Genomic DNA, 141371 nt, shown 5'->3' on the forward strand with positions numbered 1-141371 from the left:
GTGAAGACTCACCATTCTACAAAGGCAAAGTAGTCGACTAGTCTTTATATTTTTCTCCATATTCCAAATCACATTGATTGCAGCCTATGTTAAAGAGCCCTCTCACCAATCTGCGTTTAAAAATAGTCAGTATAGGAACCAGATAACCTTGCAAGTCGCAACCTCCTGTTGGCATCTGCCAGCTGGCATCTGCCACTCTCTTTGTACAAAAATTGCCCGATTGGCCACTCAAAAATCCAAGATGGCCGCCAAAAATGTCCCCAACTAAATGGTATTTCTCATAGAAATGCATGTACTGGCTCACTTTCACCAATAGTAACAGACAGAGGAGGATCCAAGGATTTCAACAGTAGGCCTACCTAATTTCTCCGCAAAAATAAATCACGCTTGTTAATTTGTCTCCATCCCCTACTCTTGCAACTTTTGTGTATGTAAATGAGTGTGTGCATATGTGTGTTTGCTTTTGTGTATATGTGAGCTTCTCTGTGTGTGTTTTTGCTTGTGAGTGTGGGGGTAATGGTGTGTGTGTGTATATGTGCGTGCGTGTGTCTGTTTGCCTGCATGTGTGTGTGTTTTAAGTGTCTGTGTGTGTGTGTGTATGTATGTGTATGTGTATGTGTGTGTGGATGGGCCTGTGTGCGTACGTGTGTGTGTCTTTATGTGTGTTTGCGTGTGGGGTGTGTTAATGTGAATGTGTGTGTGTGTTTGTGTGTGCATGTGGGTGTGTTTATGTGTGTCTGTATGTTTGTGTGTGTGTTTGTTTGTACCTATGTGTGTGTGTTTTTGTATGCGTGCGTGCATGCCTGTGAGTGTGTGCGTGCCTGTGTGTGTGTTTATATGTGTGTATGTGCATGCGTGCGTGTGCATGGATGTGTGTCTGTGTGTGTGTGTGTCTGTGCTTGTGTGTGTGTGTGCCAGTGTGTTTTTGTGTTTATGTGTGTATGTGTGTGCCCACACACACACATACACAAGCACGCTCTCGCGCACACACATACACACACAAACACACACACACATAAATACCCCATTACCCCAATACACACACACTCACAATTGATCATACACACACACACACACTCACACACACACACACACACACACACAAGAAGCATCCATATACACAAAAGCAAACCCACATATGCACACACTCATTTTACATCCATAAAAGTTGAAAGAGTAGGGGATGACAAATTGACAAGAGTAATTTATTTTTGTGGAGAGAATGTGCAGGACTGAGCAGCAGTCATATTTTCTTTTCATCTAGTTTCTTACACTATTGAAATTAAAAGGAAAACAATAATGGACTGGGAGACTTCCCATCACTTGAAATCAAAGCTCAAAGTTCAAGTAAGCACAGTGGGCACTACTGCCTATTAATGCAATTTTATTTTTTAGACACCCTCCATGGCTGTCTGCTGCTTGTCTAATGTTTCTTTGCCAAGCGTAAGAAAATGGTTTTGGGTGTAGTACCAAATTACAAAGGTGCCCCATGATAGGTTAATATCCACACACCTTTGTGTTGTCCTGACAATTACATGAACCAGGAAATATTTTTTTTTACAGTGAAGAAACATCATCCTTTTCTTCAACAATAGCATAGCAAAAAAATAAACTTGGAAATAAATACATGAAATACTGGAACAGACACTAGAAAGTCCAGTTGAGGATGAAACTCACCTGCTTAGCTACAGATGTGCCCAAATGTGTCTCTGAATCCAATAAAGGGCACACCCAGCATAATCATAAATGTGCTATTTATTACACAGCTAATTAATACGGAAAATGTTGACAGGGAGACCATTGTTTATAATCAATGTTCAAAGGTAATATAAGGGCAGGGTGACATTGGGGTCCACATGAGTCGTTATTGTTCATCAAATGAAACACAGAGTGATTGCTACATCAACTACAAGAAATGTACTTCTTTCTTACAGTGGAGAAACATCCTCTTTCCCCCCTCTCACCTGACAGGGTGTGATGTAGTAAATCTATGTTAATGTTGCATTTTACAACGGCATCGAACGTGATTCGAACGTAAGGGCAGTAAGGGCAGTAATGTCTTGCGCAAGGTGGACTGATCTTTGTCTATGGTGGAGGTGGCTACAGATGGCTCTGTATATGGAGTGAACAGCAAAGGTCAAATCTTCCGCAGGTAATATCACTCTTAGCTCTCTGTTAAATAAACAATGCTACCACTATTGTAATGGTTGAAAACCAAGCCAAGTACCATAGCAGCAGACAGCTCAAGATCTCCTCTGTGTTGTAGAAATGGCGTTTCCATCCAGAGGCCTAAGGGAATCAAGATTGACGTGCCTATAGACATGTCAGCTACGACTTGGGCAGACTGTGGGTGGTCACCAAGACTAGGATTGCTCTGGAGTGTCTCATGTAGTCACGTGACATGTGTCCACATCAGTTCACTATGAATGGAGTCTCTATCTTCCCAGGAGCTTCGGTGCAGTCAGCAAATGTTTATGAGAGGATTACTTTGGAATGACAAAAAACATAAATTAATGTCTTCTGTGTGTAAAATCGTTTCCTTGTTCCTTTTTTTCCCTTTGCGCTTTTCAGAACAGAAATGATCCCAATGAAAAAGCTACTTCTATGCAGATCTTATTGTTTTTCCTCAACTATGTGTTCCTTGATTTAATACACTCTTCCTCAACTTGCACTTACAAACAAATACAATAAGCATGCTGTTCATTCTGAAGCCTGACTACAAAAATGTGTACACACATTCAAACGACTTCTCTCTGGTTAGCTCAAAAGCTCTTCAGTTAGGCTTATTGCACACAGTGCTTTACTTATATCTTCTAGAATTACTTATTTGCTTCATATTCCCAGTAGTGGTGTCAAAAAAATTGATGGAATGACCCAACAGTGCACTAAACCAAAGGTTATGGGTGTGTGGTCAACAACAGTCAAAGGCTAGGTAGCATTATCTTGTGAAGACATTCCACATATTACTGTAAACTTTTGGCATCTTCTTGCCAATTGTGCCATGTCATCTAATTGCACTAGCGTTTAAGTGCCCCTCTGACATGTATAAGATGTACATTTGGCCTGTTTAATGGCCAGAACTAATATTAGACTAAAACATATATCCAAATTAAATTAATTAAATCCAGTCAAAAGTGCAGTATGATAGCATCAACTGTGAATAATGCAAGGCTATAGTCATTATGTCAACTTTCTTTTTTTTTGGGGGGGGGGGTGTATTTCCCACCATCCACAAATAGTTTTAAAAATCATAAACAAGTCATTAGTTAAGTCAGTTAATTAAGGCATGCCAAACTTTTGATGGACATAGGCATGGACGGATTATAAACCCCCTCTTTAAAGTAATCCCTTAAATTATGACTTCTGGTGAGTTTTGAGGAAAGAGAAGAGTAGGGTGGGGAAGAAGCAACTTCACACAGGGGCTTCAGGACCCCCTGAGCCCTTGGGCCCAGTAGGCCCATTCGGTAATCCACCCCTGGACATATGCCTGTGGACACGCCCATCATGTCTACTACGGCCCTGAAATAATTAGACGGGTCAATATATGAAAAAAAAAACACCTAACCTCAAAAAAATGGATACAAAAGGTTTTTCAATTGATTATGATACCTTTAGATGTACTTAATAACATAAAAATCTAGTAAAATCTGACCCCAGTAAAGGGGTCATTTTCAAGATGGCGTCCAAGATGGCCACCAGAAGCTAATTTGGGATATCTGAAGCATTAATCAGCCTAGGAAAGTGTTATTCGTGTTTAATCAGATTTAGAGGTCACTGATTCATATATGTCACACTAAAGTATCAGTTCATAATTTTCAAGATGGCGTCCAAGATGGTCACCAGAAGCTAATTTTGGCTATATCTGACGCATTATTCAGCCTAGGAAAGTGTTTTTTGTGTTTAATCAGATTTAGAGGTCACTGATTCATATACGTCAGACTAAAGTATCAGTTCATCATTTTCAAAGACTTAAAATTTTCAAGATGGCGTCCAAGATGGCCACCGGAAGCTAATTTTGGCTATATCTGACGCATTATTCAGCCTAGGAAAGTGTTTGTCGTGTTTTATCAGATTAAGAGGTCACTGATGACTCTTCATCTCCACCTTTTTTAGTGTTCTTATAGTAGGACCTGAGGATGCATGATGTTTTCTCTCTCAGTGTCACCATGCCTTCAAAACCTTTCCCTTCTGTGAAACATATGTCATTCCCATATCGCTCCCTCAGTTTAGCTTTCAGATACTGATTACTGAATGGAATGGAATCAACCTCAATCGAATACTCTTTCATGTTAGATCCAAGTACAGAGACAGTCAACTGTTCTTAATTGTGTGCATTTCTGCAAGACACCGCTGTTTGTGTAGAAGATATGGATTACCTTGCACTGCTGCCTGTGGAATGTGTCAAAATGACAATGTGACAATCCACACAAGTTCCTTTCAGAGGAGTCAGAGGATGATGAATAATGATATAATAATTATTTCTGATCTACTTATGCATATAGTTTAAGATTCAGTTTAATTAGCTCCCCCCTAATGATAGACGCCAACAATTATTGATCTACACAAATATACAATGCATGCCTAGACAGTACATGGGTCATGGTTCATTAAAGTCATAAACCAGCCACTTACTCGCAAACTCTACTCTACATATTGTAAAAGCATATACCCTGTACATGAAATATAACATTAATCAACAAAATAACATTTCCATCTTCCTCCACACCAAGCATAATACATACTCTATTCTGTATAGGCAAATATAGTGTAAAGCCGATACATTTTGGCATGTACAGTCCAGGAAAAACAAATTAAACACTCTAAAATATATATTTTCTGAAAGCATATAATCTGTAGATAAGATATAACACCATTTAAAACATGTCCCATCTTCCTCCATGAATGCACAATACATTGCCCTCTATTCTGTATAGGCGAATCCAGTGTAAAGGGGATATATGTTGGCATGTACAGTCCAGGAAAAACAAATGAAACACTCTAAAATATATATTTTCTGAAAGCATATAATCTGTAGATAAAATATAGCACAATTTAAAACATGTCCCATCTTCCTCCGTGAATGCACAATACAAAGCCCTCTATAATGTATAGGCGAATCTAGTGTAAAGGGGATATATGTTGGCATGTTAAGTCCAGGGAAAACAAATTAAACACCCTAAAATATATATTTTCTGAAGGCATATAATCTGTAGATAAGATATAACACCATTTAAAACATGTCCCTAGCCTGGCGAGCCAGACCCACATTAAAATGTAGGGTCTGGGCACTCACCGTTCGCAGTGCTCAGTCAGAGGGGCGGGATAATCAGTTGTCTTTCAAATTCCCTCTGCACGCAATAGGACGAAATAGGATATTTGTTTTCAAGTAGCAGGGAATTCAAGCCAAACCGTTGCAACTCTGCCATCAATCATTATGTTAAGCCCACCAAACGACTCTATACACGATTTCAATGCCTGATTAAGTTTCGATTTCTGGAGCTCACAAGCCAACGGAGAGTTGCTAGACTAGCCCTGCGCTAGGGGCGCGTCTAGATTTCTAGGCTAACATGTCCCATCTTCCTCCATGAATGCACAATACATTGCCCTCATATAGGAGAATCTAGTGTAAAGCGGATACATGTTGGCCTCTTTTGTCCAGGGAAAACAGATTAAACATCCTAAACTATATATTTTCTGAAAGCATTTAACCTGAAGATGAGATATAACACCAGTTAAGACATGTCCCATCTTCCTCCATGCCATGAACAATACATTGCCCTCTATTCTGTATTGGTGAATCTAGTGTAAAGCAGATGCATTTTGGCATGTACAGTCCAGGGAAAACAAATCAAACATCCTAAACTATATATTTTCTGAAAGCATTTAACCTGAAGATGAGATATAACACCAGTTAAGACATGTCCCGTCTTCTTCCATGCCATGAACAATACATTGCCCTCTATTCTGTATTGGTGAATCTAGTGTAAAGCAGATGCATTTTGGCATGTACAGTCCAGGGAAAACAGATTAAACACCCTAAACCATATATTTTATAAAAGCATATAACCTCTAGATGAGATATAACACCAGTTAAGACATGTCTTATCTTCCTCCATGCCATGGAAATGGTTAATAATCCTGTATTGCATTTGTTCTGTATTAAAACGCATTGATTTTAATTAATGGCTGAAAAAGGTAGAGCATTGAAACATTTTCAATTTTAACATTTAAAATCCTATTCTTGTTTGACCATCATTTGATGTCGATTTCACCCCTGTAGGCTGAATAGTAATTGATATAGCCATTCTAACCTGTTGACAGCCATGTTGGCGGCCATTTTGAAAATGACCCCTTTCCCAAGGTCAGATTTTACTAGATTTTTAGTATGTTATTTAGCATGTCCAACCGTACCAGAATCCATAAAAAAAAACGTTGAACCCTATATTGACCCGCCTAAATGTACAATTGCTGTGTTACACAAAACGTTTTATAGGCCTGGCTGTAGTAATTATGACAACCACTAGGGGCTGCATCTCTTGAGCACTCCTACTGTGTTTTCTCTTACTCATTCTCACGTGACAGGGTGGTCCTAAAGTGCCGCTCACATGACCATTTTATTTCTTCCGAGCGCAGCTGAGCTGAGGGGGCATCATCTCTGGAATGACAGGAAAGCAGCAATAAAAAGCGTCGTGACCTGATACGTTTTGAAGCATATTTTAGCACAAGAGGAGTGAAGGACGTAAATCAGGGTGAGCTTTGCTGCAGTTGTCTGAATTCGACGAGATGTTGTGCGCATTGTTTCTGACCGAGTGCGTTGTTTGTTTGTTTGTCTGTCTACCTAGCTCTCCTCCTGCTGCCGTCCTGTTGTTGGCGTTCTTCTGGCTGAGTGCGCTGAGATTCACTTTGGCAACTGACTGGAAACATGATACCTCACATTGGCAAACAACCTCTCCCCGCCGGCCTAACATTCATCGTTGTGTTAGGTAAGAGAGTCGGCTACCAAACACCGGGAGAGTTGGAAAGTTCGCTAACGTTAGCTAGCTAGTCATTTGTTGTATTTTTTGCAGTGTTTTTGTTGTGTGAATTCATCTAGCAGCTGCTAGCCTTCAGTGCCCCATAATCTTGTTATTTAACTGGCCCTCGCCGACTTTAGTTCATGACCCCTGTCGTATTTTCTGGGGTTGTTTTTCTGGTTTGGTAACATTGATATGGGCGCATGTCTGCGCTAGACCGTATTGTCTCTCTCACGTGATTCTCCCTATGTGGGGCTTTGAGGCAAACCGCTGGCCTGGCACAGGCAAGTGTCACCGCCTGTTTTCATTAGGTTACATCTTACTTAGCAAAATAACTTGGTGGCCGCCGTGTACGTGTAAGTCGTGGTGTGGTGTAATTGGGTTTTAGGACCTCCGTTCCACACATGGGTGTAATAACTGTGGAAGTGGATGACTTAGGCTATTTATTGTTCCACTAGTTAGCCAATTAAACAGGGGCGGACCGTCAGGGCCTTCAAAGCCTTCTAGAAGGCCTAACTATTTTCAAACGAATGAAAAATAAGTGTCTTTAATAACATTGTACTTTAGCATGTATTATTTGCTTCTGCTTCTCCTTCCTCGATCGTTCTTGACTACTGATATCCCACCGCTGTCCGATATGTGATTTGATTGGCAGATTGTGTGAACAAATAGTGAGGGGGTGCGATACATTTTTATCCAATCGTACGTCTTCTCTTGTTAAGTCCCGCATCAGGCCTTCACAAGCATAGACATAATATACATATATATATATGTATATTATGTCTATGTTCACAAGGAATCACTGCGTTTTCGGTACCTAAGCAACCATTAGAAATCATATGTTTAGATTCGGCTTGATTTGATGGCTATATCTGACTGATCTGCCAATCAAATCGACCTGTTAATGGCGAGGTAGGCAGGTCTGACTGCAGTTGGGCCAAAGGTTGGGCCTGCAATCAGAGCTGCAATGTTCGAATAGAATACCCGGAACCGTTCATCACGAATTTTGACGCTGTGTGTTTTACGTGATGAACTTCGTGAGCAACTTCAGTCAGACAGACAGACATTCACTGGAAAAGTACATGTCCAACTGACATGACTATGGTTATAGTTATGAACAGTAAATTGACCGTTTATGTTTAAAAATATATATATTGATACGCCTTCATTAAGCAAAATAATATAGGCTAATGTAACGTTAGTGTCAGCTGGACTAGTTCTACATGTTAAGATGCACATAACGTCAGCTAGCTCTGCACGTAGCTGGTAACCTATGCAGGAATTGGTAAGTTTTGTTTCATGTTTATTTGATAACATAGACTTGTAGTACAGTAGTACTATAGATGCTTGTTATCTGGCCCTTTTCTATATATAAAAAAACAAAACAGTTTTTGTGCTTCTTGCAGACTGCAGTGTCTGCTTGGTTACTCTACTGTATGCTAGCTTGAAGTTGTGTTGGAGTTGGTGGCTTTGGTGAAGATGTCTGGATCGGCATCTATGAGAAAACTGTCATTTGTCTTTGGTTCCCTGCCCTGCTAGATTAGTCTGACTTTTTATCTCTCTGAATTTTGTGAAAATTATTGGTGAAATCAGACCAGGCTATCAGACATTCTAAAATAGCCAACAAGCAGTAGCAGCATTAGGGCAATACACATAGATATATGGCAATACATCTGGTGACTTATGTTTAATAGCATGGTGGTGTGCTGTGACATTTAAAAAAAAAAAAATTCTCATAGTGTAGGCTTACGGAGTAATACCAGCAATTATATTTCCACAGCGGCAACGTTGCATCAGAGCTTCACTCAAGAGGTAGCAGCCACCACTGCTGCCCCCCAGTCCAGCACTGCTCTGGCCACCCCTGCAGCTCCTGGCAACCCAGAGAGGGGCAACTACAATGTCACCAACTCCACTGGGACAGTTTGTCTTATGGCTCGCATGGGACTGCAGCTCAACGTCACTTTCCTCAACAACGAGAATAAGGTACGCACGCCCTTGAGCAGCAGCAGTCACGCTGACCTTCCCCTGTCTGCAGGCTGTTCAACCCATGCTTATACTCCCGTCTGTAAGAAAGGGCCAGTGTGCTGCTTTTCGACACACATGCCCTCTGGAGATGACATCTGATTATTTACAGCAAACAGTTAGATCCTCCATTTCCCTAGTTTGTCTAGTATTAGGAAAGTTGTGTAAATCTTAAGTCTCAAGATGAAAATGTTTTGATCCCTTGTGAAGGTTCTCCTTGTGTATGACTAGTCCTTTTTAGTTTTGTGCTCTTTCCTCTTGATCTCTCAGCCTCTTGAATAGGATGGGTAACATTGCTAATAGTTGGCATGTATTCCAGGACTAAATTATCATTGAAGTAGAATATTTTCTTTGAAACATCAAAGTCCAAAGCAAATCTCTCTCAATGGGAAAGAAAACCTGTCTGAAATCATAGCTACAAAGTCAAAGTCAGTCAGCTTTATTGTCAATTTCTTCACATGTTCCAGACATACAAAGAGATCGAAATTACGTTTCTCACTATCCCACGGTGAAGACGAGACATATTTTTCCAATTTAAGTCCACAGACAAACATAACATTCAAGTAAACAAAAAAGTAAGTAAATAAGAGGGCACATATAATAATGAAAAAATAAGAGCAGCAAAATTTGGTTGAAATTGTGCATAGACAGTCAATAAAATACTAGTGCAAAGTCAGGCCAATAAAAGGCTTGGGTAGTTCTGTTTGACCTAAGTAAGAAAGAAAGTGGCATAGTGGTGCAAGTTATGTAAGAGCAGCAGAAGTGTTGTGTTTTCAGGACAACAACACCAAGTTGTAAAGTGTACAAGTGTGCAAGTGTGCAAGTGGAGTAGTGCAGGCGGCCATTGTGGGTCCAATGTCCAGGATGTTATGTAGCTGAAGGTGGAGGGGGGAGAGGAGGGAGAGAGTTCAGCATCCTTACAGCTTGGTGTATGAAGCTGTTGGTGAGTCTGGTAGTGCGGGAGCGCAGGCTTCTGTACCTCTTCCCAGAGGGCAGTAGATCAAACAGATTGTGAGCGGGGTGACTTGCATCACTCACAATTTTGGTCGCCTTGCGGGTGAGGTGGGTGGTGTAAATGTCCTTCAGGGAGGGGAGTGAAGCACCAATGATCCTTCCAGCTGTGTTCACTATGCGCTGCAGGGCTTTCCTGTTGTATTCAGTGCAGCTTCCGCCCCACACAGCGATACAGCTGGAGAGGATGCTCTCAATGGTGCCTCGGTAGAATGTGGTCATGATGGCTGGTGGAGCACTTGCTCGCCTGAGTTTCCGCAGGAAGTACAGGCGGCCCTGAGCTCTCTTCGCCAGTGATGCAGTGTTGGTGGTCCAGGAGAGGTCTTCACTGATGTGCACCCCCAGGAATTTGGTGCTGCTCGCTCTCTCCACCACAGCACCGTCGATGGTCAGTGGCAGGTGTTGGGTGTGACCTCTCCGGAAGTCAACAACAATCTCTTTGGTCTTGCTGACGTTCAGCAGGAGGTTGTTGTCCCTGCACCACGTGGTCAGATGGTCGACCTCCAACCTGTATTGAGTCTCGTCGCCCTTGGTGATGAGACCCACCAGAGTTGTGTCGTCAGCAAATTTCACTATGTGATTGTTGCTGTAGGTTGCAGTGCAGTCATGCGTCAGCAGGGTGAAGAGCAGCGGACTGAGCACGCAGCCTTGGGGGGCCCCTGTGCTCAGTGTGATGCTGCTTGAGGTATTGTTGCCAATACGTACTACTTGGGGCCTCTGACAGAGGAAGTCCAGTAGCCAGTTGCAGAGGTAGGTACTGAGTCCCAGTTTGTCAAGTTTGCAGATGAGTTGTTGTGGTATTATGGTGTTGAATGCAGAACTGAAGTCTATAAACAGCAATCTCACATATGAGTCTCTTTTTTCCAGGTGGGTGAGGGCTGGGTGGAGGGCAGAGCAGATTGCATCCTCTGTAGACCGCTTGGCTCGGTATGCAAACTGGAAGGGGTCCAGGGTGGGGGGGAGAATGGCTTTGATATGTGACATGACAAGCCGCTCAAAGCACTTCATGATGATGGGTGTCAGTGCCACAGGGCGGTAGTCATTGAAGCAGGATGGAGCCGTTTTCTTCGGCACAGGTATGATGGTGGCAGCTTTGAAACATGATGGGACGATGGCTTGCTTCAGGGAAGTGTTAAAGATCTACGTGCAAACTTGTCATCTTGGTAGTGCAGAAAAACAACAACATGTATGGATTTCTCAAGTATCTCCCACACTCACTGAAGAAATCAATAAACGAGAGCCTGCAGAGATGCCTATCAGGTTCAACACACATAGAGTATAGAGAAGAGAGATCCCATTAAGAAAATTGCTTTAGTACTTTAACCCAACAAATACACTGCAGTCACTCAACCTGTGAAAGGATTTCTTAATGGATTTCTTGGTATAGCAAAGCACAACTTGATCTACCATATCCCCCTGTCTGTTTGTCCTCACAAATGCCCCATCCTTGTGTTGTGCTGATGTGTGGTTACCTCACACATTTAATTAGCACCTAAGCCCACTAACAGCAAGTATGCTTGTGTGCACACGGTCTGGTGTTCAGATTGTAGTTGCCCTATTGGTCAAAACAGACAGACCATAGTTCTGCAGCTCTTTGTTTGTCATTCCAAATTCTTGCTATTTTAGACTTTGGTTTAGTGATCTGATCTGTTTTGATGAATTTGATGTGTGAGTAGGCATGATCATTGCTGAACCTGTTCTTTCTCTTTTTTTTTTTTTTTTTTTTAAACGGTCCAGACTGTCCAGGAGTTGATGAATCTGCATCCCAACCAGACCAAGCACACTGGCTCCTGTGAATCAGACACAGCCACCCTCATCCTCATGGAGGACGGGACCAACCTCACCTTCTCCTTTGCACTGGTGAGTTCAGGGGCATGAGAATGCCCTTGTGATGACCGAGTGAGGAGAAAATATTGAAGAAACAATGCCACCATTAGCATGGATAATGGAGCTCCATCTAAAATGTTGATTTTTAGTGCACTCTTAAATCCTTTGTTACAAAGCAGGCATTGAAAGGCCTTATGTAATTGTTGGTTGCATCTCCACATTCTGAGTAGAGGAAACTTGGACCACTAGGTGGTGCCATAGTCACTAATGCTGATTTTCCAATGTTCTGTGTATGACCTGTATTTTAACTGCTATTTGCGCTTCCAGAACACTACATCGAAGAAATATCACCTGAACAGCTTGGCCCTATCAGCAATCTGGCCCGATATGGCTGGTGAGATTTTTGCTTGTACAAAAACCTGTGTGTGTCCAAAGTAGAAACTATGAATTATAGAACGAAAGTAACTATGATGGAATGTCTTTCGAAGCTTCCATAGGAATTTTACAAAAGTAGTGTGTGATTTTTGGTTGTTACTCCTTAGGCTGAGGAACTAAATCTGTAACATTTGCTTGCAGAGCCGTGCTTAAACAGAGACTTCTTAGTTGTGTGGACTTTTTACATTACCAGATTGTGCTGGTAGCTTTTGTTGTATCCAAGCTGGGCTTATCAGATGTTTATCAAGAACAGAAATGACATGCCTTTGGTCTAAGGCATTACAAATAGGCTGTAGGTCACGAGTTTAGTGCTTAGCTTAGGCTGATGTTTTGCACAGAAACACCATGTTACATATGTGTATACTGTTATAATATAAAGTTACGTTCCTGATCCCTGTGTTGTATTTACATTATTTTCCTTAATTGTTTTGGATCATGTAGAAACGTTGTTGAACGTGAATATATCATTGATTTTGTAGTTATGATGATGTTTGTTGGTTAATTTATTACAAACTAACAAAAAACCTGGATGTTGCTGATTTTGAGAGGAAGGTTTTCAGACCTTTTGGCTAAACATTGTTGTAATTTTATTTTGTCCCATATCCCATCATTAGATTCATTCCATGCCTCCAACACCAGTCTGGACTATCTGAGAGGCACTCTGGGCCGGTCCTATATGTGTCGGGAGGAGCAGATCTTGAACGTGGATGAAAAATTCTCCCTCAACACCTACCAGCTGCAGGTACAACCTTTCGGTGTGAGAGCAGACCAGTTTGGTGAAGGTGAGTCTTGAAAATAAAGGACAACACACATCTGTATTTGTTCACCAATATTCAGGAAAGGCAAAGCCTTGGATTTGTGATTTACAGTGTGTGATCCACAGCCATGATATTAATTTGATGACTATAAAATGGGTTCATTTTACCAACCTATCTGCATGTTCTGAGTCCAAGAGTTTCTGTGTTGAGACCAGATGTGTTAACTGTCCCCCACCTTCCTTCCCCCCCCAGCTGAAGAGTGTGAGCTGGACGAGGACGACATGCTGATCCCCATCATCGTAGGCGCCGCGCTCTCTGGCCTGGTGCTCATCGTGCTCATGGCCTACCTGATTGGCCGCAAGAGGAGTCATGCAGGCTACCAGACCATCTGAGCACCGCCCTCGTCTCCTCGTCTCAAAAAAAGCCAGGGAGCACAGCCAACCACCACCACCCGATCCTCGCCCCACAACCTCACCCTCACCTCCACCCTCACCCATCCTCCACCCTCACCCGCTAGCCTTAGCTTCTTACTCCATGTATCCACAAAACCCCAGCTTCCTTTATGCCCATGGTACAGGCCCCCAGCTGCTTTTCTGAAACCCTGCCCCAAACCCATATTGCCCTGCCTTGAACCCGTGCCAAGGTTGGCCTTGCTCTTCCAGGACTTCCTGATCCCGATCTCTTGTATAAAAAAAAAAAAAACCACAAACAAACAGGAATATAATATGACATGTAACATGCTATTAAGACATGCTCTGAGCAGACTCAAAAGCTCAGGCTGTGTGCGTGTGTGCGTGCGTGTGTGTGTGTGTGTGTGTGTGTGTGTGTGTGTGTGTGTGTGTGTGTGTGTGTGTGTGCGTGTGCGTGTGTGTGTGTGTGTGGTCAACTTAACTCATGCGCCTTTGTTCAGTTTGGGTCTTAGTCTGAAGAGTTTTATAGAAGAAATGCTTTAGGGATTGTTTTAACTTTTTTTGCTGCTGTTGCTTGTCGTCTTTTTTGGTGTTTTTGTTCACTGTCTTGTTTCCAGGGTTTTCCCTCATATATAGACAATAAGGATGTGTTCCAAGTACCATAGAAGAAAAAGGAAACCATTTTGACTGACATGACTTTCGTATCTCTGACGTCTGCTCCGTGCAGGTCCCTAGTGCACGTAGTCGCTCCCCCACCCCCTTCCTCTTGTACATACTCGCATAATCCTTACACTAAAACTAAACCGGCCTCCGAATGAGGCCCTTTACTGCTACAATTGGCTTTGCACTGGCACTCAAGACTTGGACAAATGTCCATTTAACTGCTTTCTGGGTGTCTATCTCCTTGTCCACAGATCCAACTGTTACAGATTGGTATTCAAATGTCATTAAGCTAAAAAAAAAAAAAAAAAAAAAAAATCAAGGCCTTGCTTTTCAGGGCAGGTCTGCCGTTTACTTTGACAGCATCTAGTTGTGGTTACTTAATTAATTAACATATTTTGACTGGAGGGAAATTCCACAGGAAGCCTTCAGTGCTCATTATGGGCACCATGTGCAGTGCTTGGAATCTGCAGAGGACGCAGGTGATGGCGAGATGGTGATACGGTATTTAAGTGGTGTTGTGCATTAGAATCACCAAAAGGGAGTTGACGTTACTTCACTGTGCAGGGTATTATCCAGTGTTTGTGAGACTGTTACATACTAGTTAGGTGGAAGGGTGGGCTGACCGGAGTTGTGCAAGTGTGAGATTGTTACCCTGTACAGGGTGTTTCACTGCACTGCTAAGCCAGGACTCATCAGGTCAGTGTCGCTGGTTGGATTCTCACTTTTTCCATGCGCAAGCTCGTTGGCCTCAAGAGTGGGGTATAGGTACGGGAGATGCAGTTGATCTTTCACTGAGGGTATGGATGACTGCCAGCCATTACTAGTAATTTAATTGTTTTAATAGTGAATGTTTGGATCACTTTTGAAATGCTGTGATATTTCAATAAAAAGGGACAAACGAGAAGTAGTGTGACTTGTTTAATCTATGCTCCATTACTAGTGAATGCTATCTACTGTGCAAACCTGAAGAGGTGAAATGAAGGACAATACCACCGTATGGTCAAAAGTGTTTTTCATTTCTGGCAGTCATATTCACTACATTCGTATATACATACATACATACATACATACAGCAATAGTCAAAACAGTACAAAAGCACTTAACCTTCATATAGAACATTGGTAGAAATGAGACAGCATTAATGGAAATTACAGCATAAACGGTCTTCACAACACAATCTTTTTTTCTGTAAGCTGTTTAACAGTTTGGAAATAAAACTGATTAAACAAATTGGGGACGCCTGAGTTAATTTCATTCTTTCACAAAAATTACTTTAATGCAGAATGACATCTTTTCTATTGCATTAGAATTTATATGCCATTTCCAGACCAGTACACAGACACCAGAAGGCAGTGCAGAGAATGGTCATTGGGAGGCCCTGTCTCTGGGTCATTACCAGGACACGTGAGGAATGTGTGTGTGCAGGCGTAGAGGAGGACCTGATCTCACGGCCGCAGGGCGGCCTCCTCAGCCACTATGCGATCTCGGCATGTCTGACGGAGTTTCCTTATAGTCGCCATGGACAAACTTCCCGGCTCCAAAAAGATTTTCTGAAAGATCATTGAGTATGTAGGTTATTCAGACTTAAGATAACAACTTTTTACTTGATCGTTCACACATTGGCATTTCAGATATTAAAATATTTTCCAGAGTTAATTCAAGGAAAAGCCTAAGGGAATGCAAAGTATGCATGCATGTTTTTCTAAGCAAACAAATTATGGGACGGAGTTCACGTTTGCATGTTTCTGTGCTTAGAAGAGAATGGAATCTGAGCTTTGCTTACCTAGTAAAATGTGTCTAGTAGTACACTTACATGCTAAGCATCAGCTAAACTCTCACCTGCGTGAAAGAGTGGCAGTCCTCTACGAACTCCCCGTGGGTGATCTGTTTGAAGCGCTCACAGACATCTGGAAGGTTCTGTGCCTGCAGCAGGAGTGTCTGGTGGTGTCGGATCAGCGTGAGGGCCACGCGGAATAGGATCTTAGAACCCTCGTAGAACAAACAGTCCCAGATCCTCAACACTGTCTGCCGGGGAGGATGATCAAAGGCAGGAAGATCAATATAGAATCTGATTAAAATCCTTCACAAATACACTCTGTCCATGGGGAAGATCACACGTATGTTAACATCTAGGGTAAAAAATAAATGGTTTTGACATAAAAATTAAGAAAAAATATATATATCTAAAGGGGTTTTAGGAGATGTTATATATTATATAAAATATGCTGTTCTGTAACTCCATTACCATAAAATGCTGTTTTTCCCCCCCTCCCCCAATGGCATTAAGCCCAAAAGTGAAAATAATTTCCAAAAGAAAGCGCCATGGTAAGACACTTGATTTAGTATATTTCGTTTGAAATTTTTCATGCAAGTACCGATATGGAAGTCACAATTCTTTCTCTATCTTCGGCTGAGATGTTCTGAACAGCCCCAAATTTGATGTGTATGGTCATGTTAAAAGCCTCTGGGGGCATGGCAAGTTTTGTGAAATTCTGTCCATGGGGGGCCATGAAATAAATGAATTTGTATGTGTACATGTAGTGACTGTACACCCATCAGCTTGTAGATGGTGGTGTTGAGTGAAGGGTTGCCAGTAGGTGATGGTGACTGTGTGACACACACACACAGCCATTTTGTGCTACTATTTAAGTACATGTAGGCACATACAAACTATCATATTGTTCTTAAATTTTGGTTAATTAATTGCCGAGTGCCACCAAAAAAAGCTAGTGGGAGTGTAACTTCATTACCGCATGATCTTCCCCCCATAATGAACAGCCTTCCTACCTCCACTGGTAGGATGTCGATGAAGAGGCAGATAAACCAGCGGGACACCACCAGGGTCCACATGACGTTGTGCTGCTGCATCAGGTGCCACACCGCCGGCACCTTCACCTTCACCAGCTCACCCAGCACCTCCTGGTCCGTCTTCAGACCCAACATGGCCACCGTGTAGTAGTCTGTCAAACACAGGGGACAACGTTCATCCTTACTGGTCAGGTCCACACAGGGGAATGAGGTAAAAAGGAGGGGAAAGCCACAGACCTGGTAATATCCTGCCCAGTAAGGCGTCCATCAGCCAAAAGGACTTCTCCTCATCTTTTGTAATGATGATCAGATAGCCTGCAATAAAATTCATGCCCTGAAATCCAAAGGAATAGCATGGTTGTGAACACAACACCAGAGGATAGGGGAGGGTAAGTCCTTTGCTCTAAAAACACTAACTTTGTTCTCAGGAAAAATCAGTGATTCAGCTCGTATCTGTAGAACAAATACCATTCCCCTATGTGTGCTCTGTATCATATGGACAGCACAGCCAGGAGATAAGATAAGTGTTTACAGGGTGGGTGTAGCCAGGCTCAGGGAAGACAGTGACATGAATTAGGTGACCAAGAGATCCTCTACTACTGGGGTACACACCAAAACCACCAGGTGGTGTTTTTTCCTACAATCAAATTCAGGACGACTAAGAAATTAAATTTCTCTGCAGTGTTCATTCCCATTTCCATTCCATTCGGTGGGATTTAAAATGTTCAATTTGATCACATTAAGCTATTCAGAAAGACACATATGTACAAGTTCAGGAGTTCATATTCAAAACATTCTGAGGTTTTCATATTCAAAACAGTTAACACAATGTCCTGACCAGCAGCTGACAAGCCACATCCAAATGTTTAATCAAATTATTAGCAAAATGCTCCAGCCAAATACTGAATATAGTCACTAAAGGCATTTCCTATATGAAACTTTACAACCTGATCAAAGAAACAAATCAATCAGTAAAGGGCAATGAAACTACAAGGTAGAGTTATTTCTTTGGTAAGTCTTAATCAAAACAAATCAATCAATAAAGGGCAATGAAACTACAAGGTTGAGTTATTTCATTTGTAAGTCTTTATCATTCTGCTACAGTATACTTAACATTGAACAGTTTCTATTATGTGCTGGAACACAGCTGGAAACAAATCAGAGTAATTCTACCATGTAAAATTACCATGGGCGGTGTTCATGTCTTGTGTTGTGGTTTTAGAGAGAAAGCAGCTTAACCCCCCCACTCCACCTATCTCACACACACATCTTGCCCCTTTAAAAGCCCTTAGTCATTTCCTCGTTTTTCCTAGTCGTCTTCTCATGTAATGACCTCTTTAGAAACTAAGCAAAGACAAAATAGGACGTACACCTCCAGCCATAGTCTTGGCTTCCTTGTTGCAACAAAATAAATATTTTAACATATAATTCTGTAGTACTCAGTTTCAATAGCTAAACATACACATAACAAAAAACAACAATGACAACAACAATAAAAACAATAATGATAATAATAATATCTGCCTAAGCAACGTTATTTGGATTATACATGTTGACAGACCAAATACGTTTTCCGGTTTGAAAACAATCAAAATGGGGGAAAACGGTTACATGTTCTCAAATGTTCTTTTTTAGAAACATAAAATGATACATAATTTCCCCTCAAATATCAGAATTTTGGTGTGCCAGCGTGTGCGCACATACATACACACACAGAAGCACAAAGGTCACATGGATTCGAAACTGGGCAGACATCCATAAAAAGTGCCCTGTCTTTTGAAAGGCTTCTGCAGCCTGTTTAATGAGCCTATTACTGAAAAGGAGGAGGCCACAACTATGCATAGCTTCAGAAAACATGGAACAAACATTCCCTTGTCCTCTAGCAAAACACTACAAAGTACAGATAGCAGGCCCCAGTGAGGTTATAAGTATGATAATAGTAGTACCTGGCAGTATCCCACGTCTTTGTTGTGGTGTCCATAAGCTAGGAGCACATTGTACAGGGACGTCTGTAGGCCAGAATCAGAGGAACTTCTGAAAAGGACATTGTCCGGGAAGGTCCTGTGCATATCTATTAAAGGGCACGACCACAGTTCAATACAAGCACATAAACAGACTAGCCTTTTATTTGTGTGTTCCCCTTTCTCTTTGCCTTCCTTCCTCAACCCTCAAATTTGTTTCAACTAACACATACACGCACACGCACTTTCTTTCCAGCCCCATCTCACACAAACATCAGACTTAGTTCAACTTGACGATTTAAAACAATATAAGGGCCGGATTCCCATACATGGATTAATCTTAAATTCTGAATAAATGAGAACTTCAATGGTTCGCCATTGAGAGAAAAAACAACTTTCGGTCTAATTCATGTATGGGAAACTGGCCCTAAATAAGGTGCTAGTGGAGATTATGAGGCCTTGCTGCATGTCTAGCCCATCCCCATGAAGCCCACCTAAGCGAATGGTCTCCTCCAGCTTAGCATCGTGCTTCTGCTCCAGGAGAGAGTGGTAGTACCCTGGGTGCTTCTCCAACTGCTCCTGAGCACCACTGGCTGCCATCCAGATCTGAGCGCGGTGCTCCTTAGGTACTCCTTTCCGCACATAGCGCTTCACTGTGTGTGACAGACACCAGATACACTCATGATGATGTGTGTGTGTGTGTGTGTGTGAGAATAAGAAATAGGACAAAGAGACAGAGAGAACAAAAAGGAGGTGGGGTACAGGGACTTTCAGAACTAATGTAAAAGGTACATTGTTTGGATGTCCATCTCTCTGACCTTTTAAATTCTTCTCCACTTTCACATTTCCCTGCAAAAGTTTGGACCACTTCACAGATCTTCTTTGAAGCACAGCCAGATACTCAGACATCATCTCTTCGTGGGACTCATAGTTGAAGCTCTCAGGCCTCTCAAACCCATAGGGATCAACCCTGTGTAGACATGTTGCATGGCACATCATGAAAATAACGTAATTCTGTTTATTTAAATGATCCCCTAAATCCATAATGCCACAAAGGCCTACACTTAGACACATTTGGGTTAATTATTTTATATTGTAAAACATATCCTATACAGAATATAGCAAACACAAATAGGATGTGTTTCTGTAATTTACTGTAAATTATTAAACGTGATATGAACGTATAACTTCAACATAGGCCTACGCCTATACAAGGAAGTTTTAATAAACACAGATGGGCGATATAGCCTCGTCCAAACGTCTGTTGTCCTTAACCCTAAATAAAATGTCTTAATCGCAGACCACTCACAACAAGCAACTTGTCCAAAGCTTGCGTGCATGTCACAGCACACTCGGATTGGTTTCATTTACATACATTAGTACATATGGGAAGGTAAGATCATTTAGTAAAAAATTAGTTCTAAGTTGGACGATCAAACGAGCAAAAAACGGTTAATAATGTCGTGGTCATGTCACAAACAGATCACCTGACAAACAGGTGATTTCTCGGTGGAGATTTTGTAGGACGTCGAATGGTCTTCGCTGTTTGAAATACAGGCAGACCTGCAGATTTCATAGTCCGAGCGATTATGTAGGGTCAAAAGTAGCCAGCCTGTAACCGATAAACTAAGAAAACTTATGTGATCATCCATTAGCTTACCTTTGTGATGTGTCTTTGCTGCTGCTGCTGCTGTTGGAGTTGCTGTTGAGAAAATCGTCCGAAACATGATATCCATTCAGACTGTCCATTTGGGACTAGTCAAAGAAAATGTCTATGTCATTCAAAAAAACATCGGAATCGATCGACAGGTCAGTTTTTCCGCCCGTATAGTAGTCTTCAAATAAGTACGATCAGTGCCTGTGTCTCTGTAAATGCTTGAAAGTTCATTACGATCAGCTACAGGGTGTCAAATGTCCCGTATCCAATGTCTGTTCCGATGGACAACCCACATCACAGGTGCGTAATAATAGTCTTGCGAGGCCAATAATACCGGAGGGACGGCTAAGGTAAACCAAAGAAGCTTTTCCCAATCAGCCTATTATCTGCCTTGCCTTGATCAAACAGACGACACAAAATGCTCTTTAAAACAAAACAAAAAAACACTCGAGTGTATATAAAAGTAAAGTAAAACAACAAGAAAGACGAGAAATCCGACTGATCCACTTGACTAGCAACCCGCCACGACTTTGTGCCCAACATGCATGCTTGATTAAACACTGGTTGGAAGGCTCAAGGAGTCACGTTGCCCTTTTAACGTGCACTCACCCTCCCTCCCTGAATGCTAATCCCCAAACAGAGCTAAGGGGAAATCATTAATTCCCGTTTGGAGCACGAATGGGTTGTCAGGTATTCATATTTATATTCAAATAGAGTGCAGTGCATGTTTTCTGTAGAATTACATTAAATTTAGGCCTATGCCCTGTTGGTGTCCAGTTTACAACACACCTGACTTCTAACAGTAGGCTGAATTAGGCCTAGTAGATAGATAGATAGATAGATAGATACTTTATTGATCCCTAGGGGAAATGCAAGGTCACAGTAGCATACAGACATACACACACATTCACTAACAGCAGAAAAAGTAATTAAAAGTATATAATATATATATATATATATATATATATATATATATATATATAAAAAAAAAAACAACTAAGCAATAAGGACTGTAGAAGATAAAGAATATACTAAATATACTATACAAATTATACTAAATAAAACTTAATCTAAATCAATTCTAAAAAACAGTATCCACATAGTGGGTGATTAATCAATGAGGTGCGCTTGCAATGACTGAAGTAGGGACTGAGCCTGTGGTCCTCTGTGCATAAGGTAAGGCAAGGTGCTGTTTGTGAATGAGTGTCATGATGATGGTGCAAATGAGTAAGTCAAACAGTGCAACAGTGCAAGAATAAAGTCTATATATCTATGTATAAATAACTATATTAAGAAAGGTATAAGTGTGGTCACAGTTCAGCTGTGGCATGGAGGGAAACAGCGCAAACAGCGAGGCAGAAGACAATGGTAAAGTGGCTAGTGGATAGACAGTTCAAGACATGGAAGTGGTGAAGAGGCAGACAGACTATGCGGTCTAGTCTATTTCTCCTCTTCCCTTAAGTGATGAGAAGTCTATTTCTCCTCTTCCCTTAAGTGATGCCTAATGAAGACATGTTTTTAATTCAAGAAGTTGTGTTAAACTTTTCTTATCTTCACAAAGTATGGCATGTATTGTAGGCTATAGCCTACATAAAACAATGCAAAATGTATTTTTGAAATTATTTTGCAATAAAGTTCAGTGATATACAAATTACCATTTTTTAAAATACATTTGGACAAATGTGGACTCAAAGTATTTGTCCTCAGTGGTTTGTTTTGTACATAATGTGCAGTGTGCCTTAATTCTCTCTCATGTTGTCAAAACAGTAGCCCACTGAACTAGGACTTTGTCTGATCTTGCTGTTATTTGTTGACATAACAAACTCTGCATTGCCATTAGCTAATGACAGTTATCTGACGCCGATTCTGGCTTTTACCTAGGTGTGCCTTATTTGACATGCATTTGGACTCCTAAGGATTTAAGCCTCAGGAATTGATCTGCTTCTTCTTGTGTCAAGTTAAGGGAAGGAGGTTTAGACTAGGCTATTGTGTATCCAACTGCACATCACAAAAATATGCAAGCTGAAATGTAACCCAGGCAAGAAGAGCCCATTAATCTATTATTATTTTATTGCTTAATTATTCAGCTTTTGTTCCATAAAAAAAACATTACCTCCATAAATGTTTGACAGCAGTGTACAACAGATAGAATTATGTTAACTATTATAAGAGAATTGTAAGACTTATGTTGTATAGCCGAGCAAGGGGTGGGGTGAAGCGGCCCTGTGTTGGTGATTACAAACCAGCCATAATGCATACAAATATGAGTCTGTATGGACTGAGTTCAGACACATTCTGCGGTAGATCCTTTAGACTGATTCCAGAATTTAGATGGAGAACTAAACCCGTTTTTGACACAGTAGGCCTGTAGACTACACCCAACATGATCAATACTGCCACTAAAGCATGATGTAATGACGACACTGAAAACCCACAGGTAGCAGTCCATCCCCCTACAGGCAGAACACAAAACATTCAGTCACTCACCACACAAGGCAACAGTTGTCTGACGGTAGTGCCCCCTAGAGGAGTCATACAATAAATACCAGCACACAAAATTTGTCATTTGCAGTTGTAGATTGGTCTCAAATAGTCATGATTATCTGACCATACACCTTAACAATTAAATATTTTAATAGATTGTGTGTTATTTAATTGGCCATTCAAAATACATAGTGAATATTTACACACATTCGCTGTGGCACTTACATGAATTAGAAAGGAAATCATAAAATACAGAGAAAAAAACAATACGTATTAATATTTTGATTCAGAAAATCCGATCACTTTCCATTTACTACCCAAAATAGTTACAGACCAATGAGTGACTTATGACAGTCAATATTCTGACCTATGCTGACTTAAACAGAGTGCATGAGACAAATAATATTTAGACTACTGTCCTCAGGCATTATGTTATGCACACATTAAATAGACAAAAGTATAGGGATTCCTGCCATTACACTCACAGGACCTTCAATGACATGCCATTCTAAATTCATAGGTATTAATGTGGAGTATTAATGTGCAGCTTAGCCTCTACTCATTTAGGAAGTGTCTTTTAGAGTGTCTGTGGATTGATTTTTTGCCCTTTCATTCAGAGTATTTGTGAGGTCAGGCACTAATATTGACCAAGAAGTCCTGACCCACAGTCTCTCTCCTAGTTCATCCCAAAGATGCTTGATGGCATAGAGAAACCTGTTTCCTGTGGGCCAGTTCTTCCACACCAAACTCACCCAACAATGTCTTTATGGACTGCTTTGAGTACTGGGGTACGGTCATGCTGGAACTGAAAAGGGCTTCCCCAAACTGTTCCCAAAAAGTTGGACGCAATTGTCGCAGATGTCTTGCTATACTGAAACATTACAATTTACCTTCACTATAGCCCTAGGCCAACCCTTGAAAAACAACCATTATGACATTATCTCTTCACCAGCATGACTGGACACAGGGCACAAAGCAAGGTCCAGCAAGACATTTTCAAGTGATTTTGGTAACGTGTCTGGACATCATTGAACTAAACGAACTAGAACAGACATTGTGAGCCAGGACTTCTTGTCCAACATCAGTACTTGACCTAACAAATTCTCTTCTGAATGAATAGGCAAAAATCGTGTGGAAATCCTTCCCAAAAGAGCGGAAGCTGTCACCGCTGCAAAGGGGGATCTTATTAGAATAAGATGTCAATGGGAAGTTCCTGTGGGTTTAATAGCAGGCATCCCAATACTTTTATTTATATAGTGTGTAAACAATGTTTATCTGGCACTTTGACATCACAGCAAACGTAATACATTTGGGCAACAATTATGGTATACGTCTGGGTGTACAATACCATGGTGAATGTGTTGTATGATTATGATCTACTGTGTCTAGGTACACCAACACAAAATTTGACACACCATGGGTATAGAGTTATTCTAAAATGAAATATTTGTCAGCTTGAGAAAGAAAGGCAGTTTTTACTTAAAGAGCTATAATTTATTTGTTTACATAAATCTGACAAAAAACAAAGTGAACAAAGTTGATGAGAAACACATAACTGCACATAGTCACACCAACTTCTACAACCCAAAAAAAGAAAACAAAAGAACAGATGATATGGTCACACGGTTGACCTGAAATAAAACGATATTGAGGCATCAGATAACGAGTTGACACACTGTACGCAAAACACCTTTTGTTTGCTCTCCCTAGCTTTGTTTTTATATAGTTTTAATATGATTTATTTATATAATTCTCTCTGTACATACTGCTACAGTAGATACAGTATATTACAACTGTAACAATAGTGTTTGTGCTGGTGAGTTGAGCCAAGCTGCATGCTGCTCAGAACCCAGGACTCTGGCTCAGAAAGTGGATCTGTTTAGTGCGACCATCCCAAGCCCTGCAGGAAATACTTGAATAAAAACCAAAATAAAAGTCTTTAGCCCACAACACAGTAGAGTGCTCTGAGATTTTGCTCACTCTCGCTTGCTTTCTCTCACCCACAACTCTTAAGGGTGGTCATGGTGAAGGAATAGAGGGCATCCTCTCCCAAGGTGTTACACAGCTAGCGGTCAAGGGAGGGCGCAGAGGGGTCCAGATTATATATAATGGTCCCCATGGCGTCTTCAAGAGCCTGAGGTTAGAATTAGCTTGCCTGTGCCAACAGCTGGCAATGTGCACATGGCGACTCCAAAAGCAAATCTTGTATTGTTTCCTTGGTGCCTCCTCCTTCTTTCCATGTCTTCATCAGCAGCACTTCCTTGACAGGTGGTCTTCGTACTGTGTGTTTCTTGCTTTTACTGGATTCTCTTGCTGACTTCAAGTGTTTCTCTGCTTTTCTTTTTTCTATGTTTTTATATGTTTGTACAAGTCTTTAAAAAAACTACAAAGTCAATGCAAAACAAGACCCCACTCCTCTGGAAGAGCAGGGTTATGATTATACAGTCTTGCGCTTGGTTCCTGTTACGATTGGCCGGGCAAATTCCACAAAGTCGTCTATCAGGACAGGCCAAGCCCCTGGGGAAAGCCAGAGAGAAAGTCTCTGATTACACACCTTTGATCACCAAAGTAGAGCAGGATTCACCTTTGCTCTAACCCAATTACAACTTTAACCAACCTTTTTAAACCAAAACAAAACATATTTTAGGGGCACTAAATCTCCACTCCACTAAATAAAATGTTTACTGATAGTACCAAAAGAGGAGGACTGCTATCGTTCTGAGCTTTTAAATCCCATTTCTATCTACCTTATTTCTATGTTCTGTGCCCTGATTGGCCTAGTCCTGTTTGCTCTTATTTTCACTTATTTTACAATTTGTAAAGGCATTCATGTGTTGAATAATAATTAATAATAATAATAATAATAATAATTGCATTACACATAACATAACATACTACTGGGCCTAAAGAAAGCATGTAGTGTGCTTGTTTACTAGACGGAAGAGAGTCTAGTTTAATGATCGTTACGTACCCTCCTCATCATAGTTTGACATGTCATCAGCAATCATGTTGCCAAAATCCAGAAGCAGATTCCATGTATCTTTTGGGATGGATCGTTTGTGGTGCTCCTATTCAAGAAAAGGCACAGGGGTTGACAATTTACATAACAGCATTGATCAGCTTCGACATGATTATAATTACGATGCCATACATGAAACATAGAACTGAAGAACTAGCATTGCTTCATCATAAACTAAACACATCTCCAGAATGACAAGTTTAGTCCAGTTTATTATGGCTTCCCAGATCGGATTTGGTCTTTACATGCCATGAAGGACCAAGTCAGGGTATTTTGCTCAAACTGAGCATGAAGAGCAAAGCCACTACCCTCAACATGTCAATCATATACTTCGAGGTCACTCACCAATAAAAACCTATTCCAGAGATCCAAAAACTTGAACCGGCCTGTCAGTACCAGATTCCAGTAGGCCACAGCCATCTCTAAATCTGAAAGTGGACAACAGGAAGACATGCGAGATCCCAAAATGTTTCTTGACAACATATTTTCTAATGGTCCCCTTAATCTTTTAAGGGAATGCATATCTGACTAACCTAAACCCTTTTGTCCAGGGTTCTTGGCAAAATTGAAGGTAAATTGATAGAAGTCCTTGAATTTTCCGCTGTCTTTGAGCTCCTGCTCTAATCTGGGCAACAGAGACTTCAGCTTCTCTGGACTATCACACCTAGAAGACAGATCAGACAGAGGTAGAAAACAAACCAGTGGAACCAATGACCTTCCACTTATTCATCTCAGTGACTGAACAAGGACCGATTCCAACTATTCACTTTCAAGGTCAATATGCGGGTTCCCGTGTTGTTACAAAGCAATATCGAACATGGCCAAAGTTACAAAAATGGATGCTTCCTGACGCGTGTATCAGAATGATATCATAGCCCACCCTAGCTCCGTCATGCCATCAAGGAACTCCTTCTTCGAAAATTCGCACTGCGTGGCAGCGCGGAATTTCCATGCCACAACCAGGACGCTTATACTGGCTGGGTCTAAGTTGAGGTCATCGCAGAACTGCTGTATACCATCGATCCCAATCTTGTTTTCATCCTGGGGATCTAAGGGCAAAAAACAGGGCAACACAAGAATGACATTGAGCATACAGTCTGCACACTAAAGCCATACAATTCTACACAACACACTTTCAAAATGATTTGTTCATTCTCACAGGCAAGTTAACAGGTATAGTTCTGATGTCCATAAATATATCTGTATCCTATACCTACTTTTAAAAGAAACACATCTCACACAACACACGCCGCCAACTCTGTCACAACTTGTTGTAAGTCACAACTCTGACTTACCTTTGTAGCGATTGTAGAGCTGTTCAAGCTTCTTCCTGTCCACTGAGGTTTTCATGGATTCTTTATAGTAGAGGTCTGGGTTCTGGAAGTAGTTGTCTGTTGCCACTTCTAGTTTCCAGTCATTCTGCGTCAGGCAGTACACAGCTGTCTTCTCCCCAGCCTGAGTAAAGGACATAAACTGGCGAACCTTGTCCTTCTGTGACGACTTCAGCTTGTGCTGTACGGACACAAAGGAGAACCCCTCAGACACAGGCTCAGACGGACAGCCCGAGACCGTCAGCAAAACATACAGACACACACAGACACAGACAAGCAAGCAGAGAGACAAAAATACACTCATCCAGAGACACACAGTGACAAACAGATACCGAGAGGTCTGCCCTATTTACTGCCCCTGCCAAAAACAAATAATAAAAAAACAAATGCCTACAGAAACACCAAGGTGATAAGTTGAGGCAAATATGTGAGAAATTAAACCAAATGTTGAAGTTTGCTTTGCTTATGGCAAAGGACACGTGCTGAACTATGGATGGCCACTTGCAAAAAAAGATCCTCTTGGAATGTAACTCAAGTAGGAGGACCTCTGAGCAATCTCAGGGCAGCCCATACAAACAAACTGAGCGTGTTGGCGAGTTATTTCCAACCGAGCCGAGTAAGCACATTTGTTCATATAACATCAGACCCACACGCTGGCCTTGGAGGAATCATGGAGTATACTGACTAGCTACACGTTAACTTCATCTATACATAACTTATTAAAAAAAAACCTACCTACCCATGACGATTAACTTATCTAACATTGTGGGTGTGCCATGACAGTTAAGTCTCTTATTACGTGTACATTTTCCTAAAACGAGCGCACGACAGTAACTCTGTCAACATTTCCCCTGTTCGTAGGAGAGACCATAATATTTTCAGCACCAAGCTAAAGCTCTAGAATGCAATCGTTGCTTTCAGCGATCCACAATTTCGGCAGCATTTTCTTAAAGATTAGTCATTGGTCAATATCCTAGCATAAATAGGAAAATGTGCAGTGTGCAGAAAGACGGTCAAATGAACCACTTCCAGTGTTGTTCTTTTTATCCCCTGAGCTCCGCCACTGCAGTGAGTCGCGACCCAGTTCTCGCGTCAGCGCGGCTAGCTCTCGCCTCTGCCCAACCAAAGTTACAGTTCGCCAAAAAGGGAAAGGAACGCGCGGCGGAGTGACTGCGGACCGAGCTCTCAAAATATCAACAACTGACCTTCCCTCTCTTCGTTGATCAATTTCGGTACAGAAAATGAAGTGACAATGCGACACAGGCTAAGGACACCGCATAGGTACGAAGCGAGTGGACACCCCGCGCATAACAACATGAACTCCGATGTTGTGCATCTTTGTAGAGATTTAATCTACCGTTTGGGTTTATGATTTTCATAATACCTACCATTTTTATCACCCGCTGTTAGACCAATTTGATACTCAGTAGTTCCGTGTACGCCTGCGCGTCAGCATCAAGGGACTGCGCTAGAGAAGCATTGAGTTTGCGCATTGAAGTCACATGATGCAGGGAATTGTAGTTTAAAAACAGTTTTTGACACTGGACAGTTAGGCTACAATCTTTTGCAGCGTTGGCAGTGGCGTTATATTTTGGACAGTATGACCAACTATTATATATATATATATATATATATATATGACTTGCATTTAATTATTCAATACATGTTTCAGTGTGCTAATTTGTTTGTTGCTTTTACAAGCAAGTTACGTGACAAACAACCAACCGGCAAGTTACCTTTAATAAACTAACTTGCAAAATGTGAAAAAGTAGTATAACTTTGGGCAATACAGTGGATGAGAACACAGTCGACCCTTCAGCAAACCCTTCAGGGTTTGTTCTTCCAGTTGAACCAAACACTCCAAGAGCAGAGCTAGCCAAACTTTGCTACCCATACGTTTCCAAAGAATTCAGTCCAACTTGAAAAGCACAGCTTCGAGAAAGGAAAGCTGGTTGCCTTCACTTCGTGCTTCTAAGTTATATAGTAAGTGTTTTTAAACTATTTCAAACGAAGAGCAACGTCAACAAAGCTGTTATCAACGATGAATGTACACAATTTAAGCATTACTGACACCACTTATCTAGAGGAATAAAGTTAGCCGTTGAATTCTGCTAGCAGCTAACGTTACTTTGCTATTTTCAACCACTGATTGGATTACACGGTATTTGAAGCTTAATAATACACGGGTCTATGACAACCCTGAGAGTGTTATCAGTTCGTTATGACATGACATGCAACTGTGGATCAAACGCCTACCTGACCTTTTCTCGTGGGTTTTGTGGTTTGATTCACCTCACCAACAGGCTCCAAAAGTTGTTACGCTAGCGGCGGCTGTGCCACCGGACTAGGTTTCGACAGCTCAGCTGCCTCCAAGCAGGGAGGGGCAGCATCACATGAGCCTTGCCGTTTTGTGAAACAATTATAAAAAGAAAAACATGGCAGCTTTTGATCACAGAACTGTGCAGGTCGTGTGTACGTGGGACAACAAACTACGAAGAATTGAAACACAAAACTGCACGCTCACTTATATTTTGCAATAATTAATTATCAAATATGTGACCTAACTGACCTTGACCGAAAGGCCAAGTAACGTCATAGTTATAACGTTAAAATAGGCCCGATTCAGATAGCCAAAAACAAGTAGACAGCCAGATAGTGACCCTTTTAAATCTATGGGTATGACGAAATGTAGCCTGACAGCAAATCATAAACGTTTGATTTTAACTTTAGCTAATTGAGGTAGGCCTGCTATGTCAAAATGTTAGCGTTGTGCAATTACGTTGAAAGAGTAAGGTAAACGACACTTTCCTGAAGGCTGAAGCAAATTGGTAACTTTAAACCGCACCTCTTCAGACTAGCCAGAACAGAAGTCACATATCTGCAGCAGCTGCCGTTGATACAGTGGGCCATAGTAGGACCAGCTGCCTGCTTCACTTCACGCGAGCTGTAGTCGCTCAAAATGTGTTATAGCTTTTCTGTATACGACCTAATGGCAGCAAATTATGATATTACCCCATCAGTTAGTAAAACAAGGGGGTAGCAAGCACTACCAACACACTGTATTCACTGATAATCTTTATCTATTTTTTTGATGGTATGACTCATGTCTCTTTGCAGTAGGTAAAATAAGCCTAGTCCTTGCATAGTCTATGCTAATCCAATGCTAATATTCCTTCTCTACCAAGGCGTGTGAGACCTGACTCAAGTCTACTGCAGAATGTTGCTGTCATCTATTTATGAAGATATGCTGGATGGAAGGCTAATGACTGATAGCGCCATTATCAGTCAGCTATTCCTGTAGCATTTGTGTTGAAAATATGGGCTATTCTTAAAAGAAACTGTAAAGGCTTGAACATTGTTCTTCCACACACCTACCAACTTGAATCAATTAAGGCAAACTGAGGTCGTGCATAAGTGTGGAAGAATGGCTTTTGACAATTATACGTGTAATTTGTAGGCTTAGATAATAGTACCATTCTGTTTTTAATTTTGTAGTTTGCAATGATAAGACGGAAGAACATCCCGCATGGTTTTGGCCAGTGACGTTAGGGTTACCGCCAACCAACCAGATAATCGCGGAGGCGTGGTTTTGTTGGGACTGCACAGCCAACGTCATGTTTTGTATGTCCAATCACAATCACTTGTTCGTAGACACCGCCAAGCTCAGTTTCAGAGAAGGACGAAGACGGAGTAAACGGTGATTGTGCGCTTGCAGGGAGCAAACGTAAATCTAAGGGGAGCAATTTGGACGTAACCGTTCAACATTTTGAGAAGATATTTGTTTTGCTCAACGACTTTGGGAGAATTCTCATAACTTGATCTGTCAGAGGCAACATGCGTCAGGTCTGATAAAGTGAGGTATCCTGACATTATTGTCCAATTCCTTACTTTGGCTATGCTTTGTTATCATAGCAGATGGTAACGTTAACTTATCTGCCTTGCTAGCAGGCATTATGTGTATCGAGTAACTTCTCCAGGCAACGCTAATTCTTAAAAAATATATAGCATTGCTATCAACGTTATGGTAGCCTTACTAAATAGACAACATGTCTAGCTCTCCAGATAGCAAACATAACGTTAACGTTTCAAACAGATAGCTGACTTAACTGGTAGGACCTAGGCTTGCCAAATAGTACGTTAGCCAAAGCCAGGCCTAACGGACGCTTAACGTTACTTTACTTTTTATGGTTAATGTTTAATTGTTCAAACATATTCAGAATAGTATTATTAACGCTAACCTTAACGGTAACGAACTGACATCTGAGCTTTCCAGTGGCAACATCATCTGATGTTATGTAGGTCATGTTGCTAATCACACATTGGTGTTAATAATGTTTATGTGTTGTATTTATGATATAGTTTTGTCTTTCAGTAACGTGGTAGTCTATGTAGTGTTTCATGTATGCTTTCATGATATCTAGCTTTCTTTAGCTACATATATGTAAAAACATTCACTCACTAATACATTAGCCATCATGTTAGCACGCTAATGTCAGTATTGTTCGGGTTGACAGGCCGGGTTTTCGCGACATATGAATGGAAATTACAATTGACTTAGCTTCTAGCTGAGTTAGCCTTACATCGACTAGCCATACTAGCTTTGTAAAATGGCTGACTTGTCAGTTGCATTCAACCAAAAGATGTACTATCATTGTGCAGTATTGTGTCAATTGAAAGTATTTCTTTCCTTGAAGACAATACAGTCAACAAGCACTTGGGGAATATGTTGTTCTGATCAATTTTGTGAACCTCAGGCTACCAACTTGTGAGGCACGCGCACATTCGAAAAGCACAGAATTCGATTGTTGTCCCATTTGCACGACTGACTTCAGAGAGGCACATTAAGTTAGTTGAGAAGTATAATTTCCATGGCATATTTGAAAAACTGCCCAGACCAACTGTAGTCGGCAAACCAAAGAGCAATAATAGTTAAAGCAAACCATTTCAGCTCTACGACGTGGAACGTTGCACTACCGTTAATCTAGCTAGCTAGCTAGGTTTTTCCTAAAGCATCCATTTTGTCGAAGTGGTTCAGTTGGATGGGAATGAGTGAAATAATAACGGAAGAACACAAATAATTGTTTATTTTACAGCGAATATGACTGGTGCATTCACTTATCTTGGATGTATCGTAAACACATTTATTCTTCTGTAGAGTTTTAGTTTCCTGTTTGGTGATGGGGCTTTAGACCTCCTCTTCCTCTCGTGTCCCTGATGCCAACAAAAACAGGGCTCGAAGGAGGCAGTATATTAGTGTTCAATCGTAAGTGCAATGGAAAATCTCCGTAATTTGTCGTTATTTTGCCTTTGTATGGCCGTGCGTGTATTATGCATTCAGAAAAGATCAATGAAGTCGAATAAGATAAATGAAATTCAGCACAGTGTAATTGCATACAAATGCGCGTTGTAGTGCAAAACGTGTTTCAAAGCAGCACCTTGCTAAGTTAGCTAGCGTGGTTTGCCATATGAATGTAAATAATATTACAAGTAGAGGCGTCAGATATATCTTACGAAGTAACTTTTTGGTCATGAATGCGCTTCCCAGCCCATTCCTTGTTATTTGTTGAAAGTTTTAGTTTGTCGAGCAATTGCTAGGCAGTGTACATGAAGCGGCCCGGTTGATTTTGCGAAAAGTTGTTATAAGGGGGCAAAGTAGTTGGCTGTTTCTTAATTAAATGAATTTATATGTATTTATTCATTCGTACACACTCACAGTTAAATATGTGGGTTATATATACTTCATCTTTGTTCTTCAAACATTCTGGAAACGTTCACGAAAGGCAAGTTAGCTCGCTAGCTAAACTAGTCATAGCTTGATTCAGCACTAGCTTTGTGCAGATAACGTTAGATGCTGTAAGCTAGCCGGTGAGGCCTGGGGTACTGAACAAAATTAGGCTTTGCGCAGCGTCGAGATATAAGCTTTTTGAAGTGAGAGATTTCTTTTCGATTCTGGTGAGACGTGGCCATATTATAGATTTCGGAAGTAACTACTTATTTGGGGGGAAATCGTGAAAGTCACAGATCAACCTGCGGCCTACCCATGAGCTGCCCCCACCACGCGCAAACTGTCACGGGGGTTCAGGTAGCCAGTCAGATTATAATGAAGAAGGTTATAGATTGAGTGGCGTGGCTTGCCGTGGCGGTGTACTTGCACTCCAGCGAGTACAGTTCTCCACTTTTATGCACTTGCAACAGTTAATAAGGGAGTATACAATAACTTGCCACCCGGTTTTGAAGAATATCCTTCAAGTAAATCAGAATTCGAAGTTATGTCCCCTATCTTATGTGAGTTGAACAGCACACATGCTTTACAGAATTTGAGAAATTCTCTTAAAAGTAAGTCATATTCTTCTCTCCTAGGTGATTCAGTGATCTGGCACAGATTCCCAACAAAACCAAGCCATACCTATTCCATCCCCTAAGGATCATGGCCAAAGATGTGAGTACAGTCTGTGGGGATATGCTGTGGCGTTTGGTCATCCAGTAGTCTGTGTAGATGTTCTTTCTTACACAATCAGCCTTTATTTAAGATTGCCACTGCTGACACCGGGTCTTCTCCTTACAGGCTGGTCTGATTGAAGCTAATGGGGAGTTGAAGGTTTTCATCGATCAGAATTTGAGTCCTGGTAAAGGTGAGTTGTAGAAGAGCAACATTGTGATTGTTGACTTGGATGTGGGCCAGACATTGGCATATATCTCTCATGCCCAATTAAGTGGACTGTGTGGTGAATCAAGAAGAGTGTTTGCTTTTGTCTTCTGAAATGACAAACTTTAAAAAAAAAAAAAAAAAAAAAACTCATGTGCTGTAACAATGTATTTAGGTGTCCTGTCCTTGGTGACAGTCCATCCACAGACACTTCCCATTGGGAAGCAACTTCTGCCAAAAACACTCGGTCCGTCTAATGTCAACATTGCTCCGCATTTGGTAAGTGTCATTGCCTTATTATTTGTGTAAAATGTCTTTTTGTCACTGGAGATTCATAGTTCTTGGAATCTTTCATTCACGGGAATACTGTATAGTAAATAGTCATGTACCGTTATTGGCAAGTAATTAGATTGTGATCAAATGATGTACTCATTTCCCAGTACCCGGGTAAGTTTGGTGTTTTCAGTACATTTATTTGAGTCGATAAATGAACACGTGTCAAGATGCAGGGTAAATGTTCTTGGACATGAATAGAACATAAAGCTCTTATGTAAAACCATAATCAGCTCCTTCAAGTATTTGAACGCGTGCCTGAAAAGCACGATTTGTGAGTCTTCTAATGAGCATTATTGACTGTATTTTGCCATAGGTGATTGGCACACCTCAGAGACCCAGTGGCTCCAATGCCATACTGGTGAACAGCCCCCACACACCCAGCTCACAGTTCCTAGCTCAGACCCAGCCGTCCGAAGCCTCGCCTTGGTCCTCAGGGTGAGTGTCTGCCATCACACGTGGACCAAACAATGTTGTCAAGTGTTTGAGTATGGGCAAGATCCAAATAAGGTAAAGTTTAAAGTGGTTTTATCGCAAGAAGCTGATGGGCTCTAAATGCCCTAGTTTGTTATTTTTGTGGAGTGTTTTAAACACTTGTTGCATAAACCCAGTACCCATATTTAACAACCAACTAGTATGGAGTTGCAGTACTGACCACCTGCTGTACTCCCCACATGGCCTTTTTGGTTTGTTTTTTAAGCTAGCTTTGCTAGAGATATGTCAACATGAGATAGATATATATCTCTGTGTTGCAATGTTCCTCATTGCTTCATGTCTGATATTCTACGTGTCAATAATGACCACTGACGTCCATGCATGCACCTGGTCTGTCCACAGGAAGCGCAGCAAGAAGGGAGAGAAGAATGGGAAGGGGCTGAGGCATTTCTCTATGAAAGTGTGTGAGAAGGTCCAGAAGAAGGGAGTCACCACCTACAATGAAGTGGCTGACGAGCTTGTGGCGGAATTCAGCTCTACAGACAACCACATTTCCCCCAACGACTCAGTGAGTCCACCTCTCTCGTTCCACAACTGCTCTCATAACTCCTGTCAATATGTATTGCTTGGTCTGTTATATATATATATATATATATATATATATATATATATATATATATATATATATATATAAAAAAAAGCACAGACAGTAGGCTGGTGTCAGACCAGTCGTGCAACAGTTAGAATGGAAATGTAAAACATGAAATTGCCATTTACCTTTTTTTGAGCATTGCACTGTAGACCAGAGAAACAACAGCCAAGTGTCCTGGCAGAAGTCCTCTTGATAGACATGTTGGCATCCAGCGGATGGCGTGTCTAAGAGTCTGCTCATTGTGTTCCAGCACGTGTACGACCAGAAGAACATCAGACGGCGTGTCTATGACGCCCTGAATGTGCTGATGGCCATGAACATCATCTCTAAAGAGAAGAAGGAGATCAAGTGGATTGGCCTGCCCACCAACTCTGCTCAGGAGTGCCAGAACCTTGAGGTGAGGGTACAGTCTAGAATGGGACAGATCCATGACCATATGCACGAACCTTTAGCCCCAACACTGAACTCTTCTGAAAATAGGGTTAGGAGAGGATGCTCTGATACCCAGTCTAAGCATTTTATGGATGCCAACTCTATGCTGACTTTATTTAACAAGGTGGTCCTGACAACAAGCTTTGGATACAGCCCTTTTAAATGTACCTCATCCTGACTGTTCCTCCTCAGGTGGAGAGACAAAGACGACTTGAAAGAATCAAGCAGAAACAGTCCCAGCTCCAAGAGTTGATTTTACAGGTACTACCGGAAGTGGTGTCACCTTAATTAAACCTTTACGGTATCGGCTATTCTATGGCTTAGTCTTCTGTGTCTTTTGTCAAATAGTGTGTTTTGTTTTTGCTTGTCATTTAAATGTCTCATGACTGGCAGTGGCAATTGGTCACTGGCACTGACTGTACTGGTATTCCCTCTGCAGCAAATTGCCTTTAAGAACCTGGTACAGCGCAACCGTCAGACAGAACAGCAAACCAACCGGCAGCCACCGCCCAACTCGGTGATCCATCTGCCCTTCATCATTGTCAACACCAGCAAGAAGACAGTCATAGACTGCAGCATCTCCAATGACAAGTAAGTCCAGAACTTGAGAGAAAGCAAGTAGCTTGTTTAATATGGTGCAGGGAAGGTGCCAAAGTTTACAGGGTGCTCTGCAGCACATTAGCAGTTTGAGGTGTCAGCGTCGTCAGGGCAGTGGATGTCCAGTTGTAAACATTATTAGCTACTGGCCGGTCGAGTCGCTCCTATTTATACTCTTAAGTACATTTGTTTCTGCAAAGCTGTGGACTGACACAGGACTGGGCTCACTTGTGTGCAGCAGAAAAGACTGATTTCTATGTACCATTCTTTGTTAAAGTGGTGTAATTATGATTTTATCCGAAAAGGTGTCTGGAAGCTTTTCCCATGGTTGTTGTTGGTTTTGCCTATTTCCCTTTGTAGTAATAAAATACAGACTGCATGCATTACATACACATCTTGCCATGTCTGTTCAGAACCTCTCTGGCACAACTGATCATGTTGTTCATTCACATTCCCAAATGTTCGCTGTGCATATAGCTTTTGTGTCCTTGTGAAGTCTTTGCTAGCATTCATAATCGGTTTGATGAGCTTGCTCTCTGACAAACATAAGTACATGAATTCTAGGCAAAGGGTTACTTTTGAAAATGAGCAACTTGTATATTGTTAATGCAAAAAACCTTCAAATTAAATAATTTGAATGTACCTCTGATGTTTTAACTACTCTGTGTCGATAGGTTCTTTTTGTTTCTCATGGTTTACCTTGTCACTCCCACTCTCATTCACTCTCTTCTTGTGTCTTGGGTGTTCTGCAGGTTTGAGTACCTGTTTAACTTTGACAACATGTTTGAGATCCACGATGACATTGAGGTGCTGAAGCGCATGGGCATGGCCTACGGCCTGGAGGCGGGCACGTGCTCCCCTGAAGACCTGAAGGTGGCACGCGGCCTGGTGCCCAAGGCACTGGAGCCCTACGTCACGGGTGAGGGCAAGGCCACTGGCCACTTTGATTTCCTAATGAATGTTTGCTCTCTCACAGTTTTCAGCTGTACATCACTTCCAGAGCTCCTCTGTAGAAGCTTTACATGAAAGTGTAAAATTATAGTGTGTGTTCTATTCTTTGGACTACATGAATCACTCTGATCATACCCAGATGTTAGAACTGTGGTCACGCAATATAATTCCACAATGAGAAAAAGATGACATGCATATGGATAAAAGGCTGGTCTTTCCAAAAAGAATATGTGAACACCCAGTTCAAGACCTCACTGACGATTGTAACCTTTGGTTGTCACCAGTGGTCACCAGTTGTTGCTAAGCAGTGGTATATGTTACGTAAGGGATAATGTATAGAACACCCTGACAGGGCGAACCGGTCTTGTTTCGCCCTGAAGGGACTTATTTTCCCATAATGACCAGCGTTCTATACATTATCCCGCTTATTATACGGCTACTTGCCAAAACGAAATAATAAACTCCCCACGATATGACTTTAGCCTACATAGCCTAGCCTATTTGTTACCGTTCAACGTGGGATTTGCTGAAAAACAAATAGTTCGAAACAACACACGCTGCTGAACTTGAATCAAACATTCTTTAGAACACAGCTGATCAACCGTCTGCTTTCACGTTTGAATGAAGTTCCAGTCCTTGCGTAGTGATATGAAAGACTTATCAGAAGCACAAAACCTGTTGCCATTGACAGCGGTAGTTATATGTTTGCAGCGGTAATTACATGAATTTATTTTACCGTAGAATGTTGGGGAATCCCATTCAAGTCAATGGAGCGTTCTACTAGCATTGTGAAGAGCCGTATAATAAACATAAATAGAACTAGCGTAATGGTCAGTGTGATGTCCTGATCTAATGTGCCTGTTGGTGTACGCTCTGAAGTGTCAGCTTTTATCTGCAGAATGCCTGCATAGAGCTCTCCAGGGCTCCCTGTGCCTCTCCAGTGCTAGACTCTAGGGTTCTGTGTGTCCCTGTTGCAGTGCTGGCTCTGCAGATTATATTTTCCCTCCCTGTGACTTGGTTGTCTGCTTTAACTCAAACTGACTCTTGACTCTTAACTTAGAAATGGCCCAGGGTCCCATCAGCAGCGTGTATATGACGGGCGCATCGTCCTCCAATGGAGGACGTTATCACGTCGGCAGGTAAGCACCACACAGAGCTTGAACATGGCTTTTTCTGTCTGTTTTTTCCAATGTTCTCGATGACGCCATGGATGATTTTATTACACATTTCATTATTGGCCTGTTATCCACCCTTCTGATCGCTCCCTCCCTTTCTGTGTGCAGTGACAGTGGAGCAGACGGCACTCAAGCGTCCAGCTCCAACGACTCCCACTACAGTGGCTCCCGGGTGGAGACCCCCGTGTCCTACATGGGGGACGAGGACGAGGAGGACGACTACGACGAGAACGATGATGACGACTAACCCTGCCCTGTCATCAGTCCTGAGAGCACACCTCTCCAAAAGGCCATATTGAAGGGATGTATCTTCATCACGCTCTCACTCTACTGTGCTCTGTCTCTGTCTCTTCCCCTTCCTTCTTCCCCTTGACCTCCTTACTCGACAAGGGCATTGAAGAGTGTCAACATGAAGGGCTAATGCCCAGTTCATCTTGTTCTCCTTGGATCCTACATGTGGGGTGGGTTCCAAAATCCAAATATTCCACGTCAGGATCTTATACCCCACTGCCTGCTGGGAGTTGTAGTTCTTCAGCAGACGGACTCCGCTGTAGTTGTAAGGAATAATAACATCTCCTCCTTGAGCAGCACGCTATCAGGACGTTCGGCTACCCTGTTCTGCACCATGACTCTTCCCCCACCTGAGAAACCTCCAAGTTAAATGTCCCTTGCCGCAGGCTGCCAACTAGTGTTGGATAATGTGTAGAGTGACCTCTGTGTGAAATAGTTTATCTCCAGTTTAAGTTTATTCTATTCTGAACACGCGACGTGGTCTGAAAATTCAAGATGGCGGTCACCCTCTAGACTGAAGGATTGGAGAATCTGACGCTGGCTGCCATATTGCCCCATCCGCTGGGCAGATCTATGGATGTGTGGACACTTTTTTTTTTTTTTTTTTTTTTTTTTTGTATGCTGATTCTTAGCAAGATTTTTAAATGAAATTATTTTCCCCTCTTCCCTGTGTTTGGCTCACTGCCGACTTCTGGGCAGCTTTTTTTCCCCTGGCGTGGGGATGCTCTGTTGAGCAGATTTATTTTGTTTGTTTGTTTCAGAGCTTTAGAGGTGATCCTTCCCCTCAGACTGCCTGTTATTCCTTTTTGTGTTTACCAATGATGGGGGCGTCAGGGGAGTAAAATAAAACTCTATTACCCACGAGCGTTTATAGGAAAAACAAAAAAAAGCTTTTGTTTGTGAATGATGTGTTGGGTCTCCTGAAGATTGTAGTTTGTAGAGTCCTCTTCAGGTTGGTAATAAAATGGTAAGGAAATGGTAAGGTTGTATCCAAACTGTGGGTAATTATAGGTCTTTTTTGACTCCCTTTGAACATATTTTTTAAACCTGAACAACACATGTACTGACTCTTCCAAGTAACTTTTCTGTAATCTAATATAAGTTTGGAAATTAAATATAGAGAATGTTTTAACAAGTCGAATTCAATGTGTTTATTGCTGACACTAATGTATCAATAACACTGCACAAAATGAAATCAAATGGAAAAACAATAAAAATCTATTTTATATAGTCCATATGTGTGGGTTTGAGGTACACACACACACCCATTTAAATTCCCTAAACCCTTAACTAAACCACTGTGTTGTATCTCCCAGTCTGAAGAGGAGAGGGGAGACCCACACCCTCAGAGCTGTAAACAAGAGCAGACATTTCCTCCAGTGGGCACTCCCCTGAGAGCCGCAACACAGCGCTCTGTTCTAACACTGGAAGAATGTCACAGCCAGCATGCCATGGTGATAGGCTTGCAAGGACTTGGTGACTAAGGACAAGGGTAAATATGCCTCAGAAAAATATAATACTGAGGGAACACTATGTGTGATTTTCTAATATGAGGTAGTATATTTGTGTGTGCATCTATTCTTTTTCAGGCCTGTGAAATGTGTGCAAGAGTAGACATTCTAATACAATGCCTGATATGGAAAAAAGAAATGCAGAATTGCATTTGCCTGGCTGACCCCTGACTGATTCTCAAACCTCAATTGTGATTGAGAATTGGTCTGGACGGGAATTTGTTCACTTTCAATTTGGGAGGGGTGTTTAGATGCAGTTATTTGCTCAAGAAAATGCACATCTGTTTAATTTTACACTGGTGCCGTCAATGCTGCCATTGGTAGTGCGCTACAGCACTGCCAACCACGCTCCTCTGTCCTCATATAAAGCCTGTGTAGTGTAAAAAATGAACACTACATTTTGGCGCTGCGAGGAGGGTCAAATGTAAAGTAAAAAATGACCGCCCCATGCCAGATAAGCAATTGTGATAGGTTCCTGGGTTTTGGTTGATTTGGACATCGGCTTAAATGGGAATGCCACAATGACAGGAAATTCAAATGCACTCACAGATTTGTTTGGTTCACCCAGGCTAGAATTGCATAAGGATGTTGGTAAATTCATGCATTCAGAACTGCACCTCTAAAAATGCACTGAAGAAATTATATTATCAGGTGAAATCAGCCAAGTTGTGTAAATACAGTGTATGCAGTAATTGGCACTCTTGAGAATTTTTTGCCAATTTTTGACACAAACTGCTGCTCAACCTCTAGACTCAAGAGGGCAGTATTGCTAGTATCCCTTTAGTCGTCTCAGTGCCCTGCATCAGACAATGAACCAAGAAAAAGTATAATTAACAAGGGCTGCACAATTTGGAGAAAATATCAACATTCTGATACACATTTTTACAAAAAGTCAAGCTTTAGTTCAATATTCAAATTTTCACTTCAAGTTGGGACACTTCTGATTGGTGAGCATGCCTAGTGCATGTAAGGCTGTGGTCGTGTAGTGGTAAAGGAGCTGGGCTAGCATGCAGTAGCCTGAAATGTGTGGGTTTAATTCCCTGTTTCCACCATTGAGCCCTTGAGTTGCTCTGTGGACAGTGTAATCCCTTATAATATAGTTGATGTAAAGTCAGTTTGGACAACAGTGTCTTCTAAATGTGTAAATGTAACAAGCACAACACTCCTGTTAGATGAGCTTCACTGTCTGTCACACATTGAGGATGACATTTATATAAAAATCATAGATGTAACAAGATTATCCATTGGGACAGAGTTGGAGTTGCACGATTAATTGCAGGCTTTGCAATTAGTTAATTGCATTAGTTCAAATTTGGTATAATTGTACTTATCTCATGTATGAGTTCCTATAGTTTCAGACAGCTATTCCATTTATTACCAAAGTAAGTTTGCAAGATTGTAGGTTTTATCAAAACAGTCGTTATATTACACATAGTATATATCACAAATCAAAATATCAGTATGCAATGTAAAAGAGCCCCATCTTACAAAATATTATTGAATGACTCCTCTGAACATTTGGAGCACTGTTCAGGAATGTTGTGTTAAACTAAGTAAGACCAGGTGCTTTTCAGAGCATACCAAGAATGTTGTCACCCCTATGCAACTTCACGGCACTCAGTCCTTAATCAACCTCTTAATCAACCCCTTAATCAATCCTTAATAGACCTCACTTTCCCTTCTTATCTAAAAGAGTTTCGCTCTCTTGTTCTCTTTGCTCTTCATTTCTTGAAAGTGGCCTTGTAGATCTTGATTTGCTCCTGTGGTATCTCAGCAAGCACGGTCGTGTCAAAAGCATTCTTGAAGCGCTCTGTGAATCGATGGTCAGTCTCAAACCGTACCTGGGTGGGGGAAAAAGGCAATAGTGCCTCTAGTCAAGAGCTTTAAATTCAGTTATTACACTTGCACTCTACAAGATAGATCAAGACTTAAGGGAACCTGTTTTGTCATATTTTCAGAGCTGCCCAACTGACCTTGTTAGACCAAATAAGAGTGGTCCCAGGACGGCAGAAGTGCTCCATGGTCACCAGCAGTTCGTCCAGACAGTCGTGGTGGTAGACGACATCTGCAGCCAGGACATAGTCATAGTGGAAGATGGAGGAGGGGAAGGTGCGCTGGAGGTTGTGTCCCCACGCCAGGGCAGCCACCTGGGGGGTGTAGCGGCAGCGGCCACGGGTGTTCCGTGAGAGGTTGTACCTCAAGTTATCCAGGATGCCAGGCAAGTCTGTTGCAGTGACCCAAGCCCCTGCAAATCAGATGAAGTACAGGTACAACTCAACGCGTTTAATAGACTAAATAGAATATGAGTCTGAATAAAAAGTCTGAATTTGTATGACCAGTTGGCCTATGATGAAGAGGATGGGATATTTGTTTGTATATCTCACACTACATGCCAGTATAGATTGAGTGATTCTCCTGGATTCAAATTAAATTAGGTGCCATGCAAATGCACCAAAAGTGATCAACTCTGGTGTTTAATACAGAAGGTGTAATCTTTGTATTATAATCTTTGATATTTCCTGTAGTGTGGACTACCTCTCGCTGCAAAAATATTACCCACACCAACATTCAGTGAATTCCTAACAGATATTAGGCACTCTTACCTAGTAAGCAGGCCACTATGGACACCAGGCCGGTCCCTGCTCCTATCTCCAGCACTGCCTTGTCCCTTAGATCAATCTGCTCAGGGTTATTCTCCAAGTACTCACAAAGAGCCGGAGCCTATAGGAATACACACATGGAACAATGTACTCATTAGGCAAGGTCCATAACTCATCTGTCTTATTTGTGGTTTAAACTGATAGCTACCCCTGGCCAGGTGAGGGCGCCAAAGGAATCGACAGACTCCTTGATGCATATTTCTTGTCCAGCAAAACTGAAGGTTTCGTTGCTTGGCTCCCAAGCCTTTTTCTTTTTCTCTGGCGCCAAATGTTCAAACTTCTCCCACACCATCACTGTGCAAATGAAAATGCACATTAGCAATGCACAAGGCACAAAATTGGCATCATGTAATGCAATGTACCCCATCACCAGTTTGCATGTGATGGCACATGAACATAATACAAGAACTCATAGCAGTTGACTCTAGAGCAGGGGTGGTCAGTTTGGGGCCAGCGGGCCATATGTGCTCCATTATTTTGCCTGCCTCTTTAGTCCTAAATGTATGTCAGCCACTGGGAGTTTCTAACCATTCATAGTTTTTTGGTTTTGACAAAGTCTAAATTTAGGGAACACATCGCCCCAGTTCTGGCCAATCTTCACTGGTTGCCAGTGAGTTTTAGGATTAATTTTAAAATCCTCCTAATAACCTATAAAGCGTTACATGGTTTGGCACCTGACTATTTAAAAAAGATTTATTAACCCCCTACTGTCTGGCTCGGCCCCTCAGATCCTCCAGCCTGGGACTGTAGCTTGTAGTTGTTCCAGAAAGTAAACTGTCAACTAGGGGTGACGGATCGTTTGCAGTTAGAGCTTTGGAACAGCCTCCCTTGTAACATAAAATCTGCACTATCAGTGGCTGTAATTAATAATAATAATAATATCATATTTGTTTGTTTGTTTTGTTTTGGGTGTACTGTATTTTTTCTTTTGTTTCTTATATTGAGTTAAGTTTGTGTTTGGTAGTTTGTTCTTTTATTTATTACTATTATTATTATTATTATTATTATTATTATTGTTATTATTATTTGGTTTCTTGTTGGTTTGTAAAGCACTTTGTGCTCTGTGCTATATAAATACATTATTATTATTATTATTATTATTATTATTATTATTATTATTATTTTGTGTTCATTATCAAATGTTTGGAAAAAGACACCTGCTAAACCAGTCAACTTTAACTTTGAATATCAAGTCACCACAACATTTGCGTCTCATGTAGACTGTTGGCAAATCCCCTATATGCAGATGTCATCTTGAGGGCAAGTTGTTTTCATATTGGCAGCTATTTAATGGCTTTTTAGGATCATATGATGAGACCACACTCATAACTCACACAGACAGTAGACTTCTACACCTACCGCCCTCAGACTGATCTTCATTTTCCTCTTGCTCGTTAATATCCTCTTCCTCACACCTGGCGTCCTCCATTCTGGTCACTAAACATACGTTGCGGTACTCCATCCCTTCGGTTGTGGGCTTACCCAAGTAATTCAAGTCCATGGCAAAGCACCCCTTTGGTCTGAAGACCTCTGTTGTGAGCTGTGAAGCGCATGGTACAGGGGTTCAGTTTACCTAATTAAAGCTCGTAGTGTCTTTATTTATAACTCGTATCCACTTAGCCATGCAAGAAAGGAATACCTGCAATAGCGCAGACATGGCATCACTGGCTGTTACTGAAGACAACAACTTTGTTTACACTAATTAAGCATTCTGCCTTTTGTTCTCTGAAATTGCTCCCATGTCATTTGTTGCCTTGGGTGCTTATTTTGTGGACTCCATCAACAGTTCTCCTTTCCTACATAGCTCCCTTTTTAAATGCGGTGAATCTTCATGAACAGAATTTTCAAATGTGGTCTTTTTTCCCCAATGATCCATCTCTAGTGCAAATCCAGTGTGTTGAGTGGCATTAGCCTCTCAAAGCAAGTTCATGGTGAACTATTCTGTTAGTTTGATCTTCATCAGTTTCATCTTCTCAGGAATTAGCAGCACATGAAAAAATGACTTTTTTTTACAACAGTCTGCAGTTAAAGCTTGAGGTACTTTTATTATTTCATAGTTTTGCTGGAATATCCTGTATTGACCTGACCTTAGGAGTAATTTTTAAAAAAATATAAATTAAGCTCAATTAGAAAAAACGGTTTAATTACAACATTTAGATATAGATCTTTCAGAACCTCAGATCACCAGTCATCATGAAGTTTACCTACCCATGCACTCCATATAAATATCATTAGATTGTCCTACTAAAACAGAGGGTATTAGCCGCTTTTCATGCATGCCCAGTAAAAATAGAGGCCTGATTTATGTTTTGAAATGTGATATTTCATCTGATCTAATGTTCAGCAACTCCGAGACACTTAACTCTAAATCCTTAGCATTGACCATAAGACTCATAATCATGCATTTTACCAGATGGACCAGTGGCATTACATTAAAGCTTGACAGAACACAGAGATACATTTGACCAACCTGTGTGAGTAGTTGCTCTCTTTCCGTCTCTCCGAAGTTCAGCTAGTATTGGTCAGTCCTGCAGAAACACAGCTAGTTTTCGTCTGTCCTGCATTTATGCCAAAGCAGCATCTCTCCAGACACGCCCAGGGAGGCCGAGCTATATTTACAGCTGCACTCAAGCAGAGGGATGAGAAGTGGTGGCTGAGAGAGAGGGACAAGAGGGAAAGCTGACTAAAGCCCACCCTACTGCGAAGACTGATCCTGCCCGATCCCCCATCCCCTGTAGCCAAATGCCTCAGTTTGAGCTGTGATTGTGTGGTGGGAGGGGGAGCTTGGCAGCTTTATGGTAGTGTATCTCCTTTCCTTGGAAGTTGTGCAAGTGTGTGTCAGAAACCAGAATTAGTTCATGTGGGTAGTTTAGTGCATGCTTATTTCTATCTTGTAACTTAACAGGTGTGTGTCAAGTTGAGATATAGTTTTTTTAATTGGTAAACACAGAACCAGTGCAATATCTCTACAGCATGAGGTTTTTTTTTTTGTCAGTCAGAAGTCAGGACGCGGATAAGTGAGCGGGTGTCCAGAAGAATGTGTTCCCATCTGCTCCTCTCATTTTGCTGCCACTGCTGGCTCCTGTGCTAGTAGTTACTCTGGCAGTGGACTCCACTCCAATATAGCTAAGCTACCTTCCTGCCTCTCTCCGAATCCTGGGAGGTGTCATTATCTGCCCCCCTGGATAGAAAGTCAAAGCACAGGGAATCCTCCTTCACACGGGGGAGTGTTTTCTTAGGGTTCAAGAGTGCAGCACGCACATCCAAGTAGTTGAGCACTGGGTGCTGGACAGGAAGGCACAAGCAAGTAGAAGAACGTTTAGTCCGCACACCAGAATCTGCTCCTTAGCGTTTTTTTTTTTTATTTCTAGGCTATATCACCACATGTGACGTTTCGGGCCCCAGCCCTTCATCAGACATGATGTTTTCTTAGGCCATGGCACTGAGGAAACCTCTAACTCTAGCTCTCCGGCCTTAGAGATTCCGATTCCGATTCCAGTTATTTGTCAAGCATCGATAATGGCATAAAGCCACACAGCAGAGAGAAAACTTTGATGTGATCTGATTCACAGCACTGATAGGGGAGAACAGTCCCCAGGACATAAATAAGGCGGCCTGCCCTGGCGGTTGCATACAGCCCAGATGCCAGTGGCAAGGCATTCCAGGCGTCAGCACAAAGGGGAGCACTGACCTAATGGCCCCATATTAGGGGCTTCTAAGTTAACACTGGTTTCAAGTGTTTCAGAAGTTTGACTCCCTATCTTGTAATATATCAGTGGATGATGGGGAATGAGAACTACTCAACTCATCCTGACTATTTAACATGATAGCTGAAATATGATACTAGATTTGAGGCATTGCACATTCAATGCAAATGCATATTTCTATGAAAGTTATTTCGCTATTGCAATGCAATTAAACAATTTGCAAACAGTAAACAGTAGATTTCTAGATTTCCCATTTTCACATCACAGAACATTTAAAGAAGAGATGTTTTGTTTCTATCGTATTAATCACACTTTTGAATGTAATTCATCTAATAATTGCACATTCCTCTTTATGTCACGGTTGCTGCGGACTCATGGCTACTCTCAGATGTAACCCTGCCGAAAAGCAGCGGTCATCCTGATCAGGTCCCAGCTGAATACAGCTGAGGTCAAAGAGCTGCTGGGGATCTTGAGCTCATCTTGATTTACTGTGTCCATCAAAGCCACTGTTGCATAAAGCACATGCATGGATACACTGTAAACTTTAGACAACAGCTTCACTAATATGCATCTTACTTTCTGATACATTGCTTTGAACATCGACATGGCATCCTGCTGTATCTTGATTAGGTCTCCCTCCAAAAACACATTTTAATCTGAAGAGACTTCCTGGTTATAAATGATGAAGAAATGATGCAAAAATGCCAGTTAAGACAGACAAATAGGTATACATGTAAAAATGTCCAGGGCCCACAGACAAAAACACTTGTTGTGGACACACATGGACACTGCTTTATGACTGTTTACTCTTGTACAGCCCAGGGATACTTTTTCAGTATCCAGCTTCACATTGCGTTTCTGGTTGCAAATGTGTTCAGTGGCATGAAGCCCAATTGAGCGAGAGGGAGAGAGAGCCTGCTCACTGATATAGGACATTACACAACCCTCATTAGAGCTCAGGCTGGAATCTCAAGTCTCCCCTGCTTTGGAATGACCCCCATGAAGCTCAGCTCAAGTCTCCCACTCATCTCAGTGACGGCTGACAGAGAGAGAGAGAGAGCCAGGGATCCCAGACACACTCCTCCTCAGGGGAGTCGGACTAGGGGTAAAACCACTACTGATTACTAGGGCCCTTGAAAAGTATGGAGGGGGGGGGGGGGGGGGGGGGTGGTTGGGTGATGAGTGACAAATGTCAGTGCCGCTCACTGCTGTCTCGTGGCAGAGCTCAGGGGCCCATTAAGCGGTCGGGGTCGTAACAGGTGGGCTGCACAGACTAGCTGGAGGCGTGAGACCTGAGGCATACCCCAGCAGCTGCCCAACAGGGTGTTAAAGAGATCTGGGTTTTACTGGGGCTTTACCGAATGTGATGTCCGTTATGTGAACCTATTGCATTGGACTGACATTGGATGAACTCTCTCCAAACCAGTAAACAGTTATCAGTTGCATTTTAATGCAGTTCATTTTTCACTATTGTACACAGGTAGTGCGTAAAATGAAATCAAACACAAGCACACATATAACCTCAGTGCAAATGACACACCTATTGGCACAGTGAAACCCTTGGCTATAACAAAGTCCTTTTAGGCAAGTCCCTCCACTCGGCGGCCATATACCAACGTTTTATGGGCTGTGTCTGTGTGTGTGTGTTCTGATCAGCTTAATTCTGGGGTTAAGATATAATAAGCACGCTACTTGTGTGTGGCAGAAAGCATCTGTAAATGTAGATCCACAAATTACTAAAAAGCATTAGTTAATTAGCAGCTACAGTAAATATGAAATTGTGTTTTGATGCCTTATACTTACCATGGTGAACCTTACCTTGTACCTTAGAATTCCTTGTACCTTACCAAAACATCCGGCCCTTGATTCATATACAGAAAAACACAATTGTTTCCTTGTGCAGAGTCCATTAATTGCTTAGTTTACATCACCTGTCTGGCACTGAGTGTTGTTTATCAAGAGGATGCACTATTGAACCTTCTTCATTCAGAGGAAAACGTGACAAGTCACGTGTGCAGCCTTTTAATCTGAATTATAGCCCCACTATATGCACTATATGCACAATGTCAGCACTTTCACAAATTTGTTTACAAATTTTGGGAAAGGCCAGGAACCAGAGATGGGAAGTAATGAAGTACAATGCTTAAGTACTGTACTTAAGTAGCATTTTCAGGTATCTGTACATTACTTGAGTATTTATTTTTCCAATAACACTTTACTCCCACATGTTCACAAATACAGTATATCTGTACTTTCTAATCCTTACATTTTCAAAACTGGCTCATTACTTTTGTGTTAATGCATTTGAGGCAAGTAATCAATTATTTTTTATTTGAGGTCATTGTGTGCTTTCCCAACATCAAGCCTGATTTCAACCTAAATGGATGGGAGAAACATGACTTTGCCTTGACTTGACTTTGCAACTGTAGGGGTGCCATCTTAGGGGCAGTAGCAAAACCATGGTTACATGAGAATGGAACACTTCATTGAACTCAGTGCTTTATCAGAATGTGTACAGATGGCAAAACAGCCTATTCTTTCTTTGTTTTTCCTCCTTAAAAATGAGTGGGGAAACATTCAGACATTTTCCTACTAGGCCTGCCAGCGTGTTTGTTTACCTCGAAGAGAATGTTTGTTTCTCTGCAAGTTCATCCTTGGCTTGGTAGTAGGCAACAAGGAACATTAGACAACATTGAAATATCATTGTAGGCTACAGTTAGCTTCTTTTAACAGAAACAACTGGTAAAATAGTCCTTCAAAAAGACTAGGATACTTTTTACTTTTATACTTTAAGTACATTTCAGAGTCTGTACTTACCTTTACTTAAGTAAAGAAGTTGAATTACTACTTTTACTAGAGTCCTTTTCACAGATACATCTGAACTTCTACTTGAGTATGGAAAGTATGTACTTTTACCATCTCTACCACTCAATCTCAAATTAACACATGTCTCTCTCTCTCACACACACACACACACACACACACACACACACACACACACACACACCCACACACACACACACACACACACACACACACACACAGAGGGAGAGAGTCATGTGTTAATTTGAGATTGAGATATAAGGATTAGAAGCCAGACCCATTGTCACTTGGGGGCTGTAAATCCAAATCTCTGTGGCCAATCATCAGTTGTTAAAGTAAAATGGAAAATTGACTCATGCATGGCACTGATGTGTTTTTGTCAGCACGTGTGTGTGAGTGTGTGTGTGTGTTGGGGGTTATGCTGTATTAATGCTGATAGTTGTGGAGAATGTGGAGATTTACACAGGAGGGCACAGTGGCATTGACGGCATAGAAATGACTCCTAAAGCCCATCATCTCTGTGCTCAACATCTATAACACTCACACATACACACACACACAGATCAGAGATGTCATATCTGCCAAAAACTAAACCATAGAAAATCAGAAAACCATAGACATCCAGTGTGTAAACAATGCAAATGTCAGGCCCAAACCAACTCAGATGTCATAGGGGACCATGGGCTACACAGTTAATGCTCTCAGCCTTTTGCTCGACCCCTGCAGACAGGCTGTCTTTGGCCTGATTCTGTGGATCATACTAAGGGACGGAGAATTATAGAAATTCCGCGAGGACAGACGACTTTAGCCCCCCGGTGTAATTGCAGCCCATTGGAGGGTTTGTCCCGCCAGGCTAGAACCAGTGTGATGTGCATGGATAAAGATCTATTCATATTTATGGTGCTGAATGATGCTATTTACTCTGACATGAGATGAGGTAGCCAGATATGTTACCATCAGGATCAGAGCGAGGGAGGAAGACATGAGAGATTGCGGGTCAAAGAGATCTGTATCAGAGTAATACTTGAGAGAGGACTCTTCAAGAATACGTACATGGATGTGGCCATGTCTGTAGAGTGACTTTATGAAAAAGATTGTCTGAGCATTTCGTGCACTTAGGTCAATAATTGTTACAAATCAAGTCAAGATCAAGAGAACAGTTTTCGAAGAATTTTATTTATTAACAAAACATTTATATCAGAAGACAACAACCAATAACTAATGGCTTGATGTGTAAAAAAATACAACAATATAACAAAAGTGCGTAGGCCTGTACAGTGGAGCACCAATCTTGGTGTGGTGCATGCAGGAGCATTGAAGACTTGGCCAGGTTAATGACTTCTCTCATTCACTATAATTACCAATGGAATGCCATGGTAATGGAAATAATCAGGTCCGACTTGTGCTGAAGATGGAAGATCCCATCACAGAGGTCTTGCTGACTCACAGAGGATATGAGCAAATGTAAGCCCGCAGGTCCCAGCATGGCATGTCATTAAACTTCCCATTACCTGTAAACATAAAGGATTGTAGTAAGTGATACGAGACAAGTCAATATGATATTTCTAAATGAATGCTGTGTGAGATTATTACTATTATTATTCATTATTATATAAATTATTATTTATTTGAAAAAAAAATACAGAGATAAAACTATGTTAATCATGTGAAGTGAATCTAATGGCAACAACGTCTGTGCAACTCACTGAGTAATTCTATGCAGTCCTTTACTCCAGTGGTGTCGTTGGGTTCCCCAGGGAGCCAGTCAGCATACCCCCAGTGTGCACCGTCCAGCCAGATGAAGCGGCCATTCTGAAACAAAGGGGTGGTCCAGGTTCAGTGACCTTTGAGTTTTCGGAGCTAAAGTTTCAATATATGCAGGTCAATGGACGTCCTCATAGAGCCCAGCACCCGGAGACTCACCTTCAGGTATTTGAGTCCTCCAACCCAGGTGCGTGTGTAGCCACCGTTCTGTGCCATGAGGTTCATCATCTGCTGGTGGATGTAAGGGTTGGTGACGGAGGCCAAGTGACCGTTGGGGAAGTTGTTCTGGCAGAAGAACTGGACAAAAAGGCAATTACCAGGTTAGAGGATGTCAATCTTTCTTCTTTTTTTCCGTTTCTCTTCCTCTGCCACACTCTCTCTCTCTTGCTTTCACCCATTATTAATGATTTGTCTGTAAGGTGCTGAATGCCACTTTACCTCAGCATCTGCTGCCTCCTTGGGTCCTCGGAAGAACTGGTAGCACCGACCATCAATGATCGCTCCACTGCATGAGCCCCTCTTGGTGTACACTAAAAGAACGTGCATACTCATAAATGCAAATACATTTGCCTGGAAGAAGACATATATCTGCTAAATCTGGTTAGATACTACTATACTCATTATTCTTCAAAATACTGTTTTAGAATGAATTTGTGTTTATTGTAAATACCACATTTAAATATCACATTTATATGTGTAGTGTTTTTCTATCATTGTTTGTTTCTTCTCTTTTATGTCATTCATCACAGAGTTATACTATATATTTTGGTCTGTCAAGACAGTCACTAATGTCAATGTAACAGTGTGATTAGATAGCAGCCTTCTTCCTCACACCCTATCTCACCTGCATTAGGGAACTCTCCATCCATAGGTCTTACATCTTCTGCATAAGGTCTTGCCTGTTCACCATCACTACTCTCCATTCCCACTAAAATCTCATTGTCCATGTCCATTTCTCTAGCCATTGCTGCAGCATCTTCATCTGTCCGCGCCCACATCTCAGGCTCTTCCTCCGTGTTCTGCATGTGCCTCTCCCTCATCACACCTGGCCCCACCCACATATCAGGCTCTTCCTCCATCATTGCCTGTTTCACAGTCATACCGTCCATCAAAGGCCCCTCTGCCAAACCAAACCGTGCCCAAGGAACCGGCTCCTCGTCTGGGTCTATATCCATGATGGGCTCCTGACCTGGTGACTCTTCCTCCTCAACCACCATTTCACCTGGCATGACTGGCCCCTCTTCCCCCATGAGTTCCTCCTCCTCTCCAGGCACAGTCTCTGATCCTGGCTCATCGGCGGAAGTGAGTTCCTCTCCAAACAGAGGCTCCAGCTCTATTGTCGGCTCTTCCACCAATCTAAGCCTTGGGTCCCATAAATCTGTCTCTGTCCCGGCACCATCTTCTACTGGCTCCTCCTTCGGCAGGGGTTCCAGCACCATCTCAGGTACTTCAGCCATCTCATCTTCCTCTTCAGTTAACTTGCCATACATGCCCTCCTCCTCTTCGGCTATCAGCTCCATCCTTGGCTCCTCTACCAATCCAGGCCTCCTTGGCTCTGGGTGCACCTCCTGCACAACTGTCTCTTCCTCCACTGGAAATTCTGACCTCATCACTGGCTCATCGCTTACGATATACTTTTCTTCCATTACTGGGAGACGATTTGCACTCAGGCTTTCTTTCAGGTCAGAAACGTTTTCATCCAAAACATCTTCCTTGGGCTGGACCTCCTTATGGACCTCTTCCTGCACCTGTTCTACCAAAGGTTCCTGCTCAGCAGGCTTGACCTGTTCTACCAAAGGTTCCTGCTCAGCAGGCTTGTCCTGTTCTAAAGGTTCCTGCTCTGCAGGCTTGTCCTGTTCTAAAGGTTCCTGCTCAGCAGGCTTGTCCTGTACAACAGGGACCATTTGAGCTCGTTTTTCCTCAACCACTGTCTCTTGTTTAGCTGGAGCTGGTTCCTGCTGAACTGTTTTTTCCTCAACCACTGCCTCTTGTTTAACTGGAGCTGGTTCCTCTTGAACTACAGGGCGCAGTTCAGCAGGGCTCTCCATCTTCTCCAGACCTGCATCTGGTTTGACATCTGCCTGGACCACATGGCCTTGCACTGGTAGAATAGCGGCCAGGCGTGGAACGGCCTCCTCTTGTGGTAGGTCCATTGGAACCAATTCTGGCACTGGTACTCCAAGGGCCACTAAAGAACAAAAATAATTATCATTAGTGTGTTAAAATCAATTATGTGTTAGAGAGAATAAATGTTGCATATTTCTTGAGACTATTATAATGTGTCTATAATGTAGGCTTTTTCAGGGGGAAATGACAACAGAATCCACTCTGTTCTACTTTTCTCTTTGACTATTTCTGCAGAAATGTTCCATTAGATAAGAAGGCAGGGATAAAGAGAAAGACTGTGCTGTAAAGGTCAACGGTTAATATTTCTTTAGAATTATGAATGATCTATTCAGTGACACACTCCAAGAGATCTTACCTGTGAGGGTTAGTGACAGAAGAAAAAAAATCTTCATCTCTGTTAAATAAAAGTCAGAGGGACAAGGTCTGGTTATCAAGCTGAGAATCAGATAGAGGATACAATCATTGTGTTGCTTAGAAGTCTGTCAGCACAATGCTCAAAGGTGGTGTGTCTCATAAGTATACATAAGTCATAAATTGTCTGCACATTCATCTTATAAGTAACCAAAAGTAGTACATCTTTGCATTAGTTGCATACCATATACCATAAGACTTTGACTTTGACATATTATTGGTACCATCTACCCCCCACCCTTTACAAAAGGACATCCGTTGCAACCGTGTCTGTAGTTTAAATGATTAGCAACACCCAAAAAATGAACTGGTATAAAAAGCAATATATTTTCCTGTTATTCTGTTAGTATGGTGGTGTCTGTTTAGTATTTGAGTTGCAATGTGACTGTTTGGGTTGACTTACCTGTATTGTACAGTTGATATCTTGTGTGACTTGCTGCGGTTCTTGTTTGTGCTCTTTGCTCCTGGTTTCTGGAAATGCGCTTGGAAATCTGGTTATTTATTGCTTATGTATAGCTCAGCTACTAACACTGTCCAATGAGTGCTTCAGAATTCTGACCTTGAAATACCCTTATCTAAATGATGGCTAAATTATGTTTTCCCAGCATAGTTCCTGGTTCATATTTACCCTGACTCACATGCTTATGAGACTGTTTATAGCCATTGTTTGCCATACAGTTATACTCCCTGTTTGCCTGTTTAAGACATGAATTCACTTACATTTTAAATACACAAAGCCTATCAACATTATAAGCCTGAGTACTAATTGTGTGGTCTCTATTTCATAGCACACAAGTCAAACACTTTATTTTAATGTGTGACAAAAAGAAACCAATATTAGAAGTGTTCTTTGCCACATCCCGAAAGTTAAACACCCATTTGAAATAGAGATTTGTAGTATCTTAGCCTACATCCCCAAACTGAGATCAGCATCTGTTCATGTGTATGATGTCATCTCACCACCAGAGGGCATAAATGATACTTAACTCTCTCAGTTAAGAGAAGATGTAAACTTCTTTGGGCCTTGTTGCTTGCCAGTGATGGGCTCTGGGAGTTAAAGGGCATTTCTTAAAATGAAGGTTACAGTAACAACCCTATGTGTGGCCTTTCTTCAGGGGAATTTAGTTTAGGTGAGAAACCTGTCAAAGTGGTTCATTTCCTGGTGTTATTTTATAGACTGTGAACTTTACTCCTCAGACATCATTTATTGTCTGGTTTATGACCTTTTATTTGTGTCTGTTGAAATCTGTTCTGTTATATTCTGTTAACAACATGAGGATATTAATAGGCTTATGTTTGTTTACTGTAAGTGTGATTAGTAGGAATTAGTTTTCCTTTCCATGTTTTAAAGAAAGAGAGATCCTCCAATCAAGTATAAGTATAAGTATACTCTTTTGATCCCGTGAGGGAAATTTGGTCTCTGCATTTATCCCAATCCGTGAATTAGTGAAACACACTCAGCACACAGTGAACACACAGTGAGGTGAAGCACACACTAATCCCGGCGCAGTAAGCTGCCTGCAACAACAGCAGTGCTCGGGGAGCAGTGAGGGGTTAGGTGCCTTGCTCAAAGGCACTTCAACCGTGCCTACTGGTCGGGGTTCGAACCGGCATACAAGGCCGAAGCGCTAACCAGTAGGCCACGGCTGCCCCAATCATACAGTATGAGCGTCATTGCCCTATGAGTTTATTAATTGGATATATGGATATACCCATCAGAAAATAGGAAATACTTCACTCTTGTCCTAATTATCAGGGAGCTGTAGGCCTATCCAAAAAGTTGTACTGAGCCTGTGCTTTGCTTGTGCCTGTCTGTCTGTCTCTTGTGAAGTAAGGCCATCTATAGGCAGTCAGGAGAATTGACTTGGAAGCTAAACTCAGAGGTAGGCCACCACATGGTGAGAATGGGCTGTTTACATTTCATATGTTGGATGTTTGCGAATACTTTCTTTACTATAATACAGCATACTGAAGTAACTCGCCCCTTAGTTGCCATGATCTATTGTGCAAAACCAACTCAATCCTAAAATGATTTTTTAAAATATGATAATTAGTTTGTGAATCTTGTTTTTTGATAAGTCGTCTAGTAGTAGTGATCAGGTAAGTCTCTGAAAACGTGTAGCCTATATGGAATATTCAACAGTAGTAGGCCTATCAATCTATACAAGCTAGTTATCTGGTCACCGCCTTCTTCAAACTTTTTCATCCCTAGTTCAAAGAGGGGCGCAGTAGGGAGGGGAGAAAGGGTGCAGTAATTATCCTTTGAGAGAACATCTTACGCGCGCCTTCTGTGACCTATCGAATTGCGCCAATCTTGCCAATTTACTAGAAGTTAGACTGAACAGGACTGTACATCATCATTTGAAGGAAGAGTGCAGCTCATTAGCTTTTACAATTACGGACCTGACCCTGGCCGAACGAAGATGGACAGCACGCGGCTTTTGGCATTTCCAGTGCTCCTGGCTTTGTTGCATCGTAGGTGTTTAATGTAATTCTTTATTACTACAATGCTACATTCAAAATTGGTGCATTCAAATGACTTTTGGTTATAGCCTATATGTGACTATCCGAACTCTAATGTAATGCCGCATCTCAAACAGCATGTCATGCGCGCAAGAACCCCCAAAAGTCTCCAGATAATATTGGCATACTTAAAATGGCGTTGTGGATATACTTATATACGTTTTTGTTGTTCTCTTTGTTCATTGTAAGCTGGAGTCTTTCAGGTAACGTGTTAATTCAAACCTGTTGAGTTGGTGTGAAAGCATGAAGAAAGTTAAGAAAATGTTCACTGGCCTATTGATTTTTATGTGAGAATATTACCTTTTCTAGTGAACGCTTCTAATTATTTTGGTTAAGTATGTCTATTTGATCACTTATATTGTAGCCAGGCTACTGCATGTGCACCTAGTACCCAAATACCATTAATAGTCCACAACATGACAGGCTTTGTGTTTTGTAAAAAAACATTAATAGCCCACAACATTACAGGCTTTGTGTTTTGTAAAAAAAACATTAATAGTCCACAACATTACAGGCTTTGTGTTTCGTAAAGAATGCACATTTCTCTCAGATTGTGTTCAAACACTGGTCATATGAGGAGGGGACAGTTTGGGTGGGGGACCATGGGCCATGTGTTTACGTGATCTTCTGACATGCCCTTTGAACTTGAGATTGGGGGGCTGATAGAATGCCTCCTACCCAGGACCTGTGAAGCCCAATCATTCAGATCTGACAACAAGGCTGTTTAATGTCGCTGCTGTCCCCTGCTCGACCCAGCTGATAATGAGACGGTCATTGAGACGGAGATGGTCAACTGACAACTTTTATGAGTCAGATTTCAATCAACTTTCTGTCAACTTTGCATGGGGCAGTTGAACACACCATTTAAACTTGTTATATGCTAAAATGTATGAATATACTGTAATAATCTGAATTTATCAATAGTTTTCACAAAATTATTTAAATGTAAATGTTGCTCATATTGAATTGTGTTAATACAGTGTGATGTCAGTATTTGAACAAGATAGGCCTACCAAAACACTAGTCCAGTTAGTTCTATATATTGAAAAATGATAAAAAAATAAAAAATAAAATCCAATATGGCCATCACCAGATCGCAGGGCAGTTCTGCTGCTGATAAGGAGGTCAGTGGTATTCCCTGTGCACTTTTAGTGACTGAATGATTCTTCATGGTGGGGGATTTTATAGGGGGCAGTGTGATTTTAACTCTCCCTCCAGAGTCAGCATTGTAGAGCTTAAATTACAGCATTAAAAAGAACCTTTGTTCCTAATGCCCTCACCTCTGCAGACCACGCAAAGACAAATATATATAGAGGACAAACTTACACTCTAACAAATAGACATTCAGAGACACATGCTCACAAAAACATTTCACACATACCAGAGATTAAGAACAGGAACTTTAAGTGATAATGGAGAACTCCATCTTTCTCTCTCTCTCTCTCTCTCACACACACACACACACAGCAAGCTCAGATCTTACTCTTTCTTTACCATTCTTTACTCAGTGTCCTATTTTTGCTCATTCTCTTCCCTGCCCTTTCTCTGTGTGTGTGTGTGTTATCATGTCACGTCTGGGTGCTTCCAGCCTCCTAACAGGCTGTCTCAGGCTCATCCATCACACACATTCCTATATGTACAAGCCCGCTCCTGGTACGAATGGGCTTGGATCAGTCTAAGAATGCTGGTCATGAATAGAGGGGAGTATGTGTCATGTGCACATATATATAATATAATATGTAACATCACACATTTATACAATGACAATTATTATAATCTCATAAAAAAGAGCAGATAAGCTGATTATGTAAGACAGTACATATAGAACATAGGCTACTTGCTCTGAAACTTACTAAAATATTGTTAATAATGCTTGGTTGAATTATGTTTGTGATTGTTTGTGCTTAGTACTCTCAATCATATTTTTACGGTCCTGGCGGGTCGCTGTGTGGTTTTGGCATTGGTTGGGTCCTGTGGGTTATCTATTGGCCCTGGGCCCCCGGTGTGCACCCTCCTCATACGCTCATGCACATGCCTTGTCCTGGAAGCACACAGCACGCTTTACTCTCTTTTAATCGCACTACATGTTAGGTGACATACATAAACAAAAACTACAAAACAGGCTAGGGTAAGAGTGGAGTGCAGGTAGATGCCTCATCAGGTGTCTATCTGCATGCCTCACTTATTTTAATGCACACATTGAGGCATACATCTTACACAGGGTAAGTGTGGTGTGCATGGGGGAATCCAGATATTCACCATGCATGCCCACTTCTTTTAATGCTACACTCTAGATAGACCCCTCAACCAAGCCATTCACATACTGTACATATTTAGGTCAAGAGTGGCGTGTTGGGTGAAGGTCTGGGGGCGAGGTGTGGTTGGTCGTGGTAGTGGGGGATGTGTGCATATGCTGGGGGCCTGTGGCGATGGGTGGCACGCAGGTCCTCCCCTCTGTCAGCTCGTCACAGTATAACTGCAGGGGCTGGGTGGAACTGTGGCCATTAATGGGTGCCCAGGTTGGCAATCAGTCAGGCAATCAACCAGGCAATCAGTTATTCCTATTATTATACTTATCATAAATAGAATAATTACAACTCCTCTCCTCTGAAACCCTCCCTCTCTATGTTCCAGCTTCTCTCCTCCTGGCCCAACAGCAAGCCAGCCTTATACATATGCGCACACACACACACACACATACATCCTCACATACTCACTACCCCTCACCCCCCATCCCCACCCCCATCCCAACACCACCTCATTCACACTCTTAGAGCTACCATCCGCACCCCCCCCCCCCCCCATCTTTTCATTCCGGTCATCAATTTCATCCCTGATAATCATATCTGTAATCATCCTGGACGCAAATCATCCTTAGCCTTTCTGTTATTAATGTTATGTTGTGTTATGTTTGTGGAAGCCAAGTCAATGTGATGTCTTGTTAAGTTACAGTATGTGTTTATGTAATGTACGTCTGTTTGTCGTATGTAGTGTTCATGTGCATGTCGTAGTGTTGCATTTTCTGTAATGTCAATGATGTTTGCAAAAAAAAAAAAAAATCATATTTTTACTTTTCTCTCAGCTTCACCCACAGCTTCAGTCACTGTGAGCACCAGCAAGGCAAAGGTGGTGGCCCATGAGAACTCCAGTAAGTAGGAGGATGGGGTTGAGCCACCGTAACATGATCCACTGTGTCAGAGAAGATTCTGTGATCGTTTGATCTCCCCTACCTTATCTCTCTGGCCCAGATGCTGTCCTGTCCTGCGAGTTCAAGACAGAGAAAGACCCCAACCCTCGTATCGAGTGGAAGAAGAATGGGAAGGGGATCACTTTTGTTTATTTTGAGGGCAATTTCAGAGGTAGATGAGGTCCTTTCTTACTTTCCCTGTGAGAAATGATCTTGCTTCCTAAACCTCTTTTCCTTTCGCATCATCTCTCCTGTCAAATCCTTTTTGTCCTTCCCTCTGATAAAACTGCATCCTGGCATTCTCTGCATTCTTAGAGCCCTATGCAGGTCGAGCTTCCATTGACGGTGCTACAGTGACTCTGCACAGTGTTACCCAGAAAGACACAGGGGTGTATCGCTGTGAGGTCACTGCCAAGATGGATCATGTCCCTTTGGGAGAGATCAACGTTACCCTCAATGTACTAGGTGTGTTTTCGGGGATCTAGTGGTCATGCTTTTCTGATTCTTCAAATCAGTATTTTTTCAAAGTTTTATTGGTGTGCCATTGGCTTTGTCCCTCCAAAACAAAACGCAGTTCGTTTCTGTGAGAGGGCTAGTGAACATGATAATCAAGTCTCAACCGCCTCTGTCAACAGCTGACAGATTCAAGCAGACACTTTCATTTGCTAATAAATCCACTTAGTTAAAAACAGAATTTTTTAATGTTATCAACTGAGACGGTTAGTGACCAGTTATTCAATTAGCTTTAAACAAAGAATTACTGACAAAGTTCCGAGACACAGTTTCTTCTGCCACTCATGTGTGTGTGTGTGTGCAGTGCCTCCTCACACCCCGTCCTGTGAGGTCCCTGAGACTGTGCTGAGTGGCTCAGCTGTGGAGCTGCACTGCAAGGACAAACTGAGCGTTCCCGCTGCCACCTACAGCTGGTACAAAGACAACAAGGCCATGGCTGCAGGACACACACTGGACAGCCACTACAGCCTGGACACACACAGTGGAACACTGGTGAGAGAGACACACCACCACACACCCTAATGGGTCATGGCTATAATGTCACTCAGCTTGTTGTAATGCTTCAATAATGCATTCCATAATCTGTCTCAAGTCCTTCTCCTTCCTTTCCTCTTTTTCTTTAGAAGGGAATATTCTATTCCAGTGTTATATGTGATTACTGGAATTTATCCTAACAACATTGTACAGAAAGTAGATATAATACAATCCTTTGTTTTAAGCAGAAGTTTAAAGCTGTTTCTAAAGCTGATGCTGGACATTATCGCTGTGAATCCTCCAATGAGGTGGGGCCCCCCAAAAGCTGTCCAGGACACAAAATGGAAGTCAAGGAGTGTAGGTACAGTGGTGTATGGCGCTGACAACAAATGGTTGTAATGATAATCTGACAAAGACAATCTGATGCTTTATTGAAGCTTTCCCTGCGCATGATGACCAGATGTGAAGAGGGAGTGTAACACAGCACTGAAGGGCCCTCTTGGTGCATGTGTGTACTGAAGGGCCCTCTTGGTGCATGTGTGTTAGCTAACTAGATAAACCTCTCTCTCCCTCTCTCTTAGTTGAGCTAAGTCTGCCGCTGCTCATTGCTGTTGGGGCGGGTGCGTTCCTCCTGCTTGTCCTGTGCTGTCTGGGGGCCTGCCTCTGCTACAGACGGGGCTGCTGCTGCCGCCGCCGCAAACCCAGTGAGTACTTCCACATCATGCCCCGCTTTCTCTCTGGCAGCTGCCCACACTGTACTCGCCGCATTAGCGCAGCATCTCTGACAGCCATCTTGCCCTCTGAAGGCCCGGCCAGTGCCATGCCAGCGTCTGCCGCATTAGCGCAGCATCTCTGACGGCCCGCCAGTGCCATGCCAGCGTCTGCCGCATTAGCGCAGGCGACCCAAAGCCGTCAGAGCGCCGTGGCGCATTTGATCAGCTGTGTGGAAGGCGTCTTTGAAATGATGTTATGCAGAATAAACTGTTCCACTGGTACTCTCATCAAAGATAAATGTTGCTGTTTGAAGCACAACTCGAATATCTGACAAGGCACATAAAAATATCTGATCATCTGATCATATACTCTACATAGTGTACAGTAAGATGATACAACAGACCAGCACAGACAGCAGAACTGATTTTAAACTTGAGTGGTAAAACCACAGTAATATGTTAAAGCTTATAGCTAAGAATTTTTAACTTGTAGATTCCATTAACATGTCTCCTATACAGAAACTATGTATGTGTGTAAACTTGTTCACATTACCAGATGAGACTGACACAATAACAGTCTCAGACATAGGGAAATGTGACTCAGACACTGTAACACTGAATGCCGCAGAAATAAATTTGAATTATCGTATCTGTTTTTTTCTACAGAAGAGAACAAACAAAGACGGTGAGTAGGCTAGACCACAGAATTGCTCTTGTGGAATAACACAAATGTATAAGGCAGTGTAGGGCTGCATGTAGTCATTATTGGTTAAGTAGATATTTAGCATTAGGGGTGTAACAGTACACAGTTCAGTGTGTACAGTGTGTCTGAAGTGACGATTCGGTTCATTTTCAGTACAGTAACCTAAAATTCACTGACAATATTTCTGATGCGCAACGGGCATATTTTGAAAAGGTGTCAAATGTTTTTTGACGTTGACTAAACTGACATATGGTCCGCCACTCTTAATATGTTTGCGTGGGAACTAAAATTGAAAACATGGTCCGCACGCAAAAAAGCCTACTGTTGATTACTGTTAAATACTGCATTTGGTACATTCGGTACACATCTGTATTGAACCTAACATTCTGTACCTAAACGGTTCGGTATGGATATGTGTACCTTTACACCCCTATTTAGCATATTGTATTAATGTGTTGTATAGTTAGAATTGTCTTTTTGAGGACAGAAATTGACTTTTTTTTTTAACTGTTGTTGCCTTAGAAACCAGCCCAACTACAGCCCTCCAATGCAAGATGTAAGTGACCCTTCAGAAACTTAATTTGTATGCATTTATCATACAGTACTCTACAGTAAGTCAGCAAAATAAGCCATCCATGAATTGTTCACAAATCATTTTAACTTCTCTTCACAGCCGAGATTCTACAAACACACCAAGTCCTTCATGATATAATCATGTGCCTTTTCCAAAATACTGGAATAGAGGTGGAGTCGACTCAATTCTTCTTTTGAATTATTCTGCACTATTATTGGGATGGTGGACTCCAATGAACTCTATCCACTATATTTCTGTGTGCCACTGTCCATAATGCCCTTCTTTTTGATAGCTTCTTGAAATTGAGCTCTTTTCCTCCCTCTAGTGTTCAGACTATGATAATGCATGTCAGATCTCAAAATAAGTCATTTTCAGGTCCTCTAAAACCTCCATGTAAGTCTTGCCAAGAACCCCTGAAATGCACTAGTATTTTTTTTTACAGAAGTTTATCACAGGCCAGTTTTATATGTCAACTTTTCTATTAAATTACATTTGGATATGAAGACAAGGTTGGTTTCTGGTCATACATTACATTATTACTCACTTGGTCTGTATTTGACCATTTCCTTACCATATTTCCATTTTTTACCAAGAATAAACTCATAATCAAAGTGCTAAATATCTTGACATCAAATGTGACAAATGTAATTAACAAATGTGACTGAATATGTGGATTGATGATGATTTTGTCTATTGAAGAAATGTTGTTTTCATTCTTTTGTAGCAGACTAAAATCTGGATCAATGTGTGCAAGTATTATTGGAAAGCTTCCAATGCAATTGCAATGTTTGAGTGTTTTAACCTAGTGTATAGCAACCAAATGTTAAGTTCTATATTTGGTAGGTTTCATTTTCACGAACCTTGCACAATTAAAACCATGAGCCACCATTTTAATAACACATTCAATGTTTTATTACTTAATGGACAAGCAGAAGAAAGATTCACAGTCTAAAGTAAAGTCGTAAAGTAATAAAAAAAAACAAACAATATTAGGCCTAGTAATAGACCAAATTGAATATCAACAAAGTAACGACAACTATAAACATACAAACGGCGCCTCTGTAAGGAAAATTAATTAATTAGTTAGACTACATGAAGATTAGGGGTCGACCGATATGCATTTTTTAAGGCCGATATCGATGATTTAGCATGGCGGATAACTGATATTTGGCCGATATTCTGGGCCGATATTCATTGATCTGTTGCAATAACAAAATTACATACTGAATTTGATTTGAATACTTCTATGAGAAAAAAGGGCAAAATACGGAGTTAAAGATCGTTTATTGAGTAAATGTTGAGTAAAAATCCTTTTACATCTTAAATGTACTAAAAGTAGGCTACAAGTACAAATAGGCGGATATAGGTTAGGCTTCCAGGCTATAGGCTATTCTCCACACTGACAGGCTGAGAGAAGAGGGATGCACTGTCTGGATAACACGCACAACATGCAAACCTCGAATGCTGACAGCTGACTCGTTTTGTGAGAGAAGTGCAGGAAATGACATAAGAAACATCAGTGTAACGCTACTGCAAGTATTCAAATTAGGCTACAAAACAAACAAGTAATTTATAAAAATAATAGAAAATTAGTGACAGTAAATTTGAACCAGCTGTATGTTGGATTAAACACAAAAAGGCACATTTGGACAAATATCGGCAAAACCGATATGAGTCTGCCGATATCAATATGCACCAATAAGTTTAAAAATGGCAAACAATGGTTGATATATCGGCCAAACCGATATGCTAAATCATTCCACCAACAAAGAATCACAGATTCTCGACTGGGACCGTTTAGCGTTAATAAAGGCCGACATAGCAGATGTTCATCAGGAGTGGGCAAGAGGGGACAGAGAGATGGATCATGGAATTGAAATAGCAAGGTGCAGATCCAGTAAGTGTCCTGTTGGCCAGAATGAGGGATTTGAATTCATTCTGACTGCTATAGGCCAGAGGGCTGTTCAGTTCAGTTTGGTAGAGGCCAAAATGTATCAATGTAGGCTACACGTTTCACAAATATACAATACACGCCTAGGTATGGGTCATAGACCAGGACCAAAGCAATTAAACAGCCTTTTAACTTAAAATGTTTTAAACGCATGTACCCTCTAGATGTGATAACATTTGAAATATGCCATAGGTGCATAGTTTGGTATTGTTTTGCATATAAGTGAACCAATTGTACACACAGCTGATATGTGGACTTTCCCTGTTAAGGGAAAACAGTTAAAACGGCCTAAATTATATATTTTCTAAAAGCCTATAACCTCTAGATAAGATTTAACGTGCATTGATGTCCCACCTGACCTTCCTCCACAATACATGCACAATACATAGCCCTGTACTGTATTTCCAATGTATTGTAATGCATTGATTTTCAAGGTACACCTATTCACAGGGCGGCAATAGGTAGCGCATCCCAAAAGGTTCAATGTTAACATTCAAAGAACATTCGGCATTGCCAAACCTTTCAAAAAAGTTTGTTTCGCTGGGCCCGTGGCCTATCTATCTTCCGCTTTAAGACCAAATGCCAAGCATCGGAAATGCCTTTAAAGGAAGGTTAGAGACTTTACCATAACATCGGAAATGTTAATATGGGTGCAATTTTCCTCGAGTGTACAAACATACTAGCCTATATGTACTTTACAAGACATACGATTTTGATGTTGATTATTGAGCGCTGAAATCCTCGCAACAACTTTCCTCCATTCATCCCCGCCCCCTGTTGTTGACCAAAAACTAGCCAGCATGAGAAGTGTAACGTAGAGTAAGGCTAGCATCCAAGCTACAGGCTACACCCAGAACCTTTTTCGGCCTCAACTTCACTGGTCGATCGATTACAAAGGTATGTTCACCACTGTTATCAATTGTACACGAGTTAAATGCTCTACCAAAGAACCACCAAACATCGTTTAATAGTCTATGATGCGTATTTACACTTTCCACAAACTTCCCGCTTTTTTAACGTGGCCCAACTACTCGCATGCTACCGTTGATGCACCATCTTAAATGATGGGGGATATGCTAACTTGCTACATATCTGATGCTGCTAAGCAGAATATATGTTGGTTAGCATAGCTAACTTTGGCAACGGATCTGGAAGCTCTACCAGTCAATAGAAAAATGTCGAGCGTGCGGAGTTAGCTGGTCTACTTAGATAGATTGAAACTATTTCAGTAATCAAAACAGCGAGCGTGTCTAATTAACGTTAATAAGAAAGAATACGCCGAAGTCTTAATTACAGTAATCATCTTACTAGACTACAACAAAAAACATTTGTGCGTAAGTGGGGTAAGTTAGCTTGCTGCAGTTAGCCACTTGGGTAACGTTACCACGAAGTTTTCGACGCCGTGAGCCTGTAGTACGTTAGCTTACTGTTGCTAGCTGACACACAAAATAGTTTTTTATGGCTTAAATGTAATTATTTAACCAGAAATGCGATAGAACAAGAGTATTTACCCCCTATTCAAGCCACTATTCCATCCGTTTTCACGGAGCATTTTTTCGGAAGTCTTGACAGCACCGTGACTTTGGCCAGGATTTCCGGCTGCTTTTACATTGCCCTTCTGTTGTTTTGTTTCCGTTTCTTCCATTTCCGTTTTAAGTTTCCAGAATCAAAAGTCTTCTAAGAAGTTAACTCGATTAAAGTTATAGAGTAACGTCTGCGATTTCGTTTATCGCAAAACAATGACTAACAAAAAGGTTTCTTCCAATCATCATCTGCGATTGCGTCGCTTCGCGTCTCCCTCTTGTGAAATGTCTGCGAACAATTTGATAGCTAGGAAGGTATTTCTGCTCGTACGTAGCCATCAAACTTCTCAGATCAAGTAATAATGTTGCAATTGCAATCACTGATTATAAGCTGTATCTATATTAAATGCCTGAATGATTTTCTAGCAAATTATTATAGTTACGTCGTTAGGGCCTACACTCGGACAAGGCCTCGGTGTTGCGTGATGGCTACATGGGCCCACAGGTTACATAGGGTTGATTGTATACATTCCTGGGAACTTCGCTAGTTGATATTAAATGCTTTGATTTACTGAATACGTGCATGTTGTTCTAGCCCATTTAAAGTTCTATTATATATGTTTAACGTGTATTTTATTCCATTTTAGATTATCAAAAATAAATTTAAAGGGGGATGTCAAAAAGTGAAACAGAAGAGATGATAGAAATTGAAATTGATGGTCAAGATAAACAGGATTGTGTGGAGGAGGGGTGAGTCACATGAGTCCTCTTAGTTTTGTGCAAATACACTACAGGATTTGTGTCTCAAATAGTCATATAATGATTTGATTAGTGTAATATTTTGTCTGGTAAAGTTTGACGTCATTATAACAGTGGCCATTGTATTGCCCTATTCTGTCAGACTTGCAAGACCCACTGTCTAACCCACTAACGGGGGGCCCTTTGTGACATCGCAAGAACAGACAATTTTCAGTTGCTGCTGTCAGCTTGTCATGATCTAATCTGTGACTTTGTGTGTGGGGGGGGTGTCCAGAGTGGAGGAACAGACCATCACAGCATCTGAGCTCATCACTCAGGACATTGACATCAATGAGCCAGTTGGGAATCTCAAGAAGCTTCTGGAGCCCCGTCTCCAGATCCCGCTGGAAGGCTTTGAGATCTGTCTGCAAGACATTCATGTATGTAACTCTGTGGGTGATGTGAAAAGGAGTGGTTGTATGGGTGTATATCTCACATTCTCCTTCTCCCCCTCTTGTTTTGCCTCTTTCAGCTATCAGCAGAGCACAGCCTGTTTGATCAAGGTGTGAAGACAGATGGAACTGTACAGCTCAGTGTGCAGATCATCTCCAGACCAGGTAACTCTATACACACATACAAACAAGATATGCCCAAGCACAAACACAGGCATATTGTTCTTTTAGAAGGCAGTGCTAACTGTTGCACCCTTGTTGATTTTCTCCATATCCCTGCCACTGCCCTACAGATGAGCAGAAGCTCAACATTCTCGAGATCGTCAAGCCGGTGGAGACGGTGGAGGTGGTGATCGACCCAGACGCAGCGGCCGGCGAGGAGGCCCATCTGATGGAGGACGGTCAAATGATCGCTGTGGAGCGTTCGGCCATCGCAGACGACACGTCGGAGCAGGTTACGCGGTGGGCGGCTGCTCTGGAGGGCTACAGAAAAGAGCAGGTCCGCCTCAACATCCCTTACGGTGAGTGGACTTGCAGCCGCAGGAACATGTATGGAAGGTTTTACTCCAGTGTGTGCTAACCTACCACAATAGTCAAAACTATAGCAACATTTGTATTACCGAGTCACCCATGTCTTAGCAGCTACAGCGTTACACTCTGGGGGCATGTATGTGAGCCTCCATGTTCATGCTCCCAGAGTGTAGCGCTGTGGCTGCCTGGTTGCTTTTGGAACTAGCAACTTGAGCTAGATAAAACCCATTTTCCATACCAACAGTAGTCGGTGACCTCGAGAAACATACAGTACAGGCCAAAAGTTTGGACACACCTTCTCATTCAATGCGTTTCCTTTATTTTCATGACACTTTACATTGTAGATTCATCAAAACTATTAGTGAACACATGTGGAATTATGTACTTAACAAAAAAGTGTGAAATAACTGAAAACATGTCTAGTTCTAGTAATTCTAGTTTCTTTTTTGCTTTTTTTTTTATTTAGTACCATATTCAGCAAGCCATAACTTGACAAATATTCATCTGTGGGTCAAATAACTTTGCATTCATTCATAGTTTTGATGCCTTCAGTGAGAATCTACAATGTAAAAAACGCATTGAAATGAGAAGGTGTGTCCAAACTTTTGGCCTGTACTGTAGATTAGGGATCGACCGATATGGTTTTTTCAGGGCCGATACCGATATCAATTATTACCAAAACAGGAGGCCGAAAACCGATATGTCAACTTTGTCAAAAAGGGGGGTAGATAGTAAAGGCAATATGCTGCAAAATTTTTATTCAAAAGCATTTAATTATGCAAACTTTTTTCTTCTTCTTTTGATACACAATTGTCTATCAACTTGCATCACAAGTGTAAATCCTGTGTATCATGTTAATCCAAGAGCTGAGTGATGGCAATTATTTTCATAGACTAGGCCTACACAATGGGCTATGTGCTTGTCGTGTGTGTGTGTGTGAGTGCACGAGAGAGGGAGAGGAGAGAGAGCACGAGAGAGGGAGAGGAAGAGGTGCATGCGTGATGGCAAGTGTTGTTGAATAGTTCAACAAAACCGTTTTAAAATAGTTCTTAGGCTATTTAAGCATGCAATTTGTGTCTATATGTAGGCTATAAGCTACACTTTTGAGAGCCTAAAAGGCACGTTAATAGCCAGCTCAGGACGCGATTTAGTTAAGGTCGGATTACATTACGGGTGCTCCTGGGTGCGTCTTTTTTGACAGTCCGTTTCAAAAAGGAGCAACTAGACTTTTTTGACGTTCGCTATCGCATAATTTAGGACTTGTTTACTATGTAGGCCTAGGGATAACGTCCGCCGTGGTGTCCCGTTATTCACAATTAACGGACGAAGCGGAGGCAAAGAGCTCCTGACGCGCAGCACCCGAGTTTGTAGGCTAACTAGTAAACAGCATATCAGTAACGTGCATCAATCGGGAGTTCGCTAAATGAAGGAAGTGGGTGCTTTTTGTTGTTATTGTGATTCATTGCAACTTCAGCAATGTAAGGTAGGCTACCTTCCTTACCTTAGAAAAATAGCTCCGTACAGCTGAAGCCCAGTCTACAGTCTGCCTCAGTGAGAATCCTAAACTTTCTCTGTGTTCAGTCTTCGATCCTGATTGGCTGCATTCGTGCTAACTAACAAATCAGACGGTGTAGTGGGCGGAACAATGCTCGCGACCACAGAGTAGCAAATGCAGGGAGTGAGAGACTTTACAGACAAAGTAGCGCGTTTCATTCTTTATCCATTTCAATATCGGCTTATGGTTGGAAAAAATGGCCGATAGCAATTATTATAAAAATGCTAAATATCGGCTCTAATAATCGGCCCGGCCGATAATTGGTCGACCCCTACTGTAGATCTATGTGAAACATCGCTGGATTTCTCCTTTAAGCTGTGACAAGCTGTAAGCTGTGAGATATAGGAAGATGATGGATATAGTATGTCTATTTGGAAAATGGTATACATTTAACATATGATATCTATAGCATGCTTGAAAGATGGAATCACACTAGGATGAAATAACTCCCTGTATTTTATTTTCTCTTGTATTGACCACTGGCTTCAGTGGAAGTGTTTAAAGTGGACTTTTAAGCAGTGTTTTCATCTCTCAGACCCGGTGCAGTGGACAGCAGACCAGGTGATCCACTGGGCAGTGTGGGTGATGAAGGAGTTCAGCATCGAGGAGATGGAGGTGGGCAGCATCCACATCCCAGGTCGTGACCTCTGCTCCCTGAACCAGGACGAGTTCCTGCAGCGGGTTCCCAACGGAGAGATCTTGTGGAGCCACCTGGAACTGCTGCGCAAATGTGAGTGTTACGCATTCCTTGTGTGTGTGTATTTGTGAGTCCTTGTTCAGCAGGTGATAGACTTTTTAATTCCTGTGGTAAATAACTGTATACCCCGGTGTGAACCGTATTTCTATTTGTTCTAGTGGTGGTTGTGATGATTTCCATTTCATTTAGATCTGCATGTGGGGCAAGCTGTCTGATAAATATTCCATATATGTATAAGTTGTTACTGTTTTTTCTTATTTTCTGTTAAACTAATCAAATATGGATTCTACTTACAGATGTGTTGGCCAGTCAGGAACAGGCTGTTCAGGAGGCCACCGTGACTATTGACCAGCGTGAGTTTCACTTGCACACATGACCTAATAATATTCAGTCCACTCACTTTAACCTCTCCTCAGTTCTATGCAGTGTTCTCAGTTCAGTTCAGAATTTTGTCATCTGTGACGGTAGCTTTTCTTCATTCCGTGTGTTGAGACTCCATTTCCCCCGACTTCCTCCTGCAGCGGTGCAGATAATCCCGGCCCCTGTGATGCAGACCACGCCTACAGCCATCAAGGTGCTGAAGCAGAACAAAGGCCCGCGCGCACCGCGCATCAGTGGAGAGGAACGCAGCTCACCGGGCAACCGCACAGGTACCTGAGGACCTCTGTGTACCGTTAGGGGATCCGAAGGCCATGCCGTGTGTGTGTGTGTGTGTGTGTGTGTGCGCACACACACACACACACACACCATGCAGCTCATCTGCAATTTAAAGTTAATGATAACAGATGCACACATTCTAAACAGAGGTCTGGAAGATGTACTGTATCTGCGTGTTTGTTTGACTGTGTTCTCTGCCCCTTTGCCAGGTAACAATGGCCAGATCCAGCTGTGGCAGTTCCTGCTGGAGCTGCTGACGGACAAAGACGCGCGGGACTGCATCTCCTGGGTGGGCGAGGAGGGCGAGTTCAAGCTGAACCAGCCCGAGCTGGTGGCCCAGAAGTGGGGCCAGCGCAAGAACAAGCCCACCATGAACTACGAGAAGCTCAGCAGAGCCCTCAGGTCCGTACTGACCGCACACCACAGAAGCGCCACGTGCCATCAGGCTGCAGTCATTACTCACACAAACACGCACACACACACACGCACACACACACACACGGTCACTCAGTCTCAGACACACACACACACACACACACTCAGACAGAAGAAATATACTTTCTCTATTTCTCTGCCGTTCTGTACAGTGCACCAAGATTAAAAACTGTTGGAATGCATACAGAGGGAGTAAAATATTCACATTCAGCACAGCTTAACATTTTTGCTTTGATTTCTATTTGTGTTGCTGTCTCACTCACTCACTCACTCATACCCGCTCCCTTTCACTCACTCACTCATTCCCTCTCTCTCTCTCTCTCTCTCTCTCTCTCTCTCTCTCTCTCTCTCAAATTAAAGTCTGTGCTGCTGTTGGCATTATGCAACAGCGCAAGGGCATGAATAATTGAGCTGCACCTCGAGTCACATTATGGAACATGTAATTAATAATTGAACTGCACATCAGCGCTCAGGGCCACAATACACACACACGGCAGCAGCATTTGGCAGCTCCATCCTTTAAAGCTGCACTGTGATGAATGCGTCCTGCCTCTTCGGCCTGTTTGTATGTTTAGTGCCCGCGTCCACCTCTCACCCTGACCGCTTCTCCTCTTCCTCCTCCCTGGCAGGTACTACTACGACGGTGACATGATCAGCAAGGTGCAGGGCAAGCGCTTCGTCTACAAGTTTGTGTGCGACCTGCGAACGCTGATTGGCTACAGTGCGGCCGAGCTCAACAGCCTGGTGACCGAATGCGAGCAGAAGAAGCTGGCGCGCGTGCAGCTGCACGGCATCAGCCAGCCCGTCACCACGGTGACCCTGGCCACCTCCGACAGCTGAGCTGTGGATGTGGAGCAGCAGGGCCTCTCTTTCTTTCAGCCAATCAGGAGACGGCTGGGGGTGGTCAAAGGATGGTGACTGAGGGGAATAGGGATGTTTGTGCAAAAGTTACAAGCAGCTTCTGGAAGGAATGAGTGTGTGGATGTGTTAAGGCGTGGTGGCGTGTATGTGTGTTTGTATGCATGTGTATGTGTGTTTGTATGCATGTGTGTGTGTGTTCGTATGCATGCATGTGTGTGTGTGTGTGTGTTTGTATGCATGTGTGGCTGGGTGCTTGATTATGCCCTTCTTGGGGGTGTGAATGTGTACACTTGTGTGAGAGGCAGCATAAATGCTCTATACATGCGCTCTATACGTGCGCTGAGTTTTGTATGCTCGTTCTCTGACAGCAGGCTAGCGTGCGCTTATGAGTTTGTATGCTCGTTCTGACTGCAGGCTAGCGTTAGCTGCATTTCCACTGTATATAATCTGTGTTTTGATAGCCATGAGGGCAGTGTATTTTGATATTTTCCATTTGTAAAGGATCAATTTCTTCTCCCTTTTTCCTTTTTTTTATTATGTTGAGTGTCCGATTTCCTTGAGGTGTGGGCCTTTTAGGCTTGGCCACTAGGGGGCAATAAAGCAACAAGTGTTTTTTTGAATCTTGTGTGTGGAGAATTGTGTAACACCTTCATTCTTGTTTTTCTCTCCCAGTCTTCTCTCTCTCTCTCTCTCTCTCTCTCACTCACTCACTCACTCACTCTCACACACACACACACACACACACACACACATTGACAGTTTCTTGGAAGTGACAACAACAGACTGGGAATCTGTATGTACATTCAAAACTTTATTCATGGGATACAGTGTAGAAAGCTTCCCCCTCTCTCTAAGCTGATGATTTATACAGACACAGAGGGGAAAAAAAGTCACAGAGAGAAGGAAAGATCAGAGAAAAAGAAAAAAGACAGAATGCCTTCACTTCCTCCTGTCCAGTTAAACCACTGCTTGGACTTGACTCTTTACAAAAGAACACAGACTGAGACCATTTAAGTGCTTTGTCGAGTGTGTGCTAGTGTTCTATATATAGTGTCGGTCCATATGGTGCATTATTAATTGCACTAATGTTTGAAATCACATTCGTTATGATTGAAGGCCCTGCCCTTGACTTCATTTTTTTTTTTTTTAATTCTGGAATGCACTATTATTCAAAACCTCAAACGCCAATCCCACTTCCTCTCAGAAGCTACAGTGATGACGTGTGTCATGGTTTCCAGTCACTTGCTAAACATATCTACCAACTACTGTGAATCCACGTTCTTCATTTCGGGTTTGACTAGATCTTGGTCATCCATTACCTACAGCAGAACGAGCATACAGTCCTCCGTTCCAACTGAATCAAGCATCTCACACACAAACACACCAGAAGGTGTATGTGTAAGTTTAGTGCGTGCGTGTTTGCGTGTGCGCTGAGACACTATAGAGTGAAGGCTGCATGTCTGATTCGCTCACTGACTCAATCCGTCAACCTTCCAGCTCAGTCTACTTCCTTTTAACTCTCCGGTGAATCCATCAGCACACCGCAACTGCTAACTCAGCAGAACCAGGCCAGTGAAAGTGAAAGAACACAGAGAGTAGTAGGTAGAAGGGAAAAACTCTGATTAAGGGGTGCTCAACTCACTATCCCATTCCGTGCTCGTGAATATCACAGACACTGGAAATTTATTTATTTATTTTTTTCTTATTAAGGAGAATGCTTTGAAATCTTGAGGGAAATGAAATATACAGAATCCAAAATGGAGCATTATTAAGTTTTTAGCTCACTCTTGAAACACAATCCAATTTTTACTTCTGTAAAACCCATCCCAAACCACATCCCTCAAAAAATCTTAATGTGGAATGAAAACGAATCGGAGTAACTTGTGCGTTCCCTCTCAAGAAAACAGCGTGCGCAGGAATCATTTTTCTCTCAGACGAGAAAAAGAAGCCTAAAACTTAAGATAATATTAAGCTTTCCTTTTATATATATATTACATTACAGGATCTCCAGCCCCATGCTGCAAGGGGGTGTGTAGCACAGTCCTTAAGGAAAACAAACAACAACAAAACCAACAGAAAAGCGCAGACCTCATGTCAAAAGCCACGTCTCCGTGATGAGAAAAGCAGAATGGATTACAGGATTTTTTTTTTCTCTGTTTCTCGTTTTTTTTTTCTTCTCTTCTTCGCTTTAAAATCACGTGATCACAAGAGGACACAAAAATGTACAATCCTGCTAAACTCTACACGGGAGGCGGCCGTGGAGTTGGGCCAACGGGTGTGTGAGCCCTGAGGCCGCCTCTCCGTCATAATCGTCATGCACTACATAGATAAACAGCTAAGGTTTCTGCCTTATTTCAATACATTAGTACACACCAAATAAAAAAGAAACATTCATTGCTTATCTCCATAAGTGTTGCTGTATATATTTTTTTCTTTTCATTTTTTTTTCTTGGAAAAAAAGGAAACCTGGAGCAATTCTCTTGAAATGTGCTGGAGGATGACCTCATGTGGAGCGTGCCTGAGTGAAGTGTGGGGGGGGTGGGGGGATAGAGTGGGGTGACGGGGCAGGCCGTGCCCAAACATAGCACAGCCGTCATCTGTGTGGAATGGGTGAGAGCCTTTGGGGTTGGAGAGGAAGGAAAGAGGAAGGGGGGGGGGGGGGGTTGAGGGAAAAAAAGAAAGCTGAAGCTGGCACCCCCCTTCCTTCCCCCACACCTCCCTTACCCAGAGTGCAACGGGAGTGACAGCACTGGGCGCCTCAGCACAGCGTGTGAGCGCACAGATAGACAGACAGACAGATGGGACTTCGGCTGGCTCTTTTCCCATTACAATCAGCACCTCCGACTCCTGTGTGTGCGACGGGAGAAAGGCATCTCAAGCCTGTCTGTGATTTGGGGGGGCGGCGAAGCAGTCAGGCGACCGCGGCTGCCCGCCGCCGGGGGTGCTGTGACTGGTCAGACGGCTGTGCTGTTGGTGCCCCCTGGGGAGGGTCTGAGGGTGGCGGGGGAGGTGGGGGCGCATGGAGGAGGTCTGAGGAGTGCGGAGCACTGGAGAGGGTACGGGGGCTGCTATGTGCGCGTGCGGTTTCATGTGTAAAGCTTGGGGAGCCGGCAGGCAGGCGGGGGCTTAATTCTGCAGCTGCTCAAAGTACTTGTAGGTGGGGTTCTCATAGCCGTTCTGCTGCATCTTGGTGAGGTGGCGCTCTTCTGGAGTGATGGCAGCATCCACCTAAGAGAGGGAGAAAGAAAGAAAGAACACATTACAGCATCCATGTAAATACTAATACACACTGTTAGCAATTTGTGTGTGTGTGTGTTTGTGTGTGTGTGTGTGCACATGTGTGTGTGTGTGTGTGTGTGTGTGTGTGTGTGTGTCTGGTGTGTGTCTCACCTCTATGACTCCATGGTGGATGGAGGTGTATTGCTTCTTCCTCAGCATAACCAAAGTGATGACGATGACAGTTGCTATGACAACACCACCAACCATCAGCCCAATGATGGCTCCCTTTTTGGAGCCCACATCCTCAGCGAAGAACACCTGAAAGGGCAGAGGGGCCTGTCAATCACCCTGATGACCAATCATGTTGCTGTATCAAACAGATCACACACTTCTCAAACCATGCAAATACAGATTACACTGCACAGCTTGCACAGAACTAGCAGGGACTGTGAAGCTACTAGTGACTACACCATAGTGTCTACACTACACATGCAGGCTGCTGGAGGAAATGTGTGCATGAGAGAGAGAGGGGCAAAGAAGGAGAGAGGACCAGTTTCTGGTGATGTACTTCATAGCCGACGCCATGTCTGTCCTCTGTGTCTATGCGGACCTCAGGCATCTCCTCCGGCTTCAGACCAGACACTGCAGAGGAGAACACAACACATCACATCACACACAAGCAGAGGAGAACACACACACACACATAAACACACACACTCAAGGACAAAGACATCACTCTTACACACATTACTCCACTCTCATACACTCACAAAGAAAAATAACATCAAAAACAACATAGTCACACAGCCTCTTTTACATACCAGGTCGAGTGGGAAGTCCCCTATCGGGAATGGGGCGGGCATCAACAGGTTCAACTGTAAGAGAATCATGTCAGAATATTTACATACACATACTACCCACCAGCCTCTCTGAGAAAAGCTCTAGTTTTAGTGGACTGAGAGTGGTAGCTGCTATTTACTGTTAGTGGTTCTCTGTGTTTTCATTGGTGTAGTTTACCGTGGTTCTCCACATTGGTATAGTGACAAGTTAGGTGTTTACCATGGTTCTTGGTGTTGGGGTAGCTGGTTAAGTGTTTACCATGATTCTCCACGTAGGTATAGTGACTGGTTAGGTGTTAACATTGGCTCTCCATGTAGGTATAGTGACTGGTTAGGTGTTAGCATTGGTTCTCCATGTAGGTATAGTGACTGGTTAGGTCTTAACATTGGTTCTCCATGTAGGTATAGTGACTGGTTAGGTGTTAACATTTGTTCTCCACGTAGGTATATAGACTGGTTAGGTGTTTACCGTGGTTCTACACGTAGGTATATAGACTGGTTAGGTGTTTGCATTGGTTCTCCACGCAGGTATAGTGACTGGTTAGGTGTTTACCGTGGTTCTCGGTGTTGGCCTGGTTGAAGCTCTCGGGGTGGATGAAGCCCAGGCCGTCCTGCTCGGGGGGCAGCTCGTCCAGCGCGGTGGTACTGTCAATCTGGGCGTCAGGCATTAGGGCATCGTTGCCGTAGCTCACACGCTTCTCCGTCTGCAGGGATGACACCTGCTGGGTCACCTCCGACTGGTCCCTCTGCATCAGCAGCGCTGGGGGATGGGGGGTGGATAAATTCATATTTTTTCTTTAAATCAATACAAACATGTTAATGTTAAGTCAGTAACTAACATGTCGTAGCTTTGCCAACAATGACTATTCATTCATACCAATAAAGTATAATTTGATTTGATTTGAGAGAGAAAGAGAGAGAGAGAGAGAGAGAGAATATTGTATGTACAGAATTTGAGGTATAATAAATATAAATCATCAGCCTTGTGGCTAGCTTTGCGGCTAACATTTCACAGCTGTTAATATTTGTGTAAGCATACCACACATGTGAGTGTGAGTGTGAGTGTGTGTGTGTGTGCGCACACTCACCCACTTGGTCTTGGATCTCACTGGCCACCCTGGGCACCTTGTAGAGGAAGCCCAGAGACTGGTTCATGCGCTCCTCAATGACACGCAGATGGAACAGCACCTAGAACACCAGGGCAAATGGACAGGTCAAAAATGACCATCAAAACAGACTTTTCAAGACCTGCTTCTTATGTTTAACCCATGCCTTATTATCCATTACAAAAAAAAACATATCGTACATGGTATCCATCTAATCTAAATTTCAATGTGTGAAAAATTTACTTTTGTACAAAGAAGCATTATGACCGTGTGTGTTTTTAATTATTCTCATTATCTTTAACTGCTAATTATCATTTTTTAAATACGTAATTTATTACATCTGACAGGACATTAGAGAGGGCTGGGTAGGGCTGGCCCGAGGGTACCTGAGGTCGGATCTGGGCAGCTTTCTTGGGGTCCACCATGCGCACATGCTCAAAGTGCTTCAGGGTGTGTTGTCTGTCCTTCTGCTCCGCGCGCACGTACTTCTTCAGCAGGGTGAACACCTGACGGGGCTGGAGAAGAGAGGAGGATGAGAGAGAGATTTGGAGAAAAGAGTAACAGAACAAAAGAAACTAGAAAAGCATTTCCTGAAGGAAATACAGAGCATGAAAATCCAAAAATATGATGTAAAATATCATACAGAGTAAAAACAAACTATATTGGTTGCTAGGTAGATGAGGTTTAATATAGGGCAGTTCCAGCGTTATGGATGTGACAATTGGACTCATATTGGTAAACAAAATGCCTTAGAGTGGGGGCAAAATTAGTATCAGTGAATTCATTTGCATAACTTTTAATGCAACCTCTGTCCTCTGAATACTGAGAAATCCTCAAATGTCATATAATCAATTTCATCCTAAGAATACAAGGCATTTTATCAGCGTTATGGATGTGACATGAAATGGACACACTTTTGTGAGAGATTACAGGTTTTCTACAAACTCTGTGAATTTTGAAGGAAACTGCCGAAACTATGATATATGTACCATGAAGGAGACTTGAATGAACACAAAAAGTGTGTTTTTGAAACTATGCGTCATTTTCGTAATGCATTATGTAGGAAAAACTGGCGTTATGGATGTGACGGTTTCACGTTATGGATGTGACGTGTCTGAACCAGTCCTCGACAAACTACATAAAACACATAATTAAGTAGTGAATTTTGATATGAAACAATTGAAATAGTAATCATGAAAAACTAACGATGAAATTATTGCTTCCTCAGTGCCCACCAGGCTTGGAATTTCACCATTGTAGGGGCAAGGCCACTTGGCCTTCAGTTGGGCATATTTGGTGGGGGGCACAAAGGCCACATGTCAGGGCACCAAGGCCAAAGTTAACTATACAGTAGTATGCTATAAAAATGATCAAAGTTGTATTCACTGCAGTAGACCTGCATCACTGTATGAAACATTACAAAAACATAAAACATGACATATTACATATAACTGTAAATCATTTGATCATCTAATATTTTCAGATATCTAGGCTATATTTAACATTTATTTTGTATTTGGCCTGTTATGAAATCATGTATTGAACAATTTAAGCACAGCTCAGCTTTAAGAAACTCAAATAGCCTAGATACATGCTTAGCATTTTGTGATCATTAAGGCTACTTTCACAAACTCTTATTGTCAGCTGTCCTCTGATTTACCGATATCTAGGCGACATTTGTAATATTTATTTTGTATTTGGCCCGTTATGAAATGATGTGGAACAATTTAAACACAGTGTAAAACTTAAATCCCAAATTTGGAGACATCCATGTATGTTGAAATTTACTGCAAATTCAAAACGGGATTAGTCTGGAACGGCTAAATGTACAGGGGACTGTCTGCTGTTTATTCTGATATATGGTTTGTCATATGTTAAACGAAGGGTTCGTGAAGTATTCCACCGAGATGAATGGGTAGGGAGATGGACGCAAAACCTTCAGTAGAATTTATGATTAAATTGAATGATATTTACTTTTCTCGCGAACCGTTCACCACAGCAATTAGCGGCTTTAAACATCGTTTAAAAGCTGAGAAAAAGCTCGTTCATGTGATACTTGTGATGTCTGTGTGATGAGTAGGCTACTTCGCGAGTAGTTCAACTGAGAAGAATGGGTTAATTTGGACGCACTTTCTTTCTTGCGCTGTCACTTTCTCCACTGCGTAATTTGCGCTGTGAATGCTAAGATAATTGACAGGCCATAGGCTAAATATATATCGCTATTAGTAGGACGCAAAGCAGAATATTTAAAGAAGGGGGCACCAAGGCCACCGTGGCCTGTAAACCTCTGATTTTCAAATGGGCGTCACGGCCAACGCAAGGGCCGCCGTGAAATACCTACCCTGGTGCCCACTATGATCCACAGGAAGAATCAGGACAACAAGTCATTTAGAATATAAAAAAGAAATTATTTTTTTTATTTTACCGTCATCAATTTTGGTCAGTGATTCCCGGGAAACACCAGGGAACATGAAACTTGGTGGCCACTCCCCTAAATAACTAGCCCTACCTGAACCGTTGCACCCAAGATGACAAAATATTTATGGTATGTTAGTCTCAAGAGCCCGCATGAACCTAACCCATACCCACTCATTTGTGATTTGCACACATAAAGTACATGCACGCACGCGCACATGCACACACGCACATGCACACGCACGCACGCACAATCGCACACATACAGACAGGCAAGTACACACACACATAAACACATACAGACAGGCAAGCACATGCACACACACACATGCACAAACACCCACCCACATGAATGCAGACACATAAACACACACACACAGGCACGCATACGCATGTGGGCATGCAAACACACACACACACACACACACACACACATAAACACACAAACACAGGCACGCATACGCACATGCACACACACAGAGTCACACACACACAGACACACACACACACTCTCTTATAAACAAAAGCAAACTCACATATGCACACACTCATTTACATGCACATGAGTTGCAGGAGTAGGAGATGGAGACAAATTGACAAGCGTGATTTATTTTTGCAAAGAGAATATGCAGGACTGAGAGGCGGTCATATTTTGTACCGCTATGCGGTACATCTAGTTTATTGCTGCCCTTACTCATGTTACTCTGTGGGTATTAGCTACAGAGGACCTGACACTTCAAATGCTGTCATATCGTGTTACATTTAAAATTAAACTGTGTTAAGCAGACGTGAACGGCAGGCTGAACAGATCTGCAACAGAAGGATGTTGCTATGTTAACTCCAGCTGCAAAGTCAGCCATCTTCACCAGCTAACACGATAATCCAGTTACTGTACAACATTAGTATGACAGTTACAGGAAGATAATCTCTCAGATTTTCATTATTAGGCCACTTGAAAATAGGCTATGGCTAGGCTAATCACTGGAGGTATTTTAATATTATGTTTGTTTTGCTAATGGTTAGGCAAGGCCTCCCTGTGGTTTTGATCCACCTAATAATCTTTGAAATGTCAGTTGTAAACACTAAGTTGAAATGCGTTGAAACTGACATGCCACCAGAACAGACGTTTTATCGGCTTTGAGGTATAATAAAGTCCCCAGTCTTGTAAATTCACATTATGTAACATCCATAACGTCACATCCATAACGCACCATTAAAGGTTTTAAAAGTAAGAAAGGGGCACAATTTGGTCATCACACTTTACATTGATATAAATCAGCTTTGCACAGACACTATGGACATTGTCGCATCAACACTGTATGTGTAGCATAAACTTTTCCTATAAAACGTTATGGATGTGACATGGCCATGGAACTTGCTGACTTAAAAACAAAAGCCTTACAAATGTAAGGAGTTGTGCTCTTAAAGGCAAGCTGAGCATAGACATTACTCTACCATTCCCTTGTCAATCTGGAATTTGTCAAATGACACAATTTGTTTGAACATTGGGTCCATTTATCCACTTTTGAAATATGTATAATATTACCATGTGAAATATGTTGTTTCTGTATGGTTGCACACCATATTTATGATGTAAAAAGAGTGTCATTCTTCATCAAATTCAATCAGATCAGTTACAAACAATAAAATATAGACCTAAATGAAGATTTTAACAACAGTTCTATTTGCGTATGCACAACTTTTTTTTCCATGGTAAGGATGACCTTTGCATGGAATTGCCCATAGTTGGAATGACTGAACAGTTAAATAGGTGGATAGTTTAAATGGTTAAATTATTTAGGTAGATAGTTGATGATAACTGACAGTTGGAATGGCTCTAATGTTTGCTAGTAGTTATGCTAACTATGTTAACAAAGATAATAATGCTAACCAAGTTACTTAAATTAGTTAATTTAGCTAATGTTTTATAGGAGTTTTTTTTAAATGTTAATAATGTTAATGCTGTTAACTGTTAACAATGCTAACTATGTGACTTAGCTAATTTAGCTAATAATTTATAGCAGTTATGGAAAAATACTAAGAATGCTAACATGCAAACCATGTGACTTAGCTAACTTAGCTATTCATTTTTAGCAGTTATGCTAACAATGTTAACTATGCATTTTTAGTAGTTATGCTAACTATGCTAACTACCATGTTAACAGTGTTAACTATGCTAACCATGTGACTTAGCTAACCTAGCTAATCATTTTTAGTAGTTATGCTAACTATGCTAACTAACATGTTAACATGCTAACTATGCTAACCATGTTACTTAGCTAACTTAGCTAATCATTTTTAGCAATTTTGCTAAAAATGCTAATAATGTTAGCAATGTTAACATGCTAACTATGCTAACCATGCTAACTAGCTACAGTGGGTAGGAGTCATAGTTGATGACAAGTAACAGTTACAATGGCTGAACAGTTAAAAAGTTCAGTAGTTTAAAGGGTTAAATTGTTTAACAGTGAAATATTGTAGTGAGGACTTTTGAAACAGTTTTTGGCAGAGGAAGCAGTTGAACAGGGTGTATAGTCTTAATAGAGCCAGTTTGTATGCTTAAAGCCTGAGACTGGCAGTTGAGCCAGGTGGCCTGACCACCTGGCATAGGATTCTAACAGTTAAATAGGTGGATAGTTTAAAAGGTTAAATTATTTGCTAGTTAGATGAGGTTTAATATAGTTGGAATGACTGAACAGTTATATAGGTGGATAGTTTAAATGGTTAAATTATTTGCGAGGTAGATGAGGTTTAATATAGTTGGAATGACAAACAGTTGTGGGCAGAAGAAACAGTTGAACAGGATATATAGTCTTAACAGAGCCAGTTTGTATGCTTAAAGCCTGAGACAGAGTATATAGTTTAAAAGTTAAATGTAGATAGTGTAATGGATGTTGATAGACAGAAAGTTGAATGGATGTAGATAGGCAGATTGTTTGTATGTTTGTTGATGGATAGTTGGGGTGGATGAGTGGTTTGAAGAGGATGAATGGATAGAAAGTTGGATGGAATGTGCCTTATATCCTTGTAGAATGGAGAGACAGAGAGAGTTGGCCTAGTTCAACAGAAAGCAGTTGATACAGGTGCAATCAGTTTAACTGGCTGGTTCCAGCTGGAAGTTGATACAGGTGCAAATCAAGTTAATTAGTCCATTGTGATGTCATCATCCTAATGTTAAGTCTATGGGGAAATTTTGAGTAGTATTTAATTAATAGTTTAAAAAGTATAAAAGTTACAAAGTTGAAAAATACAAAGCCCAGATGTCCTAAGTAAGACCTACGCAACATAGTTTGAATGAAGTTTCTACGTTAAATGGTTGAAGCTGCATTAACTGCGTTAGAAGACATGGAATAATAAGAAGAAGAAGCCTAGGAAGAACAGTACAGTGCATTTTCATGCACTGTAATAACAGTACAGTGCATTTTCATGCACTGTAATAAGAAGAAGAAGCCTAGGAAGAACAGTACAGTGCATTTTCATGCACTGTAAAAAAACACAACAGGACGTGCGAAACAATGGCACAGGGAAGTGGGTGAATTGGCATGAGCTGTGCCGTGTGTGTTTACACACCTGTGTGTGTGTGTGTGTATATATTTATTTATTTGAAGCCACAAACAAGGTGGTGTGTGTATTCTCTGGGCGAGGTCAGATTCCACAGCCTTTGTCCATGTGTTTGTGCAGTCACAAAAATCAGTACACCTCTATTGAGAGTGTATGTGCATTTTTATTGGTTACTGACCGCTGACAGAAGAAGTCGAGTTTGCTGAACACCGCCTTTGCACTACACTTTCGTTAAGCTTGGCACAGTGCTGTTGTTATGTGTCGCATGCCATTGGGAATGATGCACCTTTGTCCCATTGTATGCATAAGTCTACATTAGACTCTGTGGCATGTTAAGTGGCCTACCCTGGGGGAGTCAGCCTGCAGGGCGGTCAAGTAGCTTTCCAGGGCCAGGCGGCGGCGGTCATTGAGCAGCGCCTCCACGCGGGCCATGTGTGTCTCCACCAGCTGCTGGCGCTCGCTGGCTGCCTCCTGCTCCAGGGCCTCCACCTTCATCTGGAAACGCTGCAGAGAGAGGAGCATGGGTCACATCATACATACAGCCAGCAAACAAAGTCATAGAGAGAGAAAGAGAGGGTTGGAGAGAGAGAGAGAAAGAGAGAGAGAGAGAGAGACATGTAACATTCACACACACTCACACATGATTAAGTCCAATGTTATGCAATAGCTGCTCTGATATAATACATTATGTTAGCACTGCCCCAGACTAATGGAGAATGGGAATGATTGCTGAAAAAAAACCTCAAGTGACAATAGTGACTTGACCTTAATCTCCACAAAATGTATATCAGAGCCCGAGTACTGAGCAGTGGCTGGAGGCTGAGAAGCACATTTGCCTGTGCTCACTCACAAACACATAAACTACACACACACATACATACACACACAAAGACACACGCACACACAAACACAAACACACACTGAGCATTGGTCAGTCTTCTGGAGCTTTCTGCAGCAGCCCAGAGCTCTCTTCTGACTCAGTCCTGACTCAGGTCTGTCCCTGACAAGACCAAACACCACAGAGAGGGAGAGGGAGAGTGTGTGTGAGAGAGATAGCGAGAGTTAGAACAGCAGAGAGAGGTATGTTACCTGGATAACGGCCTTTTTGCTTGCGCGAGTTAGGTTCTTGGCCTGCCTCTCAGCCTCCTCCCATTCCCTCATCACCTACAGAGAAGAGAAGGTCGAAGGGCTCAGCACATACACAACATGCCTACAACTCATTTGAGACTTGCATTGCAGTAGAATAGAATATATGAGTACAAAAAAGAATTGGTATAACCACATCTGACACTATAGTACCACACATTAGAGCTACTCAACATGAGAACAGTTGTATTGATGATCTCATCCGGATTATAGATCTGCACCGCTATAACACCTGGCTACATAAAAGCAGCCCCTCTGGTCAAACAAAAATCTGACTGCATCCTGTCCTACTTTCCCTACGGTGCCCATGAATCAGGTCAACTCCTAAATACAGCCTCCTCTCCTGCTGACAGATACCGCAGACATCATGCTGTCACACAGACATCCTGCATTAATCACTAACACATTCATGTTGACCACTGAGACACACACACAATACATTCATTATGTCAATGGACGTTGGACATCTATTGTAAGCATGCGTGACAGCCAATATTCTACTCTAGGTAGGACTTAAGCTATCCACTGCACACAGTCACTTATCTCTCATTTTTGTGAAAAGCAAAATTGGGAGCTATGGATGCATTCATTTCACACGTATGACTAAATGTGTTTTGAAAGGGTCTGAGACCCTCTCCCAGAATGGAGTGAGCGACCTCCACAGAGGCCTCAGAGTGTTTACACCTGCCCTTTGGGACTATTCTAGTCACTTTATAACCTGTCTTCTGTAGTAAGAAATTTTGGCCTTAAAGGTGTTCACCATATACTGAATGTGTGTGCTATATTCAACCATTTACTCTTTTGGAATGGTCTGTGCACATGTTGAAGAAAGAGACGCTGCGGTAAGCAGAAAGTGAAGGAGAGATTTATGAGGTAACATCTGTGGAATGCCATGTTCAGGGTGTTTGTGCAGCCATGCTGTGTGCGTGTGTGTGTGTGTGTCCTCGAAGGAGGCTGTGTAGGCCCTGTTTTGACGGGCTGGCGCCCAAGACCTTATTTACTGTCTTGGGGTCAATCTTGACTGGATTCCACAGATGTCGGTCGTTATGGGATACAACCTTATAGATATGGCTAACTCTTGGGTAACTAAGTAAGTAAACAAGTTTGCGTACCATTAATGGAGATGTCATGTCTTGTCTGACTTGTCAGGGGGGTATAAATTGTGTTTCCTTGTTTGTTGCCTCAGACTGCGTCTGTTAGCAACACGACGTAGGTCTCCGGATATTCGTGAATAAAGCTCTCTGAGATTTCTGACTCTACTCCTGGCTGACTGAGACTTCATTTCTCAAACAATCTCTACACAAATTTCTGTTCCTACACTTCCCTCACACTCTCCCTGACAACACCACACTTTTACGGTTCACCTTTGCTACCTCACTGTCTGCCAACCCTGGCTCACCTGACTCATCCGCTCGCGGTGTTTGGCCTCCAGGCTCTCCTTAGCCTTCTGGAAGTGGGCGTGCTCGTTCACATCGCCAGGCGCCTCAAGGTAGCGGTCCACCGCGTTGGGGGGGCTTGGGGCCATGGTGGGAACTGGAAGGGGGTGGAATGGTGGAATGGTGTGTGTGTTTTAAGAGAGGAGTTAATATGAAACCAGTCAGTGGTGAGTGTAAGGGGAAACAAGGAGATGGGATAATGGTGTGTGTGTGTGTGTGTGTGTGTGTGTGTGTACATGTGTGTGTGTGTGTGGTGGGGTGATAAAAAACAGTCAGGGGTGAGGGAGAGGGAGAACAGGGGGATTGGATGGGACAGGAAGAAAAAAACATGAGTCATCAACTGGCAGCGTGGCGGTTAGAATGAGAAGACGACCGGTCAGAGAAGAAAGCAGACAACAGGTTTGGCGCAGGAAGAGCTTGTGTCAACAGAGACAGGCCAGACTGCAGGCTTTATAATTAATTTTTGAAAGTGGGTGTGTAGGTGAGTGTGTCTGTGTGGGTCAGATAGATTCATTCCAAATGTGGGTATTTTGTGTCTAAATGTGTTGAGAGAGAATATGTGTATTTGTCTCTGTGGATATCTCTGAGTGTGTATGTGAGTGCATGTGTGTGTGTGTGTGTGTGTGTGTGTGTGTGTGTGTGTGTGTGTGTGTGTGTGTGTGTCTCTAGCCTGTCTGGGCAGCAGCAGTAGCAGGCGTGCTGAGTGAGTGTATTGATGCGGGCTGACAGTGATCAGATAAGGGCACAGATCCCCGTCAGGATGGGGGCACAACAGCCACGCTCTCCCACAGAGAGGCCGCGCTTTGTGCTTAACTGAGCGGAAACTACCGCAGGCCCTCTGGAACACGCACAGAGCCACTGTCTACTGAGCCCACTGCTGACAGCCATACGAGCTGTATGTTTGTGTCTGTCGCTGTGTGTGTGTGTGTGTGTGTGTGTGTGTGTGTGTGTTTGAGGGGATGTATTGCATATGTGTGAGCGTGTTTGTGTGAGATAAAGTTAGAGAAAGGAAGAAAGGAGGCATAAAACCAGTGAGGAAACACACAAACTTAGCGGAGGTCAGCAGGTTAGTAGCTCCAGGTGAACCCGCTGACACTGGTGTACTCAGACACAAGGTCACACCCACATGAAACACACACACACACACACACACACACACACACACACACACACACACACACACACACACACACACACACACACTTATCTCACTTCAACTGTTATGTAGCTGAGCCTCCCTCATCCTTACTGCAGCACAGTAAATATCACCTAAAGCTCAAAGGTCACACTGCCTGATTTAGCTGAGTAGTGATTTACTGCATGCACACGTAAACACACACGCACACCGAATCACATGCAACAGAGACCCAAACACGGATCAATTAGCCCCTCAGGCCAGGCATGCTGATTATAGAAATTGGCCAAACAGAGCATTAGTGTGTGGGAGAGAGAACAACTAGCAGCAGTGATGGTGGATAGGAGAGGACTGCCATCTTTGGGCTCCAGAGAGATTGGAGTGATCACTGCTCCAGCTGCAGCAGACGAGACGGGCCAAGATGGCCGAGTGGACACAGAGAGACAAAAAGAGGATGCATTTGGAGCTCAGCGAGAGAGAGACAGACCGAGAGAGAGAGAGAGAGAGGGGGGGAAAGAAACAGACAATAGACCAAGGAGAGAGAGAGAGAGCAAGAAAGAGAGAGAGAGAGTTTCTATTAAACATTTATGTATCTATGTGTACATGTATTGCATTGCTCAATGCATTGAGCTTTGCCAATAATGTTGTTGAAAGAGTGAGAGAGAGAGAGAGAGAGAGAGAGAGAGAGAGAGAGATGTTTGAGCTTCAGCTTGCTATAACAGACGGGGAAAGCCTTGAAGAGTGGCAGGTTAGATACTAGAGCTACTTGAGAGAAGAGGCCCACTGCAGCAGAGGGACAGAGACAGGGAGCTGGTCCAGCTGCAGCAGACCAGACGGGTGAGATGGCCGAGTGGACACAGAGAGACGAGGAGGGGGCGCATTTGGAGCTCAGAGACAGAGAGAGAGAGAGAGAGAGAGAGGAGACAGAAAGACAGAGGGACAAAAAGAGAGAGAGAGAGAGAGAGAGAGAGAGAGGAGACAGAAAGACAGAGGGACAAAAAGAGAGAGAGAGAGAGAGAGAGAGAGAGGGAGAGAGAGAGAGAGAGAGAGAGATAGACAGAGAGAGAGAGGAGACAGAAAGACAGAGGGACAAAAAGAGAGAGAGAGAGAAAGAGAGAAAAGAGAGAGAGAGAGAGAGAGCTCCTTATCTGTTGGGGACTTACGCAGGCTGCTGCTGCAGACGGACATGCAGTACTCCTCCGAGTCAAAGTTGTTGCGGTTGCCGCCGCAGCCGCCGAAGATGAACTGCGCACAACGGCCCGTCTCCGCAATGAAGTACCAGCGCTTCAGCTTGTTCGAACACGCACCCCTGTCAGCCGGAGCCCAGCACACCTCTGGCACACGGAGACACTATTATGCTAACACACACCGACCCTTAAGACACACACACACACACACACACACACACACACACACACACACACACACACACACAAACCTCTGCCATGGAGAGACACAGTTATCCCTAACAACACAGAATAACCCTTCACAGACACACAAACTCCTGCATCCCTACTTGGCGTAACACAGTACCACTAATGGCAAACATGAGTTAAATGCTAAGATGCTAACTTCACTCTCACCAACATAGACCGACATACCAGTACAGCTTTACCACAGGCACCAAGGCAGGGCCCACATTAGCCTAGGCATCAGCTTACACACATCCATATGGGAACACACAGCACCTGACTTAAGAACTAAACCTGCTTCCAGACAACATCAATGCCATCTACCCATATAGACTGCATAGCTGGTTCCTTCCTATACTGCCCACTGTCCTTACACAATAATAACAACCTGTCCTTACACAATAATAACAACCTGTCCTTACACAATAATGACAACAACCTGGTATGTGTATTGAATTGTATTGTACCTAATTAATGTCTCAATCCATTTCCGAATAAACAGCCAATCGCAAGATATATAAAATATGAGAACATTGTTTCCTGGTACATAAGTACTATATATACCACATGCAGACAAAAATCCCATACATACAAAAAGCTTCATGGCTAACCAAATGGAATAAAAGGGAACAACTTGATTGTTCCTTTTGGAACAGGCTTGAATAGACAATCTCTCATCACTCATTATGTTAAATATTCTCTTAAAAAGAGAAACAACTCAAAACTGATGCTAGCCTAACCCAAAATTGATTCTGACATTTCAGATGTGCAGGATCAGCACAGGATATTTCATGGGAGTGAACTAGTAGGGAAACCATGGAACAGAAGAACCACCATGTTGGCTTTAGGATCAGCCATCTCCATCCTACCATGTCTTTTTGAATCTACCCATTCCACTAACAAGCCATATCTTTCCACCATACACCACCCTGTAGATGTGATAGGTTGCCATGGCCACTGGGTGTGTTCAGGGCAACAAATTCATGGACACCAGGCAAGCAGACACAGGCACCCCCACACACAGATGCCAGCCTTTCAAAAGAGATCATGCCTCTCTGGCACACTCACCTCGCACAACTTCCTCCACAGATTCAGTGGTGGTGGTCGTGGTGGTGGTTGTCATGGCAATGGAGGTCTGCTCGCTGGTGTCGCGTTCATCTGTGGCATCGTCTTCGTCATCGTCGTCCTCATCCTCGTCCTCCACTCCGTCGCCGTCCTCATCGTTGTCCCAGGACTCCTCCTCGTCTTCCTCGTCCATGATGTCGTCATCTTCCTCCTCCTCCTCTTCCTCCTCCACCACAGCTGGCTCACCCTCCTCTTCTTCCTCCTCCTCTTCCTGCTGCTGTTCTACAGGCGCCTGTTCACGGGGCATGCTTTATGGATAGGGACAGGGACACACACACACACACACAATTTCAGTGTTTGACCATGAATATAACTAATCTTTGTTCGCATGTGTTTGCATAATTCTGTGTGTGTGTGTGTGGGGGGGGGGGGGGGGGGGGGGGGGCTGTAGGTACACCAGTGTATCGGGTGTGTGTGTGTGTGTGTGTGTTTGTGTGTGAATACCTCTCATCAGTATTGTCTGTATACTCCTCAGCTCCCCCCCACCACACCACAGAGTCGGCGTCATCGGGCTCCTCGCTGTCCGAGTTGCGCTGGGACTCCAGTGGGCAGCACACAAACTCCACGCCACGGAAACGGTCAATGCCGCATGGCAACAGCATCCCGTAGTCATGGAGATTCATGGAACGGTCGACACAGGACTGCAGGATGAGGGAGAGGAGCGGAACAGTGAGGTCACCACAGGAAAAGGGTCTCCTGCTCACTCCTGTGTGGAGCAGCCTGTGTGACACTAGCACACTCTTCATACAACATGCTGTACACACACTGCAGTATGTGTGACACTAGCACACTCTTCATACAACATGCTGTACACACACTGCAGTATGTCATTAACTATTAGTATAAGTATATAGTCTTTTGATCCCGTGAGGGAAATTTGGTCTCTGCATTTATCCCAATCCGTGAATTAGTGAAAGACACACAGCACACAGTGAACACACAGTGAGGTGAAGCACACACTAATCCTGGCGCAGTGACCTGCCTGCAACAACAGCGGCGCTCGGGGAGCAGTGAGGGGTTAGGTGCCTTGCTCAAGGGCACTTCAGCCATTCCCACTGGTCGGGGCTCGAACCAGCAACTCTCCGGTTAGAGGTCCAGAGTGCTAACAAGTGGGCCACGGCTGCCCACAATAGTATTTAATACATATTGCATGAAAAGATATCCACATTCATGGAGTGATGTAGTGTACATTGTACAACATGTAATCATGTCATGTTGTTTAATATGTCATCTTATTTATGGTGCACCATGTTGATGCCTGCATGCGCTGTCAATTGAGTTATCTTTGTTGTTGGCAATGCCCCACAATACTTTATCACATTAGATTATTTTTGCCATGAATCAAATGCTTGGCATTGCTCTATGCGTGTGTGCTGTGGAGACAACCTGGAATGACATTGATGGAGATTTATCATATAAGTATAGTGGGTATTGTTTTTTTATTTATTGACCATATATCAATTTTGGCAAATGTGATGAACTGTCTTAAAGATCAGCAAACATTCTGATAAATACAATATCGCAATGAGAGAGGTCAGGAATTGAAAGCTGATCATGATATAAGACAAAACATCCAAATTCCCAACAGACACAGCATGACAAGATAAAAAAAGTAAAGCTTGGTCTATCTATCTAACAGTGGAAGCTGAATTGTTCTGAATCTACTGGTAAGTTACTGTGGTGGGACAGAGAGGGCAGAATATATGAGTGAACCCAATATTGGTATGTACAAGCAACTGTGACGTGTTCAGATTTCATGACTCCCCCAGAGCTTTTTAAAATACATCAAAGCATCGCTTACATGCAACCAGAGACATCATAATTATCTATAGATTTAATTTTTCAAGGTATGTAACTGTCATTCAGCACAAGGTGCACTATGGATAACACTAAGAGATAACTCAGAACAGAAATGTGATACCCTGAGTCCAAATTCGAACTGCAATGGACCATCATCGTTTAGAAAAATGATATGATTATTGGACTACAAGGCAAGAGCAGAGGGGAGACAGCCTCAGCCTCAGGATGTATGTGCAGTTGGAGACACAGCTGTTGGAGCTATCTGCTTTCATCTCACTTGTATATCATGGATGCTGGAGGGAGTATGTAAATAAGTGTGCGTGCATAGTGTGTGCATAGTGTGTGTGTGTGTGTGTGTGTACTGCAGTGACACTCGTTCCCTCACCTCCTTGGCCACAGTGTGCCAGTGCAGATGGCTCTCACACATGTCCATACGCTCCTGGTGCAGGAACTTGCACATATCCGGGACCAGGAGTGCGTCGCTTACAAACTCTCCAGCTGAGAGGAATGCACACACACGCACACACAAATGTTAATTAAATGCGTTTATCAACAAACCGCAACCATATGCGGAAATGAATTAACTTAATCCAGCCCGTGTGTCAAACAAATCGACTCATATGGCTACAAAACAATACAAAATGTACACAAAAAAAAATGACACACACACAAACTCTCTCTCTCTCTCTCTCTCTCTCTCACACACACACACACACACACACACACTAACACGGTATTGGTATTATCTTCAAACACAGATGGCAAACATAAAGCCTTAACTTAGCAACTATTACCAATAAATCAATAAACCAATAAACTCATTTATTCATTCGCCTCCATGGTGCATTAAAAACAGACACGTCACACACGTTACCACACAGACGTCCACCCACATACACACCTAGACAACGGTAGGGCACCACAATAACCACGTGGCCACGGCACTGCCTGCGGCCCTTGCGGCACCAGTTCTCAATGCTGGCCGGCTGGTTGGCCTCCACCACGTTGGTGATCTGCAGGTCGGGGTAGACCTGACGGAGGTGGAGATAGGGCATGAGAAAGAGCAGGCTCCTCATCATATCTCTCAACCATCACAGCAGACAGAGCAGGGCTCCAGCAAATGGAACAAATTTGCATGGTCACATCATAAACAAGTGAGGGTTCTGTCAAGGTAGGCCTACTGTGCAGAATCCAAAGTAGTCGAAAATCTTTAATGGTGGGGCAACCATAAAGGTGACAATGCAAAACCTCTTTACGGTGCAAAAACACTCCCTTGCGGTGGGTATAAAGCAGGGCCTAGCTGGGTAGCACAGAGCTGCGTTCCCCCACAACTCCTGGGACTTCTGCTCTGGCTGCTCTAAAAGGGCTGATGCTAATCCAGGACGTCTCATTTCCTAACCTGGACGTCCCACCTCTGACCATGACTCGGCAGAAATTTTCCTCTCTACAGTTCTGCAGCTGCACCGCTCCGCCTCACCCCTTCTTATCCTCCCCTCTCCTCTCCCTCTCTACAGTTCTGCAGCTGCACCGCTCCGCCTCACCCCTTCTTATCCTCCCCTCTCCTCTCCCTCCTCCCTTTCTTCAACCCCTTCCTGCTTATCACTTCATCACATCACTGGGGACTCTAGCCTTTAGTGGGGTGGAGTTTGAGAACCCAATTATTATTTGCCTTATCCATCTTTTAGTCGCACTCTCTATGGCTCCCACCTCTGCCCGCTCACCCTTCTTTATTCCAAATGTAATCCTCAATGCAACGCTCTCTCTCTCTCTGTCTCTCTCTCTGTCTCTTTCACTCTCTCACCTCCTGGCAGTACTGCAGGATGCCCTCTTTGGTGCCGATGCAGCTCTTGGTTCCGCTGGGGTCGGGCTCCCACTTGCCAGTCTGCACGTTCATGTGCATGTTGAGCTTCCCACAGAACATGGCCACCTGGGGCTCCGCCAGCAAACCCACAGACTCATCTGATGGCACCTGCAGCAGAGAGAGAGAGAGAGAGAGAGAGAGAGAGAGAGAGAGAGAGATGGGTAGAGATAGAGATAGAGAGAGAGAAATAAAGAGCAAGAGAAAGAGAGAGCAAAAGAGAGAAAGAGAGAGATGGAGAGAAGGAAAGAGACAGACAAGATTGACAAGTTGACCAAAAAAACAAGTAAAAAAGGGCAAGAGCATTTGCGCTTTTGGTGACTGACTGTATATTTGAAAATCATGATTCATGCTGACCAGCAGTTTATACTGGATCACATTGAGACAACGGAAATAGCTGCCACAGGACATTGCAATCCACACCAGGTGTAGTAAAGTGGACATATTCACTCAGTGCATCCACTACAGAAAAAAGTAATTTGCACATAGTTTTGGTAGAAACCCTTCAAAGACAAGCTTGGAGATCAGAAAATCTAAAACTAGCACCATAATGCACAATTGAACAATAATTTACTCTGACAGCCGGCTCACAGCTCAACTCATTACTCTCTCAGGCTGCTGGCATCCAATACTGGGGCGTGAGTGGCATACAGACGGGCTGAACACGAGGAAACATATCGTCTTCATGGAGACTCAAGCCAGCCTGCATTGATCATGGCGGCCTGACTCAGCTCAGCAACCCGTTGAGCTGTCGTACTGCAACAAATCACCTTCAACGCCAAACACGCAGCCGGAGAGAGGGCCGACTATCTCCCTCTCTCTCTCTCTGTGTGAATCTACGTATGTATGTGTGTGGTTTTCCATTTTATTCCACAAAATAATGGTGCCCAAAGTAAAGGACCTCATTTCATATTATCTAAAAGAGCACTACAGAAGGCAATTTCAGTTTCACAAATGAGAACCTTTGAGGAGGTACACTTGCAAACATGACATTTTTTTAAAATGTAGGCCTAGGCCTGCAATTGTTTTTCTGAACACAAAAGACATGACTCCCACACTGCTCATTCTCGCCAGGCGTGTGAAGAAAAAGCTTCCATTTACAGGAATAGACCTGAGTGTGATCCAGCAGAGGATACAAAAACCTCAAAAAACAAAACAAAAAAACAAACAAACAAAGTATTCCTACAGCCTACGTTTTCAGCAGTGTGCTAAATGTGGTACACAGACTACGCACAACCAGCCCCATCACATCAGTATATTGCCTTCAAAGGCAGATTGCGGCATCCAGGACCACTTGTAAACACATGCACTAATCTGCTGCTGAGGTCAGAACTAGTTATGTAAGGTATAATGTACAAGAGCACTGCTCTTTCCAGCTCTGATTGAAAAGCCTTAAACATAGCTTTAATCTGCTGTGGTGCAAAGAGAATAGATATTAGAAAGAGAGAGGGATGGAGAGAAAGAGGGAGAAGGGGCAAGATAGGGAGAGAGGGAGAACAGGGAAAGTGAGAAAGTGAAACAGAGGAAGAGACAGGGAAGAGAGAGAGAGAGAGAGAGAGAGAGAGAGAGAGAGAGAGAGAGAGAGAGAGAGAGAGTGTGTGACCTCGACTTGACCTGAACAAGCACAAAGGAATCCCCTGTATAAAGAGACCCCTGCTCCCCTGCAGCACAGGTCAGAGAGTGGTTGTGGAATTGTTGTTCGCCCTCCTCTTTTGTGTAACACAACACAAACAGGGGAAGCTGTGACGTCTGGCACACTTGGCTCTGACAAATAGGCAAGAAAAAATATCAAAGATGGACGCAAATAAAAGCTCAAACAAACAGCACAACACGCCCTATTACAGTCCCTCTGAGAACCTTGCGGTGGTGCTGGTGATGGCTCATCTACAACCATGAGACATCACAGCTGACAGCAGAAACACCCTTCTACAAAATCACTAGGCCTATTATTGCCCTCAGTGTTACAAATCATAGAGGCATAAACACTCAGCTGCTGTCCCTGACCCAGTAGGAAACACACAGTCTACTGGTGTGGTCTGGATCCCACCCTACATATAATACAGATACCTGTCTGGGGGGGGATAACCTTTAGATGAGCTTACATTTATAAACACTCTGGTGCTTATGTGTATTCCCTCAAAGTGACTTAAATAAATGTGATACTCCAGGGTTATCCACTCTGGTCTTAAGGCCGCAATGACAGTCGATGTCGGGAGTGGAGTCAACAGTGTGTATATTTATTGCTATATGTAGATAACCAGTCTTGTTGCACAAGAGGTGCTTGTATTCTGAAGTCTTCCACCCTGACACCAACAAATGGCCTCCAGAAGAAAAGTTGAGTGTTTTGACAAGCCGGTTTGTCAAATGTACCCAAGAGCGAGCAAAATCTTGAACGCGCAGACATTAGACTCTGAAGGAAAAGTGCCAATGAGTGTAAAGAACTGGCCTTCGTGCAGTGAAACGATTCTGTCTGCTCTAGCCTAGATAGACCCTGTGTGCACAGTGTGAAATTAAGGCTCTCATTAAAAAGCTCATTTCTTCAAGGGGGAGGTGAGTTTAGGTGAGACGGCACATGATAAAACATAAATAAATGATAGGGCGAAGGAAGCGTTCCATCAAACTGTCAACTTCTCCAGGTCTGCTATGGCATGCTTGGTTTTCTGTAGCTCCGTGTAGTCTCCGGTGATTCGAAGCAACACGATGTAGTTCTTTTGCCTTACAATAACTGCTCCAAAACTCACCAGCAACACTATGAAGGATGTTATGATTATTTTGATGGAGACATTCCAACGTGAATGGTGACAGTTTTTGACAATAAGGGCGAACCGAAAGAGGACTGTGCCGCTCATATCTTGTTCCATATGTTCCTATTACATTTGTCTGGAAAATGAGGTAGACTGTTACATTTGATAGGCCCTATCCTCCTTTTGCAGATATGTTTAAATAAAAACACATACCTCACTTTCACCTGACAGCGATCTTAATAGACACATCTGTGTACCGGCCTACTTTACACTGTGATTCTGCAAAAACCCTACATAGGTTAGGCCGCCAAAGAGCTTCTGGAGCCGTTGCATAACTGCAGAAAGTTAGAATTGACTAATTATGTTACAATGTTTCTTTCAATCTAGTATCTGCCTCACGCCTGGGCGCAACTACCATCATGCGTGAGATGAGAGGTTCATAGCACTGTCTCTTATTGCGTTACTGCAACTCCGCAGTTAACAGACGCCATCTTGCCTCTGTCAAGCAACATCTCCGTCTGTGCTCTTCAGCTTGCACCAGTTTGACTAGGGCGCTGCTCTTTCGGTCTATTCAGCAGAGTCATTTTTTGTGTCAAATTTATTTAACTAACGGTATTTACCATCTAAACGTTACTGGCACTTGAAGAATGCACAAGCTACTGACCAACACTTCCTTTGCGAGAAATAACCTTGTAGGCCTAAAAAATTGCCTACATAGGCCTACCCACAGCACTGATTTGTAAAAAACTACACACCACGCTGATACATTATGGGGCAATGTTGTTCACAGGAAAACACAAAACTATTCCCAAATGTCCTCGGCTGTCTATGAGTGATTGTTTATAGTCACTATGGGCATAGGCTGCTATCGGCATTGTTCGTCTTGTCAATTGACGATTGATCAATTAGTTATGAGTCAGCCTGATCTTATCAAAATCCCTTCAAATGAACTTTTGAAATCGGTGCGGTCTTCCAGAAAACACGTATGCTACACAACACGCCCCGTGCAAAGAACCAAATCAGCATTTTCATCCATCGCCAGCTCACGCACTACAAATGCGGTTCAGCACCACCCTAAAAGCGCACGCTTTCCCGTGTTCAGGTGGGGAATATAGAGAGAAAATGACATAGGCTATAATAAAAAAGAATAGTTACAAAGAAGATATAGGTATAGGTATAGGTAAAGAAGATATAGGATCCTTATCATTTAAATCTGTGTCTAGATGACTGCCTTATACGACAACATTTAATGGATGAGCTGCTGGTAATCATATAAAAAACAGCACTTAGTCAATTCTAATAGGTCACATTATATCACCAGTCTTCCATCTCCGGGGGGGGGGAAAAACCTCACTAGCCTCAGACAAGTTTTTTTTCCAGAGCTCAGAGCTCTTTAGGCTATACAGGGGGAAATAGATCCAAGCACAAATTCCAATTAGTAAGCCAACTATAGTCAATTAAAAGGCCATAAAACGCGCGCGTGTTCGATATTTCTGCATCGTCTAATGGTGTAACAATCGGTGTCATTACATCTTCTGTCGAACTGTGATTTCCCTCTCGGTTTCACCGTTACAGTAAGCTGCTAGTTCAAGGAGAGGGAAATGGCTGCTGCTTCTGTCGACCCGAGAAAAGCCGTTTTTCTTACCTCGATTGCAAACGTCAAGGTTGCTACCATCAACAGCAAAAGTGCCGTATGGTCGCCCATGTCTAGGCTATTCCCTGTGGCAACACGTCCACTGCGGAGTGTGTTGGGGTTTATTCTGCGGTTTTGCTGGTTTGTCTTCCGCTCCTCTTAGACGCGAATGCCTTTTCAGTGTGTAATGTGTGATGGAGAACGACTGCGAGGCTGCACAGCTGCTCCAGCGCTGGTCACCTGACCTGCCGACGAGAGAATGGCAGAGGAGGAGGAGGAGGTGGAGGAGAAGGAGGTGGGGGCGATTATGTTCAGGTTGTGGATCAGCTGTATAGCCTTCTCTCTCTCTCTCTCTCTCATACACACACACGCGCGCGCGGATGTACAGACATACATCAATATGCACGTTATAAAAGCAGCATAATTTACCCTTGAAAAAGAATTTCCACCTTGGAGATCAACAAAGTATCTATCTATCTATCTATCTATCAAATACAAATTATTATTACAATTATTTCCAGCGCAACGGCATCATAACGTCCACATAGGCATATTTGTCCAGGCCTACAACAGCTGTTCGCTGTAGGCTACACAAAGGCCTATTACAAATCTATTTTGAACAGCTGTGTCATTATGCATAGATTTCAAGCCACCTAGATGTAAAGAGAACCTTCTATAGTCATGTCAAAAAGGCAAATACATTAAATAAAATGTCATGTCATCAGAGATTTTGTGTGCGCAGTGCGCACCAGAACATGTCTCTCACGCAAAACTACATGGCGGGACTGGTGTGCACAACAGAAACGTTATTCCAAGGACTCCGTATGAATTAGTCTGAAGTGTAAGAATGTAAATAAATTAGTTGTCAATCTTTGCCATGATACAGAAAAAGTAGCCTACACTGTTCTATCACTCCAAAGATGCATTGCTTTTCTATTGCACTATACACACCAAACAGCTGATTCCTTGAAGTTTGGTGCCACCTAACGTTCGTTTACAGTTAATTGAACTGGTTCAGAATTTTCGGAATTTGACCAAATCTGAAACAGTGCTTAGCTAATATTTTAGGCTATAATAATAAAATAAATACATTAAAATACACATAATGCTATAGGATACGAAAAAAAAGTCTAGGGCTTCATGAATTAAGGAGATGATATGACAAGTAGGCTAGGCCTAGGCTGATGGACACATTCCAGTTCATCATTCATTCATAATGAATTAATTATTATAACTTTTGCACTAAATAACGACAAAACATGAATCACAATAGGATATACTGAAGCCTACCCTACTTTGGTTTGGGGATGACCTATAACCAAATATTGGCAACAACTATAACAAGCCCTATTTGGGCTATAAAACACTAAACTCCAGTTTTACAGTTTCACATATAAAACACAATTTGCAGATCTCATAGACTTTTGCAAAATTCTAAACACATTTCCATGCATTAAGACATTGTGATGCACTTGTAATGCATAATGGTATCACAAGTGGTAAAAGGTAAACAGAAATAGAGCATGGATGTCATAAGTTAAACACAACTACTCAAAATTGATCACACTTGTTTCAAATAATGTGACACAACCAAGCTAGTTCAGAGTGTAAACAGGTAACAACAATGGACAGAACATTGTAGACTGCAATATACTTTTCATTTACAGTATGAAATGCCTGTCTTTCAGCAGTTTTTCACAATTGCTAAAACACATATTATGAAAGCTTCCACCCTTTTCTCAAAACTGTAAACACAACTCACATTCTCAATACTTTATGTTTACTGGAGTTAGAGTAAATGTTGAATCCACTGTGTTATTAAATCTTTTTACTTTGTTTTGTTTTGTTTTTAAGATGCAAAGTGCATTTCCTGTAGCCTATTGTAAACAATGAACATTTCTCCTGAGGTATCCTGAACACTGTTTTCCATTTTTTGATGCAGTGTCTAATGACTGCAGTGCTCAGCAGTATTTTCATTTTGACAGCTTGAGATGATCTGAAGACAGTGTTTGGTTTTGAGCACAGGTAACTCGTTATGAGGCGATTGTTCAGTTTTGGTTGACAAAGGTTTTGGGAATGTAGTCTGAGATTTGGGATTTGTATGTGTAGTTTTGAAAAAAAGTGTGTTTTAGCAATTGTGAAAAACTGTAAGAATTTGGGGTATTTAAGAATATTGAGGGCTAACAGTCTTCATCATCAAAGATGACTTACGTAAACTTTATTGGGAAATGTATAGCCAGATGACCAAGTTATAGGAGAACATGTCATTATGTCATTTTGATCGCAAATACTTTGAGACTATCGCTACTTTGGGGCACAAGAAAGGAAAACATGCACACACAAAGATGACAGTTTTCTACAGCTTCTACCCACATTTCCAAAGCTCTACATGTCTATTTTCAAAACGCTACACACAAATCCCACTACTGCTCATACAAAATGCAAAATGCCTCAAATCTCCAGCAAAATGAAACACAGCATTTATGGCATAAACACATCTCATTCGTCTCACATTGTACACACTTTTGTCATAACATGACATGTTGCATCACGGGCGTAGCTAGAAATTATAATTAAGGTATGTGAGATTTTACGTGGCCTCAACCCAGTAAAAGTGAGGGGCGCAGAGACATGACAGGTGGGGTACAAATGCCATGGAAATGTAAAACACTACTCTTAGGCTACTGTTGGCCTGTAGCCTATCAGTGTAGCCTAGAGTGACCTATAGTGCTCTCAAAATTAACGTGATCGTGTTTGTGTGTTCGCAGTTGGTTCAAATCATACCTCACAAACCGGACAGAATATCTCCCTGGGCCACTCCAAATCAAATCCACACACAGTCACCTGCGGTGTCCCCCAGGGGCCAGTCCTTGGCCCCCTCCTCTTCATCCTCTACCTCACCCCCCATGGGCAAATCATCAGCCGTCACAAAATTTCATTCCACTGCTATGCTGATGACACACAGCTCTATGTAAATGCCACAGCTGCAACCCCATCCTCACAGTCATCCCCATCAAAACTCACCAACTGTCTGGAGGAGATAAAGGTATGGATGGAGCACAACTTCCTCCAACTAAACAGCTCCAAAACTGAAGCCATACTAATTGGCACTCCTCACCAGACCAAATCATCATCCATACTCCAGCGCTTCAACATCCCCCTCTCATCAACAGTCACAGATCTTGGTGTAAAAATGGACTCCCAACTCACTTTTGAAGCCCATATAAATCACCTCTGCAAGACCTCATTCTACCACCTCCATAACATTTCCAAACTCCGCCCCATTCTCTCCCTCTCAGATGCTGAAAAGTTGGTTCATGTCTTTGTCTCCTCCAGACTGGACTACTGTAACACACTTCTCATTGGGATCCCTGGTAAGAGTCTGCAGCCAAAACTCTGCAGCTAGGATCCTGATGAGAGTGCGGAAACATGAGCACATTACCCCCATTCTCCACTCACTCCACTGGCTTCCCGTCTCCACCAGGATTGAGTACAAGGTTTCCCTCCTCACTCACCAATGCATCCATGGACATGTCCCTCCCCCCCACCGCAAAGAAATTATCAACCCACAAAACACCACACGCTTCCTCCGCTCAACTCACTCAAACCACCTCCACATACCCAGAACCAGACTCAGGACCATGGGAGATAGGGCTTTCTGTGCTGCTGCCCCACGTCTGTGGAATGCCCTCCCTGACACCTTGAGGACACCACAATCCACTGACTGTCTTAAAAAAGGTCTTAAGACATTTCTTTTTAGCAAAGCTTTTGGTCCCCTTTAGATGTTTTTTTAAAACCTTTTTTTTTCCTTTTTCCTTAAACTGCTCACCTTTTTGTGTGTGTGTGTTTTTAACCTGTAGCACTTTGAGATCTTCTGATGAAAAGTGCATTATAAATAAAATGTATTATTATTATTATTATTATTATTATTATTATTAATTTGTTGCGCAAACAGTCATTTCATCGTCTCCGATGGCGAGTCCATAATGCGCGCTGCTGCGATTGACGGGTATGTGAGGCTACAATGCAAGACGACGGGGCTTGGATTTTTGGATACAAACATGGAAACAATTTCATAATGGTTCTGTCAACTCTTTCAAAAGACAGTACGCCATTCAACTGCCGTGTTAGCATTGAGGACCTGATGGGTGTTTTCGCCCGTTAACAGTAGAAAACAAACGCTCAACCGTTGCAACATGTAAAGTGAGCTGTAAAAGTAAGGAGTAGGCCTAAGGAGTGCCTTAGGTAAGATATTCATGTTGGGGGTGATTAAAATCTTTAAATGTTTGGCTTGTTAGGATAAGCTATAGCCTAATGGTTAGATTGTGTTGACACCGCAGCGCAGCAGGTTAAAATGATAAGAACAGACGAAGTAGCCGTGAAATTCGAAAATATTTTAGGTGTGCCCGACCGACGATATGCCACTGTTTTGCATCATGTAGCCTACACGCTGTTGCTCAAAACCTAAAGCTCTTCTGTCTTTCATGGGCTTCTATGTACAGTAGGCCTATATTACCATCAAGTGAAAGTCATCTACAGAGAGAAGTTGAAATATACACAGTAAACATGTAAGCAATATTGAAATGCTGTTGTGAATACAGTATTTTACAGCCAAAAATATAAAAGAAAAAAAAAAGTAAAATACAACGTCCACTTGTGAACACTTGAAAAAGTGTGTAATTTTGCCAAAGAAAGCAATTACTGTATATTTGTGTGTGTGTGTGTGTGTGTGTGTGTGCTTTGATAGGGGGGAGGGCAGCTGGGTGTATATGTATTATAGCCTATAATTTACATCCTATACACAATTACTGAATGGTGTTCAGTAAAGTAATGTTTGTAAAAAAAACTGTAAAAACACGTGCGCTTATTGGCTCTGCAAAGACATAGTTTTGTGAACACTCACCACCGAGAGGCACGCCCCCAATTGGTGTACTGTAGGCGATGTTAAAAAGGCAAGCTAAGATTTCACTTCTCACACTAGGCTACAGTGCAAGTAGGAAAGTATTGCATTAGGTTGCTCACGCTGTCACAGATGTGTCAAGTAAAAGAGCGCAGATGAGGACCGGCGGCTTAGACATTTGCTTTGGACAGAACCAGAATGTGTAGAGTATTCAGTTAATAGAATACAGTTTAGGCAAGACTACGAATGTAACGAAGTTAGACCAAATAATTTCTGTAGGCTACTCCGTAATGACGAGGTGCACTGTGATGTGGCTCAGGATTGTTACATTTCTCACTGGATTGCTCATCGGTAAGTAGGCTAAATATCATAGACTGTATAAAAATCTAAATATTCAAAATATTCTGCTTGTACCACCACACCAATGTGACAGGAATTTTGGAAAATAAGGCGGGGATCACACTGGAGATAACGCAGTGGCAGCGGCAGTTCCGTTTCATGCGTAGTCTACGCGTCACTTTGACGCGCGGTCTTAAATTTCGGTCGACTCAAAGACGCGACGCATGCTGTAAAAATGACGCAATTCTCGTCACGCGCTCACCAGTGCCGCGTGCGCGGGACGCAGACGCGGGACCGTACCATAGGCTGTAGTCGTAACGCAATGCTCAGTCCATGACAGTTCAATGCTCAGCTTGATCCGCTGGCCAGTGTGATCCCTGCCTTCGTAGGGTACTTCCCCATGTAAAATTAAAGTTGCAGAAAAAAGTGTCAAAGCCTACCTAGGCTAGTCTCATAGGCGCAACTCATTGGCTCTGATTGAAGTATTCCCAGGGCCGGCGGAAGGCAATCCTGCGCCCTGGGCGAAATAGGACATGTCACTTTCGACTGCGTGCTACCTTTGCGGAAGCCCCTGGCTGCAGCGTGCAGGTCGGGCTGGTTTCAATGTGGGGGAGCAAACGTTGCTACAGCGCTACTGGACCGCATGGAAAATTAGAAACATTTTTTTTTGTACAATTGCGACCAGGCCTCACGGAAATGGTAGCCTAAAATTAGGCTTTTCACGTAACATATACATATTATTATTATTATTACAGGCTATTATACAGAAATCGGACTACCTATTTAATATGATGCCGTCTGTTAGGTGCATTTAACACTAGGAACGCACATTAGTGTCGCTGGGATACATTAGGAACGCACTAAGTGTCGCTGTCTCATATCACCCCGCATTAGCATCTTATTGCGGGGAAACGAGCTCATTGTTCCCCTGTTTCGGTGACATGGTGAGATTCAGATTTTAGGCTACCTTATTACATTGTTGTCCCTCTGCTACGTTCCACTAGCCTGATGAGCCAGACGTTCCACTGCTAGCAACCTGTCGATTCAGGCTGAAGATCAGCACCCATACGCGGGAGAAAAGTTTTTCAACCTGTGCACTTTTCTGTATTCTGCAGCACTATGCTTTGAACGTCTCATTCATGACTGTTATTTAACCGATCTCACTGAAAATGAATTGTTTACTGCTCCCGCATTTAAACCGTCTCTGACTATGCCATTATTTGACAATCAATGTGTGTTCAGTATTGTAGCCTATAGCTCGCTGCGCTGTGGCGTCCCTGGTAGTTTGGCCCTCAGGGCAATTGCCCAGAATGCCCATGCCTTCCGCCGGCCCTGAGCATTCCAAATGAATCAAACTGATTATGCTAATATTATGTCCTTTTATATGGTGACATTAAACTAACCGTTCCCACCCCTCTGTTTTAAGGATGCCTTGCCAACCAGTCCACTGTCCAGACATTTGTTGGAATGAATGTCCTTTTACCCTGTAGCTGTGGAGAGAACAGGGGGAGAATTGTTTGGGAGACAAAGAAAAAGACAGAGACACTTGTCTGTCATGAATTCACCGCAGACAAAGATAGCGCAGGTGATCCTCAATTCACAAACAGGACTCACCTCTTCAGAAGCGAGACAGGAAATTGCTCCTTACAGTTGTTTGGAGTTACTGTTGCAGACGAAGGACAGTATACATGCAGTACTTTTAACCCTTACCGGACGCATCAGACGATCAACCTTAAAGTTATGGGTGAGTAAATAAAAGTTGTTAAAGTATTTTTTATTCTGCCCATCATAATAAGACAATATTGCAAATGTAGTGTTTACATCAGTTAATATTCCCTTGATATTCCCGTTTAGGCATGCTGCATATTCTGATTCATGATGATTCATATGATTCTTCTTTTTTGTTTTTGTCACACTTGTATTATATAAAAATAATCAATGCTCAATCATTCTTTTAATGTAATATGAGGCTTTTTATGCAGTGTTTTTACTGTTTTGCCTCTATCCCTAAGGCAGACTTTGGATCTTAAACCTCCTTTAAATTAAATATGTCACTGTTAGTTTGGTTTATTTCCTATAAATGTAGGCCTACTATCTAAATAGCCTAGGCTACTGGGCAGTGAGAGGTGTCCCGAAAACAAATAAACCCACATTAACTAAATAAATAATTAATTAAATAATCCTCACTCGCTGTATTACTCTCTATTAGTCTACAATGCAGCAATTACCTCATTAGGCTATATATAAAAAATAATGATTATGCATTGATTATTTTTATAATACAAGTAAGTGCGACTAAAACAAAAAAAAGAAGAATCATATGAATCATCATGTTTTTTAGTTTTTCTTATTTCTTCCAAGGACAAGAAAAGTACCATAGTTGAAGAATTACCCATGTACCTCCGTCAGCACATTCATCATTGTTTCTATCTCACCTATGTTTTGCCTTCATTTTGCTCTGCTCTGATTTCTGTTAACCATGTCTCTCAACAGCAAATTATGCAGCTTCTTGTACTAATAAATCATCATCTGGAGAGCTGGTTTGTGAGGCAAGTGGTGGATACCCAAAGGGCAAGATCTATTGGCAGCGAGATAGTCAGCGTATCCCAAGTGTTCCATTCAGTAGCCACAGAGATGCTTCCTCCCTACTCTACAATTTGACAAGTAACCTGAAGGAGTCCAGGGGATATGCGGAGTGTGTTCTTGAGATACCTGGTCAGACCATCACAATAAACTGCTCTGAGATTACAAGTAAGTGTCACAACAGATATACAATTAGTTGGAAACAGATACTATTGATTCATAAGTTCAAAGCAGCTATCACTTACCAAATGAAAGGGTTATTTAAAGGGTGATTTCATCACAATAGTTAAAAGCTGGCCAGTAGGGGAGACCGGGGCTGGTTGTCTCACGGGTTGGTTGTCACATTGCTTATTCCAGGCACACTAGGTGATGCTGTGGTAAAATTTTGATATCAAACTGTTACCCGTTGATAGCTTACTCATTTGCACTAGACATTTTGCTGAGCAGACACACAGCATTGAGGTGAGGAGACAATTTTTAAATTTCATGGGTCAGAGTAAAGTTTCATGTTGGTGTTGTTTTTGTATTGAGAGCTTGTAGGATAGTAGTTCAAAAACAAAACACTCATTAAAAAGCCAAAGGTAGTAGCTTTATTTTGAGTCATATTTTAGCTATCAAGTTAAAGTCATGTGGCAGCTAGGTTAACATCTTTGTCAAGAGGTCAGTTGGGGATGGTTGTCACATAGCTCGTGGGGTTGGTTGTCACATGTGTTTGTTGTCACTGTGACACAGTTGTCACTGTGTTTGCAACTTTGTTTGCTACTTACATGATAATAAAGAGGTTTTAGCACTGAAAATGATTTCATTTTATTTCTCAACACAGTAGACAATTCAAGTAACTGATCACCTCCTTTAATCCCATTGTTTAAACATAAGGGGCATTGATGACAACTATCATAGGGGTGGTATTCATATTAAAACTTATTTGCAGTTTCTAGCTTAAAAAACTAAAAAGTTACACATCATTTTTTAAGATCCCATTTTATCACTGAAATCCTATTGAAACTCTATAGGGACAACCAACCCCATACCCTGTGACAACCAACCCCGTAATGGGGTTGATTGTCACATTGTATCAGAGTGTCTTTGATGGTTAATTGCTCCCTGTTACAATACATTCTAAAAGTAAAAATTATACACATTTAAAGCCAAGACCCCAAGCTTTCATTTCATGTAGGAATTACTGCTGAAAGAGTTTTTGAAGATGAGCAATTCATGCATGAGTAAAAATTGTGACTGACAACCAACCCCGGTCTCCCCTACAGTGTGACTAGTATTTCCTCCTCAATCTCAGGATGCACTTAATACCATGTAGGAAAACTATTTTATGTATGATGAAGATGCAAATGAAAAACAAAATCGGGTTATTAAAACACTTGAGCCTGGACATCCGGCTACCTTTATTCTTGAGTGGTGACTCAATTAGGTTTGGGCAGTGGCCTTCATGCACAAACATGCAGGTTAAATCAGCTCTCCTGATCATTAGCCTACATTGCTTAACGTCAAGGGAAAGTACCTAGAAATACTTGCTGGCAGGCTAGATTGAAAGGGACTGAACAAGGCCCCAAGCTACACTAACACCCACACAGTTCTGGCTGGGTCATTGTGTCGATACTGTTTACGTTTATGGCAGTGACAAGATTTGTTCAGTGGAAACTTTCTTCAGGAAGAATAAGGACTTTGACCCGATGAATGGCTTTCTGAAGTGAAATGGAATGTGACATGGCAATGGTGTAGCGTAGTTGTTCGAAAATAACAAAATAACATTTGCTAAATGAACCTTACATTTTTCAGTAGCCATAGTGTAGATTTGAACAAAATAGTTTGGTTCTTACCGGGGCTTTTACTGCCTGAAATATCCGATTTTGTTTACCACGCTCAGATTTTAGTGCTGGGCTGGTGGGTACTTATTCCCAACCTTTCTTACGGCACATCAACGGTTAGCCCAGTGTTTCTCAAACTTTTTTTCTGGGGACCCACTTTTTAAAAATGACAGACTATCGCGAGCCAACTCGTGACTGTGGTAGTTAACAAACTAGATCAGTGGTTCTCAAACTTTTTCTTTCATTCCCCACTTTGATCAAGGGGGCATTCTCGAGCCCCACCTGTCCCTCATCGCTCTAAGAAAGTGGTAGGTCAAGCTTAAAATTGTCAAATTTATTGAAATAATGACAAGTTCTAAATATATCCTCTTCAACAGAGTTAAAATCAGCTGGTGCTGCACATATAATAATAAATAAATACATAACACACATATTTCTGTTTTCCAGCAACATATTAGGAAGCATAGGCCATTTTACAGCACAATATATTCAATGAAATGCCAACATGCTGCATTAAATGGATCCATAATCCAGTCATACTGAGCACTGCTGGTTGGGAAATATTTTTGAAATAAACTTTGCAGGGATGTGATGTAGACCTACTGTTTAATACCTGGGATCACAAGAGTGCCTCCCAATCAGACGTTTCAGCGATTTCGCTCAGAAATCTCAAAGGCTGTCGCGATAGAGGTGCCTGTCCCATACTCAAGTTTTTTTGGTGAATGTAGTAATCTTATTTGCTAGGTGAGGTAGGTGCTTGTCTTTGCCTTGTAACTGGACATTTAACTCAAACGTCAGTTCGCGCCCCACCTGGCATGTCTCCGCGACCCAGTAGTGGGTCACGACCCACAGTTTGAGAAACGCTGGGTTAGCCTGAGAATTCTCGTCGCAATTCAAAATTCCACTGGAGCCACAAGCGGATTTGTAGGCTACACGCAGCCTTACAACACTGTTTAAAGCTCTTCGAGTCACGGTAAAATGTAATTTTTGGTACATAGCTAATTTAGATAAACTTATGGTGTGGGTGCTTGCGTTTCTTTAGGAATCCGCCGTCTTGGTTTGTATAGAAATTAATATTAAGTGACACATACACGTAAGAGGTTCATACGAGACGGTTGGTAATATGTGACGTTCCGATAATCATATTGACACTGATTTACCCTAATGATACTCTACCCTAATGAAAAGGTAGGCCCACTGTAATTTGTTTTTTTAACCTAACAAAATACAGCTACAGGCATTGAGGAGATAAGACAGTTTACTCTGAATATTCCTTCGTCACCATGCATTTATATGACAGATGCAGAAATATGCATCTGTGTGTCTTTGGCTGGCTGAGTACTGAAGTAATCACTGTTTTAATCCAATTTCTAACTAAAATATAGACCCTTTTTTATCTGTTCCCAGGGGCTTTCCGGTTGAAACATGCAAAACCAACGCTGATACTTTAAAATGAAAATTAATCAGGCTGTAGCGTTAAGCTCTATAAAATCTCAACTTTAAAACTTTTTTAAAATTATTATTATTGTTTGTCCCATAGTTACCATTAGTTCAATGTTTTTTTTTTCTGTGCCACCGGAAATGCAGTCGGAACCTGTTTATTTAGGCAGTTGAAAGGGTTTGTATTAACAGTTAGTAATTACTATGGACATTATGCACAGTCTGATCCTGAATGTGTTCTAACATTTAACATAATGTCTTTAATATTTGTTCAGTCAGCCCAAGCACGGGAGAACACAATGTGACCATTGGGGTACCAATCGGGGTCATCTTCATCCTGATAGCGGCACTTGCTGTATGTGTGCTGCATGTGTACTGTCGGAAAGTAAGTCTTGCTTATTATGTCATTAAAGTGTAAGTTCGGTGTAAAATGACCCATAGCCCTGTTGTATAAGCTCACCACATGCAGCCCATCGGAAAAAGAATGAGACATTTGGGACAACATAGGCCAAGTTATGGACAGGCAGCTTAAAGCAGACCCATGGGGCATCAAAACTGAAACTGAAAGTAACTCCCCACTGCCCCATGGGTCTGCTTTAAGCTGCCTGTCCATAGCTTGGCCCATGTTGTCCCAAATGGTCTCATTCTTTTCCCTATGGGCTGCATGTGATGAGCTTGAACAACAGGACTATGGGTCAATTTACACTGAACTTACACTTTAAGGCTTATGCACAATATTGGATTTCTGCCAATATTCGATATGCCGATATCTTCAGACTCATTTTGGCGGATACCAATAGTGTAGGCAAAAAATATGCAATTGACATTTGAAATTTTGACAATTGGCATATCACATTTTCACATAAAAATGTAGATCTCATCCTGCTTGAACAGATTTGTATTGTGCTTCCTCTGAAACCCAAACAGGGTTTGCCGAATAATATTGTGCATCCCTTATGGCTTCTACCTTTATGCATTATTACCCTATGAAATGACATGACAAGAGTCACAAGGATGTACAGATAACACCATTCCAAGGGCACTAATGCATGAGAAATGGGTAGGGGATTTAATTCATTTGGATGTTTTCCGTTCTTAGAAAGAATGGTGACTTTTTCAGGTGTTACCCCATCAGCAGTATATATAACAACAGTGGATGTCTTTATCCATCTAGTTTCCTGTCAGTACAGGTATTTGCTTTGCATTCCTGGTTTTTCGTTATCCCACTCAGTACATTTGTGGTCTGCCTTTGTTGCAATTAGCGCAATACAATGGAGGGTACTGGTGGTGCTGGGAGCGGAAACGGGAACGAGACGGATGGAACGGAAGAAAGTCCTCTCCAGGAAGTGGAGGGGAAGGATCCAGTGCAGACAGAGTTCACTAATGAGAGAGAGACATGACAACACCAAGCCGAAGAGAACTTAGACTCCTAGAACCTAGATCCTGGGTGGGGGGAAGAGACAGGAAGTGGTCTCCCCAGGACCTGGGTCCCCTGTTGGCACTAGCCCCACAGGACGTCGATGCTACCAGTGCACTACTGCTTCCCAACACTGGACTCTTTGATAGAGTTACCGTTTGTAAATATGCATCCTGATACATTTTGAGACATTATGAATTGCACTGGCATGCATTATTGGCTATTCTGTGTGAACTGACCATGACCAAGATACAGATAGTACCTCTAACCTAAGTAACTGAGTTGACTTTGCCTTTTGATTAAAGCTGTAATACACTTTTAAGTTACGATCTTAACTTTCAGTACTCCATTCTAACCATCTGTTGTGTGAAAAAGCCATCATAAGTTGTTGAGTGATTGTTGAGTGATCTGCTTGAAGTAGGCGTTTTTGTGTTTTCTTGTTTGTGTTTTGGCATAACCAAAGAAAGGTGCCGATGATGTGCAGCTGTTTTGCCAATACTGACACATTTTTAAGTATCAGGATAACCTAAGAACTGTGAATAATTTTATATGAGATTCTTTAATAAAACATTTTGTATTTTATACATACAATGTCTCTTCATTATTATGTTTCTGCCATTATGGGATCATGCCTGGCATGTTCAATACAGTACGCATTCTGCTTGTATGTCCCCTTGTAAGATTGACATAATAGATAAAGTGACTCGACTTAATCCAGTAGAAAATGTGTGGGCTGAAATGAAAGTATCATGCAAGGAACCCCACAAACCTGATTCAGTTGTGCAAGTTCTGCAAGGCTGAACATCTCACACAGCACACACACATACACAGCATTTTTCTTAGCTGTTTTGTTTAGCAGTGTTGAACTGCTCAAAACATGAAGATAAATCTTTTTTTCACCGGCTGCCTACTTTTAGCGGAGTGACTGACATGTCTATCAACTTGTTTTCTTCTTGTTTAGCAAAACAAAGCCATAGATAGGGCACTTCTCCTTGAAGAGTTGTCACTTACTCACCAACCCAGGTTCATCACTAAACCACATCCTTAGAATAGGCCTACAACCTGGACTGTACATGATCATTTGAAGGAAGAGTGCAGCTCATCAGCTTTTACAATTACGGACCTGACCCTGGCCGAACGAAGATGGACAGCACGCGGCTATTGGCATTTCCATTGCTCCTGGCTTTGTTGCATCGTAGGTGTTTAATGTAATTATTTATTACTACAATGCTACATTCAAAATTGGTGCATTCAAATGACTTTTGGTTATAGCCTATATGTGACTATCCGAGCTCTAATGTAATGCCGCATCTCAAACAGCATGTCATGCATGCAAGAACCCCCAAAAGTCTCCAGATAATATTGGCATACTTAAAATGGCGTTGTGGATATACGTTTTTGTTATTTTCTTTGTTCATTGTAAGCTGGAGTCTTTCAGGTAACGTGTTAATTCAAACCTGTTGAGTTGGTGTTAAAGCATGAAGAAAGTTGTGAATGAAGAGCCTGAAGAAAATGTTCACCGGCCTATTGATTTTTATGTGAGAATATTACCTTTTCTAGTGAACGCTTCTAATTATTTTGGTTAAGTATGTCTATTTGATCACTTGTATTGTAGCCAGGCTACTGCATGTGCACCTAGTACCCAAAGACCATTAATAGTCCACAACATTACAGACTTTGTGTTTTGTAAAAAACATTAATAGCCCACAACATTACAGGCTTTGTGTTTTGTAAAAAACATTAATAGTCCACAACATTACAGGCTTTGTGTTTCGTAAAGAATGCACATTTCTCTCAGATTGTATTCAAACACTGGTCATCTGAGGGGGCAGTTTGGGTGGGGGACCATGGGCCATGTGTTTATGTGATCTTCTGACATGCCCTTTGAATTTGGGATTGGGGGACTGATGGAATGCCTCCTACCTAGGACCTGTGAAGCCCAATCATTCAGATCTGACAACAAGGCTGTTTAATGTCGCTGCAGTCCCCTGCTTGACCCAGCTGATAATGAGACTCAGAGAGATGGTCAACTGACAACTTTTATGAGTCAGATTTCAATCAACTTTCTGTCAACTTTGCATGGGGCAGTTGAACACACCATTTAAACTTGTTATATGCTAAAATGTATGAATATACTGTAATAATCTGAATTGATCAATAGTTTTCACAAAATTATTTAAATGTGAATGTTGCTCATATTGAATTGTGTAAATACAGTGTGATGTCAATATTTGAACAAGATAGGCCTACCAAAACACGAGTCCAGTTAGTTCTATATATTGAAAAATGATAAAAAAAATAAATAAAAAAAAACGGGTAAACCTACAGAACTGCTCCAATACGGCCATCACCAGATCGCAGGGCAGTTCTGCTGCTGATAAGAAGGTCAGTGGTATTCCCTGTACTCTTTTAGTGACTGAATGATTCTTCATGGTGGGGGATTTTATAGGGGGCAGTGTGATTTTAACCCTCCTTTCAGTCAGCATTGTAGAGCTTAAATTACAGCGTTAAAAATAACCTTTGTTCCTAATGCCCTCACCTCTGCAGACCACGCATAGACAAATATATATAGAGGACAAACTTATACTCTGACAAATAGACATTCAGAGACACATGCACACAAAAACATTTCACACATACCAGAGATTAAGAACAGGAACTTTAAGTGATAATGGAGAACTCCATCTTTTTCTTTCTCTCACACACACACACACAGCAAGCTCAGATCTTACTCTTTCTTTACCATTCTTTACTCCAGTGTCCTATTTTTGCTCCTTCTCTTCCCTGCCCTTTCTCTCTGTGTGTGTGTGTGTTATCATGTCACGTCTGGGTGCTCCCAGCCTCCTAACAGGCTGTCTTAGGCTCATCCATCACACACATTCCTATATGTTTAAACTGTCAACCAAACCTGGTGCTTAGTTCCTAGTCCAGGGAGCGTCTCATCCAGGTAACATCAGTGTAATCATCAACAGTGTAAAGCTAAAGCCCTGATTTGATGACTGCACTGCAGGGGTTAATCCAGTTTAGCAATAGATTTTACCTTAAGAAGGTTAAAATGTGTGTAAGTACTGTATTTCACACCATCACACAACCTTTACAAAAAATCCTGTTCTGGAATTATGGGTCATCAAAAAGAAGTAGGTGGACTAAGTGACTAGTGGTAAAGTGAATTTGAATATATTTAACCAGGTTGTATGTAAACTTCTGACTCTGACGACTAAGATAACGGGACCAGTACTTGGTTCTGTCCGTTACAGTGAAGGAGTGTTGTTATTATGTACTACTAACAGTCATGCACGAGTTCCACATCAAGCATCATAAAGTTCCATAGTACCGAACTGACGAACTGAGCTGAACATCATACACACACAGCATTTTTCGTAGCTGCTGTCATGGACAGTTCTGACGTAGATTGTTGAACTGCTTAAAACATGAAGATGTATTTTTTTTTCACCAGCTAAGATATGGGCTGTCTACTTCTAGCAGAGTGACTGACATGTCTATCAACTTGTTTTAACAGAATTATAAAATGAGATTTCTTGTTCTTGTTTAGCAAAACAAAGCCATAGATAGGGCACTTCTCCTTGAAGAGTTGTCACTTACTCACCAACCCAGGTTCATCACTAAACCACATCCTTAGAATACCTGGGTGGTGTAGCCTGATAAGACTCACAGGTGCATTCCTCTAGCTTAGTGGTTCTCAAACTTTTTCCGTCATTCACCACTTTAGAGGTGGGGAATTTTCAGGGCCCACCTGACATCATCACCCCAGCAAAATAATAATGTTAAAACATTATTTTCACATTACATTTCTAGTCCCCAATAGTGGGGCCTGCCCCAAACTTTGAGAAATAGTGGATCTGGGCAGAAAGCCACTGCGCTCAGCAGTATTCAACATGATGTTAGTTACTGAGTAAGGGGTGAAGTGTAAGGTTTACTCTAATATACAGTTCAAGCAATATGAGAACGACACATTGGGCATGTGTCATTCTGCAATTTAATTAATAGTCCCGTTTACACTGTGGACCAAACTTGGTGCAAGAACTTAGTTCCTGGTCCAGGGAGCGTCTCATCCATGTAACATCAGTGTAATCATCAACAGTGTAAAGCTGCTAAATGATTAAACCTCTGATTTGATGACTGCAGGGGTTAATCCAGATTAGTAATAGTTCTTACCTTATTTAAAAAGGTTAAAATGTTTGTAAGTATTTAACACAATCACAAAACCTTTCTAGAGAGCAGGGATGGAATGGCCCTGCAGTGGGAAAAGGTCTCAGTTTATTGAATTTCACAGCCTAACATGAACACGAGAAATACATATTTGTATCACTTAATGCACACTATTAAAAGCCCTTTTTCATTTATTTGGTTGAATGCCTGATGAAAGACTGACCTTCAAAAAAAACATTTGGTTATGTTATGAATATATTTTTTCCTATTCACAATGGAAGAAAATGCTAGTTAATGGCATTTGTCACTACACAACAAAGACCGTTATGATGAACAAATTGTGGATAGGATATACTAACAATTAATAATTTGTGGATAGGATGATGGGGCTGCTTGTTGATGTGGGATGTGACATTAGCTCCATTCTTTCCCATTCGTATCGACAAGTGCTAACAGCAACCACTGCTTAACTCCAGTGACCTGAATGCAGTCTTTGAGTGCTGCGACACAATAACTCAGAACATGAAATTATCCAAGCCGTCCTCCATGAACTTCTTGTAGATAGCCATGAACTTGGCCACAAAGGCCTCCAGGTGGTAGATTGCCTTGTTGCCAAGCTGAAGCCGATGCTCATAATAGGCGGCCAGCTGAACCACCTCGCCCTTGAGGTGCCCGTCGCAGTTGCTCAGCAGCTCTGTCAACAGCCCCTTCATTATCACCTCCGGTGGGATGCAGTGGGTCAGGAGCTCATACAGTCGGGCGCGCACCTCTAGCAGCCGCTGTGGGCTCTGCTGGCTGACGATGGCGTTGGCCGTCTCCCGCACATACACCTCCCAGTCGGTCTCGGGGATCTCCTGGTCGGCCGAGAAGGGGTACTGCTGCACGCGGCACGCCTCACACATCAGCAGGGCTTTGCGCAGGTTGCGGCCCGACCGCTCTGCGATTTGCTTGGCCAGCTCGGTGGGGAGCAGCAGCCCCTCCTTCTTGCAGACGCTGGTCAGGACGCTACACACCTCTTCCACACTGGGCAAGGAAACCCGCACAGCCAGACATCTGCTCCTGATGGGGGAGATGACCTTGGATGTGGAGTTGCAGCAGAGAATCAGGCGGCACGTGGACATGTACTTCTCCATGGTGCGGCGCAGCGCGTGCTGGGCGTCTTTGGTGAGTCGGTCCACCTCAGTCAGCAGTACCACCTTGAAATCCCTCTGCGTGCTAGACTGAATCTGCTGAGACTGCGCCACAGTTTTTATCAGCTCCTGTATCACCACTCTGTCACTGTTGCCCGCGTCGCTAGGATTCACTTCCAAGTGATAGTTGCTTGCTATTGTGTTTATTTCTATTTTCTTCTTTGAAGGCGCTGTGATAGACTGATGCTCGATGCGGAGCTTCTCCACACCTGCGCCATACAATTCGCGCAGCAAACACATTATGCGAGTTTTCTTTCCGGCGCCAGACGGACCATAAACTAGGAGGTGAGGAAAGTCTCCACAGTGTACCTGAAATACGAGCAGGAATGCAACTTAGCATGAAAGCAAACAATATTCATGCAACTTATTCAAGATAAGCCACACTCTTCATCACAGCAGCTATTTATTCTACTGGTAAAGTTAACATTTACGTTAAGATGACCATCAGGTAGGGCCTAATCAAGTTAACGTTATGCTAAATTCCCTTTCAAAACAAGCTGGTTAGCTAACCCACCAGAGAGTAGGAGCAAAATCAATGAGGAAATGCTCTAATACTGATTACATAGTTTAACATGACTTCATAGTCAATGCGTAGCCTATTCAATTAGCACTAGTGGCTATTTCGCTAGCAAGCCTGTCATAAACACTTTACGTTACGTTACGCTTACCAAGTTTTTCAGTTTATTCGCCTGCTCTTTGTGGTAGTCCAGTTTTGCTAGAGATGTAGGTCTGTACTTATCCACCCATAAACTCATGTTGATGTTGTATTAGCCTATATTCTGAGATTAATTGACATTAAGCTCACAATATGTTTATCTGCAAGTGCCTCAGAATTTGCTGTCTTCCCGCGAAGTCTTTCACAGTGAAAGGCGCATGCGACTACGGAATGTGCTGAGGGACAAATGTATCGCGTTTTCAAAATACAAACGGCAACATCCACTTAAAGGGTGGTTCAGGATTTTGGGCATAGGACCTCATTTCCAAGTAAACAAGTGTGATATTTATCAGTGGAGACCGTTTTCAACACGTTTCATTCAGTCCTTCTAATTGCAGTTCACAGCTGCTAGGCTAGCGCAAGTCAACGGTATGTGTTAGCCTGCCACTAAAAACAGTCTTACCCACTCCAAAGTAGGCTACACCCGAGGCAAATAAATTATAACGCCAGACTATCGATGTAAATGTCTGTGTTGATAGTTTTATTTCTAACATTATTCTATCCTTGCATTTCAACCGCCGCATTACATTTTGAAGGACTAGTTTCTTAGCAGCGACGGAATTATACTTGCTCCGGTTAGTAGTACTGCGCCGAAAAGTAAACAGTAAAGTGTAGTAGCCTTGGTAATATCAGTCCGCCGCTGAGTTGCAAAATTACTATAGTCAGGTAGAACCCCAGGATAGGTGTGACGTAAGGCACTAATGCAATTTGTTTTGCATACATTGATAGTTTAGGGGGTATAGACTCAGAATCTGACGGGTGCCGCACCCTTGAGCATTTTTTTTAATGACATAATTTGCCACGCCCCCTTTTTTTGACCATAAAAAAATAACTAGATGCACATTACTGTTTAAACCCATCATGTATGGTATCAAATGAAAGCTCTTCTCGAACAGAAATCAATGTTGTCAATAAAAACATGCTAAAAATGATTTCAAGTCCCTCCACAGAACTTAATAACTGTAAAGTCCGGTAAGGTCACACCGCTGAAATGGTAGGCTGAGCAACAAATTGTATCAACCATCAACAATTAATCAAATAGACAAAGTTATAAGGAACAAAGTAGAACTTTCTCACAGATTCTGAAAGCAACTATATACAGAACATGTTGCCAGGCTGGCCTTGTACACATCACAAACATCAAATGTCTCCTCCAAAAAACATTAATTCAATCAGACATTTCTCCCTCGCTGTCATCAGTATCCTTCCCTGAAAGTGTAGCCATCTTCAAATTTTTATTTGCACACTGTTCACCACCTTTGCAATGGCAGTAGGTGGTGCATGGTAGTCCATCTGACTGACAGCTGCAAGAGGCCCTGGAGCATGCTGGCACTACCTAGCATCCACAAGAAACAAGCTGTAGACCTGTTTTGGGTGCAATGTCAGTGTTGCCATGAACAGGCACAGGAATTCCATCCTCTATTTTCCAACCAAACAGGGATACATCATCAGTACACACTGGAGGTGTTTTTTTGTCAGCAGCTCTCCACAGAAGGACTTGCAGCCGTGCACGCTTGATGTGTTCCGCTGCATATTCTCTTGTTGAAGGAAGACTCTTTATTTTAGGAGGGTCTCTTTTCTTGGTGAATAGCATGCATCTCACGTTACTGAGGCTTTCAACAGTCTTTCCAGTAGAGGCAAGAAAGTAAATCCATTCCTGCCTTCATGCTCATCAGCTTCTACAGTACATATGTACAATTCTTCAAATCAAGATTCCTCTTGAGCATCAAATTGATTGCTGAGGTTTTCCCTTTGCCATATGGATATGACACACTGTCACAACCAAACAATGCATGAACAGCCAACAAATTATAAGATTTGTCTCGTAATTTTGCAGCCATAGCATTAATGTCAATTACTTTGGGCATCCATGGCCTACTGGTTAGGGAATCGGACTTGTGACTGAAGGGTGGCCAGTTCGATCCCCGACTGGTAGGAAAAATGTGGGTGGGGGGAGTGACTTAACAGCGCTCTCCCACATCCATATCCAAGGGTGTGTATATATACTCCTAGTGTGCTCACTGCTCTAGAGTGTGTGTGTGTTTGAATGGGTGTACACTGTTTGTGTGGGTGTGTTGTACACTACCCCCAAATGGGTAAAATGCAGAGCACAAATTCCTTGTATCCATGTTCCCACATTTCTAGGGTGATAGCAATTATTTTAGGGTTTAGTTAGCCATGTGGCCCCTCTTGGCATTAAACAAAAGACACCCTCCCCTCCCCCAATGAAATGCTAATGTATTGGTTCCAAGGGCTATCGGGTGAATCTCACAAAGCCTGTCAAACTGACATCAAAATAATTATCTACCTCATTTGATTGATTTTTTAGTTTAAGTGACTGAATAGAATGTGAACTTTTATTTTTTGATAAAAGTATTATAGTAAAACAATTTAATATAACTTTATTTCAATGTTATGGTAGCAAGATCCAGAATAATTCTCATTACCGATATGGTAAATGTCAAACAGAGATGATTAGTAAGAAAACAATTTTAAATTTTTTTTTTTCATTTACACAAATAAGTACATTAAATGAACAGTACTGCACATCAAAAGTTATATTTTATATTTTTTAATTTCCATTTTAAATGAATTAACTCTCATTACCGAAATATAATGTGTATTGTAGAGTTCAATTTTTCAAATAATCTCTGTTATAGATATATTTTGAACAAAACCCACTCGTGGGGCACAGTTAAGGAACATTATAACAAAATGAAGAAATTGTTGTCTCTGAGAAATAACATCTTTACAATATCTATGCATTTTTATGCATTACGGTAATGAAAAGTCTGTTACTGAGGATGAGAATTTATGTTACGGTAATGAGAATGATTTCATTTTACCAAATGAATTTCAGATACACACAGGAGAGGTGTTAAATTGCTAGTGTAACAGGAAGGGGATTTACCAGAGTGGCCAGTCAACAACCAAGCACTTTTACCATCCAAAAAATCACCAACAAAGCAACCATTGTGGGCAAAAAAACATCACCAAAAGAGTAGCTTTCGAGAGCATTTCACTGGGCTTACAAGCAGATACCTTCCTTCGTCTGTGTTTTGTTGAATTACACTCTAAAAAATGTTGGGTTAAAAATAACCCAAATATAACCCAGCCACTGGTAACTATTGGACCAACACCACATTGAGTTATCCTAACCCAATGGTCTGGGTACATTATTAAACCCAGCAGATTGGGTATGATTCTAACAAAACGCTGGGTTATATCAACACAACGTTAGTTAAATTGGCACATAGACTGGGTAAAGGTAACCAATGTGCTGGGTATAACTATATAAATGTTGAGTAAAATTCACACAGTATATTGGGTATTCAACCCAAACCACTGGGTTATATCAACAGAACTGCTAGTTAAAATTGCCAGTTGTCGGGTTTTCTAAACCCAGTATTTGGGTTGCATTGAGAGAAAATGGGCAACAAATAGCCATGCAATGAAATAAAACAGTTCGACATCATTATTTATTTCACAGTTTACTTTATTTTTGAACGGATAGCCTACTCTAAAAGCAGCATCAGCATGTGATAAGTCACTTCCATGAAGACAGCTAGATTCCACGGTCCATTTGGGGGCCAGCCCTGTCAATCAAAGAAAGAAAAAGAGTGAATTAATCACTGCTATTGACAGAACTTTATATCAAGACTTTCACGAACCATTATCAGTGAATGATGTTGACAAACATTACAAATCCGGAGACAAAATATTAGCACAACACACTGGAAACCATGACCACCTCATGGAGTTGTTTAACAGCAGACTGACAAACATACGTTCAGTAATATTAATGTTAGTGGCAGTGATAGTTCTACCGTTAGCTAGCTCATGTTAACACATTCAGTTAGTTAAATTCAAGTTGTCTGTAACGTTAATGTTACCACCAAAAACCACCCAGTAACAAGGGCGTAGGTTTGGTCTCAGCTTTGGTGGGGACACATCCTCAACTCCTGTTGTCACAATACCAACATTAGTGTTTCAATACCAATACTAAGTGAAGAATCTCAATTTCCTTCCACACACACACACACACACACACACACACAAACACAGACATACATAGAAAGTGATGGTTGTCATCAGTGTTGGGCAAGTTACTTCAAAATCGTATTATGCATTACTCATTACTGTCATTTCAAAGTAATTTGTTACATTATAATATGTATCTGAATTGTAAGGCATTACACTACTATTGTATTACTTTTGAGTTACTTTCACCAAAATATCTAGAAATATGAATTTGGAATTCTAAATGCAGTTTATTAGTCAAGTCAAGTCAAGTCAAGTTTATTTATATAGCACATTTCATACACAGAGGTCATTCAATGTGTTTACATAAACAAAACCAAACAATAATAACAAATAAAAGCATAGATGGGCAATATAGTCAAAGAATAGTTAAAAGGTAAAGATCATAATAAAAAGAAAACATAAAACACAAGGTAAAATCATTTAAAAATAAAGAATAATTAGTAAGCAAAAACAAAGTCAAAAGTAGTAAAAAAAAGTAATAAAAGACAAAGTAGAATAATTATCAAGGCAGATTCAGAATTTGTAACTCGGCACAGTTAGCAGAAAGCATCTGAGAACAGTTTGGTCTTAAGTCTAGATTTAAAACTGGCTACAGTTGGGGCCTTTTTAATGTCATCCGAAAGTTGGTTCCACAGCTGAGCCGCATAGCAGCTAAAAGCTGCTTCACCATGTTTAGTTCTAACTGTAGGTTTTACTAGCAGGTTTTTCACCTGGGACCTGAGAGGACGAGAAGGTGTGTACTGCTGAAGCATGTCTGACAAGTATTTAGGTCCTGATCCATTTACTGATTTATAAACAAGCAATAGTGCTTTAAAGTCTTTAATAGTGCTTTAAAGGTAAACTTGCTTGTCTTGACCGTGTCCGTCTTAAACGAGGCTGGCTGAAACGAGGGCTGCCGCTTATGCTGAAGCGGCAGCATAAGCGGCAGCCCTCGTTTCAGCCAGCCTCGTTTAAGACGGACACGGTCAAGACAAGCAAGTTTACCTGTGCAAGTTCACAGGCACCGACAAAGGCAAAATGTGCCGTTCCACCATATCTGTTATCACCGGCCATTGCAGAAAACGGCATCATGCCAAAAGGGGCAGAAATGTCAAAAGGGGCAGAAATCCCCTTAACCTCCAGGAACTTAAACGGTCCTCACCGACAGAAACCTCCTTCTCCATGGGCTTGTGGAACTGTCAATCCGCAGTCAACAAAACGGACTTCATAGCTGGCTATGCCAACCACCTTTCTTTGGAACTCCTTGCTCTCACTGAGACTTGGATCAAACCAGAGAACACTGCCACCCCGGCTGCACTCTCCACTAACCTTACACTATCCCACACCCCTCGCCTATCTGGACGAGGAGGCGGGACGGGCCTGCTGATCTCCAACAAATGGAAATTCACCCCGCTACTGCCTTCAAACAAATATGTCTCATTCGAATTCCATGCCATCACAGTGATCGCCCCAGCAAAACTCTACGTGCTGGTCATCTACCGCCCTCCAGGCCAACTAGGCGACTTTATTGACGAACTTGACACTCTGCTATCCTCCATCCCTGAGCATGACTGTCCGCTTCTTGTTCTCGGTGATATGAACATCCACTTAGATGCCCCAGGCTCAGCGGACTTTTTGGCCCTGGTCCACTCCTTTGACCTCGAACTGGTTCAAAGCCCACCGACTCACAAAGCTGGCAAAGAGCTTGACTTGATCTTCACTCGGAACTGCAGCACAGACACCCTCATGGTGACGCCTCTCCATCTTTCTGACCACTTCTTCATCCAGTTCAACGTCAGCCTGTCAGAACAGCCTCCGGCTCCTCAGCCAATGGTCACGTTCCGCCGCAACATCCGGAACCTGTCTCCAACGCACTTCTCCTCTGTGGTTGCCTCCGGTCTACCTCCACTCAACACCTTCTCCTCTCTGGAGGTTAATGAAGCCACTGACTCGCTCTGCTCCACACTAACCTCGTGTCTAGACGAGCTGTGCCCTCTTACCACAAGGCCAGCTCGATCCAAACATTCTCATCCATGGCTAAATGATACCCTCCGATCGCAGCGCACCAAACTCAGAGCCGCCGAGAGGAAATGGCACAAATCCAAACTAGCTGACGACCTCAAAAACTACCAGACACTCCTGACCTCCTTCTCAGCCAGCATCACTGCTGCTAAGACTGCTTTCTACCATGACAAAATCAACAGCGCTACAGACACTCGAAAACTTTTCTCAACCTTCAAATCGCTACTCAACCCTCAGCTGCCTCCTCCTCCATCCAGCCTTACTGCAGATACCATCGCCTCATTTTTTACAAACAAAGTGGCGGCAATCAGCAGTCAATTCTCTACATGCCCACTCAACGCATCTGACTCAGATACCGCACTCCTACAACCTCTAGGGACTGCTGGAACATCTTTTTCAGCATTCACGCCTCTCTCCGAGAGTGAAGTGTCCAGACTCCTGACATGCAGCCGTCCTACCACATGCTCGCTGGACCCTATACCTACGAGCCTACTTCAGTCCATCAGCCCGACCATCGCTCCAGCTATCACACATGTGATAAATGCCTCGCTAACCTCCGGCACATTTCCAACAGCGTTCAAAATGGCCCGGGTAACACCGTTACTTAAGAAAGCTTCTCTCAACCCTGCTCAAGTCGAGAACTACCGCCCTGTCTCACTACTGCCTTTCCTATCCAAAGGCATTGAACGAGCAGTCTCCAAACAGGTCTCTGACTTCCTTTCACAGAACAACCTTCTGGATCCAAATCAGTCTGGGTTCAAAAGTGGCCACTCTACCGAAACGGCTCTGCTGTCTGTAACAGAAGCCTTAAAAGAAGCCAGGGCGACCGCTCGGTCATCAGTACTCATTCTGCTTGACTTATCGGCTGCCTTTGACACGGTTAATCACCGTATCCTTCTCTCTATACTCGCTGACATGGGAATCTCCGGTTCTGCTCTCTCCTGGTTTGAATCCTACCTCACAGGACGCTCGTTTAACGTATCATGGCTTGGTCAGCTATCCGCACCTCACCATCTCACCACAGGGGTCCCCCAGGGCTCAGTGCTGGGCCCCCTCCTCTTTGCTATCTACACCACCTCCTTGGGACAGATTATCCGTTCGCACGGCTTCTCATACCACTGCTATGCAGACGACACACAGCTCTATCTGTCCTTTCCACCTGACGACCCCCTGGTTTCAGCACGGATCTCGGATTGCCTTTCAGACATAGCTACATGGATGAAGGCACACCACCTCCAGCTGAACCTCTCAAAGACTGAACTGCTGGTCATCCCAGCTAAACCTACCATACACCACGACATCAACATCAAATTTGACTCCCTGTCTGTTTCACCGACCAGGACTGCAAGAAATCTAGGAGTTGTTCTTGACAACCAACTAAACTTCTCAGATCATGTTGCCTCAGTCGCCCGGTCATGCCGTTTTGCACTCTACAACATACGGAAAATCAGGACTTACTTGACCCAAGATGCTACCCAACTTCTGGTTCAGGCAATAGTCATCTCACGACTCGACTACTGCAATGCCCTCCTGACAGGTCTCCCAGCCTGCGCAGTGAAACCACTTCAGATGATCCAGAACGCGGCGGCACGCCTGGTCTACAACCAACCCAAAAGGGCACATGTTACCCCGCTGCTCATCCAGCTACACTGGCTACCTATGGCGGCCCGCATCAAATTCAAGTCTCTAACGCTTGCCTACAAAGTAGTCTCCGGTTCTGCTCCCACCTACTTGAATGCCCTCATACAGACTTACACTACCTCCAGACCGCTGCGCTCCTCTGACGAACGACGTCTAGCTCTACCACCGGTACGCTCAAGCCAATCCAAACTTTTCTCATCTGTTGTTCCTCGTTGGTGGAACACACTGCCAGTTCCTACAAGGGCAGGGACATCCTTTTCCACTTTCAAAAAACTCCTGAAGACCCAGCTCTTTAGAGAACATCTACTCTCATAGCAACACTTACAACAAGTCTTACTGATCCTAGCACTCACCAGCCGTTTTAAACTGACAAGTAACTGTTAAAAACAGCACTCACCGACGCACTTATTCTTACTGTACTCTAATGTTTTTTAAACTGTCCTAAAATTGTGAGAATTGTTCTAAAACTTACTGTTTACCATGTTGTTAGTCGCTTTGGTTAAAAAGCGTCAGCCAAATGTAATGTAATGTAATGTAATGTAATGTAAAAAGTCAATTCTGTGACTTACTGGAAGCCAGTGCAAGGACTTAAGAATTGGAGTAATGTGGTCAGTTCTTTTAGTTTTTGATAGAGTCCTAGCTGCTGCATTTTGTATCACCTGAAGCTGTTTAATAGTCTTTTTAGGAAGGCCTGTGAACAGTCCATTGCAGTAATCAACCCTGCTGGAGATAAATGCATGAATGAGTTTTTCTAAGTCATGTTTTGACATCAGCCCTCTGAGTTTGGCAATATTATGCTCAATGCAGCTCATTGCACTTCTAATGGAGGGCGATGTGGTATAACATAATGACTGAGCTAGGCTTAAGGCTAACAACAGTAGAATGCAATAGGCACAGTGATGGCTCATGATGCAATACAAGGAACAATCATAGCCAGAATTTTGTTAAAAGCAGACCAAAGGTCAAAGTCTGGTCAATTGTGATAGAAATGCTGTAACTTTAGGCTTAGGCCTACTCATTAAAATTAACAGAGAGCCCACTACCTGTATATTGCAACCCAAAACTTAGACATGTCAAGATTTCTGAAACATGTAATATGTATTTCAAATACAAAATAGTATTTTGTCATTTTTATTTTATTGGGTTGAAGGAAATGGCTCTGTATTTTGTATCAAAATACTTTATTGGTGTGTATTTTTGTATTTTAAAAATACTGCAAAATACTATATGTGAAAAACACTAAAAAAGGTAGATACTACACACAGGTGTAATGAATAATTGGTAATTAGGCAACAATGGTTAATGTTTATCGCAATCAGCTAATGTGAGAACAGCTGTGTTCAACGACATTCACAGCTTTTCAGTGACGGCCTTTGCTGAAGCATCAGCTCTGGTCTGAAGTATAAGTGTAAGTATAAATACTCTTTTGATCCCGTGAGGGAAATTTGGTCTCTGCATTTATCCCAATCTGTGAATTAGTGAAACACATTCAGCACACAGTGAACACACAGTGAGGTACCCACTAATCACGGCGCAGTGAGCTGCCTGCAACAACAGCGGCGCTCAGGGAGCAGTGAGGGGTTAGGTGCCTTGCTCAAGGGCACTTCAGCCGTGCCTACTGATCGGGGTTTGAACCGGCAACCCGCCGGTCACAAGTCCGAAGCGCTAACCAGTAGGCCACGGCTGCCCTGAAGCACTGGTGTGAAGTCGTACGCAAGTAAAGATGAGCAAGGTTACCTGTGCAAGTTAATTGGCTTGGATACAAAAGGACATTGTTGCCAACCGACAAAGGCAACAATGTCCTTTTGTATCCAAGCCAATTAACAGAAAAAATGTCAGATATCTCAATGAACCACAATGACATCAATAGATGGTAAGGTGTTGAGTGTGTTTGAATTCCCTTCCTTGTAGCATCCTTTTCTGCATTGCACAGTGGGGAGAAGTTCACCTTAGTATATTGAAGAGGTTCATTAGGCTTACTGTATTACTAATTCTTACTGTTTCTCTGTACCATCTTATGAACTGGGACGCAGCCAAGGTCATCAGAACGGAAAGCAACAAATTCCATCGATGGATCAAAGAGGCGGTTGAAATCAGGAAGCGGGCCCCAAAGACTGTGAACCGGGATGAAGGAGCCTACCAGCTATCCCACACCTGGGACACAGTCCTGCAGGGCCGCCCCCGGCTGTATGAAAAACCACCAGACAGCAGAGGGCGCCCCACCGCCCCCCCGGAGCACCCCAGGGGACACGGCCATCCCACCACATCAGGTGGGATGGAAAACTCCATATAACACAGCTCAGACGACGTCACACCAACATCACGTGACACCTCTGATGAAGGCTACAGAGGCAAGGTAGCCGAAACTTGTCAGGTACACAATTTTACCTTATTGGCTTGTACAGAGAAACAGTAAGAATTAGAAGTTCACCTTGTTTAATTAAATAACAATTCTATTTCCTTATTAGCTGCATACTTGAGGTTGGAGATATTAAGGCAAGTCAAGTTTCTCACATCCTGGAAGTTCAAGATATACAGCCTTATGATTTTCTTATTCAGTTCTACACTGGACTTGAATTACGAAATTCGGCACAGATACACAATTATGATTTTGGCCTATTGATTATAATGTGGTTAATTGTAAGTATAAGTATATTTTAATCTCTGCATTTAAGAAAATATAATCTCTGCATTTATCCCAATCCGTGAATTAGTGAAACACTCAGCACACAGCAGCGCTCGAGTAGCAATGAGGGGTCGGGGTTCGAATCGGCAACCCTCCGGTTACAAGTCCGAAGCGCTAACCAGTAGGCCACGGCTGCCGAATTGAAAGCTCTGTCAGTCGTTTTGGATAAGCATCAGCTAGATGTAAAATTATGGAATTACTAAATGGAAATGTAAATTCTTGAATTATTCTTAATTCTGATCACACTACATGAACTTGCATACGGTATATCCAAAATGGCATGAAGGGGGCCAAATTGTATTGTTTTTTACTGTATAGTTTATAGGCTCAATATTTGGGATAAAAAAAAGCTTTTTTGCAGTGCTTTCATAATTCCGTGAAAACAGTATTTTGAGTATTTTGTAAATACAAAAATACAGTATTTTATTTCGATACATTAAAAATGAGGGTAGGCCTATTAGGTATTTTATTTTGAAATACATTCTGATGTATTTTTGCCCATCCCTGCCTGTTCCCAGCATTAGCACAACACTTTGCGATGGTTAGCTTGTCACCTGTGACGATATATGCTAGGCCTAAGTGACTGACCTATATGGGTGCGTTTGGAGATGCCTGATGAAATCAGACGTTGTTGCCACACACCTTGCATGTAGCTGTTCGCTTATTTCCTCTGTGCACGAAGTTATTGTAACCAAAAGTAATGATAAAAGGCACTCCGGGAGGACTTCTTGTCGCCATGGTCAATGCATTTTTTATCTGTGAGTGTGCGCACATGCGTTACGTTGCACATTATGGCAAAGGGGCCATGCCGCTCGTTATACGTTTTCCAAAGTATACTGTATGTTGCAATAAAATAGAAATACATGAATACATTTAGATTAAAAAAAGCAATAATTGCATGAAATACAGCTTGTTCAGGAGTCTCGAAGCGTCCGAGTCTGAAGTCTTTTGAGTGGAGTCGCAAGTCAAGTCTGAAGTCATTGTTTTTGCGACCTCATTGTTTTAGGCTAGTGAAAAATAGTTTTCGGAAGTGCAAGGATATGTGGATTCAATTAATCATGTTTGCTATGTCATTAGATAAAATACATTTTAAACAAGTCAAAGAAACGCTTTATGGGATGAGATCATAGAAGAAATATCTGGTGTCTCGCAATGTTTTTTTTAATTTCTATGGAAATGCACTTAGTTTATCTTTTATTTCTTTGCATTGTGCAGGCTACATTCACAAATACACTGCAAGATTGGCAGCCTAGTGGCTTCTTTTCTGTGATATAGCTTATGCGACTCTCCGTACGGCACACCCATATTCAGCATGACTCCTAACTTTGGTTGAAAGATTGCAGAAGCTAGGTTTAGCTGTGACAATATCCTGGGTAATCCTAACAGCTAATGTTATTTTACACAGTAGGCTAAAATCCGAATTTGAAAGCCTGGTTACTAGTCGCCTACTAGTTTGTAGGCTATGGCTAGTTTGCCTACTTAATGAAATGACATGAATGCATAATGAAAAAGCTTTGTATGTCCCCTTTCTTCTTGGGTGGCATAGCTGATCTACAAACCACAAAAAGGGGCAAACATGTACATGCTGAAGGGCAAAGGGAATTTCAAAATGTTTGGCCTTTTATGGGGTATGTATTGGCAGACAGCCCTGGTAACTTACCGTTGTCGTTGACACACCTGCTCGCTTGACTGCCAAAGTAGCCTGTGCATTGGCATTCTCCATGCGTGTAGCCTGCGTGTCAGATAACCCTGACGTTTCTTGTATTGTCGTGCTGGCTGTCGGAATGATCAGCAGTACAAATAAGTTCGCTAAAATATTGGTGGGGACAATTTTGTCATCTTAAAATTTTGATTAGGACTAGTCCTTAGCGTCCCACCCTAAATCTACGCCCATGTATTTCAGCACTCCATGAAATTATGCAGAAGTGGTCACCTGTGTTATTCAGCTAGTTCATTTAAGATAATATATTGGTCATTGTAATGGCCATACCCTATAGCTTACATGCTCTTCCTTTTTCAGGATGTACCCATATCTGGGAACGTATGATGTGAATGTTTGCATATGGCTTATGTCAGGCTTTATATCAATATTTGTGTCTCATTATTTGATTTTCATCATATTTTTGCATTAATGTCACTAGGAAGCATGCCAATAGAAATATATTCATTTATCTGTGTAAGTGGGATTGGCTGGAACCTGACAATATAAGAATCATGATAGTGGGATAATCTATGGCTGAGCAATTTACAAAAATGTATGTACTGACAAATAGTTTACATTAGAACACATTATAATGTAGAAATGTGTTGCAATTTCAAAACCGGATAACTCAGGAACCACTTATTGCACAGAGGCATGCTTTATATTGTAATGATCTGAGCCTAGCTGTTCATGACTGTGCTCCCATGATGCTGTTCGGTTGATGTGTTATGTTGAATGTCAATGTTAACCATGCAAGTTACCAATGCTGTGCGTCCTGACTGTCGTGTTTATGTTTATAGTTGATTACAGTGTTCATAACCGGGTCTAACTAGTGTGTGTTGTAGATACAGCCTCACATACATGTTTAGTGCTGGAGCATAAGGGCATTATGCGTTCGTGTGTTTTGGTGCGTAACCAATAATAACCATTCTAAGACAACTGTGCAGTTTGTGACATTGGTGTCAGAAGTGGGATGATGACCCCTACTGGACGGGAGGAGAAGGCTTCAACTGATGTCCTGGCGATGATGAGTTTCCTGCCAAGACGGCTCTTCGACAGCGCGCTCGCCCATGGCCACCTGCTGGGCCCAGCAGACGGAGCCAGCCTGCAGCGTGACCGTGACGAAGAGACCCGCCCCCGGCCACAGGAGGAAACGAACCGGGCTGATGGCAGCATCCCGCCACTTGAACCCGCTCCACACGGGAGCGATGGAAACCGGCTGGTGCCCGATGCGACGGCGGCGGTAGAAGGGCGGCCCAGCGTAAAGTTGCCCCACTACAATGGCGAAAGGCCGCTGGCGACATACCTGGTACAGGTCCGGCTGGCAGCCGAGCTGAATGGCTGGTCGGCGAAGAGAACGGGCGTACAGGTGGTGTTGGCTCTGGAGGGGGACGCGCTACAAGTATTAGAAGACCTGCCACCGGCGGAGCAAGTAAGCTGGACCGCAATCGAAGCAGCTCTGCAACGACGATTCGGCCAGAGAATCTTCATCAGCGATGCCAGAGAACAACTCGCTTCCAGACGGCGGCACAAGGACGAGAGACTGGGCAAGTTCGCGGCTGACCTGCAGCTGTATGCCCGGCGGGGCTACCCAACGTACAGCCAGGGTCTACATGAAGAGATGGCACTGGAAGCGTTCGTGTGAGGCATCCACCCAGAGCGCCTAAAAGAACACCTTCGCCTGAGCGCCCCCAGCTCGCTGTCCGCGGCCCTCGCGGAAGCCGAACGGGTGGAAAACATCTTCCGCACAACAGAGTCGAGGCATTGCGTACGCCAGACATCAATGGAGGAAGACGGGGAGGAACTGGAGGTGACGCGGCAGACCACGGCACAGCCACCACAACGCCGCCCACGCGAATGGAAGAGGCCGGCCAGCGGAGACGGATGCCACCGGTGTGGCGAGCTGGGACACATCGCATGGTACTGCCCAGCCCCGGCACCCCTCACGCTCGCGCCCCAGTTACTAGAAGAAGGTGGCACGGCGGGAGGGGCTATGGATTGCATACGGCTGGGCCGGCTCGGCCAAACCAGAGGACTGTATGTGGACTGCACGCTAGACGGGACTCGGTGTCGCACCTTGATCGATACTGGCTCCACCATCTCGCTTGTGCGCCCTGGTCTCTTACCCGGCACGCTGGTAGCCAGACCCAGAGGCTGGGAAAAGACAAAAACGCGCATCACAACAGTTACCGGAGAGTGAGCGGAACTGTATGGACAAAAAGTGGTGTGCGTGTGCATCAACGGTGAGACGGCGAGCCGCCGGCTTTGGTTGGCTAGCATTCAGGATGATTGCATTCTCGGCCTGGACGTGCTAGAGAAATGGGGGGCTGTGGTGGACTTTTCCCGGTTCACACTACACTTGGGGATGAGCAGCGTAGTGTTGCACACAGCGGGGAAAACAGAGCATGAAGTGCGGAGAGCTGGCGCGACGAAGAACCCTCCAACTCGCTCCACACAAGTCCGCAGGAAGCGAACTCGCAAAGAGTACTCGTCATCCCAGACTCCGCCCCTCCCCACACAAGCCCGCGAAACTCAAGCCCGCGAAAACAACAGGTCTCATCCAGGTCCGCTCGCTGAGGCCACCACTGCTCAGCTCACGCCCACCAGGGAGGAGCCAAGAGAGCGGGTTGAGCAAACACCACTCTCCGCTCAGAGAGCGCGGCCCTCTGTAGAGACAAGGCAAGCCGTAAATGAACTCTGCACTCGTAGCTGTGAGGGGCTGAGTGAAGCACAGGGTAGCCAGGTGCGGAGACTACTAGCAGCGTACACCGACATCTTCGCCGCAAGAGATGAGGACTGCACCCGAACAAGCCTGGTCCAACACGATATCGACACCGGAAATGCCCGGCCCATTCGACTTCAGCCTCATCGCTTACCGTTCACCAAACGACAAGCAGCTGAAGAAAAGATCAAGGAAATGGCCGCGGCAGGAGTGATGGAGCCAAGCAGTAGTCCCTGGGCTGCGCCGGCTGTACTCGTCCGGAAGAAGGACGGCTCGTGGCGGTTCTGTGTTGACTACAGGCGCCTCAACCAGGCTACTGGCAGATTCAGTTAGCCCCGGAAGCTCGGCCGAAGACAGCGTTTACCATCGGGCAAGGGTACTTCCGTTCGGCCTATGCAACGGGCCAGCGAACTTTGAGCGGCTGATGGAGCGTGTCCTGGCGGGCATTCCACGAACATGCTGCGTGGTTTACCTGGACGACATCCTGTGTCATGCAACAGACTTCACCGGTGCCATAGGACATCTGGAGAAGGTGTTCGACGCCATACGAGGTGCTGGGCTCAAACTGCACCCGAAAAAGTGCCACCTGTTCCGGAGGCAAACCGGGTTCCTGGGCCATGTCGTGGGGGCTGCCGTAGTGGCCACCGACCCAGCTAAGGTGGAGACGGTGAGACGTTGGCCTGTTCCACGCGACAGTGCTGAGCTGCGGAGCTTCCTGGGCCTGGCGTCATATTACCGGCGCTTCATTCGGGACTTTGCTACAGTCGCCAGCCCGCTGCATCGATTGACGCACAAAGGCCAGCTCTTCGAGTGGACACGAGAGTGCGACGCGGCATTCCGGCGGCTGCGGAGGGCGCTATGCGAGGCCCCGGTGCTCGCCTTCCCTGACCCTCGACTGCCGTTTATCCTGGACACCGACGCCAGCGACGTGGGCGTCGGCGCCGTCTTCTCACAAGCAGGCGAGCAGGGCGAGCAAGTGGTCGCATACTTCAGCCGCTCACTGGACCGAGCGGAGAAGAATTACTGCATGACACGCAGAGAACTGTTGGCTGTGGTGGTGGCAGTGCGCCATTTCCGAACCTACCTCTACGGCAAACGGTTCCTACTGAGAACGGACCACGCGCCGCTCACCTGGCTGCTGAACTTCAAAGAACCAGAGGGCCAGCTGGCTTGCTGGTTGGAGGCGCTCCAGGACTACGACATGGAGATTCGACACCGGGCGGGTCGCCTTCACGGCAATGCGGACGCCCTGTCCAGGCACCGTGTGCAGCAGACCAGTGCCAACACTGCCACTGAAGGGAGGAGAGGAGCCTGGCCGTGGCTCAACCGGAGCCCGCTCGTTGGCTACAGGCTGAATCACCGCTGGCAGAGAGAGAGAGAGTCGCTGTTTTCAACGCTAGCCAGCGTCGCGCCAACGAGAGGGTCAACGCTCGCCAACAGCACGCCATTGAGGGAGCCAACGCTCGTCAGCAGCACGCCAGCGAGAGACTCAACGCTCGCCAGCGCCGCGCCATCAAGAGAGCCACCGCTCGCCAGCTTCACGCCAGCGAGAGAGTCAACGCTCGCCAACAGCACCCCGAGGTCGTCTCGCCGCCTTCCGCTACCAGCTACAGTGATCGAGAGACCGGAGACAACGCACCGCAGCCCAACGCCACAACGCAGCACTGCAGAGCGGCAGCTGGGGCCACGGACGCGCAGTCGCCGGTGAACGTGATGTCGAGGGAGGAGATCCGGAAGGCGCAATCGGAAGACGCCACGCTCGGCCGAGTGTGGTCATGGATCGAAGCCGGTCAGCGACCGCCATGGACTGACGTATCAGCACTCGATCCAGAGACCAAAGCGATTTATTCACAGTGGCCGGGAATAGTAGCACGTCAAGGACTGTTGTATAGACACTGGCGAGCTCCCGATAGGCAATCTGACATTTTCCAGTTGCTGGTTCCTGCTGGATTACGAGCCTGTGTACTGGAACATGTGCATGGGGCAGTGGGGGTGGCTCATTTCGGCATTGTAAAGACTCTTCGTCGGCTGAGAGGCCACTTCTATTGGCCGGGATGCAGGCTGGACGTTGAACTGCATGTTCACTGCTGTGACGCCTGCACAGCTAAGAAGGGCCCCACGCGACGCTCGCACGCTCCGCTGCAGCAATACGCAGTCGGGGCTCCCATGGAGTGGGTAGCCGTCAATGTCATGGGCCCACTGCCAGTCACAGAGCGGGGAAATCGCTACGTGCTCGTGGCCATGGACTATTTCACTAAGTGGCCGGAGGCGTATGCGGTGCCAGATCAGAGCGCCCACACGACAGCGGACAGACTGGTCACTGAGATGTTCTGCCGGTTCGGGGCACTGGAAGAGCTCCACAGCGACCAAGGGCGGAATTTCGAGGCAGAGGTGTTTGCTGAGGTTTGCCAGCGCATGGGCATCCGGAAAACGAGAACGACACCTCTGCATCCACAAAGCGACGGGCTGGTGGAACGGTTTAATCGGACTCTAGCAGTGCAGCTGGCCATATTGGCCGACCGCCGACAAAAGGACTGGGACTTACACTTGCCCCTGGTGCTCTGGGCATATTGCACAGCGGTGCAAGAGTCAACGAAATGCACACCGGCAGCTCTGATGTTCGGGCGATAGCCAGTGGGTCGGACCGTGCGATGTCTTAGACAAGCTGTCTGATGTGGTCTATCGTGTGAGACTGATTAAGCGTCGTAGAGTTGTGGCTCTCCATCGTGATCGACTGGCCCCGTATCGACCCCTGGCCTCAGCTGAGGGTCGTGGAGACTTTGACACTGACTCTGTGGAACTTGGTGACAATGGAGCTGTGGCTCTAACACCGGTCACCGTGCAGCCTTCACCGGAAGTCACCGCCGCGACAGCGGGGCGCCCAAAACGCCAGCGTCGCGTCCCAGCCAGGCTCATGGACTGACGTAGGGTAAGACTTGAGTCAAGGGGACATGGACTAAGTCTCGGGGGGGGCTGTGTAATGATCTGAGCCTAGCTGTTCATGACTGTGCGCCCATGATGCTGTTCGGTTGATGTGTTATGTTGAATGTCAGTGTTAACCATGCAAGTTACCAATGTTGTGCGTCCTGACTGTCGTGTTTATGTTTATAGTTGATTACAGTGTTCATAACCGGGTCTAACTAGTGTGTGTTGTAGATACAGCCTCACATACATGTTTAGTGCTGGAGCATAAGGGCCAGGTCTGGCCCGGCATTATGCGTTCGTGTGTTTTGGTGTGTAACCAATAAAAACCATTCTAAGACAACTGTGCAGTTTGTTACAATATCCTCGTATTCGGTAGGCTACGGTTTGCTGTTTATTGTGATATTGGGTTTGCCACGTGTTGTGTGAAGGGTTAGTGAGATATTTAACCGAGAGTAATGGGTGTGCACTGTGTGCAAAATGCAAATATGATTAGCCTAAATTGAATGTCGGTTCAATGTTAATTTTCTCGCGAACCATTTATCACTCAGCGCTAATATCATTGGAAAGCTTAGATTCCGCTCGTTCACATGATGTGTGATATAGGTTTAGTTTAGTTGAACCTCATCTGCCAGGTATTTGACCTACCAGGTTGACACTTTAGCGTGAAAAATCAATAATACTCAAAGCATACCTGACGCCAGTGAAATGCGGGGGAAATGCGCCTGGGATGGCTTCTGAAGTAGCATCGCAAATGAGAAAATGTTGAAAATTCCACAGACACAGCTCTTGAACCCTCTCACCGTCTCTGAAAGCATAACTAGTCGATCAGTGGCTCAACAGGTAGATCTATAGATAGGCTAAGCTCATTTTTCAGGCATCCGACCGACCGGGTTGACACTTCAGCGTGAGAAATCGGGGGTGTGGGAGAGTTGGCAGCTCTGTCGGATTCGGTACAACCCCACCTTTCCAAAAAGCCATCATATGTGTTTCTATGATAGCCCCTGGTAAAGCAGCCACAAAGTAAATGAAAACGTTCTGCATAGATATTCATTTTTTTGCATGTCATCATATCTTGCACATCAATATTCACATCCAGTCTTTTCTAGTAAGTAAAGCAACTTCCTGACTACAAACATGCCAAGTTTCAATGCTCTCAGAGCTTGTGTGATTGATCTGCACTAATTTATATGCCTTAACTCCAAAACGGACAGGCTCAGTCCTTTTTTGGTTTTGGGGTGTATAACAATATCTGTTAATTTAATCTTAGCAATAAAATATGTCGTGCCAGGCTACCCGAGCAAGTACTCAAATTCAGTCCTCTCTGTGACACACCACACCAGACAAGGTTAAATTTTACAGGTTTTATTGAACAACGGGTTGGCAGCCACACCCCCCAGCGTAATGCAGTAGTGTCTAAGCAGGTGATACACAGCCGGGCCAGGCCCGTCACCAATATATCCCACCCCGGCTAATCCCACACACAGAAGTGGCCGATACACAGATAGCCACACAGACATGTTTAAGGAGGAGCAGGCAGGCAATACAACCTCACAATTTTGGCAGCCGAATAACAGGAAATTTATCACACAGATAACAAAAATAATGTCAATGAGAAAAATAAGTAGCATTAACACCCCATAAGAAAATGACATGCAGTTAAAGTTGCCACAGCAGCCCATAATTCATTGAATAAATTAACACAAATATGTTCACACAGCACTGAACACTACTAATCACACCCAACACTCACTATGGAAGTTTCTTAATCAACGGCAGTCCATTCATAAGGGTATTTTCTGTGGTTCTGTGGCATGTACGCATGCATTCATCCTGCAGACACCCGTCGATCTGCTTGCTGCTGCATCTCGGATCGCGTCCCCCTCCGTTGCCAGTCGGGAAGCCAATTCCTCTCCCTCCTCTGTCTTTGTGGGCCTGTATAAAAGCACTTATCCCCACCCATGTCCCAATCATTCAATTAACCCCAACACCAGTCCATTAGTCCGTGTAATCAGTGCAGAGTTCCTATCCCCAAATATCAGCATTCAGACGCTTCGTTCAGAGTTCAGCCCACCCCAATCATAGCTTACACAGAAACATACATTTCATAACACCAAAGACATCACGACACAAAGGCTGATATGTGACAAATATTTTTAGCCAAGAATATATTTTATATATGGGAGACCTTAAGAGATGAGGGGTATCTGAAAAAATTGGGGCCATTCACTAGCCTATTAGGGCATTGGTTCCCAAAGGGTGGGTCGCCAGCACAATTTATGTTATAGGCCTAACTTATGAATGCAAGGGACATGAATCAGCCTTTTTGTACGAACATTAACGGACACCAGCTCTTTAACTTGGCCGATTAAAATCTAGTTACCGTGCTGTCAACTAAAGCAGACATGGCTATTCAATTTGCGTCATAGGCTGTAGGCTAGATTGTAGATAGGGTGGCCATACGTCCGGATTTTGGCCGGACAGTCCGGATTTTAAATGCCCAGTCCGGCATCCGGCTCAGCCTTGTGTCGATGACGTTTCTTTCGTGCGTCCTGTGGCGGGGGCACTTAAATCTGACTTAAATGCCAGTGTCATGATGGAGGGGCATAGTGCTGTCCAGAAAATCTCCAACCTGGAAAGACGCAGACATCACGGAGCTACTGCATGTCCATGAGGGCAGACAGAGTTGTGATAGAACACATGAAGAGAACAAGAGACACGTTGATGTAGCCTACAGTACAACCGCATCACAAGGCCAAAGGAATTCAAAAGATCAAATCATCCTAAGCAGAAGGCGCTAAAAAGGCAGTAGCCTACAACGACGTTGTTGACGACAATAACAGGAGTATTTAACACGGTCGGTTTTCTGTTCGTTGATAGCCTTCCCATGACCTCACTACTGAGCCCGATATTTGTTGAGAATGAATATGCCAAGAGAAAATGAAAACGAAGAAAACCTAACTTTGTTCCAAGCTCCTTACGTAAATGCAATAGACAAATGGGGAGAGAATGCTTTTGGAAAAATAAACCATGAAAAAACGAACCACTTCACTGTTACATGTATGTTAGTATTTTGTTTGTTGTTTAAAAACGTTGTATATGATGGCCTTGAAGTCTTGAGTTAGCCTACTGAATTGGCTGCTACAGTTCGTGCATGCTCCCTCCAACGCAAACCAGATTTGGGTTCCATAGCCAAGTAATTGTGCTACATAACGTTGAAAACATAAATGTGTTTATTTGAAACACACATACAAATACTGTAGGTCAGCTTCAAGTATGCGCACTTACATGACTACTTCAAGTATTAGCCTACGCACAATAGATTTTTCTTCTTTAGCCTACATAGCCTAATGCAACAAAAACAGCAGCTGTGACAGCGGCCGCATTTATTCTGCGTCATATCTCGCCTCTTGCGAACTGTGCGGCCCCCACCCCTCACTCGACAACCACACGGAGATTCTGTAATGTGCGTGTATGTTGTTCACACATAGGTCCCTATTGTCTAGATGAGTAGGCCTTATGGGCAGATGTCAAATATTCAAATTGATATAAAATACAGTAGGACATTAGTGACATGAAAGAATGGAACAATTTGTGAGGCAATTAACTTTTATTTAGACTATTATCATGTAAAACATGTTTTTAAAATATATATATTATATATTATTATATTATATATATATATATATATATATATATATATATATATATATATATGTATATAGTATATTTATGCACCTCATGCTCATGCTATTTATGCACCTCATGCTAAAACCTCATGCTAAACAAGGCGACCTTGATACATGCTAATGTAACTGGGTAGACTTCTGCGTTGTAGAACATTTGTCTATGTCATGTTATTCACCACGTAGTCGGTATAGTGAATGACGGGTCTGACCCAAGTGGCCTGTAATTCTTTTATGCCTTTACGAGTTCCTGAGTAAAAGCTATAATACGGAATCCTGAATGATGTGTCACTCGTCTTTCAACATGGTGTCAGAAGTTGAGGTTTGGTCGTGAGTGAAAGGACTGTCTACGACGTGGTAAGACGACGTTTTCTGTGCTTTGAGGACATAGCAAACAGGCGCAGCCAGCTAGCGCTGCACAGCTATCGTTGCGAAGGCTAATCTACCAACGACCATGGCTGAAGGATTCCGTAGGCCAGAACCGCTGATATTTGATGGAAACATTGGTGAAAAGTGGCGTGTGTTCGAGCAAGAATATGATATATTCATCGCAGCTGCTCACTCTGATAAGGATGCCCGAACTCAAGCTTTCATACTCCTAAATTTAGCCTGCTCGGAAGCCATTGAAAGGGAACGTGCTTTCGTTTATGCACCCGCTGTTTATACGGGGGTGGGATAGAACAGACGTATAGTGACCAGAGCAGAATCGAGAGAAGATCCTGAATGTCTTAAACGAAAATTCCGCCAACTCTGCAACCCTCAGACAAATATAACAATATAAAGACACAAATTTAATACAAGAAACCAACGACCGGATGAAACAATTGAGGCTTACGTGACCGACCTGAAAAACAAAGCCAAGGGCTGCAGATTCGGTGAACTCAGAGACGAGCTTATCAGAGACAAATTAGTGTGTGGCATAATAAGCGATGGCATGAGAAAGCAACTCCTGCGTGACAATGAGTTAACTTTAACCAAAGCCATTGACATGTGTCAAATATATGAACAGACTGAACAACATACAAAGGCCCTTACAGCCCCAAAACAAACACTTCCGAACATGGACAGTTCACAACACAAAGTATGGAAAAGACAGACACCGAAGCCAAAATCAGGCGCAGAGCAGTATGCATTTCAATCACTTTCAGACCAGCGTCCCAAACATTCCATATCTAACTGCAATAATTGTGGAAATAACCATGAGGCTAAAAGAGAGAAATGCCAAGCTTATGGTCAGCAATGTCACAAGTGCAAAAAGTGGAACCATTTCCAGAAATGCTGTAGATCATCACAAACACAAGGCTACAAAAAGAGATCTGTGAATCAGATTCAAACTGTGCAGGCCACTAGCAGTGATGAGGAACTGTTCTTTGTGGATGGAGTTAGTGTTACAAGTGGAACTGTAGATGCTGTTGACTCCCATCTGCTACAAAGGAATCACATATTCTCCACTGTACACATTAATGGAAAACCCGTAGAACTCAAAGTTGATACAGGCGCCAAATGTAATGTCATGTCTGCGGATCTTTTCACACAAGTGAGACAGCATGAAAACCTCCAGTCATCAGATGGTACTAAACTGGTAGCCTATGGAGGTGAAGAAATCCATACAGCTGGGTTAGCCCTACTTTCGTGTCACTCTGCAGGTAGAGTATACAACCTACAATTCTACATAGTGAAACGAAACGTACAGCCTCTGCTTGGCCTACCAGACTGTCTTCGCTTGGACTTAATCAGCTTGAACAAAGAAGTTCATCACATAGACATCAGCAAAGAAACACATTTCTCACACCAGATGTTTACAGAGTATGCAGACCTCTTTAAAGACGAGCTTGGCAAGCTTCCTGTCACTTATTCCATGAAGCTAGACCCCGAGGTCCCGCCAGCCGTAAAACCAGCACGTAAAATACCAGTGCCAATGCAAGATAAAGTCAAAGCAGAACTGACCCGTATGGTTGACTTAGGCGTAATCACTCCTGTCGCAGACCCCACTGAATAGGTTTCTTCTATGGTTGCAACTCATAAGAAAAACTCTGATGACATCAGACTGTGCATTGACCCAAGGGATCTAAATAAAGCCCTGAAACGTCCGCATCATCCCATGCGTACTGTAGAGGAAGTAGCTGCACAAATGCCCAATTCCACAGTCTTAGTCATAGTGGATGACATAATCATAGGCGGGAAAGACGAAAAAGAGCATGAACAAAACCTCAAAAAAGTGCTTGACCGTGCAAGGGAAGTGAACCTTAGGTTCAACCCCACAAAGTGCAAATTTCGACTTAAAGAAGTCTGTTATGTCGGACATGTGTTCACAAGTGAAGGATTAACGCCAGACCCTGCAAAGACAAAAGCAATTAGTGAGATTGAAAAACCCTTATCTGAAAACGTCACAGCCCTTCAGCGTTTCTTAGGCATGATCAACTATCTAGGAAAGTTCATTCCTAATTTTAGCGAGATCTCAGCCCCTCTGCGCGAGCTAACATGCAAAGACATTCAGTGGTGCTGGCTGGATCGACGCTTTGAAACGGTGCCTGTCCAGTCCACCTACTCTACGCTACTACGATCTCCAGAAATCGGTTACACTTACCTGTGACGCCTCACAGTATGGACTCGGGGCAGCATGCCTTCAGGAAGGTGCTCCCATCGCATACTCCTCCCGAACATTGACACAGACTGAAATGTGCTATGCGCAAATTGAAAAGGAGCTGTTAGCAGTCGTTTCTGCATGCTCGAAATTTAATGATTACATCTATGGAAAGTGGATTGAGATTGAGATTTCCATCAGCCTTTAGTGACAATACTCAACAAGCCCATACACTCAGCTCCAGCCAGATTGCAACGTATGATGCTGAGGCTGCAAAAGTATGACTTCAAGATTGTCTACAAGAAAGGCTCACAGATGTACATCGCTGATACTCTGTCGCGTGCCCCTAGAACAACAACAGAGCAGCACAGTGATGAACCAGGTGACTATGAGATCATGTCCGTCCAACATATCTCATCCTCCAGACTGAATGAATTGAAGGAACACACTGCTTCAGATCCAGCCCTGCAGAAACTGAGCAGCGTCATATCAAAGGGCTGGCCTCTCAAACAAACTCAGATATCCCCAGAGAGCTGACTTCCCCTACAGAGATGAACTGGCTGTTGAAGATGGTGTTATCATGAAGGGCCCAAAGACAGTCATTCCCAAGTCATTGCAAAAGGACTACATCACCATTCTTCACAGAGGGCACCCAGGCACAGAATCCACTAAACGCAGAGCACGTGGAATCGTGTTCTGGCCCACAATCAGTGAGGACATTGAGAGGGCCACAATTGCATGTCCTGTGTGCAACAGTACAAAACCTCACCAACAAAAGGAACCACTTAAGCTACACCAGGTCCCTGACCTACCCTGGTCAACAGTCGCAACTGACATATGAGTGGAATGGCCAACACTATTTAGTTTTAGTTGATTCCTACTCAGGTTGGTTTGAGATTGACCTACTTTGTGACTTAACTGCCAACACTGTGATCACAAAACTAAAAAGGCACTTCTCTGTCTATGGCAGCCCACACAAACTCATTTCGGACAATGGCACTCAATTCACCAGCCAACGCTTCACAGACTTTGCCCTGGCTTGGGACTTCTGTCATATAACAAGCAGCCCAGAATACCCACAAGCCAACGGGCTAGCTGAGCGTGCTGTTCGTAGTGCAAAGCAACTAATGGAAAGATCGAAGAGAGATGGAACAGATGTTTTCCTCAACCTGCTCAATCTTCGCAATGTGCCACGTGACCACACAATTGGCTCCCCAGCCGAAAGGCTGATGTCCAGGCAGACACGAACGACCCTACCTGTGAGTAAGAAATTGTTAGTCCCAAAATCCAAGAACAACACAGTTGTCAAGGCAGGGCTCATTCGTAAACGCCTTTCACAAAAGGAATGCTATGACAAATCCAGCAGACCCCTTCGT

The 141371-nt window shown here is 43.0% G+C and overlaps 11 protein-coding genes across 25 annotated transcripts; 5 read left to right on the forward strand and 6 right to left on the reverse strand.

The window, feature by feature from the left end:
- The first annotated feature begins 6592 nt into the window (after positions 1 to 6592).
- lamp1b (lysosomal associated membrane protein 1b) lies at positions 6593 to 15043 on the forward strand. The gene is made up of 7 exons (XM_042079715.1): positions 6593 to 6749; positions 6843 to 6983; positions 8794 to 8996; positions 11784 to 11906; positions 12201 to 12267; positions 12923 to 13090; positions 13319 to 15043. The coding sequence occupies exons 2-7, from the start codon at positions 6923 to 6925 to the stop codon at positions 13456 to 13458; spliced, it is 762 nt and encodes a 253-aa protein (XP_041935649.1). The 5' UTR covers positions 6593 to 6749; positions 6843 to 6922; the 3' UTR covers positions 13459 to 15043.
- Position 15044: 1 nt separating this feature from the next.
- On the reverse strand, positions 15045 to 21288 carry LOC121697902 (growth hormone-regulated TBC protein 1-A-like). 2 transcript variants are annotated; one of them, XM_042079675.1, is made up of 9 exons: positions 20569 to 21288; positions 20396 to 20471; positions 19727 to 19878; positions 19403 to 19561; positions 18894 to 19018; positions 17185 to 17281; positions 16927 to 17099; positions 15979 to 16164; positions 15045 to 15689 (listed from the first exon to the last, which is right to left on the reverse strand). In XM_042079675.1, the coding sequence occupies exons 1-9, from the start codon at positions 20642 to 20644 to the stop codon at positions 15585 to 15587; spliced, it is 1149 nt and encodes a 382-aa protein (XP_041935609.1). In that variant the 5' UTR covers positions 20645 to 21288; the 3' UTR covers positions 15045 to 15584. The 2 variants fall into 2 exon arrangements, with proteins under 2 accessions (XP_041935609.1, XP_041935610.1); XM_042079676.1 differs by lacking the exon at positions 20396 to 20471 and having other exon boundaries at positions 20569 to 21279.
- Positions 21289 to 24521: 3233 nt separating this feature from the next.
- Positions 24522 to 29979, reverse strand: dcun1d2a (DCN1, defective in cullin neddylation 1, domain containing 2a). Of its 3 annotated transcripts, none has more exons than XM_042079702.1 (7): positions 29656 to 29979; positions 27364 to 27580; positions 26949 to 27117; positions 26602 to 26732; positions 26414 to 26496; positions 26021 to 26117; positions 24522 to 25566 (listed from the first exon to the last, which is right to left on the reverse strand). In XM_042079702.1, exons 2-7 carry the CDS (start codon positions 27536 to 27538, stop codon positions 25487 to 25489), a joined length of 735 nt encoding a protein of 244 aa, XP_041935636.1. In that variant the 5' UTR covers positions 27539 to 27580; positions 29656 to 29979; the 3' UTR covers positions 24522 to 25486. The 3 variants fall into 3 exon arrangements, with proteins under 3 accessions (XP_041935636.1, XP_041935627.1, XP_041935618.1); XM_042079693.1 differs by having other exon boundaries at positions 29661 to 29977; XM_042079684.1 differs by lacking the exon at positions 29656 to 29979 and adding an exon at positions 28788 to 29363.
- On the forward strand, positions 29363 to 40144 carry tfdp1a (transcription factor Dp-1, a). 5 transcript variants are annotated; one of them, XM_042079671.1, is made up of 12 exons: positions 29363 to 29382; positions 33760 to 33838; positions 33965 to 34031; positions 34221 to 34324; positions 34695 to 34816; positions 35216 to 35381; positions 35716 to 35862; positions 36090 to 36158; positions 36337 to 36488; positions 37247 to 37413; positions 38506 to 38584; positions 38729 to 40144. In XM_042079671.1, the coding sequence occupies exons 2-12, from the start codon at positions 33827 to 33829 to the stop codon at positions 38865 to 38867; spliced, it is 1224 nt and encodes a 407-aa protein (XP_041935605.1). In that variant the 5' UTR covers positions 29363 to 29382; positions 33760 to 33826; the 3' UTR covers positions 38868 to 40144. The 5 variants fall into 5 exon arrangements, with proteins under 5 accessions (XP_041935605.1, XP_041935585.1, XP_041935592.1 ...); XM_042079651.1 differs by lacking the exon at positions 29363 to 29382 and adding an exon at positions 31046 to 31257; XM_042079658.1 differs by lacking the exon at positions 29363 to 29382 and adding an exon at positions 31046 to 31252.
- Positions 40145 to 42041: 1897 nt separating this feature from the next.
- On the reverse strand, positions 42042 to 45801 carry mettl21cb (methyltransferase 21C, AARS1 lysine b). Its single transcript, XM_042079681.1, has 6 exons — positions 45553 to 45801; positions 44442 to 44622; positions 43231 to 43376; positions 43026 to 43143; positions 42396 to 42667; positions 42042 to 42263 (listed from the first exon to the last, which is right to left on the reverse strand). Exons 2-6 carry the CDS (start codon positions 44581 to 44583, stop codon positions 42144 to 42146), a joined length of 798 nt encoding a protein of 265 aa, XP_041935615.1. The 5' UTR covers positions 44584 to 44622; positions 45553 to 45801; the 3' UTR covers positions 42042 to 42143.
- Positions 45802 to 50769: 4968 nt separating this feature from the next.
- Positions 50770 to 54388, reverse strand: si:ch211-160b11.4 (fibrous sheath CABYR-binding protein). Its single transcript, XM_042079595.1, has 7 exons — positions 54318 to 54388; positions 53859 to 53897; positions 52221 to 53564; positions 51815 to 51906; positions 51536 to 51673; positions 51319 to 51424; positions 50770 to 51123 (listed from the first exon to the last, which is right to left on the reverse strand). Exons 2-7 carry the CDS (start codon positions 53893 to 53895, stop codon positions 51056 to 51058), a joined length of 1785 nt encoding a protein of 594 aa, XP_041935529.1. The 5' UTR covers positions 53896 to 53897; positions 54318 to 54388; the 3' UTR covers positions 50770 to 51055.
- Positions 54389 to 56087: 1699 nt separating this feature from the next.
- jam2b (junctional adhesion molecule 2b) lies at positions 56088 to 63454 on the forward strand. Of its 2 annotated transcripts, none has more exons than XM_042079679.1 (10): positions 56088 to 56389; positions 59520 to 59585; positions 59686 to 59796; positions 59940 to 60089; positions 60442 to 60629; positions 60860 to 60968; positions 61193 to 61315; positions 61994 to 62009; positions 62550 to 62583; positions 62701 to 63454. In XM_042079679.1, the coding sequence occupies exons 1-10, from the start codon at positions 56338 to 56340 to the stop codon at positions 62737 to 62739; spliced, it is 888 nt and encodes a 295-aa protein (XP_041935613.1). In that variant the 5' UTR covers positions 56088 to 56337; the 3' UTR covers positions 62740 to 63454. The 2 variants fall into 2 exon arrangements, with proteins under 2 accessions (XP_041935613.1, XP_041935612.1); XM_042079678.1 differs by having other exon boundaries at positions 61991 to 62009; positions 62701 to 63452.
- Positions 63455 to 65123: 1669 nt separating this feature from the next.
- On the forward strand, positions 65124 to 72621 carry gabpa (GA binding protein transcription factor subunit alpha). Of its 5 annotated transcripts, none has more exons than XM_042079607.1 (10): positions 65124 to 65449; positions 66723 to 66825; positions 67109 to 67253; positions 67346 to 67430; positions 67559 to 67786; positions 69887 to 70081; positions 70345 to 70401; positions 70570 to 70698; positions 70915 to 71107; positions 71770 to 72621. In XM_042079607.1, exons 2-10 carry the CDS (start codon positions 66749 to 66751, stop codon positions 71978 to 71980), a joined length of 1320 nt encoding a protein of 439 aa, XP_041935541.1. In that variant the 5' UTR covers positions 65124 to 65449; positions 66723 to 66748; the 3' UTR covers positions 71981 to 72621. The 5 variants fall into 5 exon arrangements, with proteins under 5 accessions (XP_041935541.1, XP_041935550.1, XP_041935576.1 ...); XM_042079616.1 differs by lacking the exon at positions 65124 to 65449 and adding an exon at positions 65673 to 65895; XM_042079642.1 differs by lacking the exon at positions 65124 to 65449 and adding an exon at positions 65673 to 65886.
- A 170-nt stretch (positions 72622 to 72791) lies between these two features.
- appb (amyloid beta (A4) precursor protein b) lies at positions 72792 to 97668 on the reverse strand. 3 transcript variants are annotated; one of them, XM_042079574.1, is made up of 17 exons: positions 97443 to 97668; positions 92997 to 93164; positions 92097 to 92226; positions 91581 to 91693; positions 89840 to 90036; positions 89339 to 89643; positions 88022 to 88192; positions 85687 to 85820; positions 84231 to 84305; positions 83487 to 83645; positions 77552 to 77680; positions 77148 to 77247; positions 76613 to 76819; positions 76042 to 76095; positions 75789 to 75862; positions 75392 to 75538; positions 72792 to 75229 (listed from the first exon to the last, which is right to left on the reverse strand). In XM_042079574.1, the coding sequence occupies exons 1-17, from the start codon at positions 97500 to 97502 to the stop codon at positions 75128 to 75130; spliced, it is 2325 nt and encodes a 774-aa protein (XP_041935508.1). In that variant the 5' UTR covers positions 97503 to 97668; the 3' UTR covers positions 72792 to 75127. The 3 variants fall into 3 exon arrangements, with proteins under 3 accessions (XP_041935508.1, XP_041935502.1, XP_041935517.1); XM_042079568.1 differs by having other exon boundaries at positions 75771 to 75862; positions 97443 to 97667; XM_042079583.1 differs by lacking the exon at positions 88022 to 88192 and having other exon boundaries at positions 75771 to 75862; positions 97443 to 97666.
- Positions 97669 to 102429: 4761 nt separating this feature from the next.
- si:dkey-192g7.3 (cell surface glycoprotein CD200 receptor 1-B) lies at positions 102430 to 110514 on the forward strand. The gene is made up of 5 exons (XM_042079680.1): positions 102430 to 102681; positions 104096 to 104413; positions 105163 to 105420; positions 108791 to 108900; positions 109778 to 110514. The coding sequence occupies exons 1-5, from the start codon at positions 102621 to 102623 to the stop codon at positions 109913 to 109915; spliced, it is 885 nt and encodes a 294-aa protein (XP_041935614.1). The 5' UTR covers positions 102430 to 102620; the 3' UTR covers positions 109916 to 110514.
- A 3676-nt stretch (positions 110515 to 114190) lies between these two features.
- rfc3 (replication factor C (activator 1) 3) lies at positions 114191 to 116204 on the reverse strand. Its single transcript, XM_042079677.1, has 2 exons — positions 115961 to 116204; positions 114191 to 115601 (listed from the first exon to the last, which is right to left on the reverse strand). Exons 1-2 carry the CDS (start codon positions 116045 to 116047, stop codon positions 114618 to 114620), a joined length of 1071 nt encoding a protein of 356 aa, XP_041935611.1. The 5' UTR covers positions 116048 to 116204; the 3' UTR covers positions 114191 to 114617.
- Between the last annotated feature and the right edge of the window lie 25167 nt (positions 116205 to 141371).

Source organism: Alosa sapidissima, chromosome 2 (genome assembly GCF_018492685.1).
Source record: "Alosa sapidissima isolate fAloSap1 chromosome 2, fAloSap1.pri, whole genome shotgun sequence".
NCBI lineage: Eukaryota > Metazoa > Chordata > Actinopteri > Clupeiformes > Clupeidae > Alosa > Alosa sapidissima.

Bases quoted from the DNA above. Each gene is read 5' to 3' on its own strand.
- si:dkey-192g7.3 (XM_042079680.1), top strand. From the start codon at position 102,621: ATGACGAGGTGCACTGTGATGTGGCTCAGGATTGTTACATTTCTCACT. The intron at 105,421-108,790 runs GTAAGTGTCACA...ATATTTGTTCAG, and splicing joins AAACTGCTCTGAGATTACAA to TCAGCCCAAGCACGGGAGAA. The intron at 108,901-109,777 runs GTAAGTCTTGCT...TGTTGCAATTAG, and splicing joins TGCATGTGTACTGTCGGAAA to CGCAATACAATGGAGGGTAC.
- dcun1d2a (XM_042079684.1), bottom strand. The intron at 26,497-26,601 runs GTTAGTCAGATA...GTCCACTTTCAG, and splicing joins CCCTGGACAAAAGGGTTTAG to ATTTAGAGATGGCTGTGGCC. The intron at 25,567-26,020 runs GTACGTAACGAT...GGCTTTCCCCAG, and splicing joins GTCAAACTATGATGAGGAGG to GGGCTTGGCCTGTCCTGATA.
- jam2b (XM_042079678.1), top strand. From the start codon at position 56,338: ATGGACAGCACGCGGCTTTTGGCATTTCCAGTGCTCCTGGCTTTGTTG. The intron at 56,390-59,519 runs GTAGGTGTTTAA...CTTTTCTCTCAG, and splicing joins GCTCCTGGCTTTGTTGCATC to CTTCACCCACAGCTTCAGTC. The intron at 60,630-60,859 runs GTGAGAGAGACA...TGTTTTAAGCAG, and splicing joins ACACACACAGTGGAACACTG to AAGTTTAAAGCTGTTTCTAA.
- LOC121697902 (XM_042079675.1), bottom strand. From the start codon at position 20,644: ATGGATATCATGTTTCGGACGATTTTCTCAACAGCAACTCCAACAGCA. The intron at 17,100-17,184 runs GTCTGTGGCTTT...TGTGTTTGACAG, and splicing joins ACTGGGCAGGATATTACCAG to ACTACTACACGGTGGCCATG. The intron at 16,165-16,926 runs GTAGGAAGGCTG...CCTCCCCGGCAG, and splicing joins TCGACATCCTACCAGTGGAG to ACAGTGTTGAGGATCTGGGA.
- mettl21cb (XM_042079681.1), bottom strand. From the start codon at position 44,583: ATGGACTTGAATTACTTGGGTAAGCCCACAACCGAAGGGATGGAGTAC. The intron at 43,377-44,441 runs GTAGGTGTAGAA...TCATTTGCACAG, and splicing joins TGAAGATCAGTCTGAGGGCG to TGATGGTGTGGGAGAAGTTT. The intron at 43,144-43,230 runs GTAGCTATCAGT...GTATTCCTATAG, and splicing joins GCGCCCTCACCTGGCCAGGG to GCTCCGGCTCTTTGTGAGTA.
- tfdp1a (XM_042079671.1), top strand. The intron at 34,032-34,220 runs GTGAGTTGTAGA...CAATGTATTTAG, and splicing joins GAATTTGAGTCCTGGTAAAG to GTGTCCTGTCCTTGGTGACA. The intron at 38,585-38,728 runs GTAAGCACCACA...TTCTGTGTGCAG, and splicing joins GGACGTTATCACGTCGGCAG to TGACAGTGGAGCAGACGGCA.
- si:ch211-160b11.4 (XM_042079595.1), bottom strand. From the start codon at position 53,895: ATGAAGATTTTTTTTCTTCTGTCACTAACCCTCACAG. The intron at 51,907-52,220 runs GTGAGATAGGGT...ACGTTCTTTTAG, and splicing joins TGGAGAGTTCCCTAATGCAG to TGTACACCAAGAGGGGCTCA. The intron at 51,674-51,814 runs GTAAAGTGGCAT...CTTTTTGTCCAG, and splicing joins AGGAGGCAGCAGATGCTGAG to TTCTTCTGCCAGAACAACTT.
- gabpa (XM_042079607.1), top strand. From the start codon at position 66,749: ATGTCAAAAAGTGAAACAGAAGAGATGATAGAAATTGAAATTGATGGT. The intron at 66,826-67,108 runs GTGAGTCACATG...GGGGGTGTCCAG, and splicing joins CAGGATTGTGTGGAGGAGGG to AGTGGAGGAACAGACCATCA. The intron at 70,699-70,914 runs GTACCTGAGGAC...CCCCTTTGCCAG, and splicing joins CTCACCGGGCAACCGCACAG to GTAACAATGGCCAGATCCAG.
- lamp1b (XM_042079715.1), top strand. From the start codon at position 6,923: ATGATACCTCACATTGGCAAACAACCTCTCCCCGCCGGCCTAACATTC. The intron at 6,984-8,793 runs GTAAGAGAGTCG...ATATTTCCACAG, and splicing joins AACATTCATCGTTGTGTTAG to CGGCAACGTTGCATCAGAGC. The intron at 13,091-13,318 runs GTGAGTCTTGAA...TTCCCCCCCCAG, and splicing joins AGCAGACCAGTTTGGTGAAG to CTGAAGAGTGTGAGCTGGAC.
- appb (XM_042079568.1), bottom strand. From the start codon at position 97,502: ATGGGCGACCATACGGCACTTTTGCTGTTGATGGTAGCAACCTTGACG. The intron at 84,306-85,686 runs GTGAGCCAGGGT...TCTTCTCTGTAG, and splicing joins ACCGCGAGCGGATGAGTCAG to GTGATGAGGGAATGGGAGGA. The intron at 77,681-83,486 runs GTAGGCCACTTA...TCTCTTCTCCAG, and splicing joins TGCAGGCTGACTCCCCCAGG to CCCCGTCAGGTGTTCACCCT.
- rfc3 (XM_042079677.1), bottom strand. From the start codon at position 116,047: ATGAGTTTATGGGTGGATAAGTACAGACCTACATCTCTAGCAAAACTG. The intron at 115,602-115,960 runs GTAAGCGTAACG...CTCGTATTTCAG, and splicing joins CGAATAAACTGAAAAACTTG to GTACACTGTGGAGACTTTCC.